Source organism: Lissotriton vulgaris, chromosome 2_1 (assembly GCF_964263255.1).
Source record: "Lissotriton vulgaris chromosome 2_1, aLisVul1.2, whole genome shotgun sequence".
NCBI lineage: Eukaryota > Metazoa > Chordata > Amphibia > Caudata > Salamandridae > Lissotriton > Lissotriton vulgaris.
The window spans coordinates 1,122,781,458-1,122,925,636 of record NC_141687.1 but is presented as its reverse complement, the minus strand read 5'-3'; positions in this window follow the sequence as shown (position 1 = coordinate 1,122,925,636).

Here is a 144,179-nt window from a genome sequence, read left to right as displayed (position 1 = left end):
TATGTAGAGCTAGCAAATCTCAAATACTTCAATGGAGAAGTTATCATAGGGTACTTGAATGACTACACAAGATTACCAGTAGAGGCCTTGTGGAGTTATCTTAATAGGAATTAGAATGTAGAACGTGTTGCTAGGGTGGAATGTTGCTCTTTGAAGAAAGGAGTGGTTGGGGCTGAGAAGCTGGAAGGAAGAGCTGTAGGCACCTGTAATTATATCTTGCTCAATAAAGATATTAATCATCATATCCTGCTTTTGGAGACAATCTTTATACTGGAGACAAGTTGAACCCAATCTGCACAGGGGGCAGACAACCAGTACATCCACCCCTGGAGAAATGACAGAGTTTGAACTACTACTAAAGAAACAATACGGTTGCATCATTGTGAGTTCTGAATTTAGCTGCTGTACTTAAGCTGTCTACTATTTGAAGTAGCACCAGTGACCCTGTGCGCGTGTGTAACTGCGGAGTTAAGCTGTCTACTACTGGTACTACTTTATACATTCTTGCTACATGCTGTTCTTGCCCCTACTCGCATTGTCAACAGCAAGATTGCACTGCGATTATAAGTGACCCTGTGCGTGCGGGTGAAAACAGAGTTAAGCTGTCTACTGCTACCACTTTACACCTTCTTGTTTTTGCTGCGAGGGTTTCACTGTTCTTGAATTACCAGCAACATCAATATCCACAAGGAGCAAAGCTTCCACGCCTGGATTTAAGGATTTAAATTTAAAACGAATGACGGTTCAATGCTCAACTTTGAATTTTAACTCGCTTTACTTTACTATCCCCGTGACTGCATTGATACGAGCTCTCTGTGCCCTCGTGACAGTTCCATCATTGCCCTCTATTTCCCTCAGAATTACTCACATTCCACGTACAACAGCGGCCATTTTTGAAAATTAGGAGAGCCTCCTTGTTATCAATTGAATCTGCGGCGTTTATTCACATCGGAAGATGCAGAATTCTGAATTGAATGAATATTTCATCAAATGAATTTGATTTCCAGCGTTTGGAAACTAAACCTCTCGCATCTCTTTTCAACCTGCATACCATCGAGTTTACACAATGTTCTGGTTTGTTATTTTACCTTTATTATTGAAATGTATTGTATTAGTTTGTTATTTAATTTAACCAATAATTCATTTTACAGGATGGACTTTGCTTTTTACATTCTATATTGACAATATACATTGACATTGACATATTGCATATTGTTTGTTATAATTGTGTCTGACTAAGGTTTAGCTGCCCCACCCACTTTTCTTCCTAATCCTGGGGAGCCTTCCGTCCCTTGGAAAGAATGGAAAAAGTTGTTCCTTACCTATGTGCTTGCAACTGGCGCAGACAAATATGGTCCTGTGCGCAGGCAAGCTATTTTACTTCTTCACTTAGGAGTTGAAGGGCAACGCTTGTATGAAGACCTTCCTGAGATTTCTTTAGGGATGGGTGATGGTCAACCAAATAACGTTTACGAGATGGCAATGCAAATGTTAGATATGCAATTTACTACTAAAGTTAATGTTGTTTTAGAGAGACATACATTTGTTTTGTCGTGTACAAAAAATATATGAGGATATGGCAACATATGTTGCCGCTTTAAGGGGACTTTCTTTAACCTGCTGTTTTGAGGGGTTGGGGAAATTCCCTTATACGAGATCAGATAGTTAGATTTACTAACAACAAGAGAGTGAGGGAAAAGTTATTTATAAAATATCCTACATTGGAGGAGGGGACTCAGATAGCTAAAGGGTTAGAGCACACAGACTTATGGATCAAGGAAATTGATAAATGTAGCAATTCCATACATTCAAAAGAACACATTTCTAAAGCATCCAACATCCATGCAATTGTTTATGAAACCAAAATAGCAAAACATATCACAAAATTGCTGAACAAGCCTCCTATCAAACCTAATGACACTTGTCGAGCTGCCCCTGCCTTGTCAGGACTTAATACAAGAGTGATTAAGTGTTATCGATGTGGTGCCCCTGGTTATATTGCTTCCAGTACCAAATGCATGGCCAGGAATGCAATATGTAGAGCATGTGGTAGGAGGGGACGTCTTGCCAAGGTTTGCAGAACCAAAACGCAATTTGGCCTAGTTCAAGTAGTGGAGGACACATGTGAGAGTGTGTTCACAAATTAATGCTGTGTGTAGAAAGTTGTGGTATCCCTGACAAATCATGCAGCAACCATAGTGTGTTGGGTTGTGGTATTGTCAAAGAAAGCACAGACAAACTAGAGACACTTCACTGCATCACAAATTTGGATAAGTGTGATGTCATGACAGTGGTTGATTTGGGAAGTTTGTACACGCTATTATCTAAAGAAAAATATATTCCAAGGTGTGGGGAGGTAAGAGTGATATGGGGTCTTGGGACAAGTCTGATGTCAAGGCTATTGGATACGGTGGAAACACTAATGAAATGTTGGGGTTAAAGTGGATGGTAATCTGCTTTAATGGAAAAAGTGCACAGTTGAGTGTACTGAACAAGGCAGGGTTGGCGCTATCAGGAGGATCTTAACGTCATGCTAAATCCCAATGCAACTGAGCCAGTTATGTCCACGATAGTGCAAGACATTGATGCTTATGAGACCACCATAATGGAGAAATATCCTGAGGTTTTCTCTGACAAGCAGGGTAAACTCAAGAGTTTCTCTCATAGAATTATTCTGAGGAGTAATGCGGTGCCTGTTGTACACAAAGTAAGAAACGTGGGCAGTTAAAGGAAGAACCCCTCCAGGAAGAACTCAGGAAGTTATTAGCACAGGGAATTATAGAGCCCATTGAGGCCTCAGAATGGTTGGCACCCATCGTAGTCGCACCCAAGGATTGAGCAAGATTTGCTTATCTGTTGATTTGCGTGACCGAAACAAAAATATTTGGGTGGACAGTCACCCCTGCCTGATATCTTTGAGTTGTTGAGGGCCATGGGCGGGGGAGTGATATTTAGTGTGTTTGACATGTCTGCAGCATATCACCAGATTGATTTGAACGGAGAATTGACACACCTCACTTTGTTTTTTACACCGCCGGGGGCACTTCGTTAATGTAGGATGCCATTTGGTTTAGCATCTGCCTCAGGGGTGTTTCAAAGAGTCATGCAGCAGATTTTTGTGGAAATGCAAGATGTCCTCTGTTTTCAAGATGATGTGTTGATTGTAGGAAGAGACAGTATACATCATGATGAGATGATGAACGAAGTATTGAGGCAGATGGAAAGTCATGGTTTACTGATAAAAAAAGAAAAGTGCCAAGAAAAAGTTGGGTGGCATATTTGGGACGCGAATATCTGAGGCTGGAATCAAACCTAAGAAGAGCATAGTTTCTGCTGTCAAGGATGCTCCTTCTCCCTTAACAAGGAACAGTAAAAATATTATCTTGGTTTAGCAGAATACATTTCAAAGTTTGTGAGTGGTTTCACAGAGGTAATAGAACCACTGAGGTTGTTAATGAAGAAAAGTGCTGTGTTTGAGTGGAACGAGGCCTGTAATAAGATGCTCAATAAGGTGAAGACCTGTATCCTCCATGCCCCGAATCTTGGTCATATTCAATGATCGAAAAGGAGGTTCTGGCATGTTGTTGGGGCTTAAAGCATTTCAGGTACTTTGTTTGGGGTTTACCTTTTCAAGTCCGTACAGATCACAAGCCCCTTGTTTATTTATTTATGGAAGGTATGGGTTTAGAAGGTAGTGTAACCCCCAGGATCTCCAGATGGATGTTATCGGTTCGAGAGTATAAATTTGAAGTGGAGTGTGTGAGGAGTTTAAAAAATGTAGTGGCTGACTATTTATCTAGAATGCCAGTGGATGAAGTTGAATTGGACGTGGATGACGCAGTTGAGGTAATATGGAACGGAAGTGAGGAGCTGGCCCTTGATAAAGATAAATGGGCGACTACCATATTGAATGATAAGGTCTTATAGCATCTCATAAGATGTGTATCTGAAGGGTGGAAGGAAGATCTTATAGAGGATGTTCGCGTCAAAGGTTATCATCATGTGGAGGCTGAGTTTAGTGTGTGTGAGGGGAGGTTATTGAGAAGGAGTCAATTGGTGCCACCGGTGAGACTTAGAAAAAGAATTGTTTTCATCGCACATGAGAGGCCTCTAGGTAGAAATATGACTAAAAGACAGGTACAACAATCTTTTTGATGGCCCGGCATGGATAGTGATATTGAACAAGTTGTGAAGGAATGCTATGCATGTGCAAAGAGCGACAAAACTAAAGTGGTAAGACAACCCCCTCTGGCATGTGTGGCCTTTCCCATGCATCCGTGGGAGAGGGTCACGTAGCAAATTTATAATGGTTTTGGTGGATTACCACTCCAAATGGTTTGTGATTGAAACCACTGATTGCATTGATACTGAGAAAGTGGTTGGATTTATGGAAAGGGTGTTCATGAACGAAGGTATTTCAAAGACCTTATTATCCAACAATGGTGTTCAATTTGTATCAAGAAGAATGCAAGAATTTCTGTGCAAATTGGGGATCAAGCATGAAAAAGTGGCCTTGTTCAGGCCTCAAGCAAATAGATTAAATGAGGGAATTTACTGTTTGAGATAGGAAAACATATAACTCTCGCTCTCGAATGAGCTGTCATAGATTGAATAACTCAAGAAATGTGTGTGGTCATATAGGGTGACACCACACTCAGTGACTGTGGAGGTGCCGTTCGTCTCTCTCAAGGGGCAATAGCCTGCTGTGAAAGAAGTCCCAGGCAGGCTAAAAAACAAAGATTGTATGTGGGTTGATAGTGCTGCTGTAGAAAGAGATGCGGCTCAGAAGCAATTGGTTGCTACGAAGTATTACAATATCAGTAAAAGTGTAAAGGTTCCTGATATTAAGGAGGGAGAATGGGTTGTAGTAAAAAGGGGTGGAATTGTCACAAAGGGTGAGAGCAAGTTTTCTAAGCCTATACAAGTAAAAACAGTGAAGAAGAATATTCTTATTTTAATTGTCGGTGTCACTTGGAGTACTGGAAATGTTTGTGCCATTTTGTTGTTCTCTTTTATGTATTGTTATGGGGCTGATTTTTTTGTTCACTGTATATAAAGGGGGAAGATGTGTGGAGTTACCTTTATAGGGATGGGATGTAGATTTTGTTGCTAAGGTGGAATGTTGCTCTTTGAAGAAAAGAGTGGTTGGGGCTGAGAAGCTGGTAGGAAAAGCTGGAGGTACCTGTAATTATATCTTGCTCACTAAAGATATTAATCTTCATATCCTGCATTGGAGACGATCTTTACAGGCCCATTTATCTATTGACACAGAGAACTGAAACAATGACCAGAACTCAGAAGTCTGGTAATAAAATACTAGAATGTCCAGCAACCAGAGCATCATAGGAGCAGATTTTCAGTGCAGCTGGGGCAATTATCATAGTCAGAAGGACAAGTCTGTCTGAACATGTAGAGTGATTCATGATGCTCAAAATAAACAAGGATTATCAGGCTTCACAAGACACAAAAGTGGATCAGGATAATTTCTCAGTGATTATAAGTAGCAAGTGATCATCTTCAAGAAGAAGTCCTTGATTATGAAGATGAGTTGTATGTACTAAAAAGCTGCAACACTATGTCTGCAGTAAAAGATATTGAACAGAACCTTAGTTGTTCTATATTTTATGTACAAAGAGATGTAAATATACTAACATGTGCTAGTGGACTCAGTGCGCAGGACAATCAATGACAATTTCATTTTGGCCCAGTGAGTGGTGTGAAAAAAGACACGAAATTAAACTTTAATTTCCTAGAATATTTGGACCTACTGCAGCAATATCATTGGTCAGGCTGAACTATCCATCTCTTATCTGCCCTATTTTTCTAATGTTTCCCTTTTTGTATGTACTTAATATCATTTATATGGTAGGTACTGGTAAAATGATGTAATTTTGTCCTAATTTGTTAATTAATCTAATTTATATCTTATCTCATGCTTTACTTAATGATTATACCCTTTGGCAAATAAATTTGAAAAAAAAAACATATGTTTAACCACAAACATTGCAATGAATAATGGCCTATGACTTTTCAATGTATGCTTTCATTTCTGAAAGAAGTAGATGACATCCATACCTACCCTTTCATTCCTATGCTGTGCTGTCATTAAAGAGTGAGAGGACTGCACTTCATATGCGTTTGACTCACAACAAAAAAGAACAGCATAAAATCAACACTGGTTTGAAAATAGGTGAATTGTGTTAATTCATTAATTTTACATGATTAATGTGATGATTGTGAGGGACTTAACCAAATTGGTACTTTTAATGTTTGCATTTTCATTCTCTGTACACACGTTTATGCATCTCTATGGGTGGTACTCGATTGGCATATAGTTAATTGCACACCAGCCTCTCCTGGATCTTTGGAGATCTCTAAGTCTACCTTGAATCTGTGGAATGATTTGGAGTTTGGAAAGCAGCCCGCTGACCATAAGGGTAATGTAGGTCATTCCATCCACCACTCTTGTCGGAGTACTGCTGACCACATTGAAAGATCTCCGCCTACACAGTGGAGGTCTCTGTGCTATCCTGGTGGCTGCTCTGGAGGCACGGAAAGGGTGCTGAGAAGCCGCCATGTTTTAGTTGGCTGCTCAGCAAACATTTTTTGTTTAAAAAAAAAAAAGAATACTACCAATGTAGGGTACCATGTCCACCAAACTATAAACCAGGCCCTAAATCTAATTTCTGTTACTTTTCTTGTTCAACAGGTTGATCTATTTCCAGAACAAATTCAAATATGTCTGTTTGCTCAACAGCAACCAAGAGGAGTACTCATCTCTGTTTTTGGAAACAGACAGTGTATTTGGAATAATGCCGACTACTGGCTTGAATGGCAAATGCAAAGTGATTAATGAGGTGGATGTGATTAGACTGGTTTGAAAACACTAAAAGGGAAAAAAACGTAACTAAATAAAAATATAATTCTTCAGAGCTTTGCAGAAAGAAATATGGTGTGTAATACATTGCGAAAAACAATAATAAAACTGTTCCACAGCTTAGGAGCCACGACAGAAAAGACTCTGGCTTCAGTATGGACCCACTTATTGCGACAATGCTTCTATGAGCAGAGAGGGTGGCAAGAGATATATTGTAAAACTTAGTTTGTATGGCAGGTGCATGTGTGCTACATAAAGACCAGTGCACCAAGCATAGGGCTTCAAACATGACTCTCTACACCACTGCTAGTCAGTGAAGTTTGAAGAAGGCCTCCATCACATGATTACATTTCCCAAACCCAAAATCCAATCAAAAGGCCAGGGTTGGAATAAGATGTAATCTTCTAATCACATAAGTGGACAGGGGGAGGTCACGCTGCCACATGTCCTCCCTTGACAATACAGCATAACACAAGTGGGCCCAATAGCTATGAAACGGAGGGACTAATTCTACCTAACAATATGAATAACCCCTGCCCTACTTAGGTGTACCAGAAATTCTGTCTGGACAAGCAGGAAGACCAATCTTTTGGAGAGAAAGCCTCATCCGCAATTTGTGGCATGCTTCATTATCAGCAACATCTCTCTACCCAGGTAGGACAAGATCACTAGAAGGAGGGAGTTCTGAGATAAAGTACATCTAGACAAATTATGGATACAGATCAGTTAAAAATACCTTGCAGCACCCAGGTTTTTACATTTAATTCTGGGGACCTCTGGTATATCTAAAAACAATTTTGGGATGGAATGTGAGAACAATGGCTTGATCCATTTCCCTAAGCCAATGTGTTTATACCCCTATCACTTGCGTATCCTGGTCATGGGCATTCTTCAGGGCCAATGATCCTTAATGGACTGGCATATTTGCCTTTAGAAAATACTTGGTGAAACCAAAAACCCAGATAAGTCCTACCTGGTTCCCAAGTTATTACACCCTAAGTTTAAGGGGTACCATCTCCCCAGTCTGGGAACGGACGATGTCCTCTGTAGTTTCAGATTCGTCAATAGGCCCATCATGCCTTACACCTGCATGCACACCTCACCCAGCCGCTTGACATCTTCCACACCCACACCGGGAAGCTGGTATCTCCTAAGTAGGTCAGGGGTTATTCATATCATGAAGGAGAAGTAGTCCCCACTGTATTGTTGCTACATACCCACTTGTGTTATACTTAGATGTAATCTTAACCGAGTCTTGGTTTTGAGCCCCAAATAGTACACATCTTTCTCAACTGCCTTATTTGGAAAAACAGTTTGAGATGAATAAGCTGACTTGTCTTTTCAAAAGAGTTACGTGATCACATCAAAATTTAAGGCTTTTGTCCAGAGGTGAAGGCAGCACCTAGGTACCTAATCCTGAATCTGGCACTTCGCAGACTATCAGTCCACAATCTGATACCTCATTTTTGTCAGCATTCAGTTGCAGCTTGTTGGGGCTCATTCAAGTTTGGTTGCCAGGAGGATAGAGCCAAAATTTGCTCTCTAAAGGAGGGCCACCAATGTGAGCTGATTGTCAGCCCATCAGCATAAGAAGAACAGTGTAGGCCAAAAGATGTAGATATATTAAGTAGTGTTCTCAAGTACAAGTTGACTAGAATAGGGAACAGTGAGGATCATTGAGAGACTTTACATACAGCTAAAGTAGGCCTAGAATTCAAGGAAGCCAACAGAGGAGATAAGCCGTGACCTGAAAATAATTAAGACAACCAGGAGTACCTCTAAGATTTACCACTTCCAATGAGTCAAGTAAGATTGAATGCTTAGTCTTATTGAATGATGCTGACAGGTTCAACAGAGTGAGCCTGGTAAGATATGCAGCAATCAGACTCATCAGTGGGTTATCTAACACTGAGAAGAGAGCAATGTATGTGCTCACATTTCAACAAAACCCCACTTGGACTGCTCTTTGCAGATAATGGATTTCTAAGGAGTTGCAGACTCATTATTCTCGTGGAGAAGTGTGGCTCAATGGTTAGAGCAGGCAGACCTCGATGCAGAGCTCTGGCCAGGGACCAGGGTTCAATTCCTGCCCCGGCGGGTCTCAGGCTCATTAATTCCCCTGACCGGATATTCTCGCCTCAGTGCCTATTCTGATCATGGGTCCCACGCTGCAACTCTGGGCAATAGCTTGCTTAGTCTCCACAACCACCCCCACAACGCGAGGGATGCCTGGTCTGCACCATGGGGTTGCCCAGGAGTGGACACTTCACAGGGAAAGCCAGGAAGGGTTCCCTTGTGGTATTCGTACAAGCGCCGGGAAACGAACTTCAGGTAGCTGTGCGCTATACAAGTACAAAAGCATTTACATTTATACTAAATATTCCTCTCCTTCTTTAGCAATGGCTAAGATTATAGGTGTTAGTCTGTAGTTACTCTCCATCCTAGGATCCAAACTATGGGGCTTATTTATGAGCCCCTGTGTCACTTTTGTGCCACCAGTGTGTCACTTTTTGTGACGCGCCAGTGGCATAAAAAATGCACCCTGTTGAGACATATTTACGAAGTAACGCATCCTGGTAGATGCATCACTTCGTAAACCCCTGCACTACATTATACCTGCGCCAGGTATAATGTATGCAGGGTGGACGTACCCCCGCAAGAAAGGGTCATAGGAGTGGCTCAGCGAAATCTATGAGATTTTGCTGTGCCACTTCTAGGACGCTAATGCACCATAACCTTACGCCTGCTTCATGGCAGGCATAAGGGTGACGTAGGCCCTTTAAGCCCCATGTGAAAGGAACATTGCTGGAGTTGCGTCAGGCTTCAGACACAACTCCAGCAATGCGTCACCTTTTGCACTGACAGATATGTCAGTTATACTGACGTATCTGTCCTTCCTTGCAATATGCTGCATCATATTGTAAATATGACGCATCACTGGTGTCACAAGGAGGGCGCACTGAGAAGTGGTGCATCGCTGATTTCACGCAGGGATGCGCCACTTCACGTAAATGAGGCCCTATGTTTCTTCAGATGGGTTTAACATCCATCTTCTTCGAGGAAATCAGAACACCACCAGAGTTGAATAAGATATAAAGTATCAAGATCGGACTGTGAATAATTATAGAAGACACAGAACCTTAATCAAATAGATGTCATCTGGGAAACCCATTTTAACGGACGATAGAAGCTGCTGAATTTGGGGTTCTCGAATTGGGTGCATGACCTCTACTAAAGAATTCTTCTGGAAGATAACAGTTTTTTCCTCAACATAATCAAGGATGCATGATCACTTCTAATGCTTATGTGCAAAAGGCATATCATGTCTGGAAGAAGAAGGCTGGTTTGCCCACAATTCTTGCAAGGGAGGAAGTACCTCAGGCACACTGTAAAGGATAGCAAGTTCTCTGACCATCCCAAATATGGCACAGGTTGAGATGGTGAGCTTCTGAATCAGAATCTCATGATGGGAAACAGTAAACTGTTAAAGGCAGTTCTTATGAAGCCTAAACTGAAGTGTACATGCCGGGGTTGCATCGGAAAAGTAATCCAAATGTCCCTTCCTTCAGGCCAACTAGACTTGTAGACTCTCTACCCTCAGGTCAACTTTAAACCATCAATGGCTGGTCTAGCAGTGGCAGGGTGTTTAGAGTCATGAGGTCCAGTGTTGTTTATGTTCACACATGGCATCCTCATGTCTAATTTTAGATTAGACAAGTGAGTAACCAGAGTTTACCTGGAAAACATTAGTTGGAGTGTTGCTGACATTTATGATATATAAAACTGGACCAGAACATAGTAAGCACACAGCAATGGCAAGTTGTTGTTGACTTTTATTAAATTGTGGGAGGCAATGATTGGGTTGTTTAACCTTCGGAGATAGCCCAATACCTGAGATTAGATCAAAAAGGATCTATGTAGAACTGGAGGGAGGGTCATCATACCAGAAGACGTATCAACAGCATGTACTTCTATAGCACTTCAGGTAGCTGAAGTGAATTTTGTGTTGGCACAGGGTGCTGGCCTTGCCTAGACTTTGGCACTGGTCTTCCTCACTGGTGCCAAATGGATTCAAGTAAACGAGACAATGAATTGTACTATTCACCATTGGCAAAAGCACAGGTCAAAACCATAGTCAAATTTACTGTTTCAGTAACCAATTCTACAAGCCTCGTGAACCTCATCTCAAGAGCTGTTTGTCCTACATATTCATAAAAATGATTTTCTTCCTCCTTCACCTTCATGCATTTTAACTATAATCACACTAACGCAATCTTGCCCTTTTTCTTAGAAATTGGATTTGATTCAAAGAATAATCACAGTTCTTTTCAGGGTTAAACCTTTAAATCACGCAATTAACCTGAGCTCAACCCTCTAGTAGATATGGCACAGAAAAAAATGGCTTAACTTAAAATATTTTTTAGGGGCAGGCAGTGGTCCCAGGGACCACTACCTCCCCTTAAAAAGAGAAATAAAAACGTTTCATTTCTTTTTCTAAATGCATCCCGTTTTTCTTTAAGGAAAACGGGCTGCATGCAAAAATATAAAAAAACACTGCTTCATTTAAAAGCAGTCCCAAACATGGAGGTCTGCTAAGCCCAGCAGGCCACCATACCTGGGAGGTCCAGCCATTCTCAATCGGGTTGCAAATTGCGCGTGCCTCTTGAATATTGATGAGGCATGCAATTTGTGACCCCATTGAGAATCGCTAACAGTGTCTCCGACACTGTAGTACATGTATTTTGCAAGTCGCAAATTGCGACTCGCATTTGAGCGCAATTTGCGACTTGCAAAATATCATGGCGGACATCTGCTCCTTTAGTCTTTTAAGTCTACCAATCCCCATACAGTATTGTACTTACAAAGCCCACAAGGACTTCATGGGAGCCACTTAAATGCTCACAAGGTGTCAAACAGGGGCCAACACCAGGTTCCAGTCCTGCCTGGGCCAGTTGTCATTGGTGACATGGGTACTTCAAGGAAAAGGCATCTTGCAGCTTTTTGTCTCTCGTAGCCACAAAGGAGGTCAGCCAACAGACACTGGTCCCAGATTTACAAAGATTTAGTGTTGAGCTAGCGTTACTTTTATAATGCTAACCAATGCTAAACCTATTTGGGGATTAACAAACCTGCGGTAATTGGTATTAGCGTTGGTTTGTATAGAAACAAGAAATGTTGCTTTGCATTTCTTTGCGTCAAGGGGGCATGGATGGTACATGTGTACTCCCATGCAACCACTCATGCTTTTTGACACTAGACCAAGTCTACTAACTACTTTAGCGCCAAAAACTAACGCCGATGTAAAGCAGGCGATAAAAGGATAAACAATTTGATTTCTCCTTTATTATCAAATGTTGCATGCGTGCTGCACTATGCAGCACACATACAAAGTTATAAAAGCTTTGAAGTGTGTCTAAACATAGTTTCTTGTACAGGAAGGGCACCGTTCTAGTACAAAACCTATGCTAGACTCAGACACGCACCTTAGCACTATGGTGACGCAGGCCAGGTGAAATCAGCGATGGACGCACGTGATGGGGAGGGGAGACTGTGCAGAGACACATGAGTCACAAGGGAGACAAACTACAGTTGAGTTTTTCCCTCCTTCTGTCTCAATTCTTGCCTAGTTTGCAAAGCATACTTGGCTTCAAGACTGTCTGCTGACATCCTAGGTGACCTGGTTGAGAGTCGAAATTGTGTTGTTAGCACAATAGTATGTGCCATCCCTTATTACACCATCTTCCTGAACCTATCAGATTCATTACAATGCTCCTATTTTGGTGTCCCTTATTTTAGATTTCTGCCCATGAAGAGGTCAATGGCCGAAAATTCCATGAGTGGCAACCATGGGAATCTGTGCTAGTGCTGATGTTAATGTCCCTCCATTTGGAAATACATGTGCACAGCACTTTACAAGTCCATAGTCATGGGCGTCCGCAGATGTGTTTTCAGGGGGGGCACATTTTTAACTTCATCTCCATCCTCCGACATGATTGAGCACAAGTATTAAATACATTTTTAAAAAATCTAATAAGACAAAGAGCTTAAATAAACAAAGAAACCCATAGGGGGAAGAGGAAATGCTTGTGAGGCGCCACAGCAGACGACCTGGCAACTACAATGAAACAGAGGAAAACACAAAAAATGGCTGGAAAAAAATAAAAAAATTCTAAATCAGGTTGATGTGGTTCTAGAGAGATCCACATCAGCAAACCTTTCAATGATGGTACAGTGGATGATTGTCTGAAATCTACCTCTCCCCTGCCTCTCTCTCCCAGCCTCGTACCTGATCTTGGTTGTGTTGTCTGTTACATTAAACACTCACTACTCCCTCTCCATGACACTCAAGTTATCCTAATGGTTCCGCTTCTCTTATATCTACCTCTCCTATCCAAGCACTGCCTTTCACCTTTCATCTTTCTCTCCAGCATTACCTTTATTCACTGATTCTGCCCCATTCATGCCACCTCTCCCCTCCATGCTCAACTCTTCATGTTTTATCTCTCTCTCACCTCTTATCTCCATTCGCTGTTTCTGCCCCCGTAGCTTCCGCTTCCTCCAACATGCGCTGATATTCACCACAATTCTCCCCGGCCTCCCACCTTGCTTCACCTCTTGTGCCAGGATGCAATACAGGCCCCTGCAGCACAGATGGGCCCACAAAACTTCAGAGGGCCTCCAACCCATCAGGGGGCTCCCATTCAGCGCAGTGCCAATGAATATCTGTGAGATGTGAAAGTCTCGGGGGCCTATTATCACATTCTGCAGAGAGAGACCCCCTCATTTTGTGTTACATCACTGCTCTTATGTAAGTTACAACATTTTTCTCCTCTTCCACCCTCTCACTCTCCCCAAGCCGGTTACATTTATTTTTTTGCAAGCTATTCCTTTTGCCCTAACCAACATTCTTCCCTTCTTTCCTTCAGTCTGCCATTACATACACATCACTCCTTCCCCATCTCCCTTTCCTTAAGAGTCTTGTTCTATATAATTGTTTTTCCACTTATGTTCAGCTCTCTGCTGTACTCTGTCATCTCCCCCACCTCTTACTTTCTTTTGTTTGCCTAACCCCTTTTAGATGTGCCTCTCCCTCAATACTTCTATTAAAACCTAAAAAGAACACCAGACCTCCTTAGATGTACCCAGGAACACAGGAATTAAGATTTCAGGTGTAATCAAACATGATGCCGGGGAGTAGTGCTACCTTCAGATGTGCAAAACAAGGAATGGTGTGTGGTATGATGGGTTAAATAGCTTAGGTGTATCTTAGACGGTTCTTTGCACTCACCTCAGGGCGGTATGGATGGATGTGGGGTCACCCCTCCTTCCCTCCTACCAATTCAATGTTGTCATCTCTACTATTCTTTTACAGACCCAATAGTTCAATATTCCTCTGTTTAATGTAAATTACATGAAAATAAAAAACAGTACGCGATTAAAGTCGACTGCAGTTACTATTTATGTTTGACTCTGTTTATGTTACCTTTTGATGCACATGCTTGTTTGTAAAATAAAACAACAAAACAGAATTGTAAAAAAAATAATAATAACCACCTCTCTCTCTCTGTTTTCTACTCTTCAACCTATTTCCCTTCTTTGCAAGTGAGCAGAGCCCATTGGTATGTGAGGTCACTCTGTTTTTTTGTTGTGAGCCCTGCAGGATGCTCTGCGTTTCATTCATGCAGGGGCAGGGCTCACTTAACACCTCACACCAGTACAAGTGTCTGCCTAATACTGTTATCATGCAGATGCAGCGATTTAGCTAAGAGAAAGAGATGCAGGGAAAGCTAATCACTGCCACAAACCCTGCCCTGCCCAGTCTGCAGCACCTCAAAGGGATGCGGTGTCATGTTGCCATTTCAGCCCATGGCAGCCGGGCCCTGGAGAGGCCCCCCATCCCCCCGCCTTGTGTCTTTCACAGTTCACCAAGTCTGCGAACCCAAATGGAGGGGGCTGCCACCTGGAACAATGGCACCATTTCAAAAGCATGATGGACTAGGGCCGGCCCTGACTGGGCCCGCACTGGACGCACTGGCGATCCAGTGGGGGCAAGCTCCCCCCCTTGACCTCCCCCGGCGAATGTCTACGTTCATAGAAAAAGCAGGACATCCAGTAGGATAGTTGTACTGTACTCCAAAAAATAAAAATGACATTTTCCAAAATGCATTCATTAAATTCATGTTCTGCCCATGGTAATGACCCGCAGTCCTTATCCAAAGAACTCAGAATATAATACTTTTTGAGAGCAGGCAATTTTTGTGCGCACGCTCGCTGCAAGCAGAAGAGTCAGACAACATTGGCTCATATATTTCAGTAAATATTTATTTCTTATTATATATTTTTATGTGAACTGATTTCCCTATGAATCTCTGTCAATTACAAACACATTGTAAGTATTTTAATATTGCTTTTTTCTTAAAACTTGCTTATTACATGGGTAAGTCAGTTTACCATCTCTACTTTACAGAGCTTAACTCCGCCAGTATGTAATACTTTTTACTTATCATTCTACTAGGAGAGACAGACAGGGATGAAGATAAATACTTGTTATATCAATTACATTACCACCATTTCAAGGTCAAAATATTGGTTGTAACTGCTGTCCAGCGTAAACATGCCAACACTAGTTTTTGAAATCCAGTAAACATACAGTAACAATGTAACATGATTACACATTCCTGGAACATTTACTATTATTTTACTCAATGCAGAGCAGCAAGAGAACTTGCTCACTGTGTTGTGTAAAAGGAAGGAAGCAGAAATTCTCCATATTTACAAAGACATGGAACATTTTAGTTTCTGCTCTCTCCTAGCACTAGTGGACTGCGGGCTGCTTAGCACTAACGCATTCATCCATACACAATAGTGTATGGGTGCTTCAGTTACATTTCTGCACAAAAACAATCCTTAGAGGCATTCTTTTCTTTCTATGTGTTCCAAAGAATGCAGCACACATGAAAAGAGGAAGTCAAATTTAGAAATAAATATATTTCTCCTTGTTATATCTCTGTTGGCTAGGTGCACCATACTGGCGCAAACCCAATTTGCAAGTAATTTCTAAATCTGGTTTGCATCAATATACATGGGTAGATACATATGAACACCTGTTCTCCATCCATGTAATACGTACTCGACACAAAGTAATGAAGGAAGCACTCTGCACTGCGTTGTGTTACTTTGTTTTTTTAAACAACGCAAAGCCAAGCAAAATGGCTTTACGTGGCTTAGTAAATACCCAAAAAGATTTCGCATAGGACAGTGCCACAAAAGGGACACAACCCCAATGCAAAATCATAGTAAATCTGGTCCGGCATCTCCTAGTCTGTACAGAGCTGTACCACGTGCCTTTCGAATCCTTCCTATGGGCCTCATGCTTCAACTACTGAACCTTCTATCACATCTTTGCTGTGGCTTGTTACTCCAAAGTATTTGGAGAAGTGTGGCTCAAAGGTTAGAGCGGCAGACCCTGATGCAGAGGTCTGGCCTGATACCAGGGTTCAATTCCCCACCTCGGCAGGTCTTGGGCTCAAAAATTCCACGGACCTGATAATTCTCGCCTCGGTGCCTATTCCAATCATGGAGTCCCACTCTGCAACTCTGGGCAATAGCTTGCTTAATCTCCACAACGCTAAGGATGCCTGGCCTCCACCTTGGGGGTGCCCAGGAGTGGACACCTCACAGGGAAAGCCAGGATGGATTCCACAGCGGTATTCGTACAAGCGACTTGAGACCCTTGCGGGTGAGTAGTGCACTATACAAGTATCAATTTACAATTTACATCACCACTTGTCCTTCTTTCCTGTCTTGTGCTAATCTTGCACTTGTGATCATTCTGACAGTAGCTCACATTGATGTCATTTCTGGCAGAGACTGCTCTTACTCCACATGTACTTTTAATATCCTGTGCGCTGCTTCACCTGCCATCTTCAAAATCATAATTTCTCCTTATTCACATCTAACATCATAAAATGTTAAAGTATGGACCATTAGTTATGCTTGGTGCAATTGCATCTAAAAGTTTAAACCAAAATATTTCCTTTTGTTGGTGTCATAGTATTCTATTCCTCTCCTTGGTGGTTTCACACATTCCACACACTTGTGCTAGTGAATGGAGTTGTCCTCCTTAAAGTTTTGTGCTAATGGAGATTTATGAAATGTGTTTAATATCCGATGTAGATTCAACCATCCTTATTTTGGATTTTTTTTTTATACATACTATAACACACATGGGCATCAAATTGTGTAAACAATAAAAGACTGAAAAAATAACAAAGTCCCAATCCAGAGGACAAATGGGATTTGTCCTATTTTAGTGTTGGTACTACGAGTTTATCCTTAAATGAGCATGCCGAGAAATCGACGGGAAAGGCAAAGGTACAATGAAGTGTGATTGATTATCGATATATATCAGTTCCACACTATAATTTCAGGGACAAACATAGGTTATGGCAGGTTCTGTATAATTATTTACAATACTTTCAAGAAGACTATGAATTTAATTAAGACTCAGACCTAATTGAAAGAGGTCTCCGACTGTAATGACCGATCCCCCGGGTCTTATGGGAGAAAATTACTGATAACCTTCATAAAAACGGTGGCTCCTTCTGGCAGCTAAAATCCGGCAGGATTATACACAGAGGTGAACAATGGATATATAAATAAATAGGAAACGAGACCAAAAGGAAATTGAAGTTACTCTTTTGGTATTAGAGACAGCACACTTTGCAAATTGATGCTAGCATTTTGTGCACAAGTGATCGTCCCATACTACACAGGACCTTTCGCTAAAACAACAATCTCCACATGGGCAATAACTCCATCTGGATCAATAAGAATCAGTCCTGAGGAAGGTGTACAAAAGAAAGCCGAAACGCTGCGTCGACTTTGTGATTCTTTTTCGTTTTTATTTATGCAAAATATATTTTTTTATTAATATGCACATTGCAAAATGCTTTTAATGATGTTTTTATATGAATTGTGAATTGTAAATTTATAATGTGTAATAAAATCTAAAAACAACGTTACCAAACATACATTGTGATAAGTCTTAATTAAATTCATAGTCTTCTTGAAAGTATTGTAAATAATTATACAGAACCTGCCATAACCTATGTTTGTCCCTGATATTATAGTGTGGAACTGATATATATCGATAATCAATCACACTTCATTGTAACTGAGAGAGCGCAAACTGAACAAAATGCATGGGTGCACCATAAGTGCAAGTCTGTCGCGCAAACCATAATAGAAGTGCTTACAAGTGTCGAAAATACATTCACCTATGCTTAGACTTGTGTAGTTAACATAGAACATATATAGAAGTGGGACTGACGCAGAAATGTGTGGAAAATATATTCTTATTAGACGTGATTAATCATGATCCATGTTATGTAGCTGCTAATGGAGGAATGTCATGCTGCAAAGCATAGAAGGGAACAGGCCTCGTGGCCAGGGCAGAGAGGATTGGAAAGGTACACTTATACACGACATGGATTGCACTAATGTTATAGTAATTCTGTTTATTCATTAGATTTATATTACATAGAAGTGTTCCTCATAATGAAAGAATAAAGAGTTAACATGTTATTTTAATTCACGAAAGGATTTGAAGAGAATAAAACCTCTGCGAGAACGGTTGTAGGCCTGAAGAGATAAAAAGGTTTTTCTGATTTGCACGTGCTGGTACAGGCCAAGTTGTGTCGGGAAATAAGTTGCAAACTTCTGTTAGAAGTCCATGAGAATTGGGATTCAAGTTGCGGATGTCTGTCTGCAGGTGCGAGGGGGGTTCCAATTAAGAGTTGGATGAATAGAGCTCTGTTCGAAGAGACTGGTACAGACATGGAGGAGGGTTCAGGAATGTTTCGGGGGTATCAAGCGTGCTGGAGAAGAAGCCTGAGAAGCAAGGTCAACGCTAAACACGAGGCCCAGATGAAGATCATCATGGAAAAAGCCAGAACCGACACCACGTGAGGGGCGTCTTGTGATGGGCGTTTCAACAGTAATTGTGTTTTGTATTAGGGACAGCACCCCTGGGTGGAGAGAGAGCAGATGCCTGAGGACCTTTCAGAGAGCGGATGGGTAGGCAGAGAGGGGTCATGACTGGAGATCATAGGTTTTCACCTAAGACTAAGAGTGAGTGAACTTCTTAGGAAGTCATTCACAGCTGACACCTTTGATAGGTAGGGATTTTGTTAAGTAGGGATACCATCCAGCACAGAGTAGGGACAGCCTAACCTGATTCCTTCCTTCCTCTGTAAATGACGGATAGATTACAATTTGTGTCTATTCTTGCAAACCTGATGATTCTGGAATTAGTGTTGGTGTTCTTCTTTGGTCGCCTAAGAGCTTTTAGAGAACACATGTTTGTATTAGTGCCTCTATATCTTTTGAATCTCATTTTGAGATGCCTGTATTTGCAGTTATCATTGAATATATAATAAACCTTTGAAACTTAGAAGTAGTATGTGGTTTTTCAGAGTCGAGCCCATTATTAGTCAAACTAACCTGGTATTGGATGCACTTTCTTTCCTCAATGACAGGCAATAAAGATTCAGTCGACCTGAACGGGGTTTAGATCTAGAGTGGTAAGATAGAGATCAAAAATCCCGCCCTCCCAGTTGGTAGCAGAGGATGGTTGCCTTCTTGAGGAAGGTGATCTAGGCCAGGTTAGATTACCCCAAGGCCCCTAGAGATCGAGGACCAGAAGAACCGCCCGCCGAAGAGGGTGCTGACGGCGCGAGAAAGAAAAGCAGCAGTATCGGTCGAGAGTGAGTATAAAGGGTCATGCGTGCTAGATTGCGGTGTTATTGTGTTGTATCTATGTTGTAATGTCTTGCGGAGTTGAATGCCTGTAGAGTGACTGTGGAATAGGTTGTGAGCGCGCGCAACCGGTTCAAATCTTAAGTTCAGAAGAGAGCTTAAGTGGTTCGGGTGTATCGGACATCCAGAGTAATTGTCAACCAGTGTGAAGGGGGTCATGAGGTACCATTGATCGCCCGCAGGACCGTGATAGAGGGAACGTAAGAGTGAGTGTGTGAGTAACGGACGCTGGTCGGAAGTTACTGTGTGTAAGCAACCTATCGGAGAGACGATTGCCTGGAAAGGCATTTCGTCAGTTGTGGGGACAATTACAGATAAACTGTGGAAGTGATCGCTTGGTCGGAAGTAATCACCTTTCAGTGTATGAATGAGACGCATGCGTGACCGGGAGACGAGCTGAGAAAGGAGGGGAACTGCTGCAGAGGGGAGACGAGTGACGTCAGAAAGTGCCGCGCTGGGATTGGCCGGTCGGGGTGAGACCGCGCTGTGATAGGCCAGCTAGCGAAGCCGCGCTAGGATTGGCGGATTGTCATCAGGAAGTAAACAGAATAGCGAAGCAGGAAATTGTACGTTTGATCATGAAGTGTTTTAAATGGTTAAGAGCGGCGTTTAAGAGAGAGAGGCGGAGATCTTATGATGGGGAAGAGGCCCCGCCGGAGGGTACGCCGGCTAATTATATGGCAACGAATGTTGGGTTGCACACTATATTGTGGATTTCAAATTGGTGTAAGATTATGGAAGGGAACGAGGAACTGACGTTTCCAAAGTATGGGACGTTTAGATTAGAGGTATTACATCGGTTAAAAGCAGTTATGACCTCAATGAGACCTCTGCCTAGACCGACCCAGTTTGAAGCCCTCAATGCATGGATTAGGGCTGCGCACGATAGAAACCAGAACAGGCGTCAAGAAAGGGTGAAACGATCGGTAAGAGCAGTGCAGGATGCCAAATGGGATGCGGATGCTAAAAGATGGAGAGTGCATAACCTTGAAGTAAACAAACTGTACCCAGTGATAGAGGTGGCGGAAAACAGGAGCCCATTAGAGGAAGATGATGAGAGCGAGACAGAGGACAGCCTGATAAATAGGTTGCTAACAGATAGGCCACCTCCGTACAATAGAGAGACAGAAAATGCCGAGCCCAGCAGAGAAGGGGGGGCTGGCATAGGGGAGTATAGACCGGCTTCCTAGCACAGATTGGATCCCACTGCAAGTAAAGAATTGCCTCAACCTAGTCCGGTGCAGAAGGTAGTCGGAAGGTTTGTGGTACAAAAGGCGCCAGAAACGGAGCGTGCCACATCCTATGCACTACCAGACGCCCTGCAAGTACCTGTTACTATAGGTCCTATAGTATCGATCTATGACCCAGTGAGAGCCAGAGGGGAGGAACAGGTACGATTGGACAGGGAGAGAGCAGAAATGGCGAGGAGGAACGATATGATCAATTCCCCAAGACAGCTGCCAGGACCAAGGGATTGGAGCACCCCAGTACATACAGCAGTAGATCCCACAAGAGATCAGGGGGGCCCGAGATGGCCGGTGGATCTGAGGGGATCAGAGCCGAAATCCTTCCAGGAGTTAAGAGAGTACCTGAAGGAATGGGATGCGGCAGTAGAGGCTCACAAGAGCCTGATAGCAGCGGAAGCTGAAAGGGAAAGCCAAGATAGCAGGATCCGGACTCACTGCGGGGCTGAGGAAAGCAGTCCGGAGTGGGACGGGAGGAGTCAAGAAAGTAAAGGAGATACTTGTCGTACCAGGAGTGGAGGTGGACCAGTATTGGAAAACAGGAGCCCGGAGTGTGGGGGGGTGTCCCGTCCCATTCACAGCGAAGGGGATAGGAGAACGCAGGAGTACAGGAACAGCTTTAAGTGCACTCACTATGCATCTTGCAATAGTGGACAAAACGAGAGTTGCGAGAGGTCTCGCCATGACCCCTGTGATCACGGACATGAACGGAATACCGGGGACATGGGGAGCCGAGAAGGAGCTTACCAGATACTGAGTGACACTAGGCAACGAGGGAATAGCGACAGGGTGGAGAACAGCTGAGAATCCTACCATGGGGCTAAGGAAAACAGGCAGAATGGACAAAATGAAGCTGGGGGAAGCAGGGCAGTGTTTCACCACCCTCCAAGGGAAGATGGCCGAGCATGGGATTTAGAAAGATGGGAACAAGGGAGGACTCTCCTTAACACCCCTGAGCCTAGGCGTAGGACTCGGAGCTGGGATGGGAGAGATACCAATGAACACCCTAAGAAAGACATACTGCGAGCCGAGATAAAAGCAAAGAGACTTGATGTCACCAGTTTAAGATCAGACCTGGATGACATGGTAGATGGTACTTTGCCTTTGGAGAGAATGGACATGTACGAGCAGGAGGAAGTACTGTTCATGGCAAAGGACATCACTCGGAAAGCGAGAGCAGCACATGAGAAATTAGTCGAACTGGCAGGAAAATACATGGTAGACCTGTCAAGGACCAAAGCATTGCAGGGTAACCACTGGCTACATTATTCAGATCAGGACCTAGATGAGAGAAGAACAATAGGATTAAAAACACACATAAGGGAATTGATCACTGGAATAAGGACATGGAGAGCGCTGGATAAATGGGAAGAAAGATGGTCCAAGAAAGGGACCGTCAGGAGAAGCACACTTGGGATGTCCCCAGAGGGAGGGCTGCAGAAGATAGAGGCATACCCTTTGCGGGAAGTTGCAAACGGGAGCTATGTGCATGTGCCCTGGAGTAGGGGGGACTTAGCTGCCTTTACCAATTCCTTCCCTAAATTGAGAGAGAACCCTGTGGAATGGTACAAGCAGGTAGAGAGGTTCGTAAAAATCTCCAAAGTACTATGGGTTGACCTGAACACCCTGTTTGACATTGTGGTGCCAGGAGACTTGTGGTCAGCATGTAAGGTTAGTGCTGAATGGCCCACAGCAGAACCAGAGAGAGATGCACGGACTAATGGACCGTCAGAGACAGTAATGACAAAATATGAGAGAGTGATGACTTGGCTGAAGGAAAAGGTGCCAATGCAGGACATAGATTGGGTCAAAATAGATCGAACTAGGCAGGAACCAAAGGAGACAGTTCATGAATATTATGAGAGATTGCTGAAGGCGTTTAAACAATATAGCGGGTTGGACGTAATGGATCCTAAAGACATAGGGCAGTTTGTGTCTAAATTTGTTTTGGGTTTAAGACCGGATATTTGTTTAATGATTCAGCAACACTTGATTTGTTGGCAAAATAAACCTTTAGACGAAATTCTGAGATATGCTAGGTACTGCAGTGATGAGATAGATTCAAAAGCCAAAAAGCTAAAAGAAAAACTGATGGTGGTACAGATGCAGTCAGCGGGTAAGGGTGGACAACAGCAACAGGGAACAGGGACCGTGGGCAGGAGACAGAATAACCAGAACAAGGGTAATGAGGAGAACTCTAACTCAAGACCCAGGGTAGACATTGCGACATTGAAAAAGACGACCCGGTGCCATCAATGTAACGAGGTGGGACATTGGAAATGCGAGTGTCCCTACAACGTTGAAATTGGAGAGCTAGAGATAGAGGAGGAAGAGGTTCAAAACACTCCAGGAAAAGGGGCAACAGGATACCAAGGAAAGGTGGTCAAAGGGGGGACCCCAGCTCCACGAGCCCAGTTCCCTCAACCACCCAGAATAGGGACAGTGGGAAAGACCTATAGACAGATGCCTCTTTTCGTAGGAGGAGAAGAGTGTTACTACGTTGATCCCCTAACAGGACAGAGAGTGGAGGGAGAAGACTGTACCCTCGGGGCAGTCTTAGACGTGGACCAAAGGGGACCATACGTTGAGGCCGAAGTGGCAGGGTGTCCCACGACTTTCTTAGTAGACACAGGGGCCACTCGATCCACAATAAGATCAGCCGTAGTTCCAGGCCTGCCAATGTCAGGAGAAACGAATCAAGTGGTGGGGGTCGCAAACAAGAGAATGACAAGCCCATTGACCGAACCAGTGCTAGTGAAAATAGGGAAATACAGCGATGAGCATCAGTTTGTGGTTTGTGATTCTAGTCCTGTGTGTCTATTGGGAAGGGATTTATTGTGCAAGTTAAATTGTACAATATACTGCACACCGCAGGGAGTGGAGGTACTGACTAATGACAATGACGCTGACTTTAAGGTCGCAAACTCAAGAACGTGTGTGGAGCTGTATCCCACTTTGACAGTGGATGAGCTCCCGTGGGACCTAAGGGAGACCGTGACACCAGAAGTGTGGGATTTCACTGGGGAAGAGATTGGACTAGTCAAGGGAGTGGACCCAGTGAAAATAATAGTAAAACCGAATGCTGAGTTTCCGAGAACACCCCAATATAAATTGACCCCAGAAACGATTGCAGGTATAAAACCCGTGATCGATCCATGATTAAGCAGGGGATACTGAAAGAAATCGTGGGTAGTCCGTGTAACTCCCCGATTATGGGTTTGCAGAAACCAAGTGGGAAATTCAGAATAGTGCAGGACCTTCGAAAAATCAATAACATAGTTGTCTCATGTTGTCCAGTGGCACCGAATCCATCAGTGATATTGTTTCAGATACCGTTCCAAGCCGAATGGTTCACAGTGATAGACCTTTGCCAGGCTTTCTTTTCGATCCCTTTGGACGAGGATAGCCACTTTCTTTGCGCTTTTAAGCTGGAAGGTCGCGTATTAACATGGTGTCGTATCCCACAGGGGTATACAGAGAGCCCATCGATTTTTAATCAGCTTTTGAAGAAAAATCTTGAAAGTCTAGTGCTGCCCCAGAATTCGGTTCTGGTCCAGTACATAGACGACCTACTTGTTGCGTCAGAAACTGAAGAAGCTTGCAGGGAGGACTCCATTGCTCTGCTAAATCACCTAGCTGCAAACGGGCACAAGGTGTCCCCGAGCAAATTGCAGTACTGCCTGACGGAAGTGCAGTATTTGGGGCACAGAATTGAAAAAGGAAAACGGAAGGTGTCACCAGACAGAATAGAGGCGATCATGAAAATGAACGCGCCTAAAACACAGAGAGAGGTCAGGATGTTCCTAGGGATGGTGGGGTATTGCCGACAGTGGATAGCGAACTTTTCACTGAAAGCAAAACCCTTGCAAAAACTGACGCACAAGGAGGTGAGTGATCCGGTGCCATGGGACAAAGACTGTTTGATGGCGTTCCTGCAGCTGAGAGAGGACCTGTGTCGTGCTCCCGCTCTGGGAATGCCAGATTACGATAAAACATTCTTGCTTTACTGTTGTGAAAGAGAGGGTTGCGCTTTGTCAGTCCTGGTCCAAATCCATGGGAATGCCCGTAGACCAGTCGCCTATTTTTCGGCTACCTTAGACCCAGCAGCCGCAGCGTTGCCCGGATGTCTCAAATCCGTTGCTGCAACGGGTGTCAGCATTGAGAGGTGTGAGAACATAGTGATGGGGCATCAGTTAGAGGTGTATGTGCCACATTCTGTTGAACTGTTGATGACCAGGACCAAAACACAGCATCTGACCAATAGCAGGCTCACGCGCTATGAGCAAGTCATTCTTGCTGCAGAGAACGTGACCCTCAAGAGATGCTCTGTTTTGAACCCTGCTACGTTGATGCCACTCCCAAGTGACATTGACGATGATGTATGTACAGATCACGATTGCCTTGATGTGACTGAACTATGCACCAAACCGAGACCCGACATCGTGGATGAGCCACTGACTGACCCTGATGAAGTTTTCTTTGTTGATGGCTCATGTGTAAGAGACGATGTTGGTCAGTTGAGAGCAGCTTATGCTGTTTGTACAATTACTGGAGTAGTGGAAGCCGCCTGCCTGGAAGGGGTACACTCCGCTCAGGTAGCTGAAATTGTTGCATTGACGCATGCCTGCCTGGCAAGCAACCAAATTCGAGTCACCATATACACCGATAGCCAATATGGTTTTGGGGTAGTTCATGATTACTGGCAATTGTGGTCTCAAAGGGGTTACATGACCTCTTCAGGCTCACCCATTCGAAATGGAGAGTTTGTACGCTCGTTGTTGGAAGCCTTGCAATGTCCGGCAGCTATTGCCGTTGTGAAATGTACCGCACATACCAGGAACACAGACTTTGTGTCACAGGGCAATAGGTATGCCGACGAAGTTGCACGTTATTGTGCCGAACAAGGGTACTCTTTCACGGAGGTGGAAGTGGGTGGAATAAATGTAAGGACTGAACTAGCTATGATATTGGAAACTGTAGATACTTGGGACGAGTTAAAATGTGCACAAGAAAATGCACCAGATTTTGAGAAAAGAACATGGGAAACTGCAGGATGTGTGGTGGGCGAAGCGAACTTTTGGGTTTCAGCAGACGGAAGGGCAGTGTTGCCAAATGAGTTGGTGAGCCCAATGGCAAGACAAATACATGGTCCAGTACACCTAGGGAGAGACGCTATGCTGAGAGTATTCAGACAAACCTGGTACAACCCCAAGTTTAGAGTAGCAGCAGAAGCAGTGTGCCAGCGTTGTGTGACCTGTCAGCAGTTGAACATAGGGAAAAGAACACCAGTTGCATTGAGTCACATAGGGAGGTCTGGAGGTCCATTCAATCGAATGCAACTGGATTTCATTGAAATGCCAAGGTGCAACCGCCTTCGATACGTCCTGGTGGTTGTTTGCATATTTTCCAGATGGGTCGAGGCATACCCTACATGCAGGTGTGACACCCTCACAGTAGCCAAGTTATTGCTTAGGGAACTCATTCCGCGCTTCGGGGTACCGGCCTCTTTGGAATCAGATAGGGGAACACATTTCAACAGCGAGCTTGTGAAGATGATTTGTGCAGCCCTGAACATAGACCAGAAACTGCATTGTAGCTATCGACCAGAAGCTTCGGGAATTGTGGAGCAGATAAACGGCACCATAAAGTCCCGAATTGCCAAAATGTGTTCATCAACGTCTCTGAGTTGGCCTGATGCCCTGCCACTAGTTCTCATGAGTATCCGTAGTACCCCAGACAGAAGAACGGGACTATCACCACACGAAGTGTTAATGGGGAGGGCAATGAAATTGCCATCAGTACCAACTGCAGCATTGTTAAATATCACAGATGATATGATCCTGGACTATTGTAAGGGTCTGTCTGATGCCATTCATTCTGTGTCCCTTCAGGTGCAGGCTGCCGAGGTCCCGTCGTGTCAGGACTTGTGTCATGACCTGTGCCCTGGAGACTGGGTACTGGTCAAAAAGCACGTCAGAAGGAGCTGCCTAGATGTCCGGTGGCGTGGGCCCTACCAGATCATCCTAACCTCGAACACTGCTGTGAAAGTGGGAGGACTGCCCAACTGGATCCACGCGTCCAATACGCGGAGAGTTCCAGCACCTCTGGAAGAAACAGCTCCTCTCTCGGATGTAAGTCCAGCTGCGGACAGAGAAGCCATAGAGGGGGCCAGCCAAGCTGTAGAGGTGCCGGAAGAAGCTGGGAGCGTGACTGACCAGGCTGAGGACGGTCAGTACAATAGTGAAACCGACGACGCTACAGAAGGAGGAAGTAGCTGGGAGTACGAATCAGACTCTGGCCAAGCTGAAAGTGAGCACGAGCAAAGCAGGAGGTCAAGGAGCAGGAGGGCAAGGCGTGGAGAGGCCAGCTGGCCGCAAAGGAGAAGGTAAAGCCTGAGGTCAACTCCAGAGAGAACCCTTGCTCCAATATCCGAAGACTCAGACCTGGACGAAGGCGCTCTGGGCTCTGAAGCAGAAGATCTAAGAAGGTCAAGGAGAGTACGTGTGCCTAACAGAAGATACGCCACTCCTGAGTGGACATACCTGGCGACAGATGTCTTGGGAACGAGCCACAGGGAGAATAAGGGCGGTGATAGTGACCAGCACTGAACCCATCATCACAGTAGAAGTACAGCTGTTGGTGCCTGGAGTCAAAACAGAAGGGTCACTAACGTTCAAAATCCCCAACCCTCCCTACCTAAGCAAGTTAAAGCACATGTTCTTCACCGAATTACAATTCCCCGACTTCGGAACAACGATAACCAGTCATGAAGAGCACATTCTTCGTTTGGAAATATTGAACTATGCTATCCAAGCCGCAGGTTCAAGCCTCATCGTAGATGCTTGAAGACTTTGTAAATAAATGAGAGTGAGAAGATAACCTAGCGCCTAGTGGAAGGAGAGAACACTTAGGGACTTTTCCTTTAAGTTGACGGAGAAGGGCTAGGGTTGTCTGTGTTGAAGTTCAAAAAGACTTTGCAAAAAGAGATTGCCAGCTTCCGATTGTGTGGTTCTAAAGACTGAAGGATCAAGAGACTGTAAAGGAACTCAAAGAGAAAGAACTTGTGTCGAAAAAGAGAAAGGAATCATACTGTCTGAAGAACATGGAGGCCGGTAATCCGAACCGCAGAGCCAAATGTATAATAGGCACACTAATAGTGGGAGTGATACTTCTTATAGCTTTAGTAGTGACTGTATCATATGTAATGGGACACGAGAGCGAGGCAAGGGTAGCAGACGAGAAATCTGTAGTGACACCAAAACCCACTGCTGCTGGTAAGAAAGGGGAAACAACACAGGAGAAAGCGTTATTAGCAGCAGAAGCCCATAGGCTACATATGGATGAGTCCCAGGGCGACTATAGGTCAAATGCTTATGCCAAACTGTTATATGAATATGTCGATGCCATGGAGGTCAAGGACTGTTATGTGTGTATGCAACTGCCTGCATCCGTAGATGAAGGCATTAGATATCATCACCTCCCCCTGACTTATGGCATTACATGTAGCTTATTGCTTAGCATATTTTACGGAAGAGATAGTTTTGAATATTATTTTTCTAATTACGATTCAGTGTTACCAGAAGTCCCAAATTACAAGCAAATGAATAAGTGGGACTACTATAAGAGTGAAGACAGATTGGCAAAGTTCTTCATTCCTTGGGATACTTTAGATACTTCACATGCCCGCAGAAACAACCTGACTTGCAAAGTGTCAGAAGTCGAGAAGAAGTTTATAGGGCAAGTGGATGATCGTTATAGAAGGCAAAAGATTCTGAAAAAATCAGGACAGTGGAAGACAGATTGGACCGAAGAGGAGAAAGCACACAAAAGGAAGGGTAGTAGTGGTCCAATAGCTTTGGATCGAACGCAGAAAGGGAAGTTATGCCTTCACAGAAGTAAAACGTACTACGAAAATGTATTCGTAGGGGAGGTCAGTTGTGAACATGCTTTTAGATTAGAATATTACACAAAGGATAAGCATGGGCGAATTTTGCGGATCTCGCGTTCGCGAATTTTGCGGATTTGCGAACTCGCAATCCGCAAAATCCGCGAATTCCCGCGAATTTGCGGATTTTTTTTTTTTTGTGTGTTCGCAATTGTTTCTGCCAGTTCGCGAGGATTTGGTACTAGTTCGCAATTGCGAACTTACTTGTCGGCTCGCAACGGTCGCGACTATGTTGTTTCTACGTCTGGTTCATCATCACAGCCTCCCAGCACCCTCTGTTTTACCACTGGCACCCTCTCTTTGACCCATGCCACCCTCTGTTACATCAATGCCACCCTCTGGTTCATCATCACTGTAGAAGATGGGGGGGAAAAGCAAGCCCACCTGCCCTGCTTGAACTGACATGAATTAATTTGGGGTTAGTTTATTAACAACACCTGCCCTGCCCCAACTGACAATAATGAATTAGGGGCTAATTAATGTGTCACTGAAAGAATTTAAAGTTCCAGCCTGGCACCTGCTTGTCTGCTCCTTTAGCTGTAAATCAGGACCTTTGTGGCATACAGTTAAGGTCAGAGCAGGGTCACACAATAGTTGCAAGCAGGCAACCGAATTCTGGAGGGCCCCCTCAGGAAGCACTACAAAGAATCGTTACAAATCATGAGGTTGACCTTTTGCACCTGCTCATTGCTTTTGCTTTTGCTGAAAATATTTTTCGGTTTTTTTCGCGCTATTCGCGGGGCGCGGCGTCGTGCGAAACCGACCGCGGAAGCCGCCAATTCGTGCGAATGAGCATTTTATTTTTTTGCTGCTTGTTGTTTCGCGAGTTTTTTTGCAGTATTCGCGAGCCGCTTGCAGCGCAACACGCGAATTTACCCCAAGGTCGAGTACGGGCGCGGCCATTTTGTTTGCGTGACGTATTTCCGTTTCCGCCCGCTATGTATAATCTCGCGCAGTAAGCGCATTGCGAGTAGAGGTTCGCACGAGATCGCGCGGGAAATCTAGAGGTTCGCACGAGATCGCGAGGAAAATCTCGCGCGAACTTACTTTCGCGCTCGTGAACGGGCGCCGGCCATCTTGTTTTTCATTCATTTCCTGTGTCTGGGCATGGTGTTTAATCCTCTTGGTATCTTTGCCATCCTTTGCTTGTTTTCAGTTTTTTTTTTACGATTTTGCTTCTTATCTATCCCTCTCTTTTCCTAGCTGTATATTTTTGTCTTTTCTGCTATTTTTCTTTACTTTTAAACTACTTTTTTAAACTCTTTTCTTTTCTATTTCCCTATCCTATTCTTTCTTAATTTTCTACTTCTTCCTACCTTACCTGCCCAGACCATGGTCAAGCCAGGCGCCGTGAAGCTGCCCAGGCACTTGAGGGCCGCAGCGGCGGCGGGGAGTAGTGCTGGACCCAGTGGCAGGACAGCATGCGGGAGATTGAGGGGGGAGCAGGTGACGCGACGGGAGATATTCAGCCCGGAGGAAGTGGGCGCGCTGGTCTACTTCGTCCAGCGCCGCCTGCCCAGGACCATCGCGGGAGGCGGCAGGATCGCGGCCGGCGGCTACAACATGCGGGAGCGCCGGAAGCGGTGGGAGAAGGTGTGCTGGGCCATATCCCACCTCTACGGGGTCCAGCGCACCTACAGCCAGGTCACCCATCGCTGGACGGACCTCCTGGACCGCGAGCGCGACCTGCTGGACCAGCTCGGCTTGGAGATCCCCGGGCTTGGTGAGTAGTAGTAGCCATTTAATCACTCACTACTATGATGTTTTCTCCTGCTCTGTGTTGTTGTATTGCAAATATTTGTTTTTTACATGGAGCAAGCCAATAATGCCGCTGATGACGATTACATTGTAGTTAAATTATATTTCAAAATCTTCTGTGCATTTCAGGTGCACTGCTCTCCTTCTCAGTGGCGTTGCTACTATGCTTATTTGTTTTCTATTTCGTGGTCTCATTGGCCTGAGTAACTATTATGTATGAGTGTACTTTACAGAACTGCGTAATGCTAGACACTAGGGGGCAGATTACATTTACAAGCCCCTTGCGCCACGTTTACGTTGCCTTGCGTGACGCAACAGCGGCGTAAACGTGCCGCATCCCTGCGAGTCATTTACAGCATGACGCATCTAGGGAGATGCGTCACGTTATAAAGCCATGGGCCTGCACCACAATGGGTGCGTTCCTAGTACGCAGGGTGGGCGGTCCAGCGGCTGTGCGCCTCGCAAAATTGCCTGCGTGAAATGTACAAGATTTAACGCAGGCACTTCTGCGACGCTGCTACGTCAATTCAATTCCTTATGTCTGCTCGAAGCAGGCGAAAGGACTGACACAGCATGTTAAGTATTGGGTGGCCCTGAGCATTACTGGAGTTGCATTGCGTTGGCGACGTGACTCCAGCGATGCGCCGCTCATACGTGACGAGATGCGTCACGCAAGTGCCTACCCTTGCGCCAGGGCGTGCCGCATTGTAAATGAGGCACATCTGCCGTGTCGCAAGGGTAGTTTTGCGTGACGCATTTGATCTGGCGCATCTCTGGAGATGCGCCAGAACGCGTAAGTAAGTATGCCCCTAAGGGGCAGAATTGCAATTACCGTCGCATCCCTGCAAAGTAGCAGGGATGCGCCATTAATTGTGCGGCCCGCTACCACCACCAAACATGGTGCGCCGTATTTGCAATGCGGCGCACCATGGGCCCAAAACGTCACCGAAGCTTTACTGCTGGAGTTGCGTCGCAACGATGGCGCAGCTCCATCAATGCTCTGGGGTACCCTATCTCCCCAATGCTGGGTCAAGCCGTACGTCTGCTTCAAGCAGGTGCAGGGTTTGTGTGACGCATCATTGTCCTAAAGGTGACTGATTGATATTTTGTAGATTTCCCTCAGCCACTATTAGGATGTGTTCCAGCGCAGGAATGCCCTCCCTTGCGCCGGAACGCCCCCTGATGGCGCAGGGCTTTATAACGGGATGCATCTCCCAAATGCGTCACGTTGTTATAATATTATACGCCGCACCATGGCGCCCTTTTTTGTTTAGCTGCTGCGTCACAAAAGTCACGCAAGAACGGCGCAAAAGAGCCGCAAGGGCTTAAATCTGCCCCTTCCTTTGTACCCCTGACAATAAGAAAAATAGTGGCGGTGGATTGATAGTTTGACTATTTAAATGACTGGTAATGTAGCAGGCAACTGTTAGTGTTGTCACTGATCTGACTGAAATCACAATGGAGTTTGTCTGTCACTTTGCGTCTTGCCTGCGGACTGCTGCCTGCCAGTCCTAGGTGAACGTTTCAGTACTTTGTTTAGTGAGTTACGTGACTTTCGAAGTCACAGGTCCGCAAATAAATGAAAAGTAACCATAATCAATATAATTTCGCGGAAATATTTTGTTATTGTTCTTTTGAAATGTTTGATTTGGTTGACATTGACAAGCAACAATCATCCATGTTTTCTGTTCTTTCTTTCATGTTGTACGTCAGCTCCCCCCAGGGGCGAGAGGAGGACACAGGAGCAGCAGGCGGCGGATGCTGTTCAACAGGGCCAGGATCGGGCAGGCGAGGGCTCCTCTGCTGGCCCCAGTAAGTTTTCATTTTAGACTAGTACCTATTTTTCCTAGCGTTCCTCATTTGACTTTTTTCAAAATTGTCTTTGCTCTTCTTGTAGACTGTGTCTAAATTCTTATCCTGCCTCTACTATGACTCCCTGTGGTATTACTAGATTATTCTTATTAGTCTGTCTGTGTAGCTAACTAAGATTGCACGGTTGGCGAAACTCCCATGATTCTAGTCAGCAATAGCTCTATCAACTTAGTGCAGTCCTCTGGGATTGTCCATAATGTCTTTTGAAGTGTTCTATCTGGACTCATGCTTGCAAAAATTGCAAAACCTTTCGCTCAGTCACTCTAGTCTGGACCAAAAAACACAGATTGTATTTAAGTTTAAAAGCTTTATTAAAAGTAAACACATTTATTAAAATGAAGTCATAATAAAACTAAACGTTTAACTGATAATGGAAAAGTGGTTAGTGCTGACGATTAATTGAAGACATTTCTTGTGGTCGAGCCGAGCTCTCACCTGGTTTCAACTTGATCTTGTTGTTAGAAGTTCATCTTCTGTCTGTGTGGAGAAAAATGGTGCGTGTTAAAAAAACAGCCTTCATCAGTTGTGCCAAAAAGTGCAGCAAGACAACCTTCCCTGGAAAAAGGGACATTTTTTTTAACTTTAACGTAGACAGTCACAAATTACATTGTTTTCACATGTCTTCATTCCTAGACCAAAGACTAGTGACTAGTGAGTGCTTTATTCTAACATTCTTAAATGTACTTTGTAGGTGGAACATCTGGTGGCGGGGCCAGTGTGGAGGTGGTGGTGCTCGACACGGAGGCGGAGGGCGATTCTTCAGGGGAGGAGGCGGCGGCTGTGAGAGTTGAGACGGTGGTGGTGGCGGCCAGAGGTAAGCTCTTATATATTCCTTACTTATTGAGATTGAAGACTAGCTGGGAAGGCAAGAATATGAGATGCATGGCTGGGTGAATGATGAAGCAATGATGGGTGGAAGGACAACAGCCTGGGTGGGTGACACAGAAACTGTATGTGTCCATATACCTGGATCATGCTACTATCTGACTCTTAGATAGCATATGTGTATCTAGAGCAGGGGTACTCCTAGTACGGCCCGCGGGCCGGTGGTGGCCCGGCAAGCCTTCCTTGGCGGTGCACAGACCTTGCAGACAATCACTGCTCCCCCGGCCCCCACAGAGCAGAGGCTTTTTTGTATTTCACCTGTTAGCGCCCCTGCATCTCCACTCTGACAATCACTGCTCCCCCGGCCCCCACAGAGCAGAGTGGAGATGCAAGGCCACAAAGAGGTGAAATAGAACAAAGCCTCTGCTCTGTGGGGCCGGGCAAGCAGTGATTGTCAGGGTGGAGAAGCAGGGGCGCTACAACAAACAAAGCCTCAATAATATGTTAATGGTCTTTTAAAGACCTGTTAAGTACTTTGGTGTTGTTGTCTGTGTGTGCGCGTTGAGGAAGCGGTCTCAACCCGGGCTGAAGGCTGACACAGATAGACACACACACAGTGAGATGACAGAGGGGGAGGGAGAGGGAGGGCAGGAGGGAGAGAGAGATGGAGGGAGGGCAGGAGGGAGAGCAGGAGGGAGAGAGATGTATGTAAATGCTGGGTCTGGTGGCTCAGTGGATGAGGGCATCTGCTGCAGGGACCTGTGTGCAACCTCATGGTCACAAGTTATCGTTTTGCTTTAGCCCCGCCCCCTCTGACTCCGCCCCCACCAGTGCGGCCCTCGGCCCCAAACTACACTGTAAATGTAGCCCCTGAGAGAAAGTTTGTGAGTACCCATGATCTAGAGAGAGTAGACGGTCAGTGGATGAACTAAGTGTAACTTTGAAGAGCATGTAACACTGCACCCGCACGTCCGTTCCAGTGTAGGAAAGGCAAGGAAAAGAACTTTTAATTTTGTCCAAATACTACCATAAATAGTAGCAGTAGTTTGTATTGCAAGCACTGCATAGATCCGGTTATTATGGTGGCCACTCCCTACCTCTCTTAATAAGTTTAGTAGTACTCAGTCATTCATGTGTGGATGTATCACTGGTCACTCAATAAAAAGCAAAGCACCTAAAGTCATCCCATATATAAGCAAAAACATCCCATGTGAAGTGATAGATAATCAGATTATTTATCTTCTTCAATTTTCCATTTCTAGTACTCATTTCCACTGTAGGGTGAAAGTTAAATTAATTAAGCAGTAGCCCTTGAGTTGTAACAGAGTATTCTCAGTGCCACCCGTAATAGAAAAGTAAGATCTTCACCACCTGCATGTACTGGACGGGTACAGTAACGCAACGGCAACGCAAGTCTAGGTCACTCCTCATGGCGTGCGTCTCTTTTTCTCGGGTGCAAGTTTACTGCGCTGGCATTATGCCGGCTTGCAGAAAATAACGTACCAATTTTCCAAAACAAGAGATAAGAAGAAGAATAAGACTGGTGTACTTTCATAGTCGACTCCAATGGAAGTCCACAGTGCTCGTAGAATTTGTTCCTTAAACTCCCACTAATGTTAGAGCAAGGATGAAGAAGTGTGAGGTTAGATAGATACTGGCCTCAATAGTTATGTAATGTGCTTGCAAGTTGCTAGTTGTACTGCAACACAAATTTCTGCTGAATGATTGAGTTAATCTTAAAGAGCATTGGTTACAGACTATGTCTTTCTTTCTTCATATAGGTTCTCCTTCCAAACGAACAAGGAGGAAGGAGCTGGCTAGAGCGGCCCGCCAACGGAGGATCGAGGCCACTGTTGCGGAATATCGGCGGCTGGTGGCCCTGGAGGACGAGGAAAGTGTGCAGTCGACAACAACAACAACGTCGTCTGCATCGGCCTCCATGGCCCCACGGGCTGCCACCCAGCACAGTGGTCCACCCAGACTGAGCCGGGCTGCCAAAGGCAAACGCCACCGCCGAGCAGCAAGGCCAACAGCTGCCTCTCACAGGCATTGCACCTGCAAGGCAGTGAAGGCACGCCTGCGCCGCACTACCCTGATGGTGTCCCGCCTTCAGCAGGAGCTCGCCTTGCTCCGCGAGGAGCATGATGCCCTGGCCCAAAAAGTTAACAGCATCCACCCATAGTGTCCCTTGCCCCTTTTTTAGAGACTTTTGGGGGGTGGGAATTGGGAGTTGGGTTTTTGGGGACTTTTGAAGGACAATCGTTGGGGTTAGGGAGGGTCTTGCGGGAGATTATTTTGTTAGGGATATAAATATACTTTTTCAAACTTTATCTGAGCATACCTGTTTTTTACTGCTTGCCTGGTGGGTGGGGGTTTAACGTTGACTGTTTTCCTGAAAGTTTAGTTCCATTTTCTTCCTTTAAGTGTAAATGCCCAAATGTTTTCAACACTAAGTGCCTCTCACAGACTAAGTGAAGTGAATCCAAGAGTCCTAGGACTTTAGTAGTACTACCTTCAGTCTCTCGTCTCTCGTACTAATACTCCATTATACCCCCAAACCACCAAACGCTTATCTTACCTGTAATTTGTGTTTGAAAGTAGGGCTAGACCCAGGGCTGGCTCCACGGGAAACACCGAATAAGGTTGGCAATCTTGGTCGGATAAAATTTCCTCATAGCGGTGGTACTAGTGGTGTGACACAGTGGCAGTTGCATGCCTATGAAAAAAAAAGAAAATGAAATCTGGTTTGTCCTCCTGAGCAATTCAACGGTACAACTGAGAATATAGCAGGTGACAGAAGTACAGTAGAGCAGTGCCACATTGTAGCCTAACAAATGGTAAAGTATAACTACTAATTCGGTTGAAGTTCTTTCACATTAGCAATGGTTCTTTGTCAAGCAGAGTAAGAATATATCCTCGGATTTCTTCACCAGCCTGTTGCTATCACCTTATCCTCCCCAGCAAGTGTGTGGATTTATTGCTGTAATAATAATTTAGTCACACATCAATCAAAACCACACAGCCCGGGGGAAGAGGGTTAGGGTTTGAAAAATGGATGGGTACGGGGGTTTTTGGGAAAGGTTTTGGGAGACAAGAAAAAATAGCACAGCATAGACAAACTATTGTGAACATAAACAAATCTTTGGGTACAAACCTATCCATCAATCTTTGAAAGTGCATGCACTACTGCATGCATGTCAGTGAAAAGTAAGTAGTACATTCGACAACTGTGGAAAGAAAGAATGCGACAGTACAGGGCCTGTGTGGAATTATTGATAACGATATTCAACATAAGGTCTCTGTAGCCAGATACCCGAGAGCCTTGCTGGTCACTATAAATCCATTCACAACAACACTCAATGGGGTTGGTCTGGAAGGTGTCAGGTTTACTCCCCGTGATCCAGTCGATGCAAATATGGTTCCACCTCCAAATGTCACCAACACCCAGAAGTGTAAACAAAGGGTGTTCGAGCCATTAGGCGGGGGAGAAAAATAACAAACTAAAATAAAAAATGTGGGATGGGTAAAGGTAGGGTCAGCAGGGAAAGGATACCTGTAACAGAAGACAAGACAGGCATCAGTGAAGTGCTGTCCTAACATACAAGGGTACTCTCATATAGTCTCACTAAATAACCAAGGAAGTAGACAAGTACCTGAGCACCAAGAAAACATGACCTTGGATAGGAAATACTATAGCCCTTCTGCCACAATCTGTGAGGAAGGCCTAAGAAACACATAAACATATAGTTAACGAACACACTCCTGTCGCACCAAACACACTCGCGTTATACTAAGACATCAAACCCACTACTCACAACATACCACAAACATGGTAGAGGACTCAATGTACAAAGGGGGTTCCAAATAGTCAAAGCAAAGATGTATGGTCCAACAAAAAGGAAGAGGGAAACGGTAGTGTGTAGGAAGCAAGAACTACAACACTGCGCTCTCTAAGTAATGACCCAGTAGAGAATCTTTGGTGAAGGTCAAACAGAAAAACGTAGTTGCGACCACCACTGAATTCTGCCAACAACACACCCCACGGTGCACTACACAAAGAGAACTGGGGTAGCCTGTAGTTACCTCACTACATGCCCAGTTATGGAGGTCCTTTGAAATACACAGTTATACAACGGAGACGCGTAGTTGTCCTTACTACCGCGCTCCGTTTTAATAGTACAAAAACGATCCCCGATGTGAACGCTAACACGTGGTATAGACCGCCACTGTGCTCCGCCACACACAATTCAACCAAACAGGAATTCATCAAAGGTAGAATTCTGTTAGAAAACAGTCACAGAACCTCCCTTAACAATCCGTTCAGGCAGTAATCAGCTGACCGCACGGGCGGCCGAAGAGTTTAGAGCGGCTTTACCTGAAGACGCGTGAAGTCCGTCTACCGCCAAGGACAGAACACGGAAGCGCTCCCCACTGAGCCTCAGGGGGGGGGGGAAGGTGATAGTCCACAGGAGACACGATAGAAAAGCATGCAGAGCGTCCGCTCTCATGCCGGTGCAGAACAGAAACCAGAATAACGCGCAACAGGAAGCGCGTCTGTTCCCCAGATAAACTTCCTGCAAGTCTCCCGCCTACTCATGGGAAATGTAGTTTCATAGTACGGTAGGCGCTTAGGGGCTGCGTAACCTGACAGAAGGTATAGTAGATAGAAAAGGAGAAATTGCTTTTTTTCTAGGTGTCCCCTCACTCACCAGGGTTGCCCCTTGGTGACATGCTTCATCATTGGGGCCATCCCAGTCCTCTACGGCCTGGGGCGTGCTGCGACTTGCGAATTACGTAGGAGCACTTACAAATGACTATGTGTGGTGCAGATGTGATAGTGGAGTGGACTAAGTGATGTGTTAAGGGATCAATGTAGAAGCCGAGAGAGAGCCAAGAAATGCAGTCACAGTCAGAGAAAAAGGCAAGGGATACTGTATCTATGTGGTTGTAGTGGTCCTGTTGGAAGTGGTAAGTAAGTTGCCTGCAGAAAAAAAATCCTCCTATTAGCGGCACTCCTCCATTGCAGCCGACGCTTCGTCCATCGATGTTGGTCACCAGAAGACACCCTGTCCACTGCCTGCCTGATGCTGAATTGTGGCTCGCTACTGTGAAGCCTGACTCCATCCTTTTTTCCCCATTGCAGAGACTGAAACCCGGCCTGTAATTATTCAACGAAAAACAGGAAGTGATATAATATTACAACACCACTGATAAATAAATATAAGGTATGTAGGCTGTGGAGTGCAAAAAGTCACAATTTGATTTTCCTAGTAGACAGTACAATATTTTTGAAAGTGCGTACTCTGAGTCACCTTTTGAAGGATAAATAAGTATGGGCAAATTAATGTAGCGGATCTTGCCCCTCAAGCTAGGTGTACTGTAAACTGTGTTTTAGAACAAAATTAGATCTTCCTAGCAGTGCTCCCACCCAGACCCTTACTAAAGCCAGTCGCAAAAATGTAGAAGACCCCCAATCAAATCTCAAAAAACGAGGCCTAGCAGAAAACTGGTGACAAAACTTACTTTGAAAGTAAAAGTAGGCCGAAGTACCCCCTTCCTAATTACCCATTACCCACCGTGGATTGCATTCAAACCACTTGCAAGCAACCAAGCAAAAGTAGCCATAGCCAGCATCACTCCAAGACTCGAAATCCCCCCCACTCAAACACATGCAATAGAAATACTGCTAACCCTAACGAACCCTAAGTTAAGAATAGTGGCAAAGGCTTTCTTTAACTATGCCAAATCCCCCCTTTCCCACCATGGATTTTCTTCAAATGACTTGCAACCAAAATTACACATTCTCACGAGTGCTCTAAGACCCCAGAACTCAGTTGGAAAAATCTAGAACACCCCGAAACACATGAAACCTGCTGCTAGGGCTAACCCTAACGAACCCTAAGTTACAAAAAGTGCCAAAACTAAAGGCTTTTCCGCGCGGATTTTGTCCCAACCACTTCTACCCGGTATTAGACCTTCCCAGGAATGCCCCAAGACCTGGCAACCCACCCGCCAAGAAGCATAACACCCCCAAACAGGCCAAAAGCAAAATCTCATACTTGCAATATTTCTGGGCCTTCGGTCCAAACGCGCTGCGTAGCTAGGCCATAAGTAGGGGTTGGCACGACGGATTTCCTGAAAAGCAAATGCAATCAAGATTAGAGTGTCCCAGCAATGCTCCCAGACCACGAAACTCACCCACAAACAGACGGAACCCCCCCTAAGAGCACCTCAAAGGCAAGCAAGTCATCAAAAACACAAAAAAAATTCCGCCTGGGATTTGGTCCAAAACACTTTTATCCGGTATTAGAGCTTCCCAGCAATGGCCCCAGAGCCGTCAACCCAGGAGAAAACGAGTAGAAGACCCCCAAACAGCCAAAGAGCAAAAGTACAAAAATGGGGACTTAGTCAATTTTTCACAAATTTCCCAAATCACTCCGCGCGCGCTCTGCAGCTAGGCCCTAAGTCCCCTCTGCCACCATGGATTTGCTTCAAACCTCTTGCAAAGTAAAGTATATATAGCCAGCAGTGCTCCCAGACCACGAAACTCACCCACAAACACCAGGAAGCCCCCCAAACAGGCCCCCGAAAACGCTACATAGAGCAAAATGTCTGAAATAGCCAAAAAAAAAATCGGCCTGGATTTTGTCCCAACCACTTCTACCCGGTATTAGACCTTCCCAGGAATGCCCCAAGACCCGGCAACCCACCCGCCAAGAAGCATAACACCCCCAAACAGGCCAAAAGCAAAATCTCATACTTGCAATATTTCTGGGCCTTCGGTCCAAACGCGCTGCGTAGCTAGGCCATAAGTCGGGGTTGGCACGACGGATTTCCTGAAAAGCAAATGCAATCAAGATTAGAGTGTCCCAGCAGTGCTCCCAGACCACGAAACTCACCCACAAACACCAGGAAGCCCCCCAAACAGGCCCCCGAAAACGCTACATAGAGCAAAATGTCAGAAATAGCCACAAAAAAAATCGGCCTGGATTTTGTCCCAACCACTTCTACCCGGTATTAGACCTTCCCAGGAATGCCCCAAGACCCGTCAACCCACCCGCCAAGAAGCATAACACCCCCAAACAGGCCAAAAGCAAAATCTCATACTTGCAATATTTCTGGGCCTTCGGTCCAAACGCGCTGCGTAGCTAGGCCATAAGTCGGGGTTGGCACGACGGATTTCCTGAAAAGCAAATGCAATCAAGATTAGAGTGTCCCAGCAATGCTCCCAGACCACGAAACTCACCCACAAACAGACGGAACCCCCCCTAAGAGCACCTCAAAGGCAAGCAAGTCATCAAAAACACAAAATAAATTCCGCCTGGGATTTGGTCCAAAACACTTTTATCCGGTATTAGAGCTTCCCAGCAATGGCCCCAGAGCCGTCAACCCAGGAGAAAACGAGTAGAAGACCCCCAAACAGCCAAAGAGCAAAAGTACAAAAATGGGGACTTAGTCAATTTTTCACAAATTTCCCAAATCACTCCGCGCGCGCTCTGCAGCTAGGCCCTAAGTCCCCTCTGCCACCATGGATTTGCTTCAAACCTCTTGCAAAGTAAAGCATATATAGCCAGCAGTGCTCCCAGACCACGAAACTCACCCACAAACACCAGGAAGCCCCCCAAACAGGCCCCCGAAAACGCTACATAGAGCAAAATGTCAGAAATAGCCAAAAAAAAAATCGGCCTGGATTTTGTCCCAACCACTTCTACCCGGTATTAGACCTTCCCAGGAATGCCCCAAGACCCATCAACCCACCCGCCAAGAAGCATAACACCCCCAAACAGGCCAAAAGCAAAATCTCATACTTGCAATATTTCTGGGCCTTCGGTCCAAACGCACTGCGTAGCTAGGCCATAAGTCGGGGTTGGCACGACGGATTTCCTGAAAAGCAAATGCAATCAAGATTAGAGTGTCCCAGCAGTGCTCCCAGACCACGAAACTCACCCACAAACACCAGGAAGCCCCCCAAACAGGCCCCCGAAAACGCTACATAGAGCAAAATGTCAGAAATAGCAAAAAAAAATATCGGCCTGGATTTTGTCCCAACCACTTCTACCCGGTATTAGACCTTCCCAGGAATGCCCCAAGACCCGTCAACCCACCCGCCAAGAAGCATAACACCCCCAAACAGGCCAAAAGCAAAATCTCATACTTGCAATATTTCTGGGCCTTCGGTCCAAACGCACTGCGTAGCTAGGCCATAAGTCGGGGTTGCCACGACGGATTTCCTGAAAAGCAAATGCAATCAAGATTAGAGTGTCCCAGCAGTGCTCCCAGACCACGAAACTCACCCACAAACACCAGGAAGCTCCCCAAACAGGACCCCCGAAAACGCTACATAGAGCAAAATGTCAGAAATAGCCACAAAAAAAATCGGCCTGGATTTTGTCCCAACCACTTCTACCCGGTATTAGACCTTCCCAGGAATGCCCCAAGACCCGGCAACCCACCCGCCAAGAAGCATAACACCCCCAAACAGGCCAAAAGCAAAATCTCATACTTGCAATATTTCTGGGCCTTCGGTCCAAACGCGCTGCGTAGCTAGGCCATAAGTCGGGGTTGGCACGACGGATTTCCTGAAAAGCAAATGCAATCAAGATTAGAGTGTCCCAGCAATGCTCCCAGACCACGAAACTCACCCACAAACAGACGGAACCCCCCCTAAGAGCACCTCAAAGGCAAGCAAATCATCAAAAACACAAAAAAATTTCCGCCTCGGATTTGGTCCAAACCACTTTTAGTGCTTCCCAGCAATGGCCCCAGACCCGTCAACTCACCTGCAAAGAGGTAGAACAACACCCCCACAAGTGCTGAGTCTTTCTTCATTGGGCGTAAACCAGCCCTCTGCTTTGATGGAAATAGGAGTCTGGAGGAGGAGGATAGAGGAGCATGTTCTTCTGAACTTGTGAACCTGAGGAATGCAGACTGCGGCACCTTCAAATAAATTAGCAAACAAGTGAAGACAGTTCTGCTGATGGGCTTGTTTTTGTGATTATCTGATTAAAGTTTGAATTATATTAACTGTGCACAACAAAGAAAGACAGACACACAGGAATAAAAGTGAATAAGGATGAAAAAGAAAGTTATTGATTCGTTGTCTCATTTTCAGGGCTCGAAGTCGGTATCACGGTCCAGGAATAAGAATAAGGCTTCGTCATCATACTCTGCGAATTCAGGCAGGGAGAGCTCAGTGTCACCTGACAGAGTAGAAATTCCCTCATCTATGTTGCTGGCCACCTCCTCTTCATCCGGCACGCTCTCTCGTACTCTGAAATCTGGTGGTATGAGGTGCTGATTCATCTTGATCATTGTTAACCTCTCCACATTTTTGGGCGAGAGGCGGCTCCGTTTGGGAGTTACAATCCCACCAGCCGCACTGAAAACCCGTTCAGAAGACACGCTTGCGAGTGGGCAAGACAAGTAGTTCAAAGCCAGGTTGGTGAGCTGTGGCCACAATTCTTTTTTCCCATGCCAATACGCCAATGGGTCAGAATTAACATAGACCTCTGTTGAGTCATTCAGATAGTCCTTCACCATCGACTCAAGGTCCTCATCCAAGGTTCCTCCACTTTGCTTAGCTCTTGCTGTGCCTCTGACCTTTTGAGAACCAAACCCACGCAGAGCTAGCCAATCCTCTTCAGCCTCCAATGTTTCTGTTGTCTTTCGTGCAGATGATCCGGTTGCCGGTGTCTTTAACGGCTGAGAGGTCACTTGTGCCACAGCCACAGGTGCAGAAGTGGATTGTTTTGACTGGGGATGGCCTGCTGATGTACTGCCATTTCCTTCAATTTCCAGCCGTTCTGTTTCAAACTTCTTGGCTGACAAGGCTAGCCAACGTTTGTACTTTAGAACATGTTCATCATCAAAAGGAAAGAATGCTTGGCCTGCCAGCGCCTTTTTGTAGCGTGGATCCAGAATAGTAGCACAAATGTAATGCTGTTCTGAGTGGATCTTTTTAAGACGTTCATCACCTTGTAGGAGCTCTAATAATTGCTCAGCCAGAAGCAAAGAGTCTTGGTTTTTGTCATCTTTTCCAAACACAGAACACACCTCCTTCAGTTGGTCCTCCAGCATGTACAACAATGGGATAGCTTTTCTCAAATTAGAGTCCTCCTTGCTGACTGCACGCGTGAAGAACTCAAAAGGACGAAGCATGCGTGTCAGGCTTTCAACTATGTTCCATTGCGGCCCACCCATCCTCAGCTCCTCTATACCCTCTTTCAAGAAATATTGATCGAGTTCCGTATACTGCTCATACAGACGCTCAAGCATGTAGAAGGTTGAGTTCCAACGTGTTACAACCTCCTGGATGAGTGCTTTCACTGGCATTTGACGTTGATATAGCAGGCTCCTCAGCTGCTTCCGGGCCTTAAAAGAATGCCTGAAATGCTTGCACATTTTTCGGCAGGTCTCCAATACACTGTACGCTGCACTGCCTTTATTACCCAAGAATTTTTGGACAACCAGGTTTATACAGTGCGCCAAACACGGCACTCTGAAATAGTAACCGTCCCTCATGGCCTTAACTATATTGGCGCCATTGTCCGTGGAAACATAACCAACCTTGCGTTTTAGTGGGGACAGACAGTTAAGGACCTTTGTGTTAAAGACATCCAAAATGTTTTCTGCTGTGTGACGTTTCTCCAAACCAAACATGGCTAGTGTTGCATGTTTCCGAGCACCTTTAAAAACAATGTTAGTGTCAACACCTGAGTTTAGCTTTGCTTTAGCCCCTGAAAAAGAGACCCAGTGTGCAGTGATGCACATGTAATCAGCGCCTGCGCCACTGGTCCACATGTCTGTTGTCAGATGTATAGTGTGAACAGCACTCTTCTGCAAAGCTGCCCCAATCACCTTCAGAACATCTTCATGTAGTGCTGGAACCGCAACTCGGGCAAAATAGAACCGGCTAGGAACCTTCCATTTAGGGCAGAGCGCTGTCACTAATTCTAGAAAACCAACCCCTTCTACAAAAGAAAAAGGGAGAAGGTCTAGAGCTAGCATTTTAGCCAGCTTAGTGTTATACAGACGGGTCATTGGGTGGTTGCGTTCATATTGCGCTTCTGTAAACAACATCTTTTTAATGTTGCCCTGGACCAAGGATTTACGGGATGATGATGATCTCTTCGACCCAGTTACGCTCGCTGATGAACTTTTCCGCATTGATGTCTCACTCTCTCCCACACTCTTAGTGTGGCTCCCATGGGGTGTGCTGCTGACAGGGGAACTGGGTGTAAGTGAAGTGTTTGAATCGTCTTCTACCTCCTCGTCATCACCAGATGAAAAAACAACGTTTTCATTGCGTGCAATTGCGGCTTCCTTGATCGTGTGTAGGTGCGCAAACCATTGGACATCGTGCGTTCTCCTAAGATGACCTCTCTGGCCTCCGGTACCATAGTTGGAACCCAACTTACCACGACTAACTCGAAGCTTACAAATGCTACAAATGGCTACGTTTTCATTTTTTGGGCAAACACTAAAGAAGTCCCAAACTGGAGACTTGAAATGTCTTCGGGGGCCGGAGGAGGCGGCGATACTGGTGGTGGTGGTCCTGCTGCTAATGCCAGATGAAGTGGAGGATGTGGATTGCCGAACTTCAGTACGTTTTGCACTTTCACCACCACGAATTGAGGTCGAGGACGAGGTGGGTACCTTCTTGCGAGGAAGAAATATGGAAGCGGTAGGTTTTGGTGTACTACTTAACTCCAAATCTAATGATTCCATTTCCATTGCCTCCTCGCCGACATCATCATCACGCTCAGCAGCTTCTCGGGATAGGGTCAAAATGTCTCTTTGCTGCATGCCCGGTGGGGCTGAAGTGACCTTTGTGATGACTGGCTCGTCGTCATCGTGAGAGGCTTCATCACCAGCAGTAGCTGTCACTTCTTGTTGAGCCTCATCACACTCCATAGGTTTGAGTTTTTGGACGACCTTCCTTTTACGCTTAGGTACCGGTGTCAGATCATGGTGTGCCTCACTGTCAGACCGCAGTTGTGGTTCCCAAGACAGATCACTTGCATCAGAACGAGGTGGGCTTGAAGAAGATGTAGACACCCCCCTTGATCTTTTCCTTGCTAGGGATGTGGAAGACAATGAATGATCATCAGGAGGAGTGGCTTCCAATGATACCTCGGCTTCATTGTCGATTTCCAAATGTGCCCCTACTTCGGGAGGAACAACTATTGTGGGCACTTGTGAACCTCCATGCACCTTTGCTTGCGCATCTCCTTTTGCTGCCTCTCCTTCCACATGTACTTGGGCGTGTACTTGCACATGGTGTTGTTGTTGCGGCTGTGGTTGTTCAACACTTGTCAGATGAGTTACAACAACCTGTGTTGATTCAGGGACATTGCTGCTACTTTCTTGCGATGAGCCAACATCACTGGTCGATGGTGATTGGAGAAGTACACTGACTGCCTCTGAAGCACTCAAGGGCTTTGACTTAAGTTGGCGTGGTGGTGGAGGCACTGAACCCAATGGAGCAGGGGTGCTGCTCCCAGCTTGGTCCCCAGCAGATCCTGCTGCTGCAGGCGTACTTTTTTTTTTGCTCCCAAAAAAAGTGGCGGGTGGCACACCAGCCTCCTTGGTAACTTGCTTCTTCTGCTCCTTACTAGCAACTTTCTTGCTAGAGGAGCTACGGAGAACTTTCTTTGGGGGCGGGGCCATCTTCTTCAGAGCAGGTCAGACAGCAGGCCGCAGTTGCACGAATTGTAGAGTTGTCTGAGGCCAGACGTGACGTCGCGTGACGTTATGCTGCACACACACACCGCTGCAGGACTTCTTCCTGGCACTGGTGGTTCTCTTGAGTCTTGTGCACCTAAAAAAAATGGAAGACAGAGGAACATCAGTTCAGTTATAGAGCACAAAAAAATCGAATAACACTGCAAAATCAGCACAATCCCAATCCATCCATGCCCTCCATAATGTTTAAATTCAAGACAACCCACAGAAAGACTAGGCCCATGCAAGACTCACTACCCCTGGGCATAAATAAAGGTTGAAAAGTAGGCAAAATGGTTGGAGGCCTAACAACAAAGCCTGCATTCAAAATGGCCACTTGCCTGCCAGCACATGGCCAGTGCCTGTAGCTGCACTCAAAATGGCCACCAGCCACATGGCATGTCCCTCCCCATGAACACCCCCAAAAATCGAAAAACACTGCAAAATCAGCACAATCCCATTCCATCCATGGCCTCCATGATGTTTAAATTCAAGACAACCCACAGAAAGACTAGGCCCATGCAAGACTCACTACCCCTGGGCATAAATAAAGGTTGAAAAGTAGGCAAAATGGTTGGAGGCCTAACAACAAAGCCTGCATTCAAAATGGCCACTTGCCTGCCAGCACATGGCCAGTGCCTGTAGCTGCACTCAAAATGGCCACCAGCCACATGGCATGTCCCTCCCCATGAACACCCCCAAAAATCGAAAAACACTGCAAAATCAGCACAATCCCATTCCATCCATGCCCTCCATGATGTTTAAATTCAAGACACCCCACAGAAAGACTAGGCCCATGCACCACTCACTACCCCTGGTCAAGGCCCCAACAACAGGTCAAAAATCGAAAAACACAGAAAAATCAGCACAATCCCATTCCATCTATGCCCTCCATGATGTTTAAGTTCAAGACAGCCCACAGAAAGACTAGGCCCATGCACCACTCACTACCCCTGGTCAAGGCCCCAACAACAGGTCAAAAATCGAAAAACACAGAAAAATCAGCACAATCCCATTCCATCTATGCCCTCCATGATGTTTAAGTTCAAGACAGCCCACAGAAAGACTAGGCCCATGCACCACTCACTACCCCTGGTCAAGGCCCCAACAACAGGTCAAAAATCGAAAAACACAGAAAAATCAGCACAATCCCAATTCATCTATGGCCTCCATGATGTTTAAGTTCAAGACAACCCACAGAAAGACTCAGTCCACCCACCACTGAGTACCCCTGGGCAAAAGGCCCCAAAACAGCCCAAAAATCGAAAATTCCAAAATTTTAGTTGCAGCAACTGTAATGCCCCAAACAAACTTACTTGTAAAATTTCTAATCCAACAGTGATCCAAAGAAAGTCAAAAAGGCCTCAAATCCAAAGATCCAGCAGCATCCACAAAAAGTAATCCTTCCAGCTCCACATCCAAATGAAAAGTGACCAGGAGATGGACAAAGCACTGGGAGGAGCCTGCTGAACAGGAACAGGAAGTTGAAGACTGTGGGGCACTTCCTTCCTCCCACCCCCCTGCCCCCCTCCCCAAAATGGACTCCTCGCTAAAAAATTGCAGGCAAATGTCAAACTAAGGAGTTATTCACATAAAAATCATCATTTCTAGAAGGTTTATGCTGCTTGCTGGTGGATTTCTTGTGCAGAATTGCAAATTTATATTTTCGCTCGCCGCATCTCAAATCTCGCAATTGCGAAGTACCGCGAGACGTGATCTCGCCGTACTCGCGTTGACAAACTATCGCTGGCAAGCCGCGATGACGTAATCGCGCTCGCCAATTCCCGCGGGATCACACAGCAAGATCCAAAATGGCGCAGCACTCGCAAACTATCGAAAAAAACAACTCGGCAAACGATGATAAACGCCGCGCGCCGCAAAAATTGTATCACCAACGCCGCGCGCCGCCAAAAAAATCCGCTGCGTGCGAATTTGCGGATTTTGCGGGAAATTCGCAAATCTCGCGGATTGCGAATTTCCCAAAAATCCGCAAAATCCGCGAGCGTAACGGATTTTCCGCCCACACCTAACAAAGGACTTTTTGAAAGGAATGCAAGTGATTCCAAATGTATATTTTGTATGTGGAAGAAATGCCTACGTGAGACTACCTGATAACTGGTATGGATCATGTTATTTGGCAATTGTCTTCCCCAAAATATATCATGCCCAAGACTTAGAGATCATAGAGGGCAAGGTCTCAACAAGAGGGAGAAGAGACCTAGGGAATGCAGAAATAGTTGGAGACGTATTTGGAGCTGCATTTCCTCTTTTAGGACTGATCCTCAATGATGTCAAAATCAGGAGACTGGCAACAGTCGTAGACAGATTGTCTGCCAGTACTGCTAGGTCCTTAATGTTGGTGGAAGGAGAGATGCAATCGATAAGGGCCATGGTGCTTCAGAACCGTCTTGCGTTAGACGTTCTGCTAGCCAAAGAGGGCAGAGTCTGTAAGGCTTTGAAGGTCCAGGAATGCTGCACTTACATTCCAGACAATTCAAAACCTCTTGAGAAAGTCATTATGAACATAACTAATATCCACAAAGAAATCGAAGACCTCACTAAAGTAAATGTTTGGGAAAAAGTGGGTCATGGAATGGGTGAAGTTGGAGGTTGGTTCGCCAACATAGGGAAGAGCTTTGTATGGTACATACTGAAGCCTATCATCATAATAGTGATCTGTGTGATCATGTTGTGGGGATTGGTTAGGCTGTACAAATGGTATAGATCAAACAGGTTGGAGAGATCCAGGAGAGAACAGGAACGGAGATTAGCTGCCATGCAGAACAATCAGTACAAGAGTCTGAGGGCCCTAGAAATGCGGAAACGAGGGGGGATTGCAACTAGTTCAGTTTAAATTTTGATGATGACCACGAGAGGTCATCAAAGGGGGGAACTGAGAGAGCGCAAACTGAACAAAATGCATGGGTGCACCATAAGTGCAAGTCTGTCGCGCAAACCATAATAGAAGTGCTTACAAGTGTCGAAAATACATTCACCTATGCTTAGACTTGTGTAGTTAACATAGAACATATATAGAAGTGGGACTGACGCAGAAATGTGTGGAAAATATATTCTTATTAGACGTGATTAATCATGATCCATGTTATGTAGCTGCTAATGGAGGAATGTCATGCTGCAAAGCATAGAAGGGAACAGGCCTCGTGGCCAGGGCAGAGAGGATTGGAAAGGTACACTTATACACGACATGGATTGCACTAATGTTATAGTAATTCTGTTTATTCATTAGATTTATATTACATAGAGGTGTTCCTCATAATGAAAGAATAAAGAGTTAACATGTTATTTTAATTCACGAAAGGATTTGAAGAGAATAAAACCTCTGCGAGAACGGTTGTAGGCCTGAAGAGATAAAAAGGTTTTTCTGATTTGCACGTGCTGGTACAGGCCAAGTTGTGTCTGGAAATAAGTTGCAAACTTCTGTTAGAAGTCCATGAGAATTGGGATTCAAGTTGCGGATGTCTGTCTGCAGGTGCGAGGGGGGTTCCAATTAAGAGTTGGATGAATAGAGCTCTGTTCGAAGAGACTGGTACAGACATGGAGGAGGGTTCAGGAATGTTTCGGGGGTATCAAGCATGCTGGAGAAGAAGCCTGAGAAGCAAGGTCAACGCTAAACACGAGGCCCAGAGGAAGATCATCATGGAAAAAGCCAGAACCGACACCACGTGAGGGGCGTCTTGTGATGGGAGTTTCAACAGTAATTGTGTTTTGTATTAGGGACAGCACCCCTGGGTGGAGAGAGAGCAGATGCCTGAGGACCTTTCAGAGAGCGGATGGGTAGGCAGAGAGGGGTCATGACTGGAGATCATAGGTTTTCACCTAAGACTAAGAGTGAGTGAACTTCTTAGGAAGTCATTCACAGCTGACACCTTTGATAGGTAGGGATTTTGTTAAGTAGGGATACCATCCAGCACAGAGTAGGGACAGCCTAACCTGATTCCTTCCTTCCTCTGTAAATGACGGATAGATTACAATGTGTGTCTATTCTTGCAAACCTGATGATTCTGGAATTAGTGTTGGTGTTCTTCTTTGGTCGCCTAAGAGCTTTTAGAGAACACATGTTTGTATTAGTGCCTCTATATCTTTTGAATCTCATTTTGAGATGCCTGTATTTGCAGTTATCATTGAATATATAATAAACCTTTGAAACTTAGACGTAGTATGTGGTTTTTCAGAGTCGAGCCCATTATTAGTCAAACTAACCTGGTATTGGATGCACTTTCTTTCCTCAATGATAGGCAATAAAGATTCAGTCGACCTGAACGGGGTTTAGATCTAGAGTGGTAAAATAGAGATCAAAAATCCCGCCCTCCCATACCTTTGCCTTTCCCGTCGATTTCTCGGCATGCTCATTTAAGGATAAACTCGTAGTACCAACACTAAAATAGGACAAATCCCATTTGTCCTCTGGATTGGGACTTTGTTATTTTTTCAATCTTGTTTTCCCCCCGGTCCCTTATAAGACTGTGTGGGGTCCTCCTTTTTCTCCGAACAATAAAAGACTGACACATGTAAAATGATCCTTAATCCAGATTGCATTTCCCATGTGTGGATGGTGTTCTGTATCTTCCTTTATCAGTTTTTTGAAATGCAGTTTCACGTGACTTTTTTTTGCAATGGTTGTTGTTAGGTTCCTTGAAGTGAGAGTCTTTCTGTTCAAATCAAAATACTGTTCAAGTTTGGAGGTCTTTGGAGCACAAAGAACTGCAGTTGTTTAGAACCACTTAGAGCATATGATCGAATTCTATATTTTGCTAGCGTTTCATAACTATTTGATTTTGTTTGGCAGAGTTGATATTTCATTGACACATTTTGCTGCGTTGTCTGATCTTTCCCTTCCTTTTAAACAGATGTTCTTTTAACAGAGTTAATAACTTTGTTTGCCACTTGTAAATTTCCATAACACTAGCCCACTAATTAAATCCAATGAAGCATTACACAGTAGTTGTTGATGACTGATAACACTTTCTTACCTTAACATAAAAAAGCAAAACCTTTCTTTTGCAAGCCTGAAAGCTTTGGCAGTTAAAGTATATTTTCCTATCTACAAGTGCATTATAAATATTTCTAATGCATCTTTTACCACTTAGTGTTATTAAAATGTCCAGGAACTGTTTGGTGGTTCATAACACCTCTGATGCTGAATTGAATCCTTTCTTTCCTGTTGTTTAACGACTCATAGAATCCCATTATCACTGCTTTGTCTCCTTTCTAGTTTCACACTGTCATCTATATAGCGTTTCCAAATGAACATTTTGGTGCTTCCTCTTTGATTTTGAAATTTATGGTCATAATCAAATTTATACATGAAAGTATTTGCGTATGATGTGGCCACTCATAGTGTTTCCAATTAACTGAAAATAATACATTTGATTAAATCTGAAAGAATTAATTTAAAATAATATCAAGTAGCTGCATTAATGCACTTTGTTGCTATTTATGTCGTTGTGTTGAAGCAGGAGCAATTCCACATCATCCAAGCCCTCCTGACGGGAAAAGGGAATTTATGAAGATTGAACATCAAGAGTAAAGAGTGTTTTTTTTCCTGTGGAAAATTGTAATTGCCCAGTTGCCTGATAAAAAATATATATTCAATATAAGTTGAAGACATTTAGGGCCTCATTTACAAACTTGTGGCTTAGGGCAGTACAGTGTGCCTTCCTGCTGCGCTGCGTCAAAAGAAAAGGGCTGGACTGCTCTGTATCTATGAGATACAGCGCATTCCTGTTCTTTTCCCCAGTGCTGGCGCAGAATTGGCTGCCGTGTGCCAATGCAGGCACCTTCGTGCTACGTTGTGAGAATTATTGCTTTTGTGCAGGAAGGGACACCTTCCTGCTCAAAAACAATCAATTAAGTTGATTTCCTCCTTCTACGTGTGCTGTGTGCTGCTGAATGCAGCACACATAAAAAGAGGGAAAAGATGAGGAGAAAAAAAGTTAATTCTCCTCTTTGCACTTCCCCTGGTGAGGCGTAGGCTTTTGACACATTTCCAGGTTTACAGAAGATTGTAAATCTGGAATGTGTCAAAAACCATGGGTGCTACTTGGGAACCCACCGTAACGTCCATGGGACCAGTCGCGGCCGGTGCAGGTAAGTGTGGTGAGGCCGGGCTGGGCATGGGTAGGGAAAGTTGACAGACAACAGAATAGGATTTATTTATTAATATATTTCACCCATTTTGTAGTCTGTCGCCTCCCAACTCCCCACCTTGCTTACCTGCACCGGCCGCCGCTACATGGCACCTCTCCCCATCTCACTGTGAGGCAAGGCAGTGACTTGCGCTGCCTCACAGTGCACCATATCTACAAGGCCATGTAGAGCCGCGCAGTGTGGCTTTATGTGGCCTCGTCAATATGGCACTGCACTGTGCACTGCTGGAACATCATTAAAAGTGACATTCCGGCGGACACAGGGGATTATAAATGAGGCCCTTAATGAGCAGTTTCAAGAAGTCATCAACTTAAAGTGCCAGTGCTGCCATAGAGAATTAGTGGCCTATTTATAAAGGCATTGAACGACTGTAAACATAAGTTCAAGCCAGAACATAACTGATTAACACTTGCCATAGATTCACAGATGAATTCTTATAGGCATAAACCTGTTTACTACAGCAAATTTCTCTACCACAAATATGGGGGCATTCACAGTAGAAAATCCCAGACAAGTCATGGGAAACGGGAATTCTCCATGGAGAAAAAAAGGAAAAGGTGTGCGTTTGCTTAGGGAGCTTCATTAGCTACGCAAATATAGGTCCAGTGAAAATAGCATCCCAGTGAAAGTATCAAGGACAACCGCAGTAATATGTCAGGAAACATGTGTCTGACTCGGTTTTCCAGGTGCACTACTGCAAATATTGATGAATAGGGAGAAATGGAAATGTGCATTATGACAGAAATGTAAATCACCGCCTGTACTTTCACATTGTTTTAGAATCTTGTTCTGTTGAACATCAATTACTTTGAGAAACCTTGATTGGGGTGTAAGGATCATTATATTTCTAAAACATCTGCTTTTTCTTCACAGTGAAGGCTGTTGCCTTCTATTAACTTAAACCAAAAAGCCTCTCTACAAGAATATCAAAAGAAAATTCAGTCAAAAAATTATCTCCCTTTTCTCTTTCCCCTTCTAGTCTTCTACATTCCCTCACTCTGGTTTGCACCTCAACAAGTCCGTCTCTCAGAAAGGACACATCCAAAACATAACACATAAAAAAAAAATTGGTGGCAGCCCTGTTGTGACTAAATTAGATTAATAGGAGAGCCACCACCATGAGCTGTTGGGTAGGTTCAGCACCTGTTGCATAGGTTTAGCTCTTAATTTTGGGTTGAGTACTTCTCATCACTTCCTTTTATACTGCCGGTGATGGTGGAGTTAGTGTATCCCTGTCACCTTTAGTGTCCTTTTAGATCACCCTGAGTACTTGTCTGAAACTAGAGTGCTGGTCCAGGGCTGTGACAGGAGTTCACTGCAACTTCCTCTACAGTATCTCATGGCGGTTTGCATCTTCCTGGGTCTTTAATCTGCTCACCTTCTTCCACCAGCTCTTCTGGTTCTCTTCTCTCGGGTCTCCTGCTCAATGGTCCCACAACCTGGCTTCAACTTGCCTGACTCCTGACCTACTGCATCATCCTCCTTTACACCAAGATTTTGCAGTCCTCCTGAATTCTGACGTTCTCTGACTTCTTGTCCTCTTCAATTTTCGTCAGTCTTGCAGTTCCTACATCTGGTCTCAACCCAGAAATGATTTCACAAAGTTGAACATATTCTTTGGGCACCACCATCTTGAAACGGTTTGAGTGCCCATTATCTTCCCCTTCAAAGACTCTTAATTCCCACTATATTTGATCTTCCTGTGGATAAGCAGGGGGTGTTTCGGGGGGGGGGGGGAGGGGGGGAAGGGGAGGAGTTGTTTGATAATGATGTATCCTCTGGATAAAATACATTACTTAAATGTCAGATTAAAGTTTGAGATAAACTCTTGCTTGGCATTAAATCTATTAATTTCCTTCCTCCTAAGTAGCACTCTATCAATAATCTCTTTATAATTGTAGTGCCATGTTTATTTAAGTATTTTTTTTTTAGGCAAACGCAGTATTTTTTATTTTATGTGATAATTTAAAAAAAAACATTTTATTGAATATTTAGAACATTCGTCATGCACAGACATCATGATATACAGTTCATCATTTAAAAGGAGAAATGCTGTGTAATATGCAACAATACAATCAGGTATTACATTTTCATGAATTTCCTTTGTGTTATTTCAAGTTCTACAGTTGGTGAGATGCATAGTTCTCCCGGATAGGCATTCCAGGCCCCCCACTTTTTATTCCACCTCTTAGGGCAACCTCTTGTTTTGTAGACTTCTTTTTCGGCTACCATACATTTGTTCATTTCCGCCACCCAACCAAACCGGCTTGTCTGCAGCTCCCCATTTCATAGCAATGGCTGTTTTAACCAGGGTGTATCCCAGGGTGGTGAATTGTTATTCTATTTCTGTAAGGTCATTTGCTTCCCAAATGTTCAGGTGTCCCAGTGGGGGTTTCAGCACGAGTGGCTTGCCCAGTCATTCTTGCACCTTGTCTGTAGCTCGCTCCCAGGTGTGTAATATGTAGGGGCAGTCCCATAAAATGTGGCAACATGGTTACAGCCACGCAAGCAAAGCGCATCTTGCAGAGCCCCTATCTTGGCTAATGTCACCTCGGTAAGGTATGTCTTTTGTAGGATCTTCAATTGAATCACTTTAAAGCGTGGGTTAATATCCGCTTCCCCGGGGAACATCAGGGCGGTCTGCCAGTCCTCATCATCAAGTTGTCCTATGTATATTTGCCATCTGTCTCTAAGAGTAAAGAAGGGGTCTGGCACATTATTACATAGCTTGCTATAAGTAAGGGAAATGGCCTTAGTAAGGAGGGGCTCAGACAGAAGTTGGTCTTCCAGGGGGGATGAGTCCTGGACATATGCCAGGTCTGTTACAGCTGTATTAAGCGCATGTCGGATTTGTAAATATCGGAACATCTTGTTGGGCGCCAGTTCGTATTTCACTTGTAGTTCTTTAAATGTGAGTAATTTAACTTTTTTTAGGAGGTCCACAACCGTGGAGATCCTTATCGTATCCCACCTGTCGAACCCTGCTTGATAGCATAATAATTCCAGTTTTTGAGAGGACCATAGAGGCATAGCTTTTGTCAACCTCCCCTTCCAACCCAGGCATTTGTTAGTTATCAGCTAGATGGAGATCGTATGAGGTATTGGTCCAAGGTCTCTCCCCTTGCAGGGTTTGGTATATAAGGCTCCAGGATATCCTTCCCTTCCAGTCTGATATCTCTACAAGTGGTATGCTGGGTTCAACAGGGAACTATACTACCAGTGGTTAGTTGCCACTAATTGTGATGCCCAATAATAAAGGCGTAGGTCTAGGAGTGCGATGCCTCCGTCATACCAGCTCTTCATCAATTTCCCTAAGGCGATACGTTGGGTCCCTCCATTCCACAACAGTGTACAAACCTCTGCCCCCACGCTAACAAAATATGAGTCTGGGATAGGATATGGGCAGTTATGAAGTGATTAGAGGAATGTTAGTAGTGCTAGCATTTTAAACGGCCTAGTAACGATAGTGGCAATGACCTCCAATGTCTGACATCTTCCTTAAATCTCTGCAGGGGGGCGGCGAGATTATTTTCGTAAAAGATTTTGAGGTCTGGTGTGATGAAGATCCCCAAGTAGGTGAAACAATCCCTGGTCACTTCTACATTACATCCCTTGGGTAGTCTCGGCGTGGGGCCATGCAGAACGTAAAGGACTGATTTTGCCCAGTTAATGGCAGAGCCGGAGTATTTTCTGAAATTATTAAAATATTGAGTAGATTGTGAATCGATGCATATGGGGAGGCTAAATAGACCAGGGTATCATCCGTGTATAGTGATATTCTATCCTCAGTGTCTTCATCCCATTTTAGCCCTTGTAAAGTGACGTCTCTCCTTACCCATGTCGCCAGCGGCTCAAGAACAAGCGCGAACATCAGAGGGGATAAGCTGCAGTCCTGCCTAGTTCCCCTGTATAGCTTAAATTCCCTCCAGGTATGATTGTTAACTCGCACCTGTCCACGCAGGTCAGTATTCAGCAAGCGAATGCAGGCTATGAACTTGGGGCCAAATCCAAAGCGTGCGAGCACTTCGAAAAGGTATGGCCATTCTGTTGAATCAAATGCCATGGAGGCATCTAAGGACATAATCACTGTGTTTTCTTCCAAATAGGGTTGCCTCGTAAGCACATTATTTAGCCTGAGAATATTCAAGGCTGTGTTTCTACCAGTCACAAAACCAGATTGGTCGACATGGACCAGGGAGGGCAACACGGCATTCACATGGAAGGCAAATAATTTCACCAGGATCTTGGCCTCTGCATTCATTAATGAGATTGGCCTAAACGATCTGCAACAAACTGCTGCCTTCCCGAGTTTCCGTATGACTACTGTAGATGCTAGTCTTTGATCTGGTGGCAAAATGCCCTTCGAAAAACCAAAGGTGGTGATGGACGGAGCGCTGACAATACAAACACTCACCCCCCAGTCAACTGATCTGGGTTTAATCCATCACCGTTCTTTAGCTCACTCCGCCACCCCAGTTCAGACATGGCTATATGCAAATCGGTCTGACCCTGTGCCTCATGGGAACAGTCCAGCCCGAACTGCCAAGCCATGTCTTCCCTGGACCAGAATCAAGCTTCCCAGGACCGGTTTCTGGCATTACAGCCGTCTTCAGCAGGGCTTGCTTGACTCCAGTGGCAAAGTGAGCAAGGGACTCATGTCTGAGCATACCCTGCCAACTTAGGGCGAACAAAAAAAAAAAAAAAAAACAAAGGTGGTGATGGACGGAGCGTTGACAATACAAACACTCACCCCCCAGTCAACTGATCTGGGCTTAATCCATCACCGTTCTTTAGCTCACTCCGCCACCCCAGTTCAGACATGGCTATATGCAAATCAGTCTGACCCTATGCCTCATGGGAACAGTCCAGCCCGAACTGCCAAGCCATGTCTTCCCTGTACCGGAATCAAGCTTCCCAGGACGGTTTTCTGGCATTACAGCCGTCTTCAGCCGGGCTTGCTTGACTCCAGTGGCAAAGTGAGCAAGGGACTCACATCTGAGCATACCCTGCCAACTTAGGGCGAACAAAGAAAAACCAAAGGTGGTGATGGACGGAGCGTTGACAATACAAACACTCACCCCCCAGTCAACTGATCTGGGTTTAATCCATCACTGAAATGCCAGAAACCGGTCCTCGATAGCTTGTTTCCTGTCCAGGGAAGGCATGGCTTGGCAGTTCGGGCAGGACTGTTCCCATGAGGCACAGGGTTAGACTGATTTGCATATGGCCATGTCTAAACTGGGGTGGCACAGTGGGCTAAAGAACGGTGATGGATTAAACCCAGATCAGTTGACTGGGGGTGAGTGTTTGTATTGTCAACGCTCCGTCCATCATTTCCTTTGGTTTTTCTTTGTTCGCCATAAGTTGGCAGGGTATGCACAGACGTGAGTCCCTTGCTCACTTTGCCACTGGATTCAAGCAAGCCGGGCTGAAGAAGGCTGAAATGCTAGAAACCGGTCCTCGGTAGCTTGTTTCCGGTCCAGGGAAGGCATGGCTTGGCAGTTCGGGCTGGACTGTTCCCATGAGGCACAGGGTCAGACTGATTTGCATATGGCTGTGTCTGAACTGGGGTCGCAGAGTGGGCTAAAGAACGGCGATGGATTAAACCCAGATCAGTTGACTGGGGGTGAGTGTTTGTATTGTCAACGCTCCGTCCATCATTTCCTTTGGTTTTTCTTTGGCAAAATCTCCTTCTCCAGGCTTTCTGAATACATAAGGTTAAGGTGGGGGGCTATTTTTACCACCATGGATTTGAGGAAATCTATCGGGATACCGTTAGGCCCCATCGATTTTCCTGATTGAACACTGTATATAGCTTTGCAGAGTTCCTCATCAGTGATATCAGCCTTCCGGTCTGCCTTTTCCATTTCTGACCTAGAGGGCAGATTACTATCCATCAGTAGTTGCCCAGAGTCTTCCGACGTGTAAGAGGTAGAGGGCGTGTATACCCTCTCCAAATGGTCTGCGAACATATCTGCAATTTCCTATGGATCAGATATTTTTGCGCCCTAATCGGTTGATAATTCGGGTACCCATCTGTGTTCCTGTTCCCCACGCTCAAGCAAAGCCATCATCTTACCGACTCTCTCCCCCATCTCTTACTCTCTGTGACTTGTGGACAGTAATCCCGTTCTCGCCTTTTCTCGCACAAGGACTTTATATTCAAGACGTTTAGTAGTTAGGCGGTGTGCTGTGGCTTCACTGGGCGTGGAGTAATGGAGCGACTCTAGTTGTTGTAGGTCACTCTCAGTTTCAAGGATGTGCTCGTTGTGATGCTGAATATTGCCAATTTTTAGTGCTAACGCATGGCTTTTCAACACCGCTTTATACGCCTCCCAGATTGTCTGTGCTGAATCTACCGACCCAAGGTTTTCTGTGAAATAGTGGTCAGTCTGTTCAGTCAATTGTTTCTTGATGTTGGGTATCTTAGCAAGTCACAGGTTTATCACTATGGAGCTACGTTGTTTGGGGGTGGTGGAAGGTAAGTTTGACCCACACCGGGGAATGGTCTGAGATTCCACACGGAAGCCCTTGGGGATTTTGAAAGTGGCCTACATCCATCGGAAGTGTAAGGAAGTAGTCTATACAGGACATGCTCTTATGCGCATTAGAATAGTGGATATATTATGCAATTTGTGGTTGCAATAAGCACCGTATGTCTGTAAGTCCCATGGCCTGAGTGAATTCCGCCATGAGAGTGTTTGGTCTAGTAGTCGGCCGCTGGGGGTATCTATCTACCCTACCATCCATAGTCAAGTTAAAGTCACCTCCCATTATCCAGGTGCCATCCGGTAATTCCAACAATATTTTACCTAATTTGCAAAGCGCTTCTTTTCCCAACACAGGGAGGAGATACACCGAGATGACATTCAACACTTTCCCCTTCCAGGTGGCCTCCAGAACCGCAAACCTGCCCTGTGGATCCACCCAGGTACGTGTGGGTCCAAAATCTAAGCCCTTGCGAACTAGGATACCTGTACCCCTGAAGCCAGAGGTAAGCCCTGCGTGTACTAGTAACTTATACCCCCACCAGCTGAGGGTCTTGCAACTATTACCTATAAGATGGGTTTCTTGCAGCATGACTATATCTGATGTGTGTCTCTTTAAATACTGTGACACCAGGCCCCTCTTTATTTTGTCTCCCAGTCCGTTGACTTCCACGTCAGGGCGGACAGTTTTATGTCAGTAACAGTAGTCATTGTGGAGTAATGGCATTGTCAAAGAGGCACAGTTGGTATGCCTCTCTAAGGGGGAGGGGGACCAGGTCAGCCAGGTTAGACAAGAGTATCAGTGGGGTCTGGATACCCAATGAGGGGGATCGAAAAACTGCATATCCTTTAAATGACATATGACATCACTTGCGATTGGTCACAACTTACCAAGCCAGTTATGGTTCTCACTGCATTATGACAATTAACAATAACAAAAACCTCAACTCTCCATCCACCACTCCCCCCTCCCCCGCCCTGCCTCCCTGCCAGTGGATTTCAAACTGTCCACCCCCCAACAAGGCAGAGTGCCTGTCGCCCCCTCCCATTTGCAAGTGCTGGTGTACAACCTTCCAACCCTCGCCGTGACTGAAGTATTGGTACATGTTACACAACATTCAAAAAATCCCCATGAACCTCTCAACGATTTCCCTTGAACATACCTCAGAACGCCAGTGATACCTCCCAGTTTAACTATGATAATGTCCCTTTTTTGGGTCAACCAGGGGCCTCTGTCACATACCCCCATCTCACCATACCTTCATTTGCTCACAAAAGTCCCAAGTGTCTCTCAGGTTACTACAAGGAGCATTGTCCTGCCTCCTACCCTTTCACCTCTTCGAGTCCGAGATGTTCTCCCCACGAGCCTCCCCTCCCTCACGATGTTTCGCTCCGTTGTTCAGTGAGCCATTTCTGGTCTTGTTGTGTCTTGTTGTGTCTGCCGTTGTTTCAATTCCCTACACTTCGCCATCCCTCCAGCCAGTCCCAGGTGTCTTCTGGGGATGAAAAGAACCAAGTCTTACCCTCCGATTCAACCAGGAGCTTATCAGGGAAGAGCATAGAATACTTGATTTCCTTCCCTCATAACGCCTTAACCCCAAAAAGCAACGTCGCTGGGCCTGCACTTGGGTTGTGAAGTCCGGGAAGAATGTAATGGCACTGTTCTCTATTTGTAAGGGCGGTTTGGCTCGAGCCGTTTAATCGATCACATCACGGTCCCGAAAATTGAAGACTCTTGCAATGATAGGTCTCGGGGGAGCCCCAGGTTTGGGCCATCCTCAGGGACTCAATGTGCTCGTTCAATAGAGAAATAATGGAACAGGTGTTTCGGCTGGAGCCTCTTTGTCACCAGGTCTTCTACAACGAGGTCTGCTGCGGGTCCCTCCGCTCGATCCAGCACCCCCAGTATGCGTATGTTGTTTCTGCGTGCCCTTCCTTCATAATCGTCAAGGAGGCCTTCCATTTTCACCTGCTGGTCTTGGAGCTGGGCTACTTGTTGTTTAAGGAGGTCCATGTCAGACGTTAATATAACAGTAGCGTCTTCCACATCTTTCACTCTCGCATCCATTTTGTGTAGGTCCGCTCTGATGAGGGAGATCTCTATGTTGACGGTGTCAATCCGTGTCTCCAGAGATGTCTGTACTCCCGCAATGGCCTCCATTACATCCTGGAGGGTAGGATCAGATTGAGGAGACTTGGGATGAGGGTCATTTGTCCCACCTTTAGCCGCTGTATCTGACTCATCACCTGTTTTTCCCCATGGGAATTTGGCAAGTGTCTTTTGGGCCTGTGTTTTAGGTCCCCTGCCCCTGGCCATTGCGGGGAGTGAACGCTCACTATGTAGATCCTGTGGTTGTACTCACCGCTGCCTGCCCAGGGAAGGGAGAATTACTGCGCCCCCCGTCGGCCTGTCAGTTTTCCTGATTAGCTAAACAGTGGCAAAGTCCAGTAGATGAGCGCCACTGAATTTTGGCTCTGGGACTTCCTGAGGTCAAGTATTTAAAGGATGAGGGAGGTGTGATGTAGCTTGTTGCCGATGGCAGGTACACTCTTGAGGTATGGTGAAGTAGGTTTGGTCGAAGGTGGACACTGATATTTTGCTGCACTTTACCCCTCGGAGCGCTCATATAGGTACGTGTAGGAAATCCTCAGGGCCACACTCAGCGTGGGCTATCAGCTGACGTGCTGGTCTTCAGCAACGCCGTAATGCAAGAGCCTGACAATGTGGCTCAATGAGGTGATAGTTTAATACAGTGAAAGTCCTGGGATACCAGGGGGGTCCCTGGCGCCACCAGGCCTCAGACCAGGACCTCAATTAGTAAAGGACTAGAGGGGGAAGTGCGCGCCACCCTCCACATACAGGCACCTCCCCCCTTAGCTCTAACGATGTATGTTGCATCCAGTAGGTCTTCAATGAGTAATGGGCCGCCCGAGTCCTCCAGATGAACCCTTGCTTCTTTCACCAGGGCCACTCACCGCCTCAGTCAGGAGCTCCGCCGCAGGCCGCCGCACCGCCCCCAGCAGCGACTCCAGGGCCCAGCTGAGTCTTGCAGGCCCACAGTGAATCAACAATGCAGTAGGTGTGGTCCCCGGCCCCACAAGATGGTACTCTGAGCCGGCCGGGATCCAAAGGTGGTCGAGGGGACTACCACCCGCAACTAGGCCTCAAGCCAGGGCCTCGATTTGTAAGCCGGCTGGGGGGGAGGGACGTGCAACACCTTCCACTCATACGTGTCACCTCCAGCTGTTTAGACGGGAAGTATACAGCCCACGGCAGTCTCCATCATTACAGGGGGTGCCCCCGAGCCCTCAGGGTGTCCCTGCATGCCAATGTGTAGCTTCCTCACCTCAGCCGTGAAGGTCTCAGGAGCGGGCCACCATGTTGGTGCCAGCTAGGCACCAGGGATGCCGCTTTGTCGCTGTTGATTACTGCGAATCTGGCTCAGGGCGCCCAATACAAGCCTCACTGTTGTCCCCGGGAACTCTGAACCTCACATCGAGGGGATGGCAGTCGATTGCAGGCAGGATAGTGGGAGAAAAATGGTGAGGATAGGGGAGCCGCTTCAGAACGCAGCCATTCCGCTCGGCTGCTAGCCACACCCCTGTTTATTTTATTTTTAACTAAGTAATTCCCTCCTGTGTCTCTGAGCTTTTTGAAGGTAAGAAGGAACTATGCTTTATTTAAAACTTGATAGTGGAAATTTCACTTAGATGTGAATTCTTTGTACAATTGTTTTATTTCATTGCTGGTCCTTTAAGTTCTCTACAAAATATTTTAAATCTTAGGATGTCATTAGATGCTAGTGGGTGGCAAAAAAGTGCAGGTCGATGAAGGCCATGACTTCTTCTCTCCTGGTGGACGACTGCTTGAGATCCTTGCCTGTCTTGCAGGTATATCACGGTACACAATTCATCAACTGTATGGTGGATTCTTTGAAGTCAGAACATTTTCCTAAGTTGTTGCCAAGGTTTGTTTTTTACCACCATCTACTTTTTAAAATCTTTTTTCTAATACAAATTTCTAAAGCAAGATTTGATTTTAGAAAAACAAATAAATCAATGACCCTGATATGATGTCGGTCTTTTCTCTGTATGTGGGGGCTACCAATTCATTTCATGTCCAGGAATCACATGGTGGTCCTGGCAGGGATATCCAGTTATAGTTACTCTGCACCAAATAGGTCAACAGTGACTGTGATCTGTTGGCCATTGGCAAAGGGGCAGTTAGGTCAAAGACATAGAATGGTGGAGCCAGCTGCCCATATAAATCCTGCGGTACTCACTTGTCTAAATTTGTTTGGTGGACAACAACTTTGTTGGGTCGTTTTCACATTGTAAAATATTTATTTTTCACTTCCACTAATATGCTGTAATAGGGCATCCTATCTTGCACCTCACACACATCTAAATTGGTTCACTTTCCATATTTTTGTGCAGTATGTTAGGTCTCACTGTTCTGAAGCATGACATTGTTTTCAGGCTTGGTTAGCGTAAGTAGTACCTCATCATTTAGTTGAACCAAGAGCTACCCCCCATGTTTTGAAACATCTCAAGGACATACAGCTAAATCCTCACAAGAAAAAGCTTCTCTGTACCAGAGATCTGCGTAATTGTTATGGTTCCAATAACATGTTTTGCTTCCATTTAATCTAATGTTGTGAAACTTATTGAAAAGCAGTGTAAAAGTTATGCTTGTTAGCATATATGCTCCAACAATTGCTTTACCGACGTAGCTTTGGTTTGCCTAAGAAAAAAAAAATTCCTATATTGTACACCCCAGAAATGACACCCTAACAATATGCCCACCCTGAATCAATCAGAGATGATTTAAAACCTCAATTTTATGACGCGTTGTGTTTCTGAGATAAGGCACCATACAACATATCAAAAATACAGTCAATTTAGTAAGGACAGACCCGATAATTGAGATCTAAGGCAGAATTTGAAAATGTAGAAAGATTTTTTTACAAAACTTCGAATGGTGCTGAACAGAAATTGTAAATGCACATGCATAAAGTCATTGCCATCAAGGATCTCAGAAATAGGCCACTGCAAAAATAAGAGCTAAATCAGGGAAATTGAGCAGCAAAAGCAGTAAGAAACAGTACAACATCCCTGGTAGCATTGGAAAGTCTTCTGGCTCACCATCACATTTAAGTTTTTATAATAGGTTTTCTTCCCACAGAAAACCTCAGATTCATCATGGTGTGAGCAAAAGAATTACAACGTTAATAAATAGAATCGTGATTCTATTAAACGTCATATTGCCTTACTATCTAACTACTATCCTACTACATGAAAAGTAATTCTGCCTACTCTATGCTAGTCCCGTCTGGAGATGGCAGGACAAGTTAGTCACAAAAACAACAGCAAGCTATTGTGAATGAATACAGTATATTGAGCTAGCACAAGGTCCTTGGGTAACTGCAACAATTACAGCGACCATGTTGAAATCTTTTTCTTTGAGAACAGCAAGTACAACGTCAATGGCAATATGCAAACATGGCAGCTTAACTGTGTGCTGCAGGATAAATATTAAAGAGTGAACATGCAGGAGGAAACATCCTTTTTGTAAACAATGTTGTCAAAGTCTACCTGAGGCCTAGTGAGAATGAGCCAGGAAAAGGCATTTTAACAACTCATTGTAATTGTGCTTCGTAAGCAATTGCACCAGGCCAGTATATACATCTACATTTGAGTGTAAATCTATTTTCTGCATGCTGTTAATAATTCACAAATGTATACGCAATATCCTCCTCTGCTGTGCTGGTAATATTATTAAACTGAGGTCAGTCTTTCACTGGCTTACCAATTCATTTCTACTTTAATTCGCAACATGTTCTTGAAAACTTACATTTTAGTTTTGGAAAGGTAGTACTTGAGTTCACCACACACTTAATTCCTATATGTAGGCTGTTTTTTTCAGTTGTATAATAGTGAGACAGATCTATAAGAATGCTTTCTCTCTCTACTCGGTCCTCCCCCTTCATTAGCTCTCGTGGTTTTGCCTTTTTGCCTTTTTTTGTAGGTAGGGTGTGGTTTAAAAATATCTTTGTCTTGAAGTTGATGGTTCCTCATGTCTTTACTAATCATCAGTTGTAGATCTTGCCACTGTTCTTCATCCCTGCCTTTACCATCCCAATCTGACATCCGTATATGAAGGGGTTGCTTGAGTTTCTCATGGAGTTTGTTCCTGATATCGCTTGCACCATGCTTAACTAACCTCAGTTTTGTATATTTATTTTGTGTTTTAATACATCTCTTATTATTGATAATGTTTCCACTTGTAAATTCTTCAATGATTCTGCAAATTGGAACATGATAATCTGCCCACATCCTTTCTGACAGTGGGGGGTAAGCAGCGGTGGGTAAGCTGGCTCAACAGTCAAGGGAAGCCACCTCTACAGTTTAATGGCATAGTAATGGCAACCCTATTTATTGTCTGGCAACTAGTATGGACTATCTCCTGATCCCATCTGCAATAAAAAGCGTGGCAGTTGCAAACCTGAACATGCTACATTAACTTCACATGCTGGAGAAAATGCTATAGCATTGGGGAAACAGTTTGTTTCTGCTTGTAAGTCAACACAATCACTGAAAGGTCTTACATGGCATGGCGTCCAGCCAGCATGTTGCCACTGTGCACAACTTTCCCACCACAGGGGTAGGGAACTTTAAATATAGTGATCTTCACTGGACTGGTGGAGACAGTGCCTCAGCTTTCCGATCAATACCACTCTTGTCCCGCCATACTTCAAATGAGTGTTAGAGATTGTCAATAAGCTTGATGCAGAACTGTTATGGCACCCACTTCAAACACTACATTGGTGCTTCATAGATGGAGGAGAAGAGAATATATATTTATTTTCTATGCTTGGAGATGAGAACACAAGTATACGTTTTGATATTTGTATTTATAAGAGGTAATGCAGAAAAATCTTAATGGAAATTGGACATTGAATAACAGTTATGAGAATGTTAACTTCCTACTTTCTCAGAGTCTCATCACCTCTTTTTTTAACAAAATGGTCATTATGAGTTTTTAACAAACGTTCCAAAACTATTTATGTTATCTTAATGGTTCTTAATTGGAAACCTTATTAGGGACTGGGGTAAAAGGAAATGGTGGGTGGATTAGGTGAAATTGAGATTGGGTCTTACAGGTATGATATAACAGGGTAGAGCTGCTATACAGATACTAAGCACAGAGCAACCATGTGAGCTTTTGCTTTCTTTTTTGCATTTCATAGCTAAACAGCCCTGACTCTTGTATGAGTATACACTCCTGTGAAAGAGTCAACTCAGCTTTGAGCAACGGGCCAAGAAGAAGACTATGTATATTACTAGTAAATCTGTGTGAAGAGGTGCCATTTGAGGCTATAATGGTGGTGTTATTTTGCTCAAATCCAACTTTTCACAGAGTTCATGGTGCATGGCATGGAATGCATCAGCTGAACAAAAGCACAGTAAGAGGTGACTCAAATGCTGGAGGTGATCTGATCAGGTACAATGGTACATTGTTGCAGAAAAAAAGAGGCAGTAACTGGGCCACTCAGGGCATGGTATAATATGTGCACCTGTCAAGTACAGATTATATAGTGCATTCATGACTCTAGAGCCCCAGGGGTGAAAGGCTGCGCTGGAGGGGAGACCAATCAGTTCCCAACATGTATACGGCTGAATGGCTGTTGCAAATTCCTAGGAGGGCCTACGGGGAGCTACAGAAGGCTTATTTTGTCCACATAATCCTGCAGGCTCTCTAAAATGGATGCCTAGATGTGCACATTGCAGGGGGTTGCTTAGTCAGTAAGATTCAGATTCAGATTAGGAAGGTGCTTGATGGACTATTTCCATGAGGAACAGGGTTAGTACTGCAGAACTCGCAAAGTTTTACTCCACATAATTCCGCAGAGTTTCATAAATACTCTGCGAGATTCCGCAGAATTCTGCCCACCCCTAACATAACCCTTAATTGTCTAGAGGTAGGTAACAAGAGACTCTGTAACATAGCAACACAGTCTGTATAGCTTGCAGTGGGTTATGTTTCTCATAATGAAGATGCGGGATAGGTAATGGGTTCAAGGTAGTGAAGAAGGAGCACCCACCCAGCACCAAATCTCGTTCTCAGGCCCATATTCCCATGTTGCCACTGCAGGACCATGTAAGGGAGAGCAGAATTGTACCCACTGAGCAAATGAATTGCAAAACAAACATTTGTAAGGCCCAACCAATTAGTAGGTTTATTAAAAAGCGATTATGTATCGTTCAAGATGTTGACATCTTTGTCTCAAAAGAGTGATTGCCAATCTTAGAACAGCAAGGTAGAGGCCCAGTCAATTTGTATCTCAGTGACTTTCAGCTCTCTGGGGTTGTTTCGCAGTTTGAGTGGCAGTGTGAAAGACCATTTACCAATTTCCTTTTTACAGACGACTACCAAGACAATTTACAAAGAACGCAGGAGCCTGCCCCCAATAGTGAAGGAAGGACTGGTGTGCTTCATAGATTACACCACCAACAATACCATTTAGATATGCCTCTCTGCTACCCATAGCGATCATCAACCATGCCCTGCAAATCGTCCTACATCGTACTTCATCCCCCCAGGCAATCACCTTTGTGACATGTTTCCAGTTTTTCCCCAGCAAGGAAGGATTTTCCCGGAAACGCCAGACCAGCACTCCATCACAACAGGTATCACAACAGGCTACTGGGATGTGTGTTTTTTGTTTCAACCGACAGTGATCAACACCAAGGCATCCTAGATACTCTTTGACTACAACTCCCAAAAAAGGCCAACAAGGCTCATTGTTGGAAGCTGATTTAGTCTACACCCCTTGAAGAGTTTCATTGGCTATGCTAAACAATGTCACCAATCACAGTGCTAGTGCAGAGCTCATTGCACAATAATATGTAAACCATTTTTTTGCGATGTACAATGTGGAGGGATTATGGACAAGGCAAGTACCTGCTTTGGTAGTACTGAGGGCCCCAATGCTATGACAGTTGAGTCCCGCAGAGTGGAGAATCAATATGTCACTTTACTCTATACACTCCGCAAAATCTTTTATAACTCAGGGCTGTACAATGCATTCCATTACAACGCATTATTCATTACATTGCAATTTACTATGCTAACTTCATCGAGCCGTTGTAATGGGGAATGCGTTGTGGTGGTTTGCTGTATAAAGCCCTGCGCTGTAAAAGATTTTGCGGCGTAAAAAATGCGGGTAATGGACTGCATTGTAACGCAGTTGTTGTAAAGGATGTTTACTGTGAGAACAAGCTACACAAGAAGACTCTGTCTGAACCAAACATGTGCAAATGTCTCCTTATTATTCTAAGGGAGGTTAGTAAAGCCATAGACTAGACCACTTAGAAAAGCGCCAGGTTTTAGCAAGGTGCCTGGGTATCTGTTCAAGGCAGACAAGTCAATTTGGGGCCCATACTTTGCATGTATTTTAATTGTGTTCTGGATGGCTTACCCACTCCCCCTATCTGGGCAGGGGACAAGATCGTACCAATTTACACGAAAGACCCACTGACTCTGCCATCTAATTATCCGCCAATCAGTTTTATTGACAGTACTCAAAAGCTTTTCTGTCATATTCTGTTGGACAGGCCATGTGAGTGGTTTGAGGGTGCAGGCCTCATAATCCACCTACAAGCAGGGTATAGACCTGGGGCCAGTATCAATGACCAAGTATTTCGCCTACAGCTTATATACTGAAAGTATGTTGCTCTGGGAGGTGGTCGGCTTTATGTAGTCTTCATTGACCTCCGTTCTGCCTTTGACCTTGTCAAAAGGGAGGCCCTGTGGAAAGTCTTAATTGAACAGGGCACCCCAAGTTATCTAGTTGATATCATCAGGAGGCTGCACCCAAAGAATTATGAGATGCGGTAAACATAGGGAGTTGACAACATCAATACGTGTCAAGAAGGGGGTAAGATAGGGCTGTGTCCTTGCCCCAACCCTGTTTCTAATATATATTAACGATCTGGTAGCTCAATTAGAGAAGTGCAATTATGATGCCCTGAGCTTGGCAGGCATGAAGATCCTAGCCCTCCTGTTCGCCGATGACACCTTACTGGTATCCAAATCCCATGTAGGTGTTCAAAATCTTTTGGAACTGTTTGGTGTCTTCTGCAAGCAGAGAGGGATTGAAATCAACCTGAAAAAACATTTACATGGTGTTTAATCCCAGCCATATGACCCGCCCAAATCCGTCTTCGCATGGTGCTCCTCTTGACAGCGTCCGCACCTGTGTGTATTTGGGTCTCACTCTGACGGAGCATTTTGGCTGGTCCGCTTAGACCTACAGGACCAGGTTGAAGCTCAAACATTATGTAGGTGGCATTTTGAGAAGTTTTAAGGGCTCCAGCTTTTGACCTGTATCTCAGGCCATCCACATTTTTAACTTGCAATCATTGGGCATGTGTCTGTACAGGGGAGAACTGTGGTGACATGAGAAGGTCACTGTACTAGAAGTGGGTGAGAAGCAATTTATTTGATCTTTGGTGAACCTCCCTACCAGTACCTCACTCCTCCTCATATGGCTGGCTCTAGGCCAAAGGTTTATCGCACATAAAGAAGCCGTTATACCTTTGCAGTACTAGAGGTAGGTATGGGCCTTAGTAGACCTGGTAAATTAAGTATCGGTGGGATTGGAGGAGCTCCTTCGGCAGCCTGGGGTTTCCAGGATCCCTTGCTTAGGGCATATTAAGACCTTTCTGGTTAAGATGGGGTTTGATCATCTGTGGGCTAACACAAGAGCTATGACCGGTATGTCAAAGGCTGCACTTAAGGGCATGTACTGAAGGAATATAGCTGGGGAATTAGGTAGGGTTTGGATTTTGGGCACTTTGACACTAGCCTTCTTGGAATTCAAAGACAACTTCAGTATGAAAGACTACATGGACTTCATTGAAGCCCCACTGGCAAAAACCCTGTACATCAAATCCCTTTTTGGGACTTTCCACTGCGTACTTACATGGCTGCGAACCAAACCTGACCTGTCCCTTTTGTTCCCAGGTCAAAGAAGGCATTAATTTTTCTATAATTTTTCTTCCAGCGCTACTCAAATAACAGAAAGAAGTGGATACTCTGACTCTGTCAAAACATGGGGATTGGGGACTTTAGGGCTGGCTCCAGGATTTTTTTGATCCAACACAACACCCTTGTTTGTGTTTGCACTGTCCTGCTTTTTAATGGGAGTATGTAGAATTAGATAGGGTAAGACTGGGCTCTGAGAGCTGCACTGCATAGACTATTGTTGTTATAATGTGATCCCTATAAAATTCTAGCTCTACCTTCTAATTTATTGACCTTCCCTAATGAGGTGCTACTGGAACTCAGAAGTAAAAGCCAATGGATTCAGCCACACTGTGAAATTCAATGACCAGTACTGTTTTTTATCAAGTTGTTATATAAGAAATGCATTTTAATTATATTTACTATGATTTTAAGGATTTTATTGTTTTGAAGTTTTTATGTGAACTGTATTTATGTATACTTTTATGGTAGCATTTGCCGAATGAAGAATATGAATAAATGAATAACTTGTAAACAGCTTTAAGTAACCTGAGTGTAAGATTCTCACCTGATTTTTTGCAGGAGTGGGAGGAGGTCACAATGCTAGAGCCCAACCTCCCTAGCTACCAAGGTAACTCAACAATGGTCAAAGCCACCCGGATTGAAGGGAAAGAGGGGAAGGGAAGAGAAAAATATGAATGTCCCACAAAGACTGTGCTTTAGTGTGTGTCTATCAGGGCCCATATAAGACTCCGCATTGTGAAAAAAGAAAACAATTAATCAGAGAAAACTTACATCTGTGTAGTTCCCTATTATGTATAATTCTTTACATATAGGTAAACAACTGCGTAATTTTCCTCTTATGTCTACTAGTAGATATAATGTCAGCTAGTGATGTTATATATCTAAAGGGGAAAATAGAACAGGTGTATGCGAAGTAGAGGTTAACATGGGAGGTCATTTAACAGAATCATTAAAAGACTGTAGCATATCTTATGTATTACTGATATTTTCCTAAAAGAGGTTCATGGGTCATGACTGTAATATTAAAAATAAAATGAAAGAAAAAAGCAAATACAAATATTATGCATTACTGTCTGCATCTCAGCTCTAGTCATCAGACCATATCTAAATAAATATATATATATATACTGAGCCTCAAAGTGTCAGCATAAACATAGCAAATACAAGGTAACAAATATGTGAAGGTTTCAGTTTAGAAAAAGTACATCTATAACAATGTGATTCTGTTTTTGTATTTTTTGCAGATGCAGTTCAATTCTGCACTTCAATGCAGAATCCATGAGCAAGATGCAAAGTCAGATAAGTACTTGTTTTTCACTGAAGCATGCTAGCGCACATAGCGCATTAACAAGACTGGAGCTTGGGGATGATTATTTTGTTTTATGCCTCTTTTCGTAGCAGGTTTCCAGTGAAGATTTGCAGTGGCGGTAATTGCGAGATCCAAGAAAGCGGACTGAGCCAACACCCAAACGGTACGCAACCCTGACAAGTAGCTGACGAGAAATGCCCCAATAGCCATCTGGAAACAGAGGTAAGGAAACCAATGGCAGGAAGCTGCAAGTCAGGAACAATTAAAACTCCATGCAGCTTCCTGTCTGTTATCTCATGTCTTAATCCTGACATGTCCTGCCCCTGCCACCCCCAGAACATGGATTGCAGCAAGAGTGACACTGAGCTAATGAGTATTGAGAAAGTACAATAGGGAGTATGTAAGGGAATGAGTAAATGGGTCCAGGAATCCGTCAGTGAGTAAATAGTAAATCAGTGCATTTGTAAAGCACACGGTCCGAGCAGGATTGGCTCTAGACCGCATTGTGTGTGGAGGACAGGGGGAGGGCTATCAAGTCTCTAGTACCCACCTGTGTACCAGGTAACTGCTCTCTTTATCTTCCTGGGGGTAGGATTTAGCTGTTCCTGCCCATACTCTCTCCTGCTTGTCTGGTGACCCAGAGGTGTCAAGATCACTCCTGCAGCTACTCCCTTTCTAGGAGGCCTACTATGTTCGGCTATGGGGCTAAGCAGTTTCTTTACTCCCTCTCATAAGTGAGTCAGTAATTAATACATTAAAAGCCAGAATGTTTCATCTTGACAGCATGGTTATTCAATGTAAGATACACATCCTCAGCGCTGTGCTCTCTGCACACCTCCTCTTCTTCAATCACAGGTCAGACATAATATACCTAGCTCTCATGCACCTGGTCAAACTTAATCGCTGCATGCCAGTCGTCGAGTGCACACCCTCCAGTATGCAATGCCCTATGTGCATCAGTCATGTGTACAAAGTCCTGTGTGCATGGTCCTGTGTGTACTGCCTTATGTTCACGGCCTCTGTGTATTGTCCTGTGTGCTCCCTCCTGTGTGTATGTCCTGTGTGCACCTTCCCCACTGACAACAAAGCCTCGTTATTGTGTTCAATCTCTCCAGAGTTAGAGTGTTTTGGCAGTACTGGGTGTTTCTGTCTGTGTGGTACTCTTTACCACCCAACCATTGGCAACCCTCCGTGAACACTTACAAGAGGGCCAGCTACAACTTAGTGCCTGGGATGAGAGAAGTGCCTAAGACCTGCAGTCTACCAGCATGCATACATGATGGCCATGCATGTGCTGTATCTCTTCCCGTACATGCTTCCCCTTCCCCCTCTGTTTACTTACCTCTCATCATGGACACACACCCGCTGTGTTGCTCTCTCAAGCACCCTCCATGGTGCCGCCGTTCTTCTGCTCTACTCGTCTCCACCCTGCACTCTGCCCCACAGAGGAGACATGTCACCCAGTACTGAGAAGGTTTGGAGGCAGATGGGGTGATGCACACTTCCCCTTCTTTGGGGGGATGCAGGAAGCTCGGAGACACCATCCAGTTTAGGTTGTGTTGTGCTCATGTTTTACAGCACATGTGGAGTGGGTGGCAAATGCTGCTAAGCGGCAGTCAATGGAGTTCTTGCCAAATTCCGCGCTCCAAGATGAGCACAGAGTGTCAAAACTCCACGAACTCCACCCAGGGATCGGACTTCATGGCCCACCCTTAGTACTGATTTGTAGCAGGTGGTCCTCTGTCTGGAGCGGCACACTGGAAGAAAAATGATTGGCGGGAATGCTACCTCAAGCAATTGCCACTGGTTAGATTATTTTCAAACATCCATCCCATCACCTTTTGTATCTTTGATTGCCAGTAGAATGTCTGGAAGCCTAGGCTGGCAAAGCTTTCCATACCTAATATGGCCAATGCTTGCGGTTCAATTCCAAAATTTAGTAAATTTGAACCCAATCAAGGAGTACCTCGGTGGGTACTATTTATTTGTTAAACGGTCCCTATAAATATTTACATTTCCTTCCAAAAAGGAATGAGTTAAAAACTCTTAGTGAAATGAGAATTATAAGAAAAACCTTCACAAACTTGGCAGGGTCACCTCAGGGCTCTCAGACCCAACTACTTAGCGAATAATGCATTTCTCTGCCTGGTCTCCCTGGGAATTCGGAACTTCTTTCTCGTACAACAGCCTGAAGTCCCTACTATGGGATCATTGATTTTAAATGTATTTTCACTGCACACACTCATCTTCATCTCTATCACAAGAAGCCTTGAAAGTAGAGTTGTAAATTTGGTGCATATAGGCTATGCTTCATGTTTATTATCAAGTGACTGACGGCCCCTTGCACTAATCCCAAATCGCAAACAGAAGTGGACATGCCAGAAAATAGTAGGGTGAGTTTAGTCAGAGACAAGAGAAGCCAAGGCAAGAGTTTGGCTTTGTTCTAAAAGTCATTGCACAAGGCAAGCCATGAAAATGTTTGGAATGTATATTGAGCGCTATATGTAATGCAAAAATATGATACAGTGAATTTTTATAACATCCAGAAGTGTTTCACTTTAGAAAATCTGGTTACATCACTGCATAGACAGACATTTTAAAAAGTGACTCTTTTCAAACATGAATTTGTGGGCGTAGTGGGGCTACGCGAAGTGGGCGAGAAACTGCGCCCACCTACGCACTTCACATAGCCCCACTATGCGCCACCCGCCTCCCTCCCGCCCTCCCTAAATGCTTCAATTAGCTTAAAAATTCATTTCAAACCACTTACCTTGTCTGCCGCTGCGTCCCCGGTGCTCCCTCTCGACATTGCGCCACCGGCGCTGCCGTCTTGGATACTAATGTGCATGCCGGCCGCCCGCACATGCTCATTTCTCACGAGAAATGTGCATGCGCGGACGGCCGCGCATGCGCATTAGTATTTGTGACGGTGGCGGATGACGAGAGGGAGCCCTGGGGACGCAGCGGACAAGGTAAGTGGTTTTATAATTAATTTTTAAGGTAATTGAAGCATTTAGGGAGGGCGGGAGGGAGGCAGGTGGCAGGCAACTTCGCTACGCCCACGGAGTGGGCGTTGTGTTGCCTGCTACGCCTTTCGCACAGAGCGAAGTAGGCAACACTACGCCCACTCCGTGGGCGTAGCGAAGTACTTCGCCGAGGGTTATGTCTCCCCACCAAATGACAATGTAATTAGTGAACTAAGGAGCATATTTAGGAGAGGCTTGTACCGGATTTGTAACATGATTGTAACACAGAGGGTGGCACAAGTACTAAGTCATATTTATAAAATGATGCATTCACTAAATGCGCTGTTTTATAAGGCTTATGTGGGGTAAATGCTCCACCAAAACCAGCTGAGCCACGCACAATATAATATATGCAATGTAGGCATTTCAAGAAAATAATCAGATATAAATGTAACACAGTTATATTTAATGGATTGTCAATGTGTCATGCATCATTGGAAAATTCATCGCAATGCCTGAAATGCACCAGAGTTGCTGCGCATCAGAAACCCGGGCATAGGCATTAACGCAGTGGCTGTGGGACAGAAAGAGCAACCCCACATGACTATTTGGCAAGCTCAACTACGCCATGGAGGTCGTCTTACTGCAACTATGAGTCGCTAGGAGACCACCACCATTACCACCACATAAGCAGTGAAGGAGGAGGGAGTTTGTGTTCTGAGTTTCATTGACCTCAGGGAGGATGAGGTAATTAAATATGACAGACTCAGGAGGGAGTCCATAATTTAATTGATGCATATGATTGGGCCACATCTCCAGCTACCAACTGCAAGGCCCAATAACATTGCCCACATGCAAAACTTTTGGCTGTGCTCAGTGTTTGAGGTGGGGAGAACTCTGGGCAGAGAATCAGAGGGCTGGAATAAACTGAAGATTGGAATAGTAGGCGGAGTCAGCAGTGTGGCCAGATGCTCAAAACATCCCAACATTTAGGGTTTGTTTGGCATTTCACTGACCAGTTACAACTTATTTTGTTATTTATTTCAACCAATGGATACACATGATTATTTAAGGCATAATATGAGTTATTGACATTAAAATAAATTCACAAATGGGATAAGTTTCCAATCACAGAATGTCCCAAATATGCTCAAAAGTGGTAGCACGAGCTATTTGTCTCCAAGCCATGGCTTTCTGTCATTAGCACTTCTATTCCCTTTTTCCACAGGAGCAGTTCAAACATGAATGGCAAAATATCCTGGGTTGCAAATCTTTTCTATATAATTCTGGCTCTACCATATTTGCCACATAATACATAATCAATTTTAACTAATAAATTATTTGTAGCTCAAACATCTGAAAAGTTGCAAAAACATGTGACTTGTGTTGCTGCAAAGTGGATGGCCCCCTAAAAGGTTGACTGATTGCCTTTCTCATTGCTGCATTTGTATGTTACACTGGTACTAATAAGGTAAAATCTTTGCAAAGACTGGTAGCAGGTGTAAAATGTAAAAATAATAAAGTATCATAAAATATATTGCCTTACTCTGCAGCCTTTCTTTGCTGCATAATTTAGCCAACACTGTGGCATAATTTTGTCCTCCAATGCTACATAATTCCAGTAGCCCCAAAGCAGGCAGCACATGTTAAAAGTGCCTATGTATGAAGCAGAGAGATTGTGAAGTTTGTGAACTTAGTTTGGTGTATGTGCAAATCCTGCAAAGATAATCCCTGGTGAGTTGCAGCTACTACTGCTGAAACAAAGCCAATGGAGGTACCAATGGGTGAGGTGGACTGGCCTCAAGGGCAGGGCCGGCTTTAGCGCTGGTGGAGCACTGTGCAACAATGTTTCTTGGTGGCCCCCAATAATCACCTCTGCCAAAGATTCTGTCACTAACACCCTTTAACAGTTCCCCTCAACTCTGCATTACCACACTCACTGTCAAATGCATTTAATTTGATTTACAGCGCCACTCATACCAGTGTACGGTGCCAAAGCACTTTACATCACACACATTACACAGAGACATACAATCATACACATGTAAATCACTGTATAGGAATTTTTACATAAGACCAAGGACCACAGGTTGTAGGAGTCACATGACAACCATACTAGTAGTCAGTATTGTTTAATAGTGATTGGTTTGGAGAAACACAAACTCGGAATTTAAAATGTAATGCCATGGTTGGAGGTTCTCTTTAGTAATCAGAATTGATTTCTATCCAAATTAACACTCTTTGCAACATTAACCCCTTCGCTGCTGATGACGAGCTCAGCTCGTCATCAGTTACGGCGCTCGTATGCTGATGACAAGCTGAGCTCGTCATGTAACGCGGTATTTTGAAAATAGCCGCACACAGCAGGAAAAGCCGCCGCAGCGATGCGGTTAAGATAATCAAAGACTGGGGGAAAAACATAACACTCTAATTTATACCTTTCAAATAGCAGGCAGCTCTTAAATGACAGTTAGTAGCTCAATGTTCTATGTTAGGATTTTAATTTATAAACTGCAAGCAACAAAAGGATCTCTCTGACAAAAGAAGTAACCCACTGACCTATTTACATTATGAGCACTTTGTGATCTGCATGGCACATGTTCTTTGCAGCAGGCACATTAACCCTCTGCTCTACCTTTCCATGAGTCAAAACTTCCACTAGACACAATTCTGAACTCTCTCTAGGAAGAACATTAATCGCGAATATTATCATGACATTTTTATTGTTGCCGAAAATTGCTGGAAGGGGCAGCAAATGCTTTTAAAACCATAACTTACTTGCAAACACGACTCTCCCACCCAAAGTTAGTGCCTGGTGCAGTATCACCGTTTGCACCGCCATAGAGTCAGCCATTCTCAAGGGTCCTGTGACCTCAGTGATACAGTCACTGTTGCTCTATCGTGTGCTGCTTCATAGGTCTGCCCGCAAGACTGGAGGCGAACTTCAGCATGGATTGCGGCGGACATGCCTTCAAGGTTACCCCACACTTGGCTCCGCTAGGGTCCGCCTGATGGTGCTAAGACACCAGGGCTTCTAGTGTCTTGCTGCGCCTTCTAAGGTCTAGCATGGTAATGTGCTCCCTCAGGAGAGTGGACTTGGAGACTGGTCATGAAGGCTGAACCTTGTTCCCCAGTTCCGAATTTGTCGGCTCTAGCCATAGTGCCACTTTCTCTCCCCCACTGAACACCATACTGCTCCATTCAGAGAAACTTGCGCTGCCTTCAGCTACAACCCAATTCTCCTCCGCTATAAGCACCTGGATGTGACACAATCCAAATTACGCACTAGACAAGAGTAATATGCTGCCTGAAAAAAAAAGTAACAACATTCTGGAAAAACCAAACACCCATGGGGAATTCAAGATTAATTAAAGAATGTTAAATGTAAGCAGGAACAATGTGGTTACTTTAATGCTTTCACACTCATTATTCAGAAATCATTGAGTGTTTTTACATGAAAAATCAAGGGCATGACTTCAGGGCCTGGAAGGGACCCATTTCAATGTTCATTGCTTATATCCTTACAAAACGTCATGAGTATGGTTTAAAAAGACCACATCCCTGAAGACAGAGCCCCAGTATACATTTTGTTTTCCAACCCATCCATTAACCGGGTATTGCACTGCCTCCAGGAATGGTGCACTCCCCCCACGTGGAAAACACTGCTGTTCAAAGAAAGATGAGAAAACAAAACTAGTGCTTCGCTGGCAGATTCTGTAAAGTGCCGCGAATGGGGTTGGGTGTAAATAAAACCTCTCTGGCCACTTTGTGACCACTCTGTCTTGCTTTATTTAGTTATTTATTTATTTTTCATATTTTGAACCTTTTGATTCTCTCCTTCTCAAGGCAGCACTTTGGAATAGAAAAATGTCAGAAAAAGATGACCTTCCCAGCAAAAGTGTTTTTCTTTTTTGGATCTATTTTACAGGGGAACAAGTCAGCAAAAGCAGGAAAGAGAGAGTGAGAACTGTTTCTTGAAGTCACAGCTTTCAATAAGTGAGGAGGAGCTAGACAGAAAGATGAAATAAGAGGAATAAAGGGGGGGGGGGTCTGCCAGCGTCAGAGTAGAAGTGGAAACTGCCCTTGTCTTCTCTGGGCAAGACGGAAAAGACAGAGTCCTTTTTCTTCTTTGCCAGAGCCTTATATGTAGGTTATTTCTGCCATCCTAGAGAGCAGGATTTAAAATAACAAAAAGTAGGGGAACATAATCCATTGAATTAAAGAAGTAGGGGAAAACTGTGCCCTGCTGATCCCACCCACTTTGACCACTGGCTGTGCCACACATGATGGGGGGGCCTGCATTGATTGTTTTGTACTAATGGGGGCACACAGCGTGGAGACTGCCTCACCTTACCTGCTGCTCTGCTTCTGGGCTCCACACGCTTTTGGTCTCCCCTGCTGCCGTTTTCTCCACCGTTGTATGGCCACAGCAGTGGGAGACTACAGCTCCCAGGCATCTTCCTAGCACTGCCCACTTCCGCTCTGTAGCACGCCCGGCGGCGCTTAAACATCGGATGCTCCCTCAGTGAAGCGGGGGCCTGCATTGATTGTTTTGTATAAACGGGGGCACACAGACGCTGTACCAGCGTGGAGACTGCCTCACCTTACCTGCTGCTCTGCTTCTGGGCTCCACACGCTGTTGGTCTCCCCTGCCGCCGTTTTCTCCACCGTTGTACGGCCACAGCAGGGGGAGACTACAGCTCCCAGGCATATTCCTAGCACCGCCCACTTCCGCCCTGTAGCACGCTCGGAGGCGCTTAAACATCGGACGCTCCCTCGATGGAGCGGGGGCCTGCATTAATTATTTTGTACTAACGGGGGCACACAGACGCTGTACCAGCACGGAGACTGCCTCACCTTACCTGCTGCTCTGCTTCTTGGCTCCACACGCTGTTGGTCTCCCCTGCCGCCGTTTTCTCCACTGTTGTACGGCCACAGCAGGGGGAGACTACAGCTCCCAGGCATCTTCCTAGCACCGCCCACTTCCGCCCTGTAGCGTGCCCGGAGGCGCTTAAACATCAGACACTCCCTCCGCGTCGCGGACGTGGGCAAAGGGTGGGGCGTCTACGGCCGTCCAAGGCTGTACAAGACTGGACTGGGCCACCCCTCTAAGATCCACCATAAGACTGGTAAGACTGTTCACGTTGCTTGGGGGGTGGAGCCCCTCAAGATATTAGTATTGTACCCAAAATACATATATCCTACGGATTATGGCTCGTAACACTGGAAAAGGTAGTAAAAGTGTGACGCGCGAACCGGGGGGAAGCTTAACCGGGACATTGGACAATTTCTTTACGAGAGCTGCCGGGGTCCTTGAGAGGGAAATTGGCCTTACGGAAAAACGACTATCCCTCGAACTTACAAGTGAAAAGCGATCCTCGCTAGGCAACCTGAAAAATGCTGTAACACCGGATCACGCTGCACCCCAAAGATTGATTACGATCAGCTCTAGCCCACAGAATCGAACACCCGATAAAGAAAACTGATTAATATGGGGAGCTGATACAATGTCTCTTTTAGGTAGGAAACCAAAAGTTTCTAAACTTTCAGGGAATTTGGGTATACCTGCCACTAGAAAGGCCACCACCATGCCTATTACTACAGAAATGGGCTCCTTATTACCCGACACTCCGGGATACCCGCCCCAAACTAATGCCCAACCAATATCAAAAGATGTAGAATTGACTACTAGCAATATGATACACTTGCTTAGATCATTTACGCTTCCCCTTATTGAAAGATTGAAGGAAATCAACGGAAAACTGGATGTCTTGAGTGAAGTTACCCTAGAGAACACACGCAAGCTGGCCAATCTTGCACCATTGGTGCAAAATAGGGGTACGGGGCTTGAGTGTGGTAAACTCACAGGCCCTAAAGTACCGGTCACCACTTGCCCAGCGCCCAAGGCTGTACTTGATGATCTGAGGCCACATAATAATAGCAAGAGGTTACTGGCCAGTGGCCTAGTACACAAACCTCCAGTAGGGAAACAAATCACTACAAACACCCTGAACACCGAGCATACCCCACAACTGACACCAAGAGAAAGCAAGGGCGAGGGGGGTGGCGATAGCTCAGAACGCACGGATAATCGGGTTCCCTTACCCGTTATCAACTTACCCCTGAAAGCTCACCACTGGTATTGGTGCTAGGTAATGTCCCACCTTTAAATAAGGAAACAAGGGAGAATTATGGTCAACTAAAAAACAAGGTGGTTCATTGGCTAGCAAAAAACACGACACTGGATAGCAGGATAGGGCAAAACGTCATAAAGGCCCGAAGGGTGGCCTGGTTGGGCAGGACACGGAGAAGTAATACTGGGGACTGTGTAGTAATTAACTTTGATAACCCAGAACCAGTAGGGAGGATATTAAGGGAGGTTATGTTTAATGCAGGGACACGGAGCCAAGGAATTGAGATTCTACCATTCGAGCACTTTTACAGGGATTCGAATAGACCAAGACCCAATGGATGGAACATGTGGACACAAAATAGGATACCATACCAACAAGCACGGCAGGGCTGGGGATATCACAGAATGAGGCACCCGTATCAAATTAACCAGGGGGATGAGGGCCCTACCCCAGTGTTCGAAGGATCAAATAGGTTTGCAGCACTTTCTGGTCTGAACGACTGCGACTGACTTGGTGGTGGCAAAACCAAAGCAACTGCTATCTATAAATACAGCTACGTCCCCCCGGTCTGGAGGTTGCCCACTCAGATTGTATCCCATGACCAGGCTGATCGGGTGAAAAACGCTGCATAGGAACCACCAATGTAGTGCCAACCGGGCCGTATGAAATCGCATACGCCCAAATTCAATATAGCAAACAATGATAAACATAGGATCAGAGCAACACCAGGGAATGAAAGGGGTACCGTATCGGTAAATCTTGAAACTAACGATGGCAAGGCTAAGAATGATGCTGAATGGGGGGGGGGCTCGATGGTAGAGGGGCAGAGGTGTAGTAAAACATGTCTAAACCAAAAATCCCTTATACAGAAGGCCGGCCAAGTGAGGGCTGTGTCTTGGAATGTTTGTGGGTTAGAGAGTAAAATATCAAATACCATCTGGGGGGAGTTTTTGCAGAATATTGATATTCTATGTATCCAGGAAACCTGGCTCCTAAATGAAAAACACCTAGATGGTTTCAAGACCTTTCACATCCCGGCAGTACACTTTTCGCACGGTAGGCACAAGGGAGGCATTTGTATTTACATTTCCAACTTGCTGAAGGTAATGAAGATTGTCAGTAGAAATTGCTCTCACTATTACCAATTGGTTTGTGTTACTTTAAATCCCAGTGTAGAGCTAGTTATGGTAAACTTCTACAACAACATTAAAAACGCAGATTATGTAGAAGTACTTAACAATTTACAAGTGGAATTAAATCGCCTAAACTTACTGAAAGGAAAAGATGGTATATTGATTTGGGTGGGCGATTTCAATATTAACTTATGTAATTTTGATACTTGTGGATTTCAGGAATATGGTCGGGAAGTAGGGGTGTGCAGTAGTCACTTTACGCACTCAGTTAGAGGCGAGAAAATTAATAGTATTATGGCCAACCTGGATCTCGGCTTTGCTAACATGATGTGTTCCCCCAAGGTTGAGTTTAGTCCTACCTTCTTGGCTAGGGGTTTTCAATCTGTTATTGATTTTATCATCGTACCTAACAGGTTTTCCAGTTGAGTGGAAAAATTTGAGACCCATATAATTGGTCTGAGTGATCATCTCCCCCTTAGCGTGACTATAACCATTCCTGAGAGTAATAATGCCTCCATAATTGAGTCTTTGGTATGGACTCAGGATATTGCAGTGGCACGCCAAAATTGGTTGGCTTTAAAATGGAGTATCGTAGACCCCGAGAAAAAATCAACTGAAATTGTGGCAAAGGCTCTAGCCCATATTATGGTTTGTCTTGATGAGAACTCTACTATGGATGAAACTCTGGAGGCTTTCTCTCATATTACAACTGTCATTCAGGAAACATTAACTAGGGCACATACCAGCAAGAATAATAAAAGTAATGGCTGGTTTGATTCCAAATGCACCAAGGCATATTCTGCCCTAAAGGTCGCTTTAAGTAACAACCCAAGGGATCTGGACGAAATTAGAATATGCAGAAAGGGATATAACTCTGCAAGATGCCAACGGAAAAAGAAAATTAAAGAGCAAGCATGGCAGAACTTGCAGAGGGCTTCGCAGTCCAGAGATCCCAAATCATTTTGGCAAGCAGTTAATGCCCCCTTATTCACTAAAAAAGATATAGCGAGAATTGAAATTGCAATAGATGGGAAAACATGGATAGATTTCTTCTCAAATGTCTATAAGAATACAGAAGGGATTATATTGAATGAGGTTGTGGTAAATGGGTTTCCTTTAGTAGACCATCATTGCCCGATAGTTATGGAGATCTCTCTCGAGGAAGTACAACTAGCAATAAATGCCAGTAGAAACAACAAAGCCCCGGGTCCTGACGGGATCCCTAATGACATATATAAAACGAATGTTGAACTATGGGCCCCACTTTGCACACGGGGTTCTTGAAGCCTGCTGTGCTAAAGGTTTCATTAAAACATGGTCCGAATCGGTGATAATACAGATATATAAAAGGGGGATAGGGAGAGTCCAGCTAATTACAGACCAATATCCCTATTAGACTCCCTCATGAAAATTGCAGGTAGAGTGATATTAAACAAAATGCAAACGTGGGCTGAGGAGCATGGCGTATTAAGCCCCGTTCAGTATGGTTTCAGTGAAGGTATGGGTACCGTGGAGCAGGTTCTTCTAAACTTTGTAATGTTGCAGGAGAAACATACCAGGGTCAAGGAAGGCCAACTGTGCACAATTTTCGTTGACCTCTGAGCCGCTTTTGATTGCGTGCAACATGTCAAGCTGTGGCAAATATTAGAGGAAACTAATGTAGAGCCTGCCATTGTACTTTTTCTCCAGCAGCTCTATTCAGGAGCAACAGCTAAGGTGAGGCACAGGATGAGGGGGAAGTGCACGGGACTTTCCGCATAGAGAAGGGGGTGAGACAAGGCTGCGTGCTGGCCCCCTTTCTTTTCTCCGTATATACGAACAACTTGGAGGAGGTATTGGGGGCCAGTAAAATTGATTCATCGAGTTATGGTAAAAAACAGATTGTCTCCCTTCTCTATGCGGATGACGCGGTATTGATGGCTAGAACCAAGGTGGGTGCCCAGAAGGCTCTACTAAAGTATGTAGAATTTATGGAAGCTAGGGGCCTTAGAATTAATGCCAAAAAGTCGTTTGTGATGCTCAGTGGTAAAGGTTGCGCCTCTTGTAAGCACTTTAAAGTGACAGGACTTAAAATTGAGCATACTAAAACCTTTCCCTACCTGTGGGTAACAATCGATAGTTCGGGCTCATAGGGCACTGAGGTTAAGAACAGGACTCTATCCTTCAAACGATCTATTGCGGCACTGATGCACTTTGCGACCAAATTACGCAAAAGACCCCCTGAAATCATGCTAAATATCTAGTGGCCAAATGTAGAAGCATTGCTTTATATGGGGCAGGAATCTGGGGATACATCTTCTCTACAAATAGCAGAAAATTAATTTTTTAGATACCTGCTAGCTCTTCCTCAGGGCACTTCTGTTTTTAATTGTCATGCAGAATTAGGCATGGACTATATTTCAGACTTTATCAAACTGCAACCTATCTTGCTCTGGCGGAGAGTATGGGTATCAGATGCCCTTGGCTTAAACCAGGACATTATTAGGGATGCCATGGGCTTGGACAAAGCCAAGCGCATTTGTTGGCTTGAGTACGTCAGGAAAACGCTAACTGACCTGCAAAGGCCAGAGCTATTTCATAATCCGGAATTGATCCGTGGAGTTCCAAAGAAAGAACTAAAAAGGCTATGCATGGACCATTTTGTCTTGTTAAGATGCTCAGCGGAGCTCATAAAGAAAACTGTAGCTCAACATCAACTGTCACTGTCCTGCTACACAATACAACTGTATCTGACCCTCTGTACCATGGGCTTTGACCGTTTTATTCTGACCAGGTTTAGGTTTGATTTATTTCACCGTCTGGTTACATTTCTAACTAAAAACGATTGGTCGAAAATCTTAGATTTATGTCCATGTGATAATATGTCAATGCAATCTACTTTTCATGTGGTGTTATTCTGCAAACTGTATGAGAAGGAACATAGCAGATGGATCAAGCAATACTTGATATATGGAGCGTGGCGTCAATGCAGGCCTGCGTATCTTAGTCTACAACAGTTGGGAAATGTTACATGTACCATGGTTATGACGGGCTTTTTAAAAAGTGTCCTGAGGAAACGCAACTTAATGATTAGCTAATTTCGATACATGATTGACTAATTACATGCTGATTTAATACTGCTTTTATCCTAAATGTTATTTATTGTCAAATGAAATTGTATGATGTGTCTATATATGTATTGTTGCTTTTATGATTTTATACTATGAAAATCGAATAAAGCTAATCTGAATCTGAATCTACACATGATGGCATATGGTTCCTTCCAGATCTCAATAGCCAGATAGGCAGGAATTTGATAGACATCATTTTCTGCATTCCTCCCTTCTGTCTTGGATGTCATCATCAAACTCACACCCAAGTACCTCCTCTTCACAGAAACTCAACAACAAAACCGGACACCAAGCAAAAAGTTCACACCACTGATGAATTCCCACATGCCCTTTGTGCAATTGATTTGATACATGTGGAGTTGGTGAGTTGCCCTGAGTGTACAACTGGAAAGGTGTGGGGCTCACTAATTCTTGTACCATCCCAAAGGGAAACATGGAATATGAGTATGCATCATTATATAGGCCTGTGTCATGGATTGCAGTCTTCTTGGACCAGGAGGGCCACACAAAGACCCGCCCTCATAATACATGTACCGCTAAGTGGGGGTGGCAGCAATCTGTGTAGTCACGAGCAGTAGTGAACATAACCATTTAACCCTGGTTCACTGCAGTGAGGCCTACTGACTCACTCACCTCTTTAAAAGGTCTGTTGCTGTCTGTTACATTCACACCTGCCCAACATTATGTTGATCATGAAATGTGTGCATCACAAAACTATGTACAGAATACATGTGCCTGTGCAAAACATACACAACACATAGGTTCAAATGTGGAACACTGTGTACATGGTTAACGTATCTGTGCCAGTAGTGTGTGTTCACCTTGACGCACTCTATTGCTGTCGAAAGGGAGTTTAGAACCAAACACTGTGAAGTGACTGAGTGTGTCTGCTGTGTGCCATAATCTTGTTGTAGTCAATACATGTAGATCACAGTAATGCTCCCTGAATGTCCTGTCCAGTAAACTGAGGGCCATATTATGAGCATGGCCACACAGTGCAGTGCGGAAAGTCTCGTACATGCACTGCTATGTGTAAAGGCAAAAGGGCATGAAGGTGCTTTATCAAGCAGAATACAATGCATTTCTGTCTTTTCTCCTGCACTGGTGGTGTTTTGATTGCCAAGAGCCAATGCAGGGACACTTGAACCATGGGGCAAGGTTGCATTCAGGAATGTATTTGTGCAGTACAAAACTCCAGAAACTGCGGCTGACCCTTAATTCAGCACCTCAATCCCCGTTCAATAAAGATACATTTCCTGTGCATAACACTTCCGAAGTCCGCCGCAGTTGGGCTCCACTGGAATCCAGACAATAGATTTTGAAAGAATGGAAGGTGCACAAGGGAAAGAGTCCAAACGCTAATAAGGAAGTCCTTTAAGTTTCTTTTATTCCTTAAAGTAAAACATGCAGTTGAAAATCAGCCAACACGTTTCGTTCTTTACAAAAGAACTTCTTCGGGGCTGAAACAATTGACACAAGACAGCACATAAATATACACACATACATTTATATAAAACAATTGAACACATAACAACAATAATAAACCTAATACTGTGATATTGAAAGGGTAAACCAAATCCTAATATAGAAAGCAAGTTTAAGCAACTAATATAGAAGATATCACAACATGTAAAAAATCCTTAGTAACACAAAATTCCAAATCTCACAAGCAACATATTTCGTATTCCCTTATTTACATTGAATAATTTGTTTTTTAAATGGCAACTCAACTAAAGAGCTATACAGAATCATAAGAGAACTGTGCAAACCTACTTGCATGTCCCAAACGTTGCACCCTTCAACAGAGAACAGTAAAATGATCAGTAACTTTTTCACTGAAAAAGTAGAGAAAATCTACTCAAAATTTAACCTAAACACCTCATTGATCCCAACTAGCAGGGGAGAATCAGATCCGTCTTCTAAAAATCACATTAAATTGAATAACTTTGCCCCAATTTCAGAAGATGAAGTTCTCAGAACCATGAATAAAATCTAATCTTGATCCCCCTTGATCCCGGCCCACACTTTATTTTCAGACAGATCGTATCCACCCTTACCCCAGGTATCACGCAGCTCTTTAATAACTCCCTAGAAGCAGCAATCTTCCTGTAGACATGGAAACAAGCCATAGTAACCCCACTACTAAAAAAAGCAGGCACAGATGTGACAAACCTGGTCAACTATAGACCTATTTCTGAACTCCAGTATCTCTCCAAAGTGTTGGTGAAGTTGATAAATAGACAGCTTTCCAAATACCTAGAAGATAACAACCTATTGGACCACTCCCAAACAGGACTCTGGGCCACCAATAGCACAGAGGCTACTCTGTTGGCCGTCACAGACAATATCAGAAATTCTCTTGGCCAGGGCAAAGCTGTGGCCCTGATCCTGTTAGCATTCGACACGGTCTCTCACCACCTTCTACTAGAAAACCTACATAAAAAGAGATAAAAGGAAAAGCCCTTGAATGGCTCAGTTCTTTCCTGTGCTACAGAACCCAAACGGTACAGCTAGGAGCCTTCTCATCCAAACCTAAGCAACTGAAATGTGGTGTCCCGCGGGGAGCATCCCTCAGCCCCACGCTGTTCAATGCCTATGTCTCACCTCTGGGACAAATTGGGACAAAAAAGGTCTTTGGTGTATGCTCCTATGCTGATGACACGCATCTCACAATCACTAGAGGGAAGGGGCATGAAGACACCAAAACGAAGCTCAAAAGCAGCCTTACTGAAATGGGTAACTAGATGGCAGACCACTGCCTAAAGCTAAATGCAGACAAAACGGAGACCTGCTCCTTGGATAAGCCAAACATATCTGGGACACTTCCTGGTGACCCTCTTCTTTAGTAGACGCCAATGCACCCAAGCACTGTGTCAAAAACCTGGGCGTAACTATTGAAGACACACTATCTATGCAGCCCCACATACAAACTCTATGTGGGAAAAGCTTTGCCACCCTAAAACTTCTAAAAGGCTCTTCCCATGGATCCCCCTGGAAAGCAAGAAAACAGTCACACAGGCCCTGCTAGTCAGCAGGCAATGCCCTCTTCATGGGCATGCCTGATTACCTATTCAAACGACTACAGGTGGTGCAGAATGCCGCAGCAAAACTAGTGTGCAACAAAGGCAAATACAGCTCAGCAAAAGATTGCCTAAAACAACTCCACTGGCTGCCAATGCGTCAAGGAGCTTGTTTCAAGCTCCTTGGACATACCCACAGGACACTCCATGACACAGGCCCCATGACTCTCCAGAACAAAATACGCTTCTATACTCCCACCAGACCACTAAGAATGCAACACCTCGCTCTTGCAGAAACAAAAACAAAAAAAATCCAGAACGGCAGGCCGTACCTTCTCACACCTGGCAGCACAGCACTGAAACAAGCTCCCAGTTGAACTCAGGTTGACCTAAGACTACAACGTCTTCAGGAGAAAACTTAAAACACATCTATTCCCTAAAGACTGATATTTGATTCATCAACCTCACGAACCCTACTCATCACCATAATCCTCAGCGCCATGACATCCCCTGGGATAAATGTTGCGCTCTATAAATAATGTAAATAATATAAATAATATAAAATAAAGATCATTTTTAAAAAAGGAAGATAAAGGAAGTTAGTAAATCCCAAAGAGAAGTAGAAAATGGAATTGAAAAGTTTTTTAAAGAAAATCTAAGAGTAAAAAAGAGAGAGAGGGGATGGTTACAGCTGGTAAATCCACTTCCAACCGAGTTTAAGCAGGTCTTAAATTTATCAAGATAAAAAGGATAAAAGAAAGCCAAAACATATAAGTACAATCATGAATTTATGGAATACGTATGGCATCAATAAATCACCTAAGACGGTGTAACATAATGACCAAAATTAAACAATTTCGTTAAGCCTTTTTGACCTGATCAACCATGCCCAACCTAAAAACTTTGGCATGCCACATACAAACAAGGGCCGGGTGTCAGAATTCAAAATTCGCAAAGCCACAATATAATTTCTGGTACCCAGCTCCTTACACAAGAGTTTTAGCCACCTAGATCGCGGCGCTTTATAAGCAGGACATTCAAATAGAAGGTGGCACCGACTCACTTCTAAGTGCACAAAAAGAGCAAAAAGATGTGGTTTGGGCCGGGATTTTCCAGCGAGCAGTCAATTCGGCCACTGGAAGTACTCCTATTCTAAATTTAAAATACAAGGCTCTATCTCTAGGTTTTAAAATTATGTCGAGATAGGGTTCTCGGAGGGCCACATGCTTCACCATAATAAATTCGCTGGTGGATCTGCATTGGTTGGGGTCAGTGATTCTCCTACCCGCTACCCAGTTCCAATAGACTTTCTGCAGGACAGACTTAGGGGGGGCAGTTCTAGTCTGCCATGCCTCCCCGAGTCCCAACTCCCCAAGCAGGGATTTAATGTCCCTCAGCCACCTTATTTTTGACCAACCAGACATCGATAGAACCTCCTTCAGCCCTTCCGCATAACTGGCAAGTTTGGGGACTCTTCATAAGCGGGCCCAGAGTAGAAGGGGGCGCAACTTTGCCTGATCTTTAATTGGGCGGCAACCCATATCTAAAAGCAGGGGTAGTGTGGGGGTGCTCTGTGGGAGAACCATCAGGTCCTTCAGGAATTTATTCTCTGAACAGGATAGCTGATCAACATTCAGGGATCCCCAAAGCTCTGACCCATAGAGAGCCGCACTAACGCCTCTCCCCATATAAATATCCAACACAAGGCAATGGGTTTAAAGGTGGATGATTGCTGTTCTTCAAGGAGAGCCCCCACGACCCTTTTGTGACTCAATAACATCTTTTGAAGATGGGAATTCCACCGCATGGTATTGGTAAGACGGATGCCTAAATAGTCAAACTCCTTAACCCTTTCCAAGGGCACCAGATTTAATACAGGCGCCCGTCCAAGCTTTTTCGGGGGGTTCAAAACCAAATATTTGGTCTTTTCTGTATTACTTTTTAACCCCCTGTTCTCACAAAAAGATTGGAAACTGTCAAGGAGGCTCTGTAGGCCCACCGGGGATTTTGAGATCAAAAGGGTATCGTCAGCGAATAATAAGGTGGGTATTCTCCAGCCCGCCAGGGATGGTGAATCAGAAGGATTTTTCAGAAGATGCTCCACCACTCCGTTCACATACAATGAGAACAGAGTGGGGGCAAGGACACACCCCTGGCAGACACCCCTGTTCACTGGTATTCTAGCAGTCTTTTGTCCCTGCTTACCCCACCTCACCTGCGCGAAGTTCTCTGAGTTCGAGCTTCATCAATAAGGACAATAAATATGCAGGCATTCCCAGATCAGACAGTACCTTCCACAGGCAGCCACAGGGCACTAGGTCAAAAGCAGTCCGCAAATCAATAAAGGCAAGCTACAGACTGCCTTTGCCTAGTACAACCACCTTCCTATATAGGAGCAGTAGTCTAAAAGTCTGCTCAATAGTCCCGGTGCCTGACCTAAATCCTGCTTGAAAATCAGAAAGAATTTTATTATCATCTGCCCACTGGAGCACTCTTCCAAGGACCACCTTTCCTGCCACCTTTTGCGAGGAATCAATTAATCTTATGGGACGATAATTTGCTGGGTCGTCCCGACCCCCCTTTTTGAAGATCGGAATGACCTCAGCTCCCATCCAGGAGTCATGGAGAGTGGCACCATAGTAGGTTGGGTTAAGCAATGAAGAAATAAGTTTCCCCCATTCAGTCAAATTGAGGCGGAGCAAATCCCCCGGTAACCCATCAGGGCCTGCTGCTTTGTTGGGGACAAGGGATTTGATCACATTCTCCACTTCCTTAGCTGTAAAAGATAGGTCCTCACTCAACCCAGGGGAACCCAAGGATGGAAAATCAAACGGCCCAAACCTATCTTCCTGGGTGGGAGTATAAAGGAGGGAGAAGTGATTGAACCATATCACCTCAGATATATTGCATGTTATCAGGGAATCGACCGGCCTATTCCTGGTCCTAACTAAGGGGCCTATTACGACAGAAGCCACCGCCGGGCCGGAGGATGCGGAAGAACCGCAGCGGACCCACCAAAGACCCACCGCGACATTAGGATGTCTGGTGGGTCCTGGTTTCCGTCCGCAGCTTTTCCGCCGCGGTTGGCTTACAACCGCGGCAGAAAAGCTCTAATATGCTGGCGGTGTCTCTCAGACACCGCCAGCCATATTAGGATGGGTTTTAAATTAGGATACGAAATTATGGTCTGCTCTTCTGCCGGGACATCTGTAAGAGGGGTTGCTAAACTTAAGGACCGGCGAGTTAGGACTGAAGTGATGCAGACCGCTTATGATAAGGATGGCAGATGGGCAATAGTTCAGTTTAAGTATGAAAACAATATATTTGTATTATGTGCGGTGTATGGATCAAATATAGATGACCCAATGCTTTTCGATCAATTGAACATTAAACTTCTGGACTGGGCGGGGGAAATTATAATTATGGGTGATTTCAATTGCATCATGTATTATAAATTGGACACAACTAGACCAAATAGCCATCAACGGATGCATATGACTAGGGCAGCCATATTAGATATTTGTCGTTTACATAACATTAAAGATGCCTGGAGACAACTACACCCAAAACTGCCTGGGTATACTTATTATTCGGCACCTCACAAACTATGCTCCAGATTAGATATGGCTCTAGTCAGCGACAATCTATTAAAGACTTGCTCTATGACCCTCTGCCCTCGTATTTCTTCCGATCATAATGCCATAATTATATCATTCTCTATACCACATAGCACAACCCCTTCTAGAATGTTCTCCTTTCCCAGATATCTTATCTCAGATCTATCCTATATTTCGCAGCTGAAAGCTCATCTTGTCGAGTTTATCAGCATTAATAAGAACTCGGCCTCGTGCTATGTAGTATGGGATGCCTGCAAGGCAAGTATAAGGGGCTTTACACAGGCTTATGTGTTTAGACAAAATGCTGAACTTAAGCAGTGCCGAGTTTTGGTAATATCACAAATAACTAATCAAGAAGAGCAATTGGCCCTAGCACTTCGACATAACCTGCCAACTGCTACGGATATTAATCTTAAACTTAGTGCATTAAAAAATGATGCAAAGAAAAGTTTTTATCAGAAACACAGTGCCAACATCCACAAAATATAAAATAGCGCAATACGAGGGGGGGGGGGACAAAATTGGCCGTATTTTGGCCTATAAAGTGGCTGAATCCAGAGCAGGCTCCTTAATTTCTAACATCCGGGGGTCAGACAACAACATATATAATAAACCACAGGAAGTGCTAGAGCAATTTGCTAGCTTCTATAAAACCCTATATACCCCAGAGAATCAGCCAGATTCTTATCTTATACGGGATTATATTGATGAATATGCACCGTGCTCTGCTGATAGGTTAGACTTGAGCTCTCTGTCTGACGATCTAACTATGATAGAGCTACACCAGGCTATTAACTCCTTGCCCGTGGGTAAAGCAGCAGGGGAAGATACCATCCCGCTAGAACTATACAAGGCCTACTTACCCGAACTAGACCTGCTATTATTAGAAGTTATGCAGTCAGTAGGGACGAATGGAAAAGCATCTAAGTCCTGGAATAGGGCGAAAATAATATTTTTTCTAAAAAAAGATAAACCAAGGGAAGAGAGAGGGTCAAATCGACCAAATTCACTGATAAACACAGATGCTAAATTATTTGCCAAAATTCTTGCAATCAGACTGGTACCTATCATGCCTCAACTTGTTAACATACAACAACACGGTTTTATTTCTGGGAGAGACACCACCTCACATGTAAATACGGCTATTACGGCCTTTGATGTTGCAGAGATAGAATCCACCCCACTAGGCATGATCTTATTAGATGCAGAAAAAGCATTTGATCGAGTGGGGTGGAACTATCTCTGGAGCAGGCTGTCCAAAATAGGGTTTAGGGGAAAGTTTTTGAGGGGCATACAGGTTTTATACAATAATCCCATTGCCTGCACTAGCTATAACGGTCTAACCTCCTCGGATTTTCCAATTTTGCGTGGCACGCACCAGGGCTGCCCTCTCTCACCCCTTTTATTTGCTCTTTCTTTGGAACCTTTTTTAATGGCACTTAACTCCCAAAACTTGATTGTCCCCTTTAGCTCTGGTTCTCAAGAGCTCAAATTGACCACCTATGCGGATGATATCACCGTTTATACACATGATATAAATGAGACCCTAAAAGGAATTAAACTAGAGGCTATTAAATTTGGGAAAGTGTCTGGTTACAGGCTCAATATACAGAAGACGCAAGTTATTGCCAACTATTCCACTTCTACGGCCATTCCAGAGATTTGCAAGGTAGCTACTTATCTTGGTGTCAAAATTACGGCCAAAATACAAGAAATAAACCACATCAATTATAATGAGCTAATCAAATCCATGGCTCTACTCTTAAAGAAATGGCATAGGCTACCTCTGAATATCATCGGCAGAATTAATCTTATTAAGATGAAGGTATTACCTAAGTTCATATATCTATTCCGATCTATCCCGCTGGCATTGAATAACCGGTTTTTTCAACAACTGGATGGCGTTTTAAATAGCTTTATCTGGGGCTATAAAAAAGCAAGAAGATCGTTGAAATAGCTGAAAAATACTACGAACGAGGGAGGGCTTAATTTTCCAGATTTTAAGTTGTATTTTTGGTCTTCGTTTTTTTTACGATTACGCTCTTTACTTCATAAGGAAGGAACCATATTTTCTCATCATCTCATGTTGAAGCAAGAATCAAACATGTTTTTGTTTAGAGCAAGCGACCCCAATTATTTCAAGAGGGTAAGGTTTAAGACGGTCAGGGATATAATAAAGATATGGAAGAACGTATTGACATATTGCAGGACTTCCTTTTTTCACCCAAAGCTACCATTATGGGGCAATCCTGGTCTCCCAAGAGTATTTTCTGACAATATTAATAACATATGGGCTGAGAAGGGAATTAATACTTTGGCCGATTTATATGGCCCACAGGGATTTGCTGACTTTAATCTGCTTAAATTTATATATGATCTACCGGAAAATGCTAGATATAAATATCTACAGATTCATGATTTTCTAATTAACAAAAAAAAGATTCGAAGTATTACAGATTGTGACATTTGGACATGTTTATATTCCCAAAAAAAACAAATCAGTTATTAGTGGGGCCTATAAACCTATTAAAATATAAAACAAATGACCTGTCTAAACTAACGGAAAAATGGGGGGCCCAACTTGGCTCAAATGTTACTCTAAAACAAATAGAGAACTCTTTGTCTAATATTAACAAGTTAGTTAGATCTTCTAGTCTTAGGCTACAGCAGTTTAGAACAACCTGTATGCTCTATTACACTCCTGCAAGAATCTCTAGGTGGTCCCCTAATCCTGATTTTACAGATCGTACAAAATGCCCTAAATGCTCTGAGGTAGCTGCTAATTTAGTTCATATGTTATTTTCCTGCCCCAAGCTTAAGACCTTTTGGGAGGAGGTTCAAGATATTTGTAGAATTAAGAAGATTGCGCTGCCCACTTTTACCGCTCCCTTAATTTTGCTAGATTGCCATCTTTCCCCAATCTCACAATCTTCCTTGGCAACCATACTAATTTCCTGTGCTAAATTAACTATTGCAAGAGCCTGGATTGCCACGGATCCACCTACCGTTTGGGATTGGTGGGCTTTAGTAATGGAAATATACTCCATGGAACTTGCCCTAGCAAACATAAGGGGTGGCCACTCACTGGTTAAATTCGAAAGAAATTGGGGAACTCGCTGCTTAACATGATATGATTTCGTCAAACACTATTTTTTTTGGACTCATTATGAAATGAAATGTATTAGTTCCTTCTTCCTGATGCTCCATAAATTTGTATGTATATGATCTTCTGCTGTCTTTAATGATACTCTTTGTGTTCCTTAATTACTTATTTATCTGCTGTATAATTTAATTATTTTCTCTCATGCTTTCAATGTCCTGGATATACATATGTATTTTTCTCTTGTCAGCTTGTTTACAGTAAAAACTTTAAAAAAAAAAAAAAAAAGGATGGGTTTTAAAAAATGCTTTTCCGCGGCGGTTTTCCGCCGTGGAAAAGCATGTGGAACTTCACTCCTGGGGCCCGTTTGTTAGCCCCCTGGGTGAAGGGGGGTGGAGGGTGCACAAGGGGGGTACCTATGGTACCCCCCTGCATTTGTATGCAGAAATCGGCAGGCACCGCACGGTGCCTGCCGCTTTCTGCATACAATTGCAATGTATGCATTTTTACCATTGCGGCGGGTGCAGCTTCAAGCCGCACCCGCCGCAATGGTAAAAATAGAGGATGTGACCGCCAGGGTGGCGGTCACATCCTAATTGGACAGGAGGGAACTCTGCAGGCCATGCGGAGGTTCCCTCATCATCTATGGTCGCGGACGGACTCAAGTCAGTCCGCGATCATAATGGGCCCCTTTATCCCAAAAGCCCCTAGAATCCCTCCCAACACTAGCCTCTTTCAGATCGCACCAAAACTGATTGTCCCACTCTTTCTTGGCTTCGCTAATGGCGTGCCTGTACTCCTTCCTGGCAGCACAAATCAGTTCACATCCCTTGCTTTTGACTGCTTCAATTAGGTCCCTTTTCGCCCTCCGACAATTCTTTGAATACCACCCCGGATCGCCCTTGGGTCGCCGACGCTCACTAACGGGAGCGCCCCGGCTATGTATTAGAAATAACTCACCCAGGGCTTTAATAGTGTCACCGAAAAGAGAAGATACCTCAGGATAATCCAAGCTGGTGGTTTCCAGCCTGCTCAAAGCCTTAGTCATGATCGATCCTATTTCCAGAACCTTACCCTCATCCAGGACAACCTTGTGCCATTTCAGGCGCCTCCCGCAGTTCGAGGGACAAACTGCACCAGTTGTCCACAGCACAGACGTTTCCTGAGGGCCTTTGCACGCCGACCACATAGGGGTTAGGAACAGAGAGAGTGGGTTGTGATCACTGTCCATAGTTAGAAGGACTGCCATATCCCGCAATTGGGCCCAGAGCTTAAAGTCCAACAAGATGTAATCTATTCTAGAAGAATAGTCTACCCTGTTGTACGTATGAGCTCCACAAGGGTCAGAAGATGTCCTTCCATTCACCGCCCTCAGACCAAACTCCAATGTTAGGGCATTAAGCTGCATAGCCCGTTGGGACCACCTCTTACTAGGCTCTATTGATAAAGGGGGATGCCCCTCCTGGCGTCCTCATCTGAGATACCCAGAATGTCATCTGCCGCAAAGGGCTCAAAGGTGCAATTAAAGTCCCCAGCGAGCATGACATACATATTAGACTGCACTGACTAAGTTCATCTTCGAGCCCCGATAGGGTTGGGGATGGCGAGCCCCCCTTAGTGCCTCTAACATAGATGTTATAAATCTCCAGAGTCCGCCCTCTAAGTGGCCCTCTAACTGATAATCTTTGCAAGTCAGGAGACTTGGATTCTCTATGCCTAATCTGAAAGGCCAAAGAAATACTAACCCAGATGAGCAGGCCGCCAGAGGGGCGACCTCTCCCTGTGGAGGAGGCGATAGCTGGAACAAAGTAAGTAGTATAACCAACTTTATGGCAAGGCTCCAGACATGAGGTCTCTTGAAAAATACATATCCCAAAAGACTCGATAAATATGTTCCAGTCTGGGAGATCTAAATTTCTGGAGATGCCCGCTATATTCCAGCTAACAATCCTCAAGTCGCTATTGGTTATAACTCGCCCTCCATGGGGTCGCAGTGTGGGCATACTAGGCCCAGAACGAGGATCCATTAGTAGGCCCTCCGACACCACCAGTGCGCAATGATTAACAGGAAGAGAGCAACCAAGTGTAACCCCTTGCGGAGCACCAGGGGAAGGAGGGGTAGAGAGTTCAGGAGGGTGAAAGGACCCAAGTGCATCCCCAGACATGATCATATTATAACTCCCGGATGTAAGGGCTACAACAGGTAGCGTCTTGGCAGGTAGGTAAACGTCAAGTCAACAGCCCCACCCCGGCCAGTAGGGGCTTAGGCCTGTATTCTGTCTAAACGATCTTGGGGGAGGGAAGTCATGATGGAAATGCCCGTTGTCCCTTCCCCCCCACGTTGGAGGGCTGACAAGCCAGCCATCAATTTACTGACTAGGGATTGAAGTAGCTAAGGTCGTGAATGCTAATACCTGAGCTACCTTCCCTGAAATATTGATTACAAATAAACCTAGCTACCCTGGCGTCTTTAAAGTTGACCAGAATACAATCTCCTCTTAGATCCTTAGGCCTAGTGCCAACCCAGCTAACCAGTCTCACATGGAGAACCCGGCCATCAAATGAACTGGGCAGAGGTCTGTTTTCCCTAAGCCAAAACATAGTTTTGTTTTTAAGTTCATTGTACGATTCGTGTTTACCCAACGTAAGCATGGGGTCCCCAGTAAGTACAGCTACAAAAGGCTGGCAGTCGGGGGGTATATTAACATGAGGAATGATAGTTGCTCCCATCTCTTCCAATATCTGCGATTCAGAAGGGATAATTGAATTACCAGTCTTAACTCTTGCTTTGGGCAGGACGACTATTGCCGGGACCTGTAGACCCTTTAGCCAAATTTGAGGTGTTGTTACAGCTCGTTGGGACTTTAGGTTGAGCAGAAGCACCCACATCAACAAACCCTGCACTCACGTGATCCCCATGTGTACCCACTGTGGACGAGATAGATGCATTCACTCTGTGGCCCCGGGTGCCTCCCCTGATGTGATAATAGGAGTATTAACATCTATAGCTGTTGCCTGATTAAAAGAATTCCCCGCGAACCCATCCTCCTGAATTTTAGAATGAAGTTTAATTAAGGACTTGAGGGAAAAAAAGTTGTCAAGAGTGGCCTGCTCAAATCTGTCCAGCCGCTCCAACAACCCCTTTACTCTCTCAAGAACCGGGAGAATCAGGGATTTCATTAATTGCTCAATCTTGGCAATGGAGGGAACCTCAAGTAAGGTACCTGCAGTAGGAGTAGATTGAAGATTAACATTCGTCTGCTCACATGAGGTACAAGACGACTGCCCTCCCGAAAACCCTTGGAGGCATGACGGAATCTTTCTCGCCCCCGACCCCAGCCCCTTAGATTTCGCACACCCCCTGATGCAGTTTCTTCTCGACTTCTTAGGGGGTTTAAGTTGGCTACCCTTGCGAGAACTTATAGTATGTTTCCTTTTAGAGGGCGCTACTCCAGCTGCTTTAACGGCTGCTACCACCGAGTGGGGAAGGGAACCCTTATGGGGAACAGGGATACACAAGGGAACAGAAGACACTGGGGGCTCAGCAGGCAACGGTTCAGGCAAGTAGGCTGCGCGCCAGCACGGCTCTATAGTAGAGAGCCTATCTATGCTAGCCTTTATGGCATTTACTCTTGGGCGGTCAGAACCAGGTGTGACAGTATCTAAAGGCACGGCAATATGTACTGGGGGGAAACTAATGCCAGGTGCCCCAGGGATGAACGTTTGTGGGCAAGAGGTTCGCGAGAAAGACGACGTTCAGTAATGGAAATCTCTTTCTCAGGGCCCGAAAATGCACGAGTAATAAACTGGTCCATGGTGCCACTTACGCAGCCGCCCCCCCCTCATGCTTTTACCGGAATGTGTTGTCATTGGCATAGGGAATCCCACTAGTAGATGAAACTGGCCAACTACTGGTCACACAAGTTGACGTAAATATTTAATTTACTCTCTTAATTTCTATGCAGGTAAGTACTTAATCAATAATAACTCAGATCGGAAGAAAAAGACAGAGTCCGTGGTGTTAGAGTTCTTAGGGTTTTTATTCCTTAAAAAGGAATTGTCATGACTAAGATATCGGATTCTGACCACCACAAGGGTGTCAGAAGGGATAGAGTGAGCGCGCGCTGCAGTTTATTGACAATACATAGCTTATATACTTAATTCATACCATAAGATACAGTCATAGTAGGCGTAACAGCTGAGAGAAGACAAGATAACAGTATACACGTGTTGCTAGTACGTAGTCAAAAGGCGTGGACTAGGCGTGAACTGGAGGTGTGTGCTAGAAACGTCACAGGTAGGTGTCACAAAAGGGTGGCACTAAGCAGAAATGTGGCAATGTCAGCAGAAATCGGAAACTTGGATGCGCGCGCAGCTGCATGACGTGTGATTGGAGGGGTGCAGGGGACTTGACATTTACACTGACGGAAAGAGACAGAAGTCTGGCATGTCAGATCAACTTGTGCTTCTATCATATCGGATATCTGATGTTTAGGAACTAAGCTATCTGGGCGGAAAGGTCTCTAGGGCAGAAGCTATTCTATACTGACTGTGAGTGCGTGTATAAGCGCCTGAGTGTCTGCATGAGAAACGTGGGGGCATGGGCCTTCCCTGGTAGCATGGTAACGGAGGCTATGAATTACTTGAATTGGTTGCATAGAGACAGGTCGGCCCTTTGGCCCTGCAGCTGAGGAAGGATGTTTACTGAAGCTAGCAGGCAGGAATGTATTTTTCGGGGAGCGGAACAGATAACTCGAAGGTTATAGTCAATCTTGGCAGGCAGCAGGCTGAGCTGAGCGCGAGGGGCCGCGCTAGAAGTAAGTCAGAGTTCACGGGTACGGGGGCAGCCTGGGCAGAGGCCCTTGGAGTCAGAAGCCAGAAAAGAGGCTCGGTGGCAGAAATTCAGGCCTACTTTGCCAGAGCTGAAAAACGTATAAGGTATACCTCAAAAAGACGTTGGCAAGGCATACTTAGGAACGGCCTATTCAACCCATTCATGGTGGGTCTGAAAGAGGACATGTTAACGTTGGACGCAAATGTATTTGCGTCTTCATAGCTGACACAGGAGGGAAGTTACATGCACTTTAACCTCGTACATGGAGTCGGGGGGGTACACGCTAGGGAACATAACTTGACCAAAAATCTATATTACCTCATTCCCTCCTTGTTCCCTACGGACCCTTCATGATATATCGATCCTCATGAATCGATCAGTCTGTTCTTGTAACATTATATGTTCATCTTTCTTCCTTTGACTGTTTGAGAGGAAACTGGAATGTTCAATGCACGATGTGGCACACAGTCCACAAATCGCTGGCCCACACTGTAGGCACAGGCAGCAGCTGAATATTATGACAAGGCCAATGCCTAGGAAGGATAGGATCTTCCATCCCCAAGCGGATAACGTTGTCCAGAACCAACCGGACCAAGTCCAGGTGCCTGGATTCTGATGTATCTGATTTGCAATTTTATGCAGACGGGTAATAGCTTGATATACAGATGGCGCGTTTTGTGGGATGAAAACGCAGCAACTTGACCCGATGACCTTACAGGCTCCACCTCTATCTGCCAAGATGACGTCAATAACAAGACGATTTTGAAGGACAACAACCCGTATAGCAGATTGCTCCTCTGTTAGGTTACCTAAGGCGGAGGCAGTTTCATGTACTACAGCTTCAAGTGTTCTAGTTAATCTACGTATTAATTTACTGTTTTGGACAGGTCCTAAAAAGAAAAAGAATCCTTTATTAAAATCAGTGTACTGTTCCCATGCCGTTTCTGTGTAGTCGACAAGTGGGATGTCTCTTCTGGATCTATTCTTGACTAGATTTGTATTTCTATGGTAATCAGGGGGAGCTAAGAAAACAGGTGGCAGAAGGAATGCAATATAACAGGTACCATCCCAATCTGGAGGCAAACGTATGTATGCGGTATGACCGCAAACGAAATAGGAGTGACTGATAGCTTTGAAGGACGATTTACCATGGTCACTGAATTCGACCACAGTAGTGCATTTACTATGACCTAAGTGTACTGAACCTTTCTTGCTAACACATAGTTCACCTGTGACTGGTAATACTAACATATGGGGCAGAACTGGTGCAGCCTCGGATTCAACAGTGAGGATCATAAGGCTAATTGTGTAATTACCTAATCCATATACTTCATTTTCTAGATCAGTTCCTATTCGAGTGGGGAGTCCCTCTTTATCAGGATAACAGACGTCGAGCAGGACTAAATTCAGGTTTCCCCAAACCCATCCCCCATCGAAAACAGCAATATCGGGATCTAAGGAATTAATTATTTTAAACCATGCCCCACAGGAGCCGTTGTGAGTGAACGGGTACGGAAAGAGGGGCAGAGCTCCCTTGTAATTCTGGTAGGGAGGGAGTCGGCCACATATCCAGCAGTCTGTAGCATTGTTTGTCTGATGGGAATGGTGTAACATACTAATGAATGTATTGTTGCGCAGCGCAAGTCTGTAAGAGAGTTCGTGTGCAGGTAATTCACTAAAAGTGTGTTCAGCAGAGACATTGTAGACAGATTGTTCATGTTTGAAGATAGGACAGTATATAGGAAGCAGTATACTGGCAATAATAATTAGAACACTTAGAAAAAACATTATTAACAATGTCACTATACAGTGACTACGCAGTGATTTACAATATGTATTTCTTTTGACTTGTCTCTCTCTCTCTCTATCTCGATCTAGGGGATACATGTCAGAAACTATTTAACCGATTCACCTAGGGGAGGACTTAAACAATTAAACTGTCTGACTTGCTAGATCGGAGCTTCATACGATATTCCTCTTGGGGAGTTTTCTCTCGTTCGGATACTTTAAAGTCACTAGTTTTTATACAGTCTTTGGTGGGGGTGGACGAGTCAGAGTCCTGTTTTAGTTCGTTTTTTAGTTCATTGCAAAGCTTGATATGACTCGTGTGGACCCACCCCTTTCTTCCTTCCAACTTGACGGCGGTCCTGGTGGTAAGGAGGACGATCTTCGGTGCTTTCCAGCGGGGCTCCAACGGGCTTTTCCGGTCGAAATTCCGGACGAGAACTATGTCCCCCGGACGGACCTCATGTGGCTTTACATCAGTGTTGTCAGGAAAGGCTGCGGCAACCTGTGAACGACATGATTGGAGTGCAGACATCAAGGAGGCAAGGTAATCTGTCAACATATTACAATCAACATCAGTGATTTTCTTCGGAATGGGCGTCCCCCACATATTCGGTGGTCTGCCAAAAACCACTTCGTACGGAGATAGCCCTGATCTCGAGTGGGCGACCATCCTCATGTAGAATAGTGCCACGGGCAGGGCGACTATCCAGTCGACCCCTTTTTCCTGACATATCTTTGCAAGGCGTATTTTTAGTGTCTGGTTATGCCTTTCTACAAGGCCTGCGGCTTCGGGGTGTCGGACACAGTGGAACCTCCACTGATATCCTAGCAAAAGGGAAACCTGTTTCATCAACTCGGATGAGAATGGCTGTCCGTTATCTGAATACACGACACGGGGCAAACCGTACCGTGGGAAGAATTCACGAACCAGCTGCTTGGCAGTGGTTGGGGCGGTGTAATCTGACACTGGGTAAGCTTCTGTCCAACGGGAAAGTGCACAAACAACTACGAGGACATATTTGAAACCTCGACAACGGTCCATCTGGATATAATCCATCTGGAGGACTTCAAAAGGGTGATCGGGAGGATGAAATCCACCTTGCTCTACAGGGACGCTTTTACCTGGATTGAACTGACAACAGATCATGCACGTACGCACTTTCTGTTTCGCGGCTGCTCGTAAGTGTTTATTGCTCCAGAGATTTTGTAAACTGTCTAACATTGCTTTCTCTCCTAGATGTGCTGGGCTATGTGCTGTGTTAATCATGACTTGAACCATAGAGTCGGGGAGAAACCATGTAGATTTTCCCTTCGTCATACATCCTTGATCTGTCTGGATCCCTCCTAGTTCAATCCATCTCTTTATTTCATCTGGGGTAGCATGTGCCTGAATATCAATTACGTCTAGGGCGGGATCTTTAACTGCCATACACTTTGTCGGTACTATTGTCTTTGTCACATCAGTAATCTGGGTGTGAGTCAGTGCTGTATGTTTTGCTGTCTGGTCTGCCAGGTCGTTACCCTGGGAAACAGAATCTGTGACCTTAGTATGTGCTTTACACTTCAAGACTGATATGCCCGAGGGCAAATGTATTGCTTCTAACAGTGCTTGAATGAGGGGACCGTGTTGAATCTTGGCCCCATGAGAGGTCAGGAAACCTCGTTCTTGCCAGAGAACTCCGAAGTCGTGTACAACTCCGAATGCATAACGGGAATCTGTGCATATGTTAACATTTCTGTTCTTGGCTAGAATACAAGCTCGGGTCAGAGCAATAAGCTCTGCTGCTTGAGCAGACAGTGTGTCAATACGATGTGTTTCTCTAATTTCAGTTTCAGTGGTCACGGCATACGCGGCTACTAATTCTCCTGTATTTGTTCTCATGCATGAACCGTCCACATAAAGTGTCAGGTCTGGATTTGTCGGTGGGACATCTGTCAAGTCTCGTCGGGGTTTCGTTACTGCATTAATGATTTCTATACAATCATGCTGTGCCGGATCTGTCATAATTGTAGGTAACAGTGTTGCGGGGTTCAGGATGCTACAGCGTCTGATTTCTATGTGTGGCTGGAACAACGTTAATTCATAACCTGTCAGTCGTGCTATAGTTAAGTGCTGAGTCTGGGTTCTGTTTAAAAGAACCTCTACAGAATGTGGAACTTGAACTGTTAACTGATGACCTAAAACAATTGAATCACTTTGTCTGATTGCTAACGCTGTTGCTGCTACTGACTTTAAGCACGCAGGGAGTGCCTGGGCTACTGAATCCAATGTACTTGAAAAATAAGCGCAAGGCTTATGTGAACCTGCTTGATCTTGAGTGAGGACAGACAATGCTGTACCCTCCCGTTCTGTAACAAAAAGTGTAAAAGGTTTGCTGTAACATGGTGTCGCTAGAACTGGTGCTTGACATAACGCTTTCTTTAATTCCTCAAAGGCTTGTGTATGTTCCTGAGTCCAGGGAAGGACAGTCGAAGTCGCTGCCTCCTGTGTCGTTAACTGAATGAGTGGCTTGGCTAGAAATGCATACTGGGGAATCCATTGTCTGCAGTACGAGGTGAGGCCTATGAAGGCCCGCACTTCCTTTTGTGTCTGGGGTTGCGGCATATTTGCAATTAACTGAATGCGATCGGGAGTGAGCTGTCTCCCCACTTTGGACAGCAAGTGACCCAAGTACACAACTTGCTGAACACAGAATTGTAACTTTGAAGGGGACACCTTGTGTCCCTTGTCGGCCAGAAAATGTAAAACTGTCAGTGATGCTTGTTCACATTCGGGCTCACTTCGTGCGGTGATCAGCAGATCATCGACGTATTGCAGTAAAGCGGTGTTAACTGGCATTGTGATACAATCGAGTTGTCTTTTCAGTGCTTGACTATAGATGCTGGGGCTTTCTGTGAATCCTTGAGGTGCGCGTGAAAATTTGAAGCTGCGTCCATTTAAACTGAATCCGAAGAGATATTGGCTCTCTGGATCAATAGGCACGCTGAAGAAGGCGTTCTTGAGGTCAATTACAGTAAAGAACGTTGCTTCTGAATCAATAGCAGTCAATAGGGCGGAAATATCGGGGACCACAGGATACTGTGGTATAATGCATTTGTTCAGTTCTCGAAGATCAATCACCAGCCGATATACTGGCGGTGCATTGGGATCAGTACGTTTAAGAATCGGGATGATGGGTGAATTACAGACATTGGAGTCGGTCTCTACGACCACTCCTTGGGCAATGAGCTCTTCAATGATTTTCAGTAAAGCCACTACAGCATCGGGTGGTAACTTGTATTGTCTGATTCTGGGTAAAACTACACCTACTTTGAGCGTGACACGGTATGGTGTAATGTGCATACAACCTACATCAGTTGGGCCTTTTGCCCACAAGTGATCTGGTACATTTTTCAATCTGACATCAAATTCACGTAACATATAATGACCCTTGAAATCCCGCAGAAAGAGTCTAACTCCCTCCGGGGAACAGCATATTATAGCTCCTAGAGCCTTCAATGTTTTAATTCCTAACAGGTTTTCTGGGCATGATTTAGTAAGTAACAAGTCTGTAATACGTGATAACGGACCCACAGCCAGGGGAACTGGTTGCGACACCTCATTTACAATAGGCTGTCCTGAAAAACCAAGGGAAACATTCTGTGAGCCTGAGAGGGGTGCCCCTGGAACTTCATCATGGCTGATTGTAGTGCGACTTGCCCCTGTGTCAATTAAAAACTTTCTGTCTTTTCCCAATACTTGACTGTGTACATAAGGACCTTCTTGATCTACAGGAATCTCAATAAGAGGCAAGCCACCTTCCCTCTCTAGGCTGTTTCATGTATATCGGGGATAATCTGGATATGCGGACTGAGCATACTGGTACATCTGCTGTGAAACTTGCTGAGACGCGGCAATGGGCTGTGGCTGTGGTACCGCTACTGTCTGTGCTGGAGGTGAAGAAGCATGCATAGGCTGCGTATTCTGTGTATTCTGTGAAGACGGTTGCTGGTTATGGTCTTGTCTAGGCGGATGCGGTCTTTCTTTTGTTTTACCTGTCGCTATGTTATGTTTCAGGACCGGACATTCATGTACGTAGTGACCTGGCTGTTTGCAGTAATTACATGTCCCTTTAACGGGAGCTGTAGGGTGACCTGTCTGGGCCGTACCCTTTCTGTGACCGTCGGCTGGGACCGTCTGTGCTACTAGCATTTTCATCTTCGTGTCTTTCATACGTTTCTGTTCCTGATCTTGTTCTTCTCTAATTCTGTTCTGGTGATATTGTAACATTTGTAACATCTGGGATGGCGTATTTGCCTGCCAAGTACTTTCAACTTTGTACACTCGGTTTTTAACTAATGGTAGGGAGTTCTCTACTAATTTTGATACAAAAAGATGCGGATATGATTCGCTACTTGGTTTGAGGCCACTATTAATAATAAAACATTTCTCGAATCTTGAGTAGAAATCACTAGTATCTTCATCATGTTTCTGTTTACAGGACGAGATGGCGTCCCAATCTTCCTTTCTAGTTGTCAATAATCTTGGCAGAACCTGTACTATCAAACCTGGTAGTGCTTTAGTTTTGTCCCCAAGGCCTACCCCTGGGACCCGTTTCTTCTCTTCATCTTCTATTTCTGCCCATGCAATCTTTGTGTCTCCCACCTCCCATTCCTTTTCCTTTAATTTCTCGAATATACCCGTGGGCAATAATACTTTCAACATTTTCATGATATCATCATACGTGTAATCCCCCATTAGTAACATGTCTTTAAGCTCTCTGTGAAAACCTGCAGGGTCTTTATCATGGCACGGGACTAGTTTCTTCATTTCTAACAGTTCTAACTTAGTCAGAGGCGTGTGTACATACACGCGTTTCAAGATATTATCTGTACCCATAACTGGGTGTACTTCTCGTAAGGGGTTCTGACTCTCAATACCACCCCCGCATTGCATGTGGTACATCTTCCTTTCTGGAGGTGGGGCGGGAACGTATTCAGAGCTCACAAAGGTATTATATCTGTGTCGCTGTTCTAGAATTATTTGAATTAATTTGGTGCTTAAACCTCTCCATCTATCCATGAGTAGTGCTTCTAGTGTTTCGTGTAAGGGACCTGGATCAGAATAGTGTTTTCTGTATTTGATGAGAAGGTGCTGAATCATATATACACCTGCTAATTTCTGCTCGTCTGGGGAGAGGTTCAGAAATGTCTGCGCTACTGTGTCATCATTATATATGTCTGCATTCTCGGCCCATGATACAGCTGATCGGGCTAGTTCTTGTTCATCCATAGAATTGAGTACATGGTACCCAACTCGATCTCGAAGCCTTTTATCAGTTTCCTGGAACTGATGCTCAGCAGAATTCGGATTTGTCAAGGCAGAGAAGAAAACTCTCTTGCTTTCTGGACGGATGCCCTTCCTAAGGTAATTTCCCTTACCTACGTATGCTATAGTATCTGTAGGTCTTTCTGGTTCTTCACGTTCTTCTTCCTCCTCGGAGGAAGCTTTATCTTTCTCTTTTTTGTGTATCTCTATTACTGTTTTTCTTATTTTCTTGTACATACTGGCTATGCAATTCTGTCTATCATGTTTTCCTTCCGATATATTTTGACCCCACTTGTGGAGTGCATCTAGTTCATTCTGATCTGTCTCAGGCCTGTCTCGTTCTCTTATTAGGCAATTTATGAAAAAACGTAATATATATGCTTGAGTGTCAACTTTCTGATGCTCCAAGGCATCTTTAATGCTTTCGGGATCTTTTCCAGTCTGTATAAACCGGTAGATTCTGTCTAGGTGCTCTTTCATACCTGGAAACATTAACAGAAAATCAGTAGCTGCTCGTAACCGTAATGATGCCATCATCATTCTATCCTCTTTTCCGGGTACTGGATCATATCTGCAAACTGTAAGTTGTCCTTTGAGTATATCAAGACGGGGTGATTTGTACATGGTGGGACTCCGCAAGTCCCCTAGGGATAACCTGTGCGTCAAGGGCGGGGTCCGGGGACCCGCGGTCGCACCTCCTGAAGCGGAAGCTTGGGCATCCTCCCTGTGTGGAGTCTGTAATTGAATTTGTCTTTTAGTAGGATCTGGTAGACGTGGTTGCGGTAGGTCAACTTTAGGTACGGGAAGAGGCGGGGCTGGCGGAACAGGGGGGGTCTGTCGCGGTACCGGCGGAACATGGCCTGGGGGCGGAGTGCCACCCCCATCCCTGTCAGTAGGCAGGGCACGAACGGGCAGATTGGTATAAGCTGGTGCTACATCTTCTAAATATGAATTTAGGAATATGTCTTTAGTAGTCTTATGCATTACTTTAGTTGGAACCAATGGTGACGGTAAGTTTTTCGGTATTTCTGATAAGGCCTCAGGTGTACCCTCGGCCATAAGATACATACCGTTTACTTGGCTATTTCGGATGCGATCTATTTGTTCGGTTTTTACTCGGATTCCTTCAATAACTAGTTCGTTTTCTTGGGCTTTTTCTGACTCTTTAAGTCTATTTTCTCTACGTAGTTCTTTTTCAGTACGTTTATGTGATTCCTTACGCCAGAATTCTATGGCGTCTTTCTGAGATTGTCTGGCTTTCTTTTTCCATAATGCCTCTTCTACCTTCATGATGCACTCGGCATCCCATGTTCCATTAACTGGCCATCTGTGTCTTTCGTCTAGATGCTTGGTATACTCGGCCCATAATTCTAGATACAATATGGCATCTATGCCATGTTTATTATACATAAAGTTACCTGGAGTATCCCTAGGGGGGATCGGAATTTCTTCCTCTAACATCCCTTTCCTAGTTCCTATCTGCTTTAACTTGTTGAAAAACGGCATTTTGCTTTACTTAATACTGGACGTTTTAATTCTTCACTGCTTAAATCTAGACACAACTAGTTACACAAGAATACAATAATACACATTAAAACAGTCACTCATACAACGATATTAATCACATGACGAGACATTTGCTACATATATAACTACCCCCCTATACTGGATATACTGCTAAACAGTACAGATACACTGTAGTAACAGTGCAGGAGTTCAGAAATTCGGAATACTAGATATACTGCTAAACAGTACAGATACACTGCCTAAAAACAGTGCAGACCGGACTTGTGTACCCAAACCCGTCTAGATACGTCCCAGCAATGGTACTCACCGGGAAGCACGGAAAACAGAAGGCCTCGGAAAACTCGACTGGACTCGACTCGACACTTCGGAAAACTTCGGGAAACTTCGGAAAACCTGGTGGGCCTCTTGACACCTCGGACCTTGTTTCTTTCGGCTAGGCTCTGGTCGGGATCCTCCGCACTCCTCACCGCCTCGTCTGGGCACTGATCGCAGTCTTCGTCACCTCCGTGGGTCAGAGGGAGATGCAGGAAATCCTGCCGGTACGCGTATGGTCCATCTAACTGATGGCAGGGGACAGAGCTTGCAATGCGCCAACCGGCGCGTGAGGTGGGGGAGGGGTCCCTATTCGGGCGCCAAAATGACGTAAATATTTAATTTACTCTCTTAATTTCTATGCAGGTAAGTACTTAATCAATAATAACTCAGATCGGAAGAAAAAGACAGAGTCCGTGGTGTTAGAGTTCTTAGGGTTTTTATTCCTTAAAAAGGAATTGTCATGACTAAGATATCGGATTCTGACCACCACAAGGGTGTCAGAAGGGATAGAGTGAGCGCGCGCTGCAGTTTATTGACAATACATAGCTTATATACTTAATTCATACCATAAGATACAGTCATAGTAGGCGTAACAGCTGAGAGAAGACAAGATAACAGTATACACGTGTTGCTAGTACGTAGTCAAAAGGCGTGGACTAGGCGTGAACTGGAGGTGTGTGCTAGAAACGTCACAGGTAGGTGTCACAAAAGGGTGGCACTAAGCAGAAATGTGGCAATGTCAGCAGAAATCGGAAACTTGGATGCGCGCGCAGCTGCATGACGTGTGATTGGAGGGGTGCAGGGGACTTGACATTTACACTGACGGAAAGAGACAGAAGTCTGGCATGTCAGATCAACTTGTGCTTCTATCATATCGGATATCTGATGTTTAGGAACTAAGCTATCTGGGCGGAAAGGTCTCTAGGGCAGAAGCTATTCTATACTGACTGTGAGTGCGTGTATAAGCGCCTGAGTGTCTGCATGAGAAACGTGGGGGCATGGGCCTTCCCTGGTAGCATGGTAACGGAGGCTATGAATTACTTGAATTGGTTGCATAGAGACAGGTCGGCCCTTTGGCCCTGCAGCTGAGGAAGGATGTTTACTGAAGCTAGCAGGCAGGAATGTATTTTTCGGGGAGCGGAACAGATAACTCGAAGGTTATAGTCAATCTTGGCAGGCAGCAGGCTGAGCTGAGCGCGAGGGGCCGCGCTAGAAGTAAGTCAGAGTTCACGGGTACGGGGGCAGCCTGGGCAGAGGCCCTTGGAGTCAGAAGCCAGAAAAGAGGCTCGGTGGCAGAAATTCAGGCCTACTTTGCCAGAGCTGAAAAACGTATAAGGTATACCTCAAAAAGACGTTGGCAAGGCATACTTAGGAACGGCCTATTCAACCCATTCATGGTGGGTCTGAAAGAGGACATGTTAACGTTGGACGCAAATGTATTTGCGTCTTCATAGCTGACACAGGAGGGAAGTTACATGCACTTTAACCTCGTACATGGAGTCGGGGGGGTACACGCTAGGGAACATAACTTGACCAAAAATCTATATTACCTCAAAGTAATAGACAAACAATAGTGGTAAGAGTTCCAGAACCCAGTGGAGACCAAACCTTAGGGGGGTGGCCCAGCCCAGCCCCGTTCAGCCCCGGATGGCCACAGACGGCCCGCCCTTTGCCCGGGCTTAGCCCGGCGCAATCCCGCGCGCTCCCGCGCCGCGGGGGTCGTGATCAGTTAAGGAGAGCACACGATGTCCAATGGGCGGGGCTGAGCGGCGAACACGGACCAGGTGTTACAGGTCACGCAGGGACTTCTGGTAGTTTGAGTCCCTGCGGCGTTCAATGCAGCCCGCTCAGTGACCTTCTCACCCCGCTGCACAACAGCAGCCCCACCGAAGACAGCACTTCCCCAGAGGCATGAAGCGGCACCCGCGCAGCGGTAGCAGCAAGGCGTAGTCTCAGTCCTCCTCAGTCCACCTCCACAAAGTCACAAGCAGCTGGGCTCCTCCTCGAGTGGCACAAAGGTCGATTTCCCATGAGGAGGGGGATGCAAGGCGATTAAAACTGTGCGGTGTCCAATGGGCGGGGCTGAGCGGCGAACGCGGACCAGGTGTCACAGGTCACGCAGGGACTCCTGGTAGTTTGAGTCCCTGCGGCGTTCAATGCAGTGCCCTTCTGACCCCGCAGCACAACAGCAGACCCACGGAAGACAGCACTTCCCCAGAGGCACGAAGCGGCACCCGCGCAGCGGTGCGGCAAGGCGTAGGCTCAGTCCTCCTCAGTCCACCTCCACAAAGTCACAAGCAGCTGGGCTCCTCCTCGAGCGGCACAAAGGTCGACTAGCAAAGTTGAAAACTCACGCCTGCCCTGGGGGCAGTGCTTTAGCGAAAAGAGGACCAGTGTTTCTAAGCTGCCGGACCACCTTTCACCTTACAATCGACAACCTGGACTGGATTTGAAAGGAGGCAGAGATCCCCCCTGCAGGGAGGTGCGGTAAATGACTGAATCTGCCGTTAGGGTGATTTCTGAGGGCTCTATGGGATCGCAGTCCTTCTACCAAGAGTTGCCCTTGGGGACGTGATGGTGAGAAAGGCATATCACCACCTCTATGTGGACATTTTTGCTTCTTTGTGTCTCCTGACTGCCTCTGCGTCCACATTTATAATATAGCAGAGACACAGAGGCAGAGAGTGAACCCATTTTCATTGTGCCATGTCCCATGCAAATTAGAGAGTGCCACCCTGAGAAGCGGATGAAAATGAGAGACTTCAGTAATACCAAAGTGCTCTGGGGACAGCACAAGCCTTTTGTGACCAAGGGCCACGTATTTTAACCGCTCCTAACCTCCCAAATATAAGACACTACCTTTACCACACAATCTAAACCACACAGTGCCTTTACAATGCAGGCACTACATTGAACACAACATTGCCAACCGTTCCTTTAGCACGCAAGTTGTTAAATTGATTTGCTTTAGGGAACGCGTTGTTACATTGGTTTGGATTTAAAGTGCAACACCTTCCCTTGTTACACAGGCTGGAGTTGGATTAGTAAATGATACTATTCCAAAGACCAGGACGTCCCTAAGGCAAGCGGATGCAATGACTAGTGTGCTAAAGGAACTTGTGGTACTGTGGTAAATATTTGATTTACCGTCCTAATTTCTATGCAGGTAAGGTCCTAATTTCTATGCAGGTAAGTACTTAAACAAAAATAACTCAATCGGAAAGAAAGACGCAGAGTCCGTGGTGTTAGAGTTCTTAGGGGTTTTATTCCTTAAAAAGGAATGATTCTGGTACCGGATATCGGGTTCCTGACACCACAGGGGTGCAGGAAGGGATAGAGCATACTTTATTGACATTACATTACTTTTATACTTAATATACACCATAGAAGTCAATGCAGAAGGCGTAACAGATGAGAGAAACAAGATAAGAATACACACGTGTTAGCAATACGTAATCAGAAGGCGTGAACTAGAACGTGCACAGAGGTGTGTTCTAGAAAACGTCACATGTAAGCGTCAGAAGTGGGTGGCTCTATGACAGAATAGTGCAGAGTCAGCAGGAATCGGTAGCTAGGATGCGCGCGCAGCTGCATGACGTGTGATTGACGTAAAGTTGGAGGGTGCAGGGGACTTGACATTTACACTAGAGGAAAGAGACAGAAGTCTGGCATGTCAGATCAACTCGTTCCTATATCATATCTGATATCTGATGTTTGGGAACCATATTATCTAGAAGGAAAAGGTCTCTCGGACAGAGGCTATTCTATACTGACTGTGAGTGCGTGTATAAGCGTCTAGGTGTCTGCATGAGATGCGAGGGGGCATGGGCCTACCATGGTAACAGAAACTATGAATTACTTGGACGGAGACAGTGAGGCCGGGCCCTTTGCTCTGCAGCTGGAAGGATGTTTACTTAAACTAGTAGGCAGGAATGTATTTTTGAGGAGCGGAACAGATAATTCGAAGGTTGAATACAGTCTTGGCAGGCAACAGGCTGAGCTAAGGGCCGTGAGCCGCGCAGGGAGTAAGGCAGAGGTCACGGGTACAGAGGCCGGCCCAGGCTGAGGCATTTCAGAGTCTGAAGGCAGGAAAAGGCTCGATGGCAGAATTCAGGGCCTACTTCGCCTGGGCTGGAAAACGTGTAAAGTACACCACAAAAAGACGTTGGCAAGGCATACTTAGAAACGGAATATTCAACCCAGTCAGGGTGGGCCTGAAAGAGGACATGTTAACGTTGGACGCAAATGTGTTTGCGTCTTCATAGCTGGCACAGGAGGGAAGTTACATGCACTTTAAGCTCGTACATGGAGACGGTGGGGTACACGTTAGGGAACATTTCTTGACCATAAAATTTATATTTCCTCATTCCCTCCTTGTTCCCTACGGACCCTTCATGATATATCGATCCTCATGAATCGATCAGTCTGTTCACGTAACATCATTTGCTCTTCTTTCTGCTTTTCGTGTTTTGAATGAAAACTGGAATGCGGAATACATGACGTGGCGCACAGACCACAAATCGCTGGCCCACACTGTAGGCACAGGCAGCAACTGAATACTATGACAAGGGCAATGCCTAGGAAGGATAGGATCTTCCATCCCCAAGCAGTCAACGTTGTCCAGAACCAACCGGACCAAGTCCAGGTGCCTGGATTCTGATGTATCAAACTTGCAATTTTATGAAGACGTGTGATAGCTTTATATACAGTTGGCGCGTTTTCTGGAATGAAAACACAGCAACTTGACCCGATGACCTTACAAGCTCCGCCTCTATCTGCCAAGATGACGTCAATAACAAGACGATTCTGAAGAACAACAACCCGCATGGCGGACTGCTCCTCTGTTAAGTTGCCTAGAGCGGAAGTAGTTTCATTCACTACTGCTTCGAGGGTTCTAGTTAATTTGCGTATCAGTTTACTATTAAAAACAGCACCTAAGTAGGGGAAGAAACCTTTATTAAAGTCTGTATATTGCTCCCATGCCGTTTCAGTATAGTCGACAATCGGGAGATCTCTTCTGAGTCTACTGTTTACTAGATTTGTATTTCTGTGATAATCAGGAGGGGCTAGAAAAACAGGGGGCAGAAGGAAGGCAATGTAACAGGTACCATCCCAATCAGTAGGTAAGCGTATGTATGCGGTATGGCCACAAACAAAGTAGGAATGACGAGTAGCTCTGAATGTAGACCTGCCCTGATCACTGAATTCGACCACAGTAGTACATTTACTATGACCTAAGTGTACTGAACCCTTCTTTCTGAGACATAAATCACCAGTGACTGGTAATACTGACATAGCAGGGAGAACTGGTGCAGCTTCGGATTCAACAGTAAGAATCATGAGGTTAATTGTGTAATTGCCTAATCCATACACTTCATTTTCTAGATCAGTTCCTGTCCTAGTGGGAAGTCCCTTCTTGTCAGGGTAGCAGGCGTTAAGCAGAACTAAGTTCAGGTTTCCCCAAACCCAATTTCCTTCGAAAATAGCAATATCAGAATCTAAAGAATTAATTAATCTAAACCACGCACCACATGAGCCATTGTGAGTGAACGGGTACGGAAAAAGAGGCAGAACTCCCTTGTATTTCTGGTAGGGAGGGAGTCGGCCACATATCTAACAGTTGGTAGCATTGTTAGTCTGATGGGAGTGATGTAACATACTAATGAATGTATTGTTGCGCAGCGCAAGTCTGTAAGATAGCTCGTGTAGGGGTAATTCACTAAAAGAATGTTCGGCAGAGACATTGTAAGCAGATTGTGTATGCTTGAAGATAGGGTAATATACATGCAGCAATATACTAGCAGCAATAATCAGAAGGCTTAGAAAAAACAAAACCAATAATGTCACTATACAGTGACTACGGAGTGATTTACAATATGCACGTTTCTTGAGTTGTCTCTCTCTCTCTCTATCTCGATCTAGGGGATACATGTCAGAAACTAATTTAACCGATTCACCTAGGGGAGGACTTAAACAATTAAACTGTCTGACTTGCTAGATCGGAGTTTTGTTTTGTACTCCTCTTGCGGAGTTTTCTCTCTCTTGGGAACTTTAAAGTCACTAGATTCGGGGCAGTCCTTTGAGGGGGTGGAGGAGTCAGTTTCTGGCAACAGTTCATTACATTTCTTTATATGACTCGTATGGATCCACCCCTTTCGGCCCTCAACCTTGATGGCGGTCCTCGTGGTCAGAAGGACGAGCTTCGGCTCCTGCCAACGGGGCTCCAGCGGACTCCTCCTATCGAAGTTGCGGATCAGCACAGTGTCACCTGGACGGACATCGTGTGGTTTTACATCAGTGTTGTCGGGAAAGGATGCGGCAACCTGTGAACGACATGATTGGAGTGCAGACATCAAGGAGGCAAGGTAATCTGTCAGCATATTACTATCAACATCGGTTATTTTCTTAGGCATGGGCGTCCCCCACATATTTGGTGGTCTGCCAAAGACCACCTCATACGGGGATAGTCCTGATCTCGAATGGGGGACCATTCTCATATAGAACAGTGCCACTGGCAGGGCGACTATCCAGTCGACCCCTTTCTCTTTATATATTTTCGCAAGGCGTGTTTTCAGTGTCTGGTTATGTCTTTCTACAAGGCCAGCTGCCTCGGGATGTCGGACGTAATGGAATTTCCACTGGTATCCTAACAGGAGTGAAACCTGCTTCATGAGTTCGGACGAGAATGGCTGTCCGTTATCTGAGTACACGATACGAGGCAAGCCGTACCGTGGGAAGAATTCTCGAACCAGCTGCCTGGCAGTGGTTGGAGCAGTGTAATCTGGGACTGGATATGCTTCGGTCCAACGGGAAAGTGCACAAACAACTACGAGGACGTACTTGAATCCTCGACAACGTTCCATCTGGATATAATCCATCTGGAGGACTTCAAAAGGGTGATCGGGAGGATGAAATCCACCTTGCTCTACAGGGACGCTTTTACCTGGATTGAACTGACAACAGATCATGCAAGTACGCACTTTCTGTTTTGCTGCTGCTCGTAAATGTTTGTTGTACCAGAGATTCTGTAAACTGTCTAACATGGCTTTTTCTCCTAGGTGTGCTGGACTATGTGCGGTATTTATTATGACTTGAACCATAGAGTCGGGGAGAAACCATGTAGATTTTCCCTTCGTCATCCATCCCTGATCTGTCTGGATCCCTCCTAGTTCAGTCCATTTCTTGATTTCATCTGAAGTGGCATGTGTCTGAATATCGATTACATCTAGTGTGGGATCCTTAACAGTCATACAATGTGTCGGTACTATTGCCTTTGTCACATCAGTTGCCTGGGTGTGAGTCAATGCGGTATGTTTTGCTGTTTGGTCTGCCAGGTCGTTACCCTGGGAAACAGAGTCTGTAACTTTAGTATGTGCTTTACACTTCATGATGGATATGCCCGAAGGCAGATGTATTGCTTCTAACAGTGCTTGAATGAGCGGACCGTGTTGAATCTTGGCACCATGAGAGGTCAAGAAACCTCGTTCTTGCCATAACACCCCGAAGTCGTGTACGACTCCGAAAGCATAACGGGAATCAGTGTATATGTTAACATTTCTGTTCTTGGCTAGTATACAGGCTCGGGTCAGAGCGATGAGCTCTGCTGCTTGAGCGGACAGTGTGTCAATACGATGTGTTTCTTTGACTTCGGTTTCAGTGGTTACTGCGTACGCGGCCACTAACTCTCCTGTACTTGTTCTCATACATGAACCGTCCACGTAAAGTGTCAGGTCTGGGTTGGTCAGTGGAACATCTGCTAAGTCTTGTCGGGGCTTTGTTACTGCATTAATGATCTCTATACAATCATGCGGAGCTGGATCTGTTATAATTGAGGGTAACAATGTTGCGGGATTTAGGATGCTACAGCGTCTGATTTCTATGTGGGGCTGGAATAGCGTCAATTCATAACCTGTCAGTCGTGCTATAGTCAAGTGTTGAGTCTGGGTTCGGTTTAGAAGGACCTCTACAGAATGTGGAACTTGTACTGTCAATGGATGTCCTAATACAATTGAGTCGCTCTGTCTGATTGCTAGGGCTGTCGCTGCAACTGACTTTAAGCACGCCGGGAGTGCCTGGGCTACTGAATCCAATGTACTCGAAAAATAAGCGCAAGGCTTATGTGAACCTGCTTGGTCTTGAGTGAGGACAGACAACGCTGTACCATCACGTTCTGTAACAAAAAGTGTAAAAGGTTTGTTGTAACATGGTGTCGCTAGAACTGGTGCTTGACATAAAGCTTTCTTTAATTCCTCAAAAGCCTGTGTATGTTCCTGAGTCCAAGGAAGGGCAGTCGAAGTCGCTGCCTCCTGTGTTGTCAACTGAATGAGTGGTTTAGCTAGAAATGCATACTGAGGAATCCATTGTCTGCAGTACGAGGTGAGGCCTATAAAGGCCCGCACTTCCTTTTGTGTCTGGGGTTGTGGCATATTTACAATTAACTGGATGCGGTCAGGAGTGAGCTGTCTCCCCACTTTGGACAGCAAGTGACCCAAGTACACAACTTGCTGAACACAGAATTGTAGCTTCGAAGGAGACACCTTGTGTCCCTTGTCGGCCAGAAAATGTAAAACTGTCAGTGATGCTTGTTCACATTCGGGTTCACTTCGTGCGGTGATCAGTAGATCATCGACGTACTGCAATAAGGCAGTGTTAACTGACATTTGGATACAGTCAAGTTGTCTTTTTAGTGCTTGGCTATAGATGCTGGGGCTTTCTGTGAATCCTTGAGGTGCGCGTGAAAATTTGAAACTTCGTCCATTTAAACTGAATCCGAAGAGATATTGGCTCTCTGGATCAATGGGCACACTGAAGAAGGCGTTCTTGAGGTCAATTACAGTAAAGAACGTCGCTTCTGAATCAATAGCAGTCAATAAGGATGAGATGTCGGGAACCACAGGGTACTGTGGAACAATGCATTTATTCAGTTCTCGTAAATCAATCACCAGCCGATATACTGGCGGTGCATTGGAATCAGTACGTTTAAGAATCGGAATGATAGGGGAATTACAGATATTGGAGTCGGTTTCTACGACCACTCCTTGGGCAATGAGCTCTTCAATGATTTCCAGTAAAGCCACGACAGCATCGGGTGGTAACTTGTATTGTCTGATTCGGGGTAAAACAACTCCTGGTTTGAGTGTAACACGGTATGGTGTAATGTGCATGCAACCTACATCGGTTGGGCCTTGTGCCCACAGGTGTTTCGGTACATTTTTCAATCTGACATCAAATTCTCGTAATACATAGTGACCCTTGAAGTCACGCAGAAAAAGTCTAACTCCTTCCGGAGAACAACATATCACAGCTCCTAGAGCCTTCAGCGTCTTTATTCCTAACAAGTTTTCTGGACATGATTTCGTTAGTAACAAGTCTGTAACACGTGATAGTGGACCTACTGCTAGGGGGACGGGTTCTGACACTTCATTTACAATAGGCTGTCCTGAAAAACCAAGGGAAACATTCTGTGAGCCTGAGAGGGGTGCCCCTGGGACTTCATTATGGCTGATTGTTGTGCGGCTTGCCCCTGTGTCAATTAAAAACTTTCTGTCTTTTCCCAATACTCGACTATGTACATAAGGACCCTCTTGATCTACAGGAATCTCAATAAGAGGCAAGCCAACCTCCCTCTCTAGGCTGTTTCATGTGTATCGCTGATAATCGGGATAATCAGATTGGGCATACTGGTACATTTGCTGTGAAACTTGCTGAGTCGCGGCAATGGGCTGTGGCTGTGATACCGCTACGGTCTGGGCGGTGTGTGATGAAGCATGCATAGGCTGTGTGTTCTGTGAAGTCTGTTGCTGGACCTGGTCTTGTCTAGGCTGACGTGGTCTTTCTTTAGTTTTACCTGTCGCTATATTGTGTTTCAGGACTGGACATTCATTTACGTAGTGGCCTGGCTGCTTGCAATAGTTGCATGTCCCTTTAACAGGAGCTGCTGAATTGTTTGTCTGCGTCCCACCCTTTTTCTGACCGTCAGCTGGGACTGACTGGGCAACTAGTATTTTCATTTTCGTGTCTTTCATACGTCTATGTTCATGTTCTTGTTCTTCCCTAATTCTGTTCTGATGATATTGTAACATTTGCAACATCTGAGATGGCGTATTTGCTTGCCATGTACTTTCGACTTTATATACACGATTCTTAACCTGGGTTAGGGAATTCTCTACTAATTTACTTACAAAAAGGTGTGGGTATGACTCGCTGCTTGGTTTCAGGCCACTATTAATAATGAAACATTTCTCGAATCTTGAATAGAAGTCACTAGTATCTTCATCGTGTTTCTGTTTACAGGCTGAGATTGCGTCCCAGTCTTCCTTTTTAGTTGTCAATAATCTTGGCAAAACCTGTACTATCAAACCTGGTAATGCTTTAGCTTTCTCCCCAAGGCCTAGCCCTGGAGTACGAATTTTTTCCTCGTCTTCTATTTCAGTCCATATAATCTTTTTATCTCCCACCTCCCATTCTTTTTCTTTGAGTTTCTCATAGATGCCAGTAGGCAACAGTACTTTTAACAATTTCATAATATCCGTATATGTGTAATCTCCCATGAGTAACATATCCTTAAGTTCTCGGTGAAAACCTGCAGGGTCTTTATCGTGACAGGGTACTAGTTTCTTCATCTCTAACAATTCTAACTTTGTCAAAGGTGTGTACAGATACACACGTTTCAGGGTATTATCGGCACCCATAACTGGGTGTACTTCTCGTAAAGGATTCTGCCTGTCAAAATGCTCCAAATGAAACATTTTTCTTTCTGGGGGCGGAGCTGAAACATGTTGAGGGCCTAAGAAAGCGTTATATCTGTGCCGTTGTTCTAGAATTATTTGAATCAACTTGGTACTTAAGCCTCTCCATCTATTCATAAGTAGTGCTTCTAATGTATCAGGTAAGGGACCTGGGTCCGAATGTTGGTTTCTGTATAACGTGAGAAGATGCTGAATCATGTATACACCAGCTAATTTCTGCTCGTCTGGGGAAAGGTTCAGAAATGTCTGTGCTACTGTATCATCATTGTATATGCTAGAATTGTCAGCCCATAGTACTGCTGACCGGGCTAGTTCTTGTTCGTCCATAGAACTTAGTACGTGGTACCCCATTCGTTCTTGAAGCATTTTATCGGTATCTTGAAACAGATATTCAGAAGAATTCGGTTTTGATATGCCGGAAAGAAAAACTCTCTTGCTTTCTGGGCGAATACCTTTCCTAAGGTAATTTCCCTTACCCACATACGCTATCATTTCTTTAGTCGTTTCTGGTTCTTCAGGTGCGTCCTCCTCAGAGGAGTCATTCCTGTCATTTTCTTTTTCTTTTTCGTGTATTTCTATTACTGCTCTTCTGATTTTCTTGTACATGCTCGCTATACAATTTTGTTTATCATGGTTTCCTTCGGCTATATTTTGACCCCACCTGTTTAGTGCTTCCATCTCTTCTTTGTCTGCTCCAGGCCTGTCTCGGTCTCTTATTAAGCAATTTATGAAGAAACGTAATACATAACCTTGAGTGTCAACTTTCTGGTGAGCCAGGGCCTCTTTAATACTCTCAGGATCTTCCCCAGTCTGGACAAAATGATATATTCTATCTAGATGGTCAGCCATCCCTGGGAATAGCACTAAGTAATCTGTAGCTTGTCGTATGCGTAGTGATGCTAACAACATTCTATCGTCTTTACCGGGTACTGGATCGTATCTGCAAACTGGAAGGGGTTCTTTAAGTACGTTAACGCCTGGTGATTGGGGTGTACGTTGCTTCATTAAGTCCCTAACGTTTAATCGGCGTGTTGATGGCGGGGTTTGAAGACCTCCTGTCGCACCTCCTGAGGCATGAGCTTGAGCATTATTTCTCTGTGGAGTCTGTGTGTGTACCTGAACTTGTCTCCTATTGGGATCAGGTGCAAACGGATTTAGTACATTAATCTTAGATGTGGGAAGTGGTGGAGGTGGAGGAACAGACTGTTTCAGAACAGGCTGTCGAACGGGTGAACTTTGTTGCAGTAATGGCGGGACATTGTCTTGGAGTGGGTTGCCACCTCCGTCACCGTCAGCAGGCGGTACCTGGGCAGGTGGATTGGTGTAAGCGGGAGCTACATCATCTAGATAGGAAGCAAGGAATATGTCTTTTGTAGTCCTGTGATTTACTTTAGTTGGAACCAATGGTGGTGGCAGATCTTTCGGTATTTCTGAAGTGGCTTCAGGCGAACCCTCGGTCACTAAGTACATGCCATTTACAAGATTGTTTCGCATGCGGTCTACTTGTTCTGCTTTTACTCGGATCCCTTCATTAACTAATTCGTTTTCTCGGACTTTATCCGACTCTTCTCTATGTCTGTCTTCTTTTCGAAGTGCTTTTTCGGCACGTTTATGTGATTCTTTACGCCAAAATTCTATGGCGTCTTTCTGAGATTGTCTGGCTTTCTTTTTCCATAGCGCTTCTTCTACTTTCAGGATGCACTCGGTCGGCATCCCAAGTTCCTGTAACGGGCCATCTGTGTCTTTCTTCTAGGTGCTTAGTATAATCGGCCCATAAATCTAGGTACAGTATGGCATCTAAGCCATGCTTATGGTACATAAAATTTCCAGGAGTGTCCCTAGGGGGGATAGGAATTTCTTCCTCTAGCATCCCTTTCCTAGTTCCTATCTGTCTTAACTTATTGAAAAACGGCATCTTGTTACTTAGTGCTGGATACTCGATATTTGTTACTTACTTCTGAACACAGCTAGTTACACAAAAACACAGTAATGTACACAAAACAGACCACTCATACCACGACATTAATCACATGAAACATTTTGAACACGTATGACTACCCTTGATACTAGATGTACTGCTAAACAGCACAGATACACTGTTGAGAACAGTGCAAGAACTTGAATACCTTATGTACTGCTAAACAGCACAGATACACTGTCTAAAACAGTGCAGACCGTGTTTGTGTACCCAAACCCGTCTTTACCGGATACATAATAATGCACCCGTCTAGATGCGTCCCCAGCAACGGTACTCACCGGGAAGCACGGAACAGAAGGCCTCGGAAAACTCGACTGGACTGGACCGGACTGGACTCAACTCAACTCGATACGTGAATACTTCGGAACTGGTGGGCCTCTTGACACCTCGGACCTTGCTTCTTTCGGCTAGGCTCTGGTCGGGATCCTCCGCACTCCTCACCGCCTCGTCTGGGTGCTGATCGCAGTCTCCGTCACCTCCGTAGGCCTGAGGGAGATACAGGAAATCCTGCGGGTACGCGTAGTGTCCGTCTCGACTGTGGCAGGGGGCCAAGGCTGCAACGCACCAACCGGCGCGTGGGGTGGGGGAGGGGTCCCTGTTTGGGCGCCAAAATAATGTGGTAAATATTTGATTTACCGTCCTAATTTCTATGCAGGTAAGTACTCAAACAAAAATAACTCAATCGGAAAGAAAGACGCAGAGTCCGTGGTGTTAGAGTTCTTAGGGGTTTTATTCCTTAAAAAGGAATGATTCTGGTACCGGATATCGGGTTCCTGACACCACAGGGGTGCAGGAAGGGATAGAGCATACTTTATTGACATTACATTACTTTTATACTTAATATACACCATAGAAGTCAATGCAGAAGGCGTAACAGCTGAGAGAAACAAGATAAGAATACACACGTGTTAGCAATACGTAATCAGAAGGCGTGAACTAGGACGTGCACAGAGGTGTGTTCTAGAAAACGTCACATGTAAGTGTCAGAAGTGGGTGGCTCTATGACAGAATAGTGCAGAGTCAGCAGGAATCGGTAGCTAGGATGCGCGCGCAGCTGCATGACGTGTGATTGACGTAAAGTTGGAGGGTGCAGGGGACTTGACATTTACACTAGAGGAAAGAGACAGAAGTCTGGCATGTCAGATCAACTCGTTCCTATATCATATCTGATATCTGATGTTTGGGAACCATATTATCTAGAAGGAAAAGGTCTCTCGGACAGAGGCTATTCTATACTGACTGTGAGTGCGTGTATAAGCGTCTAGGTGTCTGCATGAGATGCGAGGGGGCATGGGCCTACCATGGTAACAGAAACTATGAATTACTTGGACGGAGACAGTGAGGCCGGGCCCTTTGCTCTGCAGCTGGAAGGATGTTTACTTAAACTAGTAGGCAGGAATGTATTTTTGAGGAGCGGAACAGATAATTCGAAGGTTGAATACAGTCTTGGCAGGCAACAGGCTGAGCTAAGCGCCGTGAGCCGCGCAGGGAGTAAGGCAGAGGTCACGGGTACAGAGGCCGGCCCAGGCTGAGGCATTTCAGAGTCTGAAGGCAGGAAAAGGCTCGATGGCAGAATTCAGGGCCTACTTCGCCTGGGCTGGAAAACGTGTAAAGTACACCACAAAAAGACGTTGGCAAGGCATACTTAGAAACGGAATATTCAACCCAGTCAGGGTGGGCCTGAAAGAGGACATGTTAACGTTGGACGCAAATGTGTTTGCGTCTTCATAGCTGGCACAGGAGGGAAGTTACATGCACTTTAAGCTCGTACATGGAGACGGTGGGGTACACGTTAGGGAACATTTCTTGACCATAAAATTTATATTTCCTCAGTACCCTTACGTACTTGATGTACTGCCTGAGTTGTAAAGGCATGCATGGTTCTGTCATACAACCCGCTACTACATCTTCCTGGGTGGGTGCCTAGAATCTCGAGTTGAAAAAGTAGGCTTTTGATGGGATGTCAGTGCAATAGGGAGCACAGATATTACTTTCTCAGAATAGTGTATACAAGCATGAAGTTTTTCATATGGTCTCAATGATGCTTCAGATTTTGAACAAGGTTTATAAGTTGATATTGAAGCGAATGATCTTTGCAGAGCAAGCACTCCTATAGGGATTGAAGGAGTTCTATAAATTGGACTCGGAGGCAAGAGCAGTTAGCTTGGGGGAAGAGGATGTAAGCTGATGGCAGATTTATTTTATGGGGAAGTTCTGTATACCTTTTTTTTTTATAAAGACCTTTATTGAATGTACTTACAGAGGAAATAGATACATATCAGGGCCTACAACCCATCGGGCCGCCGCCTCAGACGTATCCAACATCCAAACTGTTCACTAGTACACAGCCGTAAGGCCGACAACCCTGGGGTCCGGCGGCGCACCAAAAAGTCATTTCCTACACATCATCCTCTAATTCGTGTTCAACAGTTGTTAGGTCTTATCATTTTTATAATCTTATGTTGTCTGTGTCATTGAACATAACTCAAAACTGCGGCTCAAATAGTTATTCACACCTAACGGCTATTTCCATGCCTGCCTCCATCCACTGCTTAATGCCTTCGTATACATTGATGTAACCACAAGTCTTGTCTCACTCACGGTTTTTCTCTTAGTTCCTCTACGCGCTGTGTCACCCACCCGTGCCCTCTATACATCCTCTTCGTCCTCATCCGAGCTCACTTCGTCAACCTCAGGTAAAGGTTCACACAACTCTCCTCTGTATTTATTCCAAGCGGACCACACTTTTTTCCATTTACGGGGGCAGGCTCTAAGCACATATACCGCTCTCTCTGTAAACATCAATAAGTCCATGTTCCTACTGCACATGGATGTCATGGGTATTTCTGAAGCTCCCCATTTTTGTGCAATGTTTCTTTTTGCCACCATGATAGCTAACGTGGCCCATATGAGTCCATATCTATTCAGATCGTTCGGTTCCCAAATGTTTAATAGGCATTTGCATGGTTTAGGGATGAGGAAGATTTGAAGTGTTTGTGAGATTGTACACATGACCTGTCGCCAAAATTCTACTATGTGGTGACATTCCCAAAGTGTGTGGAACAGCGTACCCTCTTCCCCACAGCCGCAAAGACAGAAGGGGTGCGGTGCTCTATGTATCTTGTGTAGCATGCACCGTGTGTAGTACATGCGGTGTAGGATTTTGAGCTGCACTAGTCTGAATTTCGCCGATATGCCCACTTCCTTTGGGGAGGCTAGCGGTTCATTCCATTCTGAGTCGTCAATACCTTCTACGTCTCCCACCCATTTTTCTCGTAACGCCACTGTGGGGTCCTTCAGATTGTTGATCAATTTCTTATAGGTGAGTGAGGTAGCCCCCTGCTGCATGTAGTCAGTAAGTAACCTATCTTCCAGTGGCGAGGAGTCTGGTACTTCAGTGCCCAACGGTATCGCTTGTAGTAGCGAGTGCCTGATTTGAATGTACCTGTAGGTTTCGTTCGGGCCTAGTCCATATTGTTGTTGTAGCTGCGCGAACGTGATTACATTGTCTTTTCCCCGTAAATCTCCCACCGTAGAAATACCGATATTATCCCACTGTGTAAATCCCTTACTGTGTCTTAATTGCCCCAGGGCCTTCGTGTCCCAAATAGGGGTTAATTTGGTAATTTTCCCCTTCCACCCCAGCTTTGCCTGCGCTGCATGCCATAAAGTGATTGTGTGTTTTGCGGGCCCTAACAGTCACGAGACTTGTTGTTTATTGTACAGCGGTGATAGCATACAGTCCGTTCCTAGCTGTGCCCAATCGGCTCTATATGCAGGGTCATTTCTTGGCACGTGCACCCACTGGTTCACAATTTTGAGTTGCGCCGCCCAGAAGTATAAATGTATGTCTGGTAAGGCAATGCCCCCCTCATACCAGCTTCTTGTCAATTTATCATGTGTGATACGTGCCGGGCCATTACTCCATAACAAGTTGGACACTACCGCTTTTATTTGCCTAAAGTAAAGCGGCGGGACCAGGTATGGTGTATTCTCCAGGGCGTACAAAAGTCTTGGTAATGCCATCATCTTCTACAGAGCCGCGTGCCCAAGGAGGGTCAACGGCAGGGTCGCCCAGTGCCTGACATCTGTTCGGAGACGTTCCAAGTGTGGTCTCAGGTTTTTGTCGAAGAAGTCAGTGCAAGGGGGCAGTCTGGTGCCAGCACCGGCCTCGGTCCCCTCAGCATGTAAATCACTGATTTAGCCCAGTTCAGTGTATAGCCCGATGAATTTCCGTGCATGTCGCATAGCGCTAAAAGCGCCGAGATGCTACTTTCGAGATTCGTTAAGTAAATAAGCATGTCGTCGGCATAGAGGGACACTCGGTCCTTCCAGCCTTCCACCCATCCTATCCCTTTCAGCAACGGTGTTGTTCTAATAAGTATCACCAACGGCTCCAATACTAAGGCAAAGAGCAAGGGAGACAGGGGGTAGCCCTGTCGAGTTCCTCGTGCCAGCGGGAAAGTTTGCGAGATGTGACCATTGGCGATTACCTGGGCAACAGGTTTGGTATAGAGGAGTCTGACCCAGGAAATGTACTTAGGGCCAAAGCCCATACGGGTCAGGACAGCAAATAAGTATTCCCACTCCACCAAATCAAACGCCATCTTGGCATCTAGAGAAAGGATCACCGCCGCTTCGACAGGGAGTGGGCTCGGGCCATTACCCCGTGTACCCGTCTAAGATTAAGGGCCGTGCTCCGGTGGGGCATGAAGCCCGATTGATCCGGGTGGATCAACAGTTGCAAGTGGTTCAACAGTCTGCTAGCCAGTAGCTTCGCTAGAATCTTTGCTTCTACATTAAGTAGGGATATGGGGCGATATGTGGAGCATCCCGCCGGAGGTTTTCCGGGATTTGGTATAGCCACGATCGTCGCGGTGCGTTGGTCTAATGGAAGTTCTGTCCTTTCCAGGCTGTCTACGTACATTGCCAATAGGGGCTCACTGAGGGTCTCTGACATGCTTTTATACCACTCTATGGGTATCCCGTTGGGGCCCAGTGCCTTCCCCGATTGGATCGCCTGGATTGCTCTTTGTATTTCCTCTCCCGTCAGATCCACCTAAAGTTCTTGCGCTGCCTCTGGCGGAAGTGTGGGAATCTCTACATTATTAAGGGGTGCAATTGCTGCCTGTGCTGTGACTTCCTGTTCTAGGGTGTACACTTCCTGAAAATGTTCCGCCAGAGTGTGTACTATATCCTCTGGGTGTGTCTGCAGCTGCCTCTATCGAGTATGCAAGTGTTGTATGTCTCTGCTACCACTTCTTCTCTTGTCTAGCCATGCCAGCATTTTCCCTGCCATGTCCCCGACGTCATATATCCTATGTGCAGTGCTAGAAATGTTGTCCCTGACTTTTGACTCGAGGTTGGCTCGGTATTGTTGTTGGCGCAATTTCAGTATGCGTGCAGTCTCCGTTGTGGGATTAGCCATGTGCGTCATGTCAGCCTCTTGTAGCGCCAGCTTCAGCTCCGAGAGCTCTTGCTGGTATGCTTGTTTGTGTCCCACCACTGATGCAATTGCGCGCCCCCGCAGGACCGTCTTATATGCCTCCCACAGAATCGAGGGGAGGACACTGACATTGTGTTTTCTGCAAAGTAGTATTTGGTTGCGATTTTAAGGTCTTTTTTGATCTGGGGGACCATGAGATAATTGGGATATATGGGATAAATTCTCGCGCGCTTCTTCTCTTTAGTGGTGAGGGATAGTAATACAGGAGAGTGGTCTGAAATTCCTCTCGGCAGTATGGTTATGATGTCCACGTCTCTCATCCCATCACTGAGGAGCAAAAGTAATCTAGACGGGACAGACTATTGTGTACCTGAGAGTGATATGTGTACTGTTTCGCTGTGGGATGGATATGGCGCCAGGCATCTTTCAGCCCCAATGCCTCCATGAAACCTGGGAAGGCAGCAGAGCCGGATGCGCGTGCCCTGATGGGAAACGTGTCCAGCGCTGGGTCTACAATGGCGCTGAAGTCCCCCCCTATGATCGTATCTCCCGTTGGGAGATTCAAAAGGAATTCCCCTAGTGCCGGCAATGTTATGGAATGGAGTGCTGGAGGAATATATACGGACACTACATTCCAGAGTTTACCTTCCCATTGCCCATGGACAGCCGCGAAGCGGCCTTGATCATCCACCTTGTGTTGTATCACAATGAAGGGGGAAGAGTTTTTCACTAAAATACCCGTCCCTCGTGACCCTGCCGTAAACTCGGCATGTGCCGCCATTTTGTAGCCTAGTCTATAGAGTGCACGGCACGCTGTCCCCGTGAGGTGTGTTTCCTGTAGCAATATTATTGCGGGGCCTTGGCGCTTAATCGCCTGTAGGACCAGTCCTCTCTTTATTTTGTCCCCTAATCCTCTAACATTCCATGTGAGTATTCGGAGTGGGGGCACCGCCCTGGAGCACGGCATATCGTCAGTGACTGCTGTGCGGGACTGGTGAGCCATCCTGTGGTCTTAGGAGCATGTCTAGTTGTCGCATCAATTGTGGTGTCTTGTGACTGCTGCCGTCCGTGGAGCCGCATGGATAGAGTGTGACATGGTGTACCATAGAGTGTAAAGTTTGAGTCAAAACCAACAAAACTAAAATCCCCCCTCTCCCCCCTTCCTAGTGTGACTAACTGTGTGTTCAGTCTTAACTTGCAGTTTGTGCTTAACAACTAAACAACCCCCCCATGCCGCCCCCCTCCCTGCCTCCCTGCTTAACGGACCTGGAACTGCCCGCACCCCCAACTCAGCAGAGTGCTTTACCCGTCCCATGAACAGTTACTTGCTTGCTGGGGTGAAGTGTCCCCGGAGCAGACGACTCCCCTGCCCTCTCCGGTCTCACCCGGGTCAGTGTCCAAGCTCGGTCCCACCGGTAAAGTCTCTTTAAAGTGTCACCTTATGATGTGCCGGGAGCTCACTATTCCACTCCGTCTTCTGCATCAAGGTGTTTCTGTGCAGGCGACCGGGCCGAGCCATCTCTGCCTGAAGCCTGCGGTCTCGGTTGGCTGTCTCCTCGTTGGTTCTGGTTAGTCCTATGAGAGCGGCGGAGCAACCCTACTTGTCTCCATCCCTCCAGCCAGTCTCGGGCCGTCTCCGGTGTGTCAAAAAACCAAACCTTACTGTCTGCTACCACTCTCAGTCATGCTGGAAACAGCATAGAATACGGCAGTTCCTTAGCTCTCAGCTCCTTCTTGACTTCAAGGAAGGTCCTCCTCCGACGCGATACTTCTGCAGTATATTCTGGGAAGAAGGCGAGTGTGGAGTTTTTAATCTGTATCGGTTTGGCTACTCTCGCCGCTTGCAGGATAGCATCGCGATCACGAAAATTAAAGAGCCTCACCAGTATTGGTCTTGGGAGGGCTCCAGGTTTAGGCTTTCCCCCAGGGACTCTTTGCGCTCGTTCTAAGGAGAAGAATTGCGATAGTCCCTTTGGTTTTAGCTGCGTCTTGATCAGGTCCTCCACATACAGGTCCATGGCGCAGGTGTCTTCCGATTCCGGTACCCCAATAATCCTTACGTTGTTTCTTCTGGAGCGCCCTTCCTGATCATCCAGTTTCCCCTTAGTGCCTTATTCTCTGCCGCAACACGCTCCATCGCTATTTGTAGTTCCGATACATCCTCCACTAAGGATTTTGTGACCACTTTGACCTGCTTCACTCTCTCGCCCATTTTTTGAAAGTCAGCACGCAGCAGGAAGACTTCTGTGGCTGTGGACCCCACCGTCACTTGCACCTGCGCCAATGCCTTCATTACGTCTTCAAGCGTTGCTTTCTTGGATCCCTCAACCTCTGGTGTTTTCCCCGTGGACGTGCGAGGCTCCGATTGAGAGGGGGCATGTTTGTCAAAGGCAAATTTTTCCAACCTGGATTGTGATGCGTTGTTTCTCGGGCCTCTGCCTGCCATGGTTCTTCCAGGGGTGCCTGCTGGCCACTGTCTCTGCGGTGTGTTTTTCAGGGGCGCCTCCCCTAGTCCAATTCCAGGCTGCACCACAGTTTTGATGCCTACTTGCCACCTTAACACATGGAATTCTTGACTACTGATGGTGGGTCAGGCTGCTGTTGGTGGCAGACGCTGCAGGTCTCGCCCGCCCTTTAGTTTTTATGTTCTCTGGGCACAGCCTCCCACCTCACCAGGGTTGTCCAAGGCCTCTTCCTTAGTTAATGCTGCCGGCACTGCACATGTCCTGTGGGATCTCTCTACCTCTGTCCCACTCCGGCTGCTGGATAAGTTTGTAGGCTCGCCTTCTGCTTCCGAGCGCCCTGAGCCCCTTCCACCTCGCTCGTGCCCTTTCGCCTCGCACCCTTACAGTCTCTGCGTCTTCTTGTGTCTTTTTACCACTCGGGCGTGGGCCAGGACGAAGTTCTGCTGCCCAAGAATGCAGTGTGGTGCTTCCACCGTATTGCGGTATGGCTCGCCACCTGTCCCCCGTTGTTGTGCCAAGGGGCGGGGTCAGTGCTTATCGCAGTCCACTATGTCCCCTTTCTCCGGAGTCCAGAGCAGTAAAGCGCACTGCGCGGTCCGCCGTAGTCTCCAGCGGTGAGAAGTGAAACTGTTTGCCGGCTTTTTCACCAGGTCGGGTGATTTACTCTTATTCCCCAGTCGCTGCTGCGATTCGTGAAAGGGCGCGAGTTATCGAGCGTTCTGATAAGCCTTATATCAGGCGCTCCTCCGCTGCCCGCCTCCGTCGGTATAACCCGCTCTGGTGCCGTTAGGTTTCAGAAGGCACTTGGGAGGAGTGAGGGAGGATTCCGGTTTTCGCCTCCGCCGAGGTGCACCGGGAGTATTTAGCCAGCGCGGACTTCCGGTCACCTTCTGCCGCTTCTCTCGCACTTCCGCCCGGCCTCCACGGATCCTGGTGCTCGGTGTGTCAGCCCGTTGAAGGCCCTCAGCAGACAGAGCCCACAGCGTCACTCCCCGGCACACGATTTTTACCAGGGTTTCGTCGGGCGGACTGCGCTCGGTCCTGGACCCAGGTTCCTCCGGTTAGAGGCTTCAAATTAGCAGATAAATGTGCGGATTTCAGTGGGGAAGCCGCCTCACGGCTATGCTACCGCCATGTTTAGCTGCTAGCCACGCCCCCCTGTATACCTTTTTTGCCTGATTATATGTTCTGACATGGAATGGATTCCTGGTAGAGCATATAAACCTAAAGAAGTTCTGGTACCTTTGCCATTGAGTTTAAATTGTCACCGATTGATACCCCTCTATGGAGTTGATTGAAATGAAACCCCATGCTCCAAACTACTGATAAAGGCTAAATGAGAAAGAGGTTGGGATACAGAAATCTCAGATGGTAAATGCAATAGAGTGCTGGCTTTCACTCAAGAGATGAAAAATAAACCCAGATTTTGATTTGCGTGTTTTAAGTCATTGCACATAGCCTACTTTATGACTCTAGCTCTACGTAACACCTAGAAAAGTACCCAAGTAGTGGGGAGTGATGCAGGTATGATTCACATGGTTTGAATTTTTAGGGTTGCTTGTGTGTTCAGGAATATAAAACATATATTGTATATCGAAAACTTGGCCCAAGTGCATTAGAGTGCTTTACTTAAGCATGTGATTATGTTAAACATCGTCAGATTCTTTTGGGGGGGTATGGGGCACTTTGACGTTAAGGGAAATATTTATCAAAATGTTATGCAGTGCAGCAAGTCACCTTGCTGTGTTGCACTGCATTACAGGTAAAGGGCAGGAATGCCCTATTTTACGCAATACAGTGCATTCCTGCCTTTTCCCAGCATTGGTGCAGAATGTTCTGCCTGGCGCCAACGCAGGCACTCTTGTGCTATCTTGCAAGGGTGTCTGCGTTGTAAACATTAATATTTTCATGCAGGAAGGAGTACCTTCCTGCACAAAGACAATCCCACAAGGCATTTTCTTCATTCTATGCCTGCTGCAGAATGCAGCAGACATAGAAAGAGAAAATAAGGAGGAGAAATAAAGATATCTCTTCTTGTTATGCCTCCCCTGGTAAGGTGTAGCATTTTGGTGCATTTCCAGTTCTACTAGTAAAGATAAATCTGGGAATGAGTTAAAATCCATGGTTGTTGCATGGGAACACCCACACACCACTCAAGGAATGCCTCCCTGGGGCAGAGTAATGCAATGCTTTGTGCTGTGTTGCGTTACTCTGGATTGATCAAGCCACTGCTAGTCCTGGCCCCTTCATATACCTTCGTAGAGAAAGTATTGTACATTTTGATTTGTGTTTTGCATCATTAGAGAAGTTATTTAGCTTTGGTAGACATTGCTAATCTAGACAACATTTTAAAAAATGGTGGCTGTGTTTCAGTGGTTATATAATATTTCAGGAGCCATGAGACCTATACACTTTATTGTGGTGTAAAATCATACGTTTTGATGGACAATTAGTCTTATAGAAAAAGAAAATCATCCCTTAGAGCAACCCTTCCACTACTTTCCAAAATGGTGGCTCTATAATGATGTGTTTTAGTCATCATATTGGTAGTTTATATTAATATTGTTTTGTTTCAGGTTTTCTGTTGATTCAAATTCATAAACATGAACAAAGCAGGTGGTCACGGAGGATCTTTACCTACTGACAGAGTGTTGCTAACTACAAAATCTGAGGATTCCTTCAACAAAGAAAAATGTGTCATATGCCAAACTAGTCCGAGAGAAATCCAAAAATCTGAAAGAAAATATTATCAACTGTGACTGGATAGGTGAGAGTATGAGATGCTGCAGAAATACAGCAAGACATAGTTCACAAAAGATTAAAACTGATGGGTTAAGAGGATCAAAAATGTTAGCATTGTAATAGCAAGTGCTACAAGTCATATACAATGGAAAAAAGCATGGATAAAAATCATCAAAAAATAGCAGAAACCAGTGAATCACAACAAGAATCCAAGGGCCCGATGTAGGTAAAAGTCATTTACCGATTTTTAAATACCGATTTTTACCGAATCGGTATTCTGAAACCGGTAAATGAGATGTAGGGAAAAAAATTGGTAAAATATCGAATCGGTAAAAATCGGTATCGGGTTTCGATACTTACCGAATCGGTATTTACCGAATCGGTAAATACCGAATCGTTAATGGCAATACAACCCTATGGGCCAAAAGGCCCATAGGAATGCATTGGAAATACCGAATCGATATTTACCGAATCGGTAAATACCGATTCGGTAAATACGGAATCGGCAAGCAAGTAAAAGTGAAACTAATTAAAACAGCCAATGAGGTGGAACCACCCTCCCCCACCCTACCAGGGAGTGGCTACCCAGGCAGGTGCAACTCATTAGAACTTTCTGGAGAGGCAGCCAGAGCTGAGCAGTGACAGAGAGCAGCAGGGAGAGTGTTAGCTGATTTTGCAGACTGTGGAAATGGCAAGCAGCACAGAGAGCCAGAAGGCTGAAAGGAAACGCAAACTGAAGTTTAGCAGCATGGAGCTGCAAGTACTGGTGGAGGAGGTGGTGAGGGTCCACAGACAGCTCTTTGGGAGGAAGTCCCTCACAGCCCCAGAGTCTGCCAAGAGGAAACTGTGGACTGCCATAAGTGAGAGGGTCAATGCTATTGGTGTGACCCCCAGGAGCCTAGAGGACTTAAAGAAGAGGTTCTATGACATCCGGAGCCTCACCAAGAGAAAATTGTCAGAGCTCCACAAGCAGGCAGGTGTGACCGGTGGAGGCAGGAACCCCGCGCCCCCCTGACTGACCTGGAGGAACTGGTGGCCACAACCATCGAGACGGACAGTGTCTTGGGAGTAGGGGACATGGACAGCTCAGCCAGAGCTACAGCAAAAGGTAAGAAGCATGCGCAGCATGACACACCCAACCAGACACCTCCCCTTCAGCCTCAGTGTACAGCCAAACCCCAGTCCAGTACTGCTAGCACCATACATGAGCAATGCATTATGGGAAATGTAGTCAGCTAATGTAGGACCATTTATCAGTGCACATTAATCAGCAAGGCACTTGAAAAAAAACTTCAGAGTAATGAAAGTGATATGTGCAATGCTTTTATTGTAGTGACTGTAAGACATTTGCACTCAGTTCACAAATGCTTCTTTATACCTAGGGGCAACATCAGGCAGTGGAGCATCAGCTGCACAAGGGACAGCTCCAGCGACGGCGGAGAGTGTGGTGGCAGGGCCAAGCACCATGGATGCCTCGCAGGAGGAGGAAGACAGCAGTGCCATGGTCCATGAGGACGACCCTGTACATGCCCTCTTATTTCCCCACTCCCCCCAACTATCACAATCCCTCCCATTGCAGTTCTCACCGGAGAACTCCCCCTCACGGTCCCAGCCAGCACCTGCGACATCACCAGCCAAGAGGAGTATTGTGGCCCCAATGACAATCATGGCGGGAGCTGAGGGTCAGGCAACAGCACCCACACCAGCGACTCCTGTAGCACAGCAGTCCACCCAGCAGGCCAGCACCAATCGCCGCCGCCCACGCACGTCCAGCAGTGCAGGTCCATCAGGAGAGGGCACAGTGTTCCATGGCCTTGGGGGGAGCATAGTGCGAATCCAGCAGATGCAGGCCAAATCCATTCTGGCATGCCACCGCCAATTGCGGGCACACAACCTGCAAATGGGAGAAATGGGCAAGGGCATTGGTGAGTTGGTGGCAAGCAACAAGGAGGTAGCTCACACAAACAGAGAGATTGCTACTGGAATGGCACGCATGACCACCGCCATCACGCAGCTTTGTACCAAGATGGAAACAACTGAGCACACAAGGCTCAGGGATGCCCGTGTCCAAAACAGGGCAATGAACCGGCTTGCCATCGCGACATCCCAGCTATGCCGCCGAGGGGTAAACATGCAAGAGAGCCTGACACAAAACACTGCGGAGGTGACCAGGGGCATGGCCAGGATCACCAGTGCAATGGAGGCCCTGATCATATCAAATACAGTAGTCAATCCTGCCCTGGACGTGGCTGAGGCTGAGGACAGCAGCAGCCGCAGCAGCCCGGCTAGCGTTGTATTGGAGCCGCGCAGGAGCACCATATTTACAACAAGGGGTGGTGAGGGACAGAGTCTCTGAATTAAGCAGAAAGCTCTCACCCAGTCAAGAGATCAGGGCTAGATCCAACACCGTTTTTTAGCTCACTGCACCATCCCAGTTTCAGAACCTGTTTGTATGCAAATTAGTCTGTTCCTGTCCCAGTGCATGATGGGAACAGGGCAAACCAAACTACAAAAGCCAATTCTTACACTGGGAAGGAAACAAGCTCCCGGGGACCGGTTTCTGGCATTACAGCCGTCTTCGGCCCGGTTTGCTTGAATCCTGATGGTGCAATGAGCAAGGGTCTCACATCTGAGAATACCCTTCCACGCTTAGGGTGGACAAAAATATTTACAACAAGGGGTGGTGAGGGACAGAGTCTCTGAATTAAGCAGAAAGCTCTCACCCAGTCAAGAGATCAGGGCTAGATCCAACACCGTTTTTTAGCTCACTGCACCATCCCAGTTTCAGAACCTGGCTGTATGCAAATTAGTCTGTTCCTGTCCCAGTGCATGATGGGAACAGGGCAAACCAAACTACAAAAGCCAATTCTTACACTGGGAAGGAAACAAGCTCCCGGGGACCGGTTTCTGGCATTACAGCCGTCTTCGGCCCGGTTTGCTTGAATCCTGATGGTGCAATGAGCAAGGGTCTCACATCTGAGAATACCCTTCCACGCTTAGGGTGGACAAAAATATTTACAACAAGGGGTGGTGAGGGACAGAGTCTCTGAATTAAGCAGAAAGCTCTCACCCAGTCAAGAGATCAGGGCTAGATCCAACACCGTTTTTTAGCTCACTGCACAGGAGCACCAGGCACTCCGCAGAGGCAGCAGGCCATGCTGAAGGGGGTGAGCAGCATCCCAGTGGCACTTTGAAGCGCAGCAGAAAATGACATTTACAGGCTTGGAGGAGGGGGGAGGAGAGCAGGCCCCCATTGCTGCCGCCACCGCCAGGAGTCCATTTGTGCAGCCCACAGCGCCGCCGCTCCGAGACTACATCTCCCGGCGGCCTTAGCGGCGGCGCTGCTTCCTGCCACACCACGGAAGCGCCAGGAGGCGCCTAAAAGGAGAGCTCCGCTCGGCGGAGCGTGGGGGTCATTGACATTTACCGGCTTGGAGGAGGGGGGAGGAGAGCAGGCCCCCATTGTTGCCGCCACCGCCAGGAGTCCATTTGTGCAGCCCACAGCGCCGCCGCTCCGGGACTACATCTCCCGGCGGCCTTAGCGGCGGCGCTGCTTCCTGCCACACCACAGAAGCGCCTGGAGGCGCCTAAAAGGAGAGCTCCGCTCGGCGGAGCGCGGGGGTCATTGACATTTACCGGCTTGGAGGAGGGGGGAGGAGAGCAGGCCCCCATTGTTGCCGCCACCGCCAGGAGTCCATTTGTGCAGCCCACAGCGCCGCCGCTCCGGGACTACATCTCCCGGCGGCCTTAGCGGCGGCGCTGCTTCCTGCCACACCACGGAAGCGCCAGGAGGTGCCTAAAAGGAGAGCTCCGCTCCGCGGGACGCCGGGCTAAGCACGGGCAAAGGGCGGGCCCTCTGTGGCCCTCAGAGGACACGAGGAGGACAGGACGAGCCACTCCACTTGGCCCCATCAAAGGAAGAGGTACAGAGACGCTCAACCCTTTTATCTTTTTCGCTTTGATTAGCCCAGTGTCGTTCCCGGATTGTCTGTTGTCCAATCACTATGTCCATCTGGGAGGAGCTAAATGCCCTGTGTGGCACAAACTATGTCCCTGACATATCTATCCCCCCTATAGTGGGCAAAGGCACTGACCACATAAACTGCACCCCCCAGGATGTACCTTTATCCCCCGAAAAACTTCTTTCTCAAGCTAACACACTGTCCCGGGACTCTACCAGTAAAAGGATCACCGATGAGAACCTATCTAATGTCGATCAAATGTGCTGTAGCCCCTCAATATCCCCACCCAACCCAACAACTTTATCAACGGTGGGGACTAGAACAAATTACTCTGTATCATCCCTCCAATTGACCTTACTGGCTCACATTGAGCAATTGTTAAACTCTGCATTATCACCCCTGGTCACAAAAATCAACGATCTAGGTGACAGGTTGACCAGTATAGAAAAAACAGTACAAAGGATTTATCCATTACCTGAAAATACCGCTACACCCATTTGTCCTACTCTCTCTACCAACCATGAAAAGCCCAAGTCTATTGCTCACAGGAAAGCACGAACACTTGATTCCCCTCTTAATACGCCCATTCCAAGTGGTCGCAATGTTACTTCTAATCCTGCACATGTCCCTCTCATAGCTCCTAGGATACTCCAAGAAAGAAGGCACCGAATTAATCTACCCCCTGAAGCCGCCCCATACGTGACCGTTCTCTCTGGGGTCCCTGCACTTAGTCAGGGCAAACTTGAAACACGCCAGGACCTGCTGAACAAAGCCATTTTTTGGCTCAAAAACAACAGACCGTTGCCACCAGCTCTAGATGGCAGAATCCTGAGCGTTAGGAGAGTGGGGTGGCTAGGTATGTTGCCCAAAGACACTCCGGGAGACTTGATATTAATTAAATTTAAACACAAGAACATTGTCCCCTATCTACGATCTACCGAGCCCAAAATTGGAGATGGCCCCATTTGTATCTGGGACTTGTATGACTTTTATCCTGGCCCCCGAGTTCTAAATTATAATGCTTGGTGAAGGGGACTCTGCGTACCATGCGATATTACTTTTTTTTTAGTTGATTCGTTAAAATTGATTTTAGTTTGTTTTAAATAGCCTTTTTTTTTTTTTTTTTTCTTTTCTTTTTAACCCCGTAATGAATTGTTGAGTCATATATGCATGTATGTATTTCTTTTTGTTGCTTTTATGGTTTTTAAAAGACCGAATAAAGCTTATTTGAATTGAATTGACTCTGCCAGTGTGGGTGAGGCAACCCGGGGCATTTCCAGTCCCCACCTTTAATTTCATATTTTCATTTGTTGCACATCAGTGCTTGAACGTTGTGCCAACATTAAAATATTTTTTTTCACATCCATAACCTGTCTGTTCATCTGTACTCACTCAGAAATAGTTTTCAGTTATCTCCTCACGTCTGTATCTGCCATCACTTGGTGTAGACACTCCAGCAGGTTGTGTTTGTGGCACAGCAATGTCGTCGTCATGGTCCTCGTAGTCTGACAACTCCACCTCAGTGCCCTTCTTCACCGCAAGGTTGTGCAACATTGCACAGGCAGCAATTATCTTACAGCAGGTGATGGGGGTATATTGCCTTGCACCTCCACTCTTGTGCAAGCATCTGAACTTGCTTTTCCAGATGCCAAAGGTCCGTTCTACTACATTCCTTGTGCTTTTGTGGGCCCGGTTATACCTCCTTTGGCTGGGTGTAGAGGGGTTGAGGTAGGGGGTGAGTATGAATGAGCAGAGGGCATATGCACTGTCACCTAGAAGGAAAAGGGGTAGAATTACTCACATGCATACATGTACTTCACAGTGCTATTTATGTTATGGGGATCTGACGATGTGTCTCACCTAGGAGGTATCCTTCACCAAATTCCCCTGCCGTCAGCCGTGCATAGATGCCGCTGTTTTGAAATATGTAGGAGTCGTGGGTACTCCCAGGGAATTTTGCCACCAGGTCAGTGATGGCGCACTTTGCATTGCAAATCACCTGCACATTGACGGTGTGCGTAGACTTCCTATTGCGGTATATGTATTCTGTGTCAGCAGGGGGGCAAATCGGAATGTGGGTGCCATCAATGCAGCCAATGATGTGGGGGAATCGTGCCATCTGGTAAAAGTCTGCTTTTGTTTGTACCAGTTCCGCATGTGTTGCAGGGAAAGAAATGTATTGTTCCATGCTCTGTATCATGGCGTCAAGGAATTTGTGGAAAAACCTTGACAGGCTGCTCTGGGTCACCCCTCCTACTGCAGCAACTACACTTTGATAGCTGTCAGACGCAAGCAGGTGTAGGCTGCCTAGCATCTGCACGTGCGGTGGGATGGCGTGTGCCCTTGGGTGGTGTGCTCCAACAGTGGTTGTAGGTCCCTGATGAGCTCCAAAATGGTGTCTGAGTCCAGCCTGTACCTCTGTAGGATCTCTGCCTCTGTGAGCATGAACAGGGTGATCCTCTGTCTGTAGACTTGCTCCTCTCTCTGCCATTCCCTCTCTCCTTCCTGCTGTAGCCGTAGCCGTCTTGCAATGACATAAAATGCCGCCATCCTGCAAGTTGCATTGCATTTTGGGTCTAATTTTATAGGTTGCAGTTGGTTACCACCTGATTCCAATCCATGGTAAATACCGATTTTTAAATACCGAATTTGAGCCTAAATCGGTATTTCTGTGCTTCCCTACATCTCTATCAGAGTTTTTGCCTCATCTTATTGTCCGAATCAGTATTTTACCGATTCGGTAACTCTACCGAATCGGTAAATGGTCCGATTCGGTATATTTACCAAATCGGTAACTCTACCGAATCGGTAAATGGTCCGAATCGGTATATTTACCGATTTGGTATGTTAGCGATTCAGTATTTTACCGATGCAGTGTTTTTTCCGAATCGGTATTTTACCGATTCGGTATCTTTACCGATTCGGTGAAATTACCGAATCGGCCGGATTTTGGGCTCCTACATCCCGAAGGCTCGATACCGCTCGGTAACGGCCGAAATCGGTATTTTCGGCCGTTACCGATCGGTATTGGGCCACCTACATCGGGCCCTAAGTCTTCTGAGAAAGCGACAAAATTACAAAAAACAATTTGATGGACAGAATGTAGATCAATGTCTCACATTCACCCCAGTACAAGGATCTGGGCCTAAATCCATCGTTTTTTGCACTCCACACCACCCTGGGTTAGATAATGGCTTTATGCAAATCAGCTCTGACCCTGTGCCCCATGGGAACAGTCCAGTCCGAACTACACAGCCATATCTTTCCCAGACCGGAATCAAGCATCCGAGGACCGGACCGGTTTCGAGGTAACACCTCTCATCAGCCCGGCTAGCTTGACTCCAGTGGTGTGGAGGCTCTGGGACCCACGTCTGAGCTACCCCAGTACACTCAGGGAGAAAATTACAAAAAACAATTTGATGGACAGAATGTAGATCAATGTCTCACATTCACCCCAGTACAAGGATCTGGGCCTAAATCCATCGTTTTTTGCACTCCACACCACCCTGGGTTAGATAATGGCTTTATGCAAATCAGCTCTGACCCTGTGCCCCATGGGAACAGTCCAGTCCGAACTACACAGCCATATCTTTCCCAGACCGGAATCAAGCATCCGAGGACCGGACCGGTTTCGAGGTAACACCTCTCATCAGGCCGGCTAGCTTGACTCCAGTGGTGTGGAGGCTCTGGGACCCACGTCTGAGCTACCCCAGTACACTCAGGGAGAAAATTACAAAAAACAATTTGATGGACAGAATGTAGATCAATGTCTCACATTCACCCCAGTACAAGGATCTGGGCCTAAATCCATCGTTTTTTGCACTCCACACCACCCTGGGTTAGATAATGGCTTTATGCAAATCAGCTCTGACCCTGTGCCCCATGGGAACAGTCCAGTCCGAACTACACAGCCATATCTTTCCCAGACCGGAATCAAGCATCCGAGGACCGGACCGGTTTCGAGGTAACACCTCTCATCAGCCCGGCTAGCTGAGAAAGCGACGACAACAAAACCCAATGCCCATCCACGAAGAAGATCAATTGCCACCACACATCCACCTCCAACAACTTACAGAAAGCAGAGGCTCTTCAATATGTTATCTGTGGTTAAGCCAGAACAAGGGGCAAAGGGATTAATGAAAGAATAAAGTACAGAATGTGTGAGTCTCAAAGGGTAAATATGTTTTTACCTGCAGCTAGTTTCTTCCTAGATGAAGTTTGCAGCCGAGTAGCACACATACATTTGAAAATATGAATGTACAATGATCTCCTAGCAGCAACGTAACCACCAGCCTTCAGATAAGTTTGCACTCTTTAAAAAAGCCAATTAAGTTTTAGAGCCACTCTTGTGTGGTGACTACAGGTTCACAATCAGTGAGATCAGGGAAATAATGGTCAACATTGATGAAACTGTATTGATCCATATCAATGAAATGAAGATTTTTCTGGTGATAATGCACAATGACAGAATTTGTTTTTGTTATTCTAACAAAACGAATGAGCTACTTATGGTGTTTTCAGCTGATTTGACTCCTAAAGTTCCTGCTGCCAAAATAAGATCACAGAATGCATTCATATCATCAGGAACCATTTAAAGAAATGTGCTGAAAGAATTCGATTTTTGACTTAATTAAAGGTTTTACGATGCCACAAAACTTCGCTAATCATGGGAGTCAACATGTATGCCTGATGTTGTCTTAAAATATTTTACATCATTGTTTAATATCCGCAAAACTGCTACGAACTAAAGTTCTTGAGTTCGGAACAGAAGCCGACAACATTGATGATGACTTTGAAGATATAAGCGAAGAAGTGGAAGACAATCCCATGAACACACAGGCTTATGCTGTGCAAATGCAATCTATGACAAGTGCTAAAGTAGAGAGCTAATCACTTTAGTGAATTGGATTGGTGTATCAACAAGTTATAATGATGTAGTATGAAGCAGGAACCTGCTAGCAGCTCATGCTGTAAAAACGTGTGATCCCGACAGCACACCACTTCCAAGTCACTTTACCGGTAAATGATTTATTTATAAATGCTGCTCTTGATAATTTTGATTTTGAAGACAGCTTTTCTTTGTCTGGAACCATTCACATGCCATGGTGCTCTTTGGAGACTGTACCAATTAAGTAGTTGCTGGAAAAAAATCTGTGTAAGCAGAAGACATAAACAAACAAAGCTGCAAACTTATAACCCAGCTGCCTTGCCAAAGTGTACAAAATCACTACAAGCTATCAACACGTCCCAGTCTACCAGTAAGTTTCAAAGGGGTTGAGGACATGTATCTTCTACCTGAAGCTGATGTAACTGAATTTATAAAAATATAGAACGGATTGAGCACTGCTTCTGTTCGTATGTTTTTTTTCTCTGGTTTACTGTGCTCCACGGTCCACTCCCCACTCAGGTGTGGTTAGATAACAAAAAATAAAGCAAGTCTTTGTTCAACTTGTCTCCCTGGGCACAAGTATGGGCTGGATCTCCAGCAATGATTTAATGAATCAATAATTCCATAATTGATTTCTATAGTTTCATTTTAATTATAATCCATGGTATTTTCCATATTTCATAATGTTAATTCACATCAATCCAATTTTCACAATATGTCAACAACTTGACTTTCTTTATATTATTGACATTAGATAACCTCCCAATGCATTTCGGCGCGGAAGCGCCTTTGTCAAGGGATCTGTGAAACAAAGTTTAAATCATTAATACTACTTACTATCGCCATCCGTACAATGCTATACCTAGCTGCTAGCATGACATAGAAACAATATAAAGTGTAAAGCGCATTCTCAAAATTATTATACTTATCACAACCTTACTATTTAAGTGATGGGCTACATCCCACGTAAACAAAAAACATAATTTCATGTTAACCGTTACATTTTAACTGTTATATGTTAATGCACAGTTACTTTAAATATGGGCAAGAATGGTATTTACAAAAGAGCGGTACATCGATGGGCAATTCGGCAGCTCCCACATATGCCAATATTTTCATGAGAGACTTTGAAGATACCAACATCCTAAGTCAAAACCAATGGGAAGAGCACATTAGACTATATGTGAGATTTATTGATGATATTTTCATCGTCTGGGAAGGTACTAAGGAACAATTACTTTTGGAAATTGTCAAACTGAACTCTATCAATGAACTAATTCAGTTCACGTGGAACATTGAAGAAAAAACCATCAATTTTTGGGATGTAGCTATCACCAGAGATGATAACAAATTTTCCACTACCTTACATAGAAAGAACACTGATCGGAATAACCTGGTAAGGTATGACAGTCATCATCCACCATCATTAAAAAGGCACCTACCCTATTCCCAACTCATGAGGGTAAAACGAGTCATCTCGGAACCTGATAAAGCAGAGGAACAAATGGATGAAATGACAGCACGATTCCACGGGAGGGGCTACCCCAGTCCCATACTTGAAGAAGCAAGACAAAGAATTAAAAATGTCACGAGAGAAAACCTTCTCACCAGTAAACCTGAAAATAAAGAACAACGCATTACATGTGTTAGTAAATACTCTTCTTCCAGCCAACAGTTTAAAAACATTATTAAAAAACATTGGACAATACTGCAAGTGGAACCTGACTTTAAAGGAGCTTTTCAAAAAGAACCTTTATTCGCACACACTAGATCTAATAATGTGGGACAATTACTGAAACCAAAGATTAAAACTAGTGTGATCACGAAATATAGAGGTACCCAACCATGTATGAATTGTCATAACTGTACTAACATCAGTAAAGGTAATTTGTTACTACCACCACAATTTAAAGAAAAAATAAGTTTAAAGGTTAATGGTACATGTGACACCACGAATGTTATATATCTATTAAGTTTTCCATGCAACTTGAATTACGTGGGACATACAGAACGTAAATTAAAAGTCAGACTTAACGAGCATAAAAGCAACATCAGAACTAAGATGCTCAAATCAACAGTGGCCACGCATTTGGTAGAAGCTAAACATGATCTAACACATTTGAAGGCACAGATTTTGGAAATTGTTGAGAAACATGAAGGCATCAATAACAAAACACAACTCTTAAAAAGAGAGAACTTTTGGATTTATCGTTTAAAAACTTTAAGACCGGGGGGGCTTAATGAAAGAGTGGGATTTTTATGTTACCTGTAAATATATATCAGCTAGTACCCTGCTTTAGGTCATGAAGCCATAGGCTAATCGTTTTTCATTATACACATCACACTATGTTTTTTAACATACAAGGACCAGAAACCTTAGCGCATACACACAACTTTGAACTCCACCCCTTAATTCCTTTATGTTTCCTGCTCGACACTCGAGCGAGTTTAAACGGAGCAACAGGCGACGGTTGATACATCAGCAAGCGTTAAACTCTTGGCTACTGGTAAGCAACATTCGGCACAACTGCAGTGTGTAAATAGACTTTGGTTAACAAGTCATTCTTTGTGATTTATACAAAAACATGTTCGTAGCGGGTTTGCTAAATTTAAAACTACCGCATCCGAGCAAGTTATCAACGGTCTTTGACTCGAACAATCCCCACCATAGAACTGTAGTTTTGTAACTCTTATGCCGAACATTTCCTGCATTTTTGTTTCTCGGGTCTAAACACTGCGCCAGAGCTTTGACAGGAGATTTGTATGTGTTGCCTTTCACCCATCAATATAACAGTTAAAATGTAACGGTCAACATGAAATTATGTTTTTTGTTTACGTGGGATGTAGCCCATCACTTAAATAGTAAGGTTGTGATAAGTATAATAATTTTGAGAATGCGCTTTACACTTTATATTGTTTCTATGTCATGCTAGCAGCTAGGTATAGCATTGTACGGATGGCGATAGTAAGTAGTATTAATGATTTAAACTTTGTTTCACAGATCCCTTGACAAAGGCGCTTCCGCGCCGAAATGCATTGGGAGGTTATCTAATGTGAATAGTATGAAGAAAGTCAAGTTGTTGACATATTGTGAAAATTGGATTGACGTGAATTAACATTATGAAATATGGAAAATACCATGGATTATAATTAAAATGAAACTATAGAAATCAATTATGGAATTATTGATGCATTAAATCATTGCTGGAGATCCAGCCCATACTTGTGCCCAGGGAGACAAGTTGAACAAAGACTTGCTTTATTTTTTGTAACTGAATTTATCACATCGCTATTCGGTGTGGACTGGAGGATGAAAAAAAGCTGGTTCCTCTGTGGACTGGAATTCATGCTCTGATCTCCCAGAATACCACTGAAGACCAGCCTATTCTGCCAATTTTCTGCGATTAAGGTGCTTTTCATATTGTAGCCGTCATTCTTATGAGCAATCCAGTAGAATTTGATGATCTTTCTCCAATGATGAGTGTCTTTCACATGAGAAAAGTGTTGATGTGATGTGCAGGAAGTTATCTCAGTGGATGTGGCATAGACAATCTACTTATTCAGGCTGGAATCTTTGGAAGCAAAACTGTCTAGTCAGCATTGAGTGGAACTCATTATGTTTGTTTTTTACAATGTATGCTCATCACATCTGAGGATATATAGAAACATTGCGTTGGAATGCTTTCTGGAACAACAATAACAAATTAGGTTTTGCATATCTTATCTCAGAAGTGAACAACGCACAGGGTGCATTTTATTCAAAAGACATAATGCAAAGCCAGGAAATGTTCAGCACACTCAGTTCAAAAGCAGAAAACCTGAAAACCAAGTTTGTAAAGTTTGTCAAAGAATCTGAAGAAAGATCAGAACTTTCCAAGTACTGGAGAAATGTTTTACACATGATAGCTCTAGTGAAAAGCTTGGTATATTCTGATCGGGAAGGTGATTAGGACCTGCACATGAATACAGTGAAGTCACTGATTACTATGTTTCATGAATTTCGATTGCATAAAATAC